The sequence below is a fragment of the Somniosus microcephalus genome, chromosome 15, assembly GCF_052327205.1.
Source record: "Somniosus microcephalus isolate GS21.2 chromosome 15, FLI_Smic_1.0, whole genome shotgun sequence".
NCBI classification, from domain to species: Eukaryota; Metazoa; Chordata; class Chondrichthyes; order Squaliformes; family Somniosidae; genus Somniosus; species Somniosus microcephalus.
Window position 1 is genome coordinate 50,369,583 of NC_141001.1, and position 144,179 is coordinate 50,513,761.

The 144,179-nt window shown below is 47.1% G+C and overlaps 1 protein-coding gene across 4 annotated transcripts; it reads right to left on the bottom strand.

Annotated features, from left to right (window-relative positions):
• Positions 1 to 48,881: 48,881 nt before the first annotated feature.
• On the bottom strand, positions 48,882 to 107,067 carry LOC147106720 (uncharacterized). Of its 4 annotated transcripts, none has more exons than XR_015080977.1 (5): positions 106,988 to 107,067; positions 103,603 to 103,833; positions 94,859 to 94,892; positions 93,638 to 93,741; positions 48,882 to 49,060 (listed from the first exon to the last, which is right to left on the bottom strand). XR_015080977.1 is itself a non-coding variant. In XM_086007778.1 (5 exons), exon 5 carries the CDS (start codon positions 67,928 to 67,930, stop codon positions 66,962 to 66,964), a length of 969 nt encoding a protein of 322 aa, XP_085863904.1. In that variant the 5' UTR covers positions 67,931 to 68,086; positions 93,638 to 93,741; positions 94,859 to 94,892; positions 103,603 to 103,833; positions 106,988 to 107,067; the 3' UTR covers positions 65,338 to 66,961. The 4 variants fall into 4 exon arrangements, 2 of the variants coding, with proteins under 2 accessions (XP_085863904.1, XP_085863905.1); XM_086007778.1 differs by lacking the exon at positions 48,882 to 49,060 and adding an exon at positions 65,338 to 68,086; XR_015080976.1 differs by lacking the exon at positions 48,882 to 49,060 and adding an exon at positions 91,323 to 93,314.
• Positions 107,068 to 144,179: the final 37,112 nt, after the last annotated feature.

Sequence of the window (144,179 nt, forward strand, 5' to 3'; positions counted from 1 at the left end):
TGACAGCGGGTCCAGTGGCAACTCAAGATTGGTGAAAAAGTATCTGATGCCACTTGAAGAAGGTGAGTCAAGCCATTTATATTTCTAAATTAGCTGACAGCAAGGGAACATCATGTTTGCCATTGCTGCCATTTTACAATATAAAAGTGTCCATAGAAGGAAGAGGTTTGTGAAACAGGCCACCTTGTAGACAGTGCTGGTGGCTTTTGATTAACAGGACACCGATTAAAAATGTAATCTCAATCAGACTTCTTCCTTCTTTTGCCTTCTATCTCACTTTTCTCAATGTTTTTCATTCTGTGCCTCCGTTTGTGGCTGAACAGGGAGTAAAATAGACAGAACATTTGTGGAAGTAATTACACAGTGTGAGGAGAATATATTGGATATGATGCTGCATGAAAATTTTAGTTTATTTGAGGCTTGCTTGACATAGAGGCATCCTCATACAATCTGTCTCTGCTTTTGGGAATGGATGTCTCAGCCAATGTATCCCTGCTTTTGGGGGTGGCATCTTCACTTGACCTACCTATGCTGTTGGATGTTGCCATCCCTGGATACAGAGCATAGATTTTCTGATGCGTACTGTGGTGAAACTTTGGATGTATAAATTAGTTGCAGTGCTGCTGTAGGCAAGGTAGAGCCATTGTGCTGTCTTGTTTAACCCGTTGCCTTGCTTTAATAAATTGTTTTATTAATAGTTTATCATTACCAGTATCTGTTTGGCTTAGTTGGTAGCACTCTTGCCCAAGTCACAGGGTTATGGATTTAATCTGACACTCTAACGTAGTATCGAGGGAGCGCTGCATTGTCAGTGGTTATTGCCATCCTTCAAATGAAATGTAAAAACTAGGCTCGATCTGCCTGTTCTGATGGTGCAGGTGAATGATAAAGATTTTATTACATTATTTAAAATAGAAAAAAAGAACTTTCTTTTATATAGCATCTGAGCATACCTCAGCATGTCACAAAGCACTTTACAGCCAATGGATTATGTTTGAAGTACAGTCACTTGTTATTTAGGCAAACACATGGCCAATTTGTGCACAGCACTGTCTCACAAACAGCAAATGAATGACCTCATAACTTTTTTTTTGGTGATGTTGGTTGAATGAAGAATGTTGGTCAAGATATTGGGAGAACTCCCTGCTCTTTTCTAAATAGTACAATGGGATCTTTTATTTCCATCTGAAGTCACAATCTTCTGATTCAAAGATGAAAATGCAACCAATGTGAACCAAGAACAGGGAGTTCTCTTGGTGCACTGGATAACATTTTTCAACCAAAAATAGATTAAATGGTCATGTTTTTGGGATCTTGCTTTGTGCAAAATAGGTGCAGCCTATCCCTATGTACTCAGTAATTTGAGTTTCAAATTTAAATCACTCCATGATAAGGACATTTAAAGGAACAAAATATGGAAAGTGATAAATTGTAAAAATAAATAAGTAGAGTAAGGAGGCAAAAGGAGAACACATGACATTAATATTTTTGTATTATCTGTGGAAAATGGAAGCATATACTTTCTAATTTGGCATCAATTCATGTTGTAAAGTGATTATTCATTTTTTTAAAGCGGAAGGCAATTTCAGGAGGAGTGCTTTTGTTCACGGTCGTGCCAAAACCTGTGATCATGCTTAAAAGATATGCCTAAAGATCCTATTGTCTGCCAAAGTCTCAGTAATGATGCAAAGGTGTTGCTATGTGCTTAACTGCAGACTGCATTTCACACTAGTGCTCCATTACATCAGTCTTGGGAGATGGCATTACATCTCTGGACCTTGGCCTCCTCCACACTGCCCAGGTCATATGGTGTAGGAGGAAGCAGATGACTTTTCAGAATAGTACTGCTGCTCTACTGACTTTCATTTGAAGGGTCTACTAAGATTTACCTCCCCGCATATCATTTGAAAACAGACCTGTTAAGGTTTGCCTCGGTAGACACATGCAACATTTTCTTCCTCCACCCTGCACCAATTGGCCCCTCATCAATCACCACAATTGCTGTCTCACCTTTAGCTTCCTCATCTCATCAATATCAACATTTCCCATAACATGTGTAATAGCTCTGGTGCCTGCTTCAGATCTGAGTGGTGACAGCTGGTGCACAGTTGTGTGGTATTCTTAGAATGACATTGGTGGTTCACTGGGTGCTCCTTGTTCTGTGAATATAGCAGATGATATGTTATCAATACAGAAGTATAAGTTTTAAGCCAACTAACAAAATATGCTTCATATATTTTGTTTTAACTTTTATAGTTTAGGAATAAAACACTGGCAAGTTTCCAATCACTGTTGTTGGGACTGTTGCTTTACCAGTGCTAGTTTGATTGATTCAGTATATCAGCTTGGGTCAGTTGGTAGAACTCTTAACTGATTCAGGTTGTGGGTTTAAGCCCACTCCAGGATTTGAGCACATAGCCTAGGCTGACATTTCAATGTAGTACAGAGGGAGTGTTGCACCACTGGGTGTACTGTACTTTGGATGAGATGTTAAACCAGGTTATGACTTGGTTCAGGTGTCTCTTCTTCTTCTCCTAGGCAGTCCCTCGGAACTGAGGATGACTTGCTTCAACATTAAAAATGAGTTCTCAGGCTGACCTACAGTCTCTGTCACAGGTGGGGCAGACGGTGGTTGAGGGGGTGGGTGGGTGGGGTGCTTGGGTTGATGTGCGCTCCTTGCGCTGCTTGCGCTTGGCTTCCGCTTGCTCCTGGCGAAGAGACTCAAGGTATTCGGTGCCTTCCCGGATGCTTCTCCTCCACCTTGTACAGTCTTGGGCCAGGGATTCCCAGGTGTCAGTGGGGATGTTGCACTTTCTCAAGGAGGATTTGAGGGTGTCCTTGAAGCATTTCCTCTGCCCACCTGGGGCTCTCTTTCTGTGTCAGAGCTCCGAGTAGAGCGCTTGTTTTGGGAGTCTCGTATCAGGCATGCGAACGATGTGACCCGTCCATCGGAGCTGATTGAGCGTGGTCAAAGCTTCGATGCTGGGGATGTTGGCCTGAGCAAGAACACTGAAGTTGGTGCGCCTATCCTGCCAATGGATTTGCAGGATCTTGCGGCGGCAGCGTTGGTGGTACCTCTCCAGTGCTTTGAGGTGCCTGCTGTATATGGTCCATGTCTCTGAGGCATACAGCAGGGCGGTTATCACTGCTGCTCTGTAGACCGTGAGCTTAGTGCTGGGTTTGAGGTCCTGGTCTTCAAGCACTCTCTTCTGCAAGCAACCAAAGGCTGCACTGGCACACTGAAGGCAGTGTTGGACTTCATTATCGACGTCTGCCATTGTTGACAGTAGGCTTCTGAGGTATGGAAAGTGGTCCACGTTGTCCAAGGCCTTGTCGTAGATTTCGATAATCAGTACTGTGTGGCGGAGGCAGGTTGGTAGAGGACCTTTGTCTTATGGATGTTTAGTGTAAGGCCTATGCTCTTGTATGCTTCGGTGAAGGTGTTAACGATGGCTTGGAGTTCAACCTCCAAGTGTGCGCAGATGCAAGCGTCGTGGCATACTGTAATTCAACGACAGAGGATGGGACGACCTTGGATCTGGACTGGAGGCGATGGAGGTTGAACAGTTTCTCGTTTGTTCTGTAAATTAGCTCCACTCCAGCCGGGAGCTTACTGAAGGTGAGATGGAGCATTGCAGCAAGGAAGATTGAGAGGAGCGTTGGTGCGATAACACAGCCTTGCTTGACCCCGGTTCGTACATGAATTGGGTCTGTGGTGGAACCGTTGGTCAGGATCACGGCTTGCATGTCATCGTGAAGCAGGCGGAGGATGGTGACAAACTTTTGAAGGCAGCCGAATTTGAGGAGGACACTCCATAATCCCTCACGGTTGACAGTGTCGAAGGCCTTTGTGAGGTCAAAGAAGGCCATGTACAGCGGTTAGTGCTGTTCCCTGCATTTCTCTTGTAATTGGCGCATGGTGAAGATCATGTCCATTGTGCCCCTTAGTGGGCGGAATCCGCATTGCGACTCTGGGAGAAGCTCTTCAGCCACTGGGAGAAGGTGATTGAGGAGGATTCTTGCGATGACTTTCCCTATGGCAGACAGCAGGGAAACTCCTCTGTAATTACCGCAATCGGACTTGTCATCTTTCTTAAAGATGGTCACAATTACGACGTCTCTGAGATCCCCTGGCATGCTCTCCTCCTTCCAGATAAGAGAAATGAGCTCATGAATACGTGGCAGTATTGCTTCTCCACCATGCTTTAGTGCCTTGGCAGGGATTCCATCTGCTCCTGAGGCCTTGTTGTTCTTCAGTTGTCGGATGGCCTTTTCAACCTCATGCCGGGCTGGGGTTGTGCTGAGCTGGTGGCAGGTAGCATGCTGCGGGATGGAATTGAGGACACTCGCGTTGAAGACAGAGTCTTGGTTAAGGAGCTCTTCGATGTGCTCCTTCCAGCAGGCACTGACTGCCTCCCTGTCCTTGATGAGTACCACTCCGTTCTTGGCCACAGTGGGGTAGGACCTTGTGTGCTTGGGCTGTAGGTGGCCTTGACTGCTGGAACAAGGTGTTGGTTATGACAAGCCCATGTTCTAAGCATTTCGTCAGGAGGAGGGTACCGTTGGAGTTGGCTTTCCCTACCCCCTCTCTGCCGATCACACCTCCCCAGAGGGTATGGTACTGAACTCATGGCACTATGTAAAGAACAGCACAGAGTTCCTCAGTGCTCTGGATAACATTTCTCTCTCAGCCTACACCAAAAACTAAACAGATTAACTAGCCATTCATCTCAGTTGATATTTGTGGAATCTTGTTGTGTATAAATGGCTACTTTGTTTGGCCGGCATAAAACAATACATCCTTTGTCTCACCGGGGGTAACACCACAGGCGATCCATTAATAATGCAGTAAAAATGGACCCTCTGTTCACATTACTTCCAACTTACTGTCATATTTTGGTATCACACTTAATTATAAGCAAAATCTAAGGCAAATTTTCTGTTACGCTTGTTGATGATTGGTTGATATTCAAATTTCTTCCAGCTGATTATCTCATGTACAGATTTCAGTCGCTATTTTTGTTTCCTTAGTAACTACTAAATATATACACTGCTAAAAATTTCTGACATAATTACATTTTTCAAAATATAGAATTGTCTTTTGCATCTTTGTGTGCATTCATTAACGTTTTTGTTGGAGGCCTCAGCCTCTATGTAAACACTAGGGCTTGAGTTTCTCAGCTTGAAAGTGACTGTGATTGATAGCTGAAGGAACAACTACAACTTGCAGCAAGCCCTGCTGCCTAGAATTGGCAGCATGCCCGAGTCTGAACAATGTGCATGGTGGAGAACTCCCAGTATTCATCAGCGTGATTCTCTCAGCAGACTACAACTTGAAAACTGTCATTCCTCAGGTTATAACAGTAATTATAAGATTATTTTTCCAAAAGATATCAAAACATAGTAAAAGCATGACATTTGTAACCTGGTTTTAGTTTTTTATGTTTTCACAGGAAAACTATTTTCAAGCAGTTAATTTTACAGAGATAGAAGGTGCAAGTAGTGAGATAGAGAGAGTGGGAGAAATAAAGAAGGGGGAGAGATAGTCAGAGACAGACATTACCTGGATTTTCCAAAGTAGGGCAAGGTATAATCCTCACCACTTGACAGAACGAACGTAGACCCCGTTATTATCTCCAGGGTTAGCCGCTATATCATTTTTTTGGAAAAGCTCCAATGTGTAAGGGAGGCACACACACACGCACACAATCACACACAAATTGGGGCCATTGTATGAATGAAAGAGAGAGACTACAGCTGTATTAAAATGTCTGTGTTCTGCTTCTCTCAGCCTGCCTAACACTGAAGGAAGTTTCCAATTGATTACTATAACAGCTGGCCTTACAGTTGGTAATCTCTTAACTCACTGGCACTGTTTAAATGAGAGTTTTAATTAGTGGATTCCATGATGACGAGTGTACGAATAGCTGTTACAGCTGAAGAGGTAGGCGAAAGAAATTGCTCCAGAATCTTTTGGGATCCTTTTAGTTGCCATGTTCTTATCTCTGCTAAGCAGAAAACTTTACTCGAAATAAGTTTTGCAATTTAATAAAGTCATACAAAGTTACGATATTTAAAAGAAAAATATTAAACGTACCCATACAATAATATTTTCTATGTTTGAAATGTCTCCCAAATGTATCAGAGGCCTGTGCCTATCTGAGAATCCCTAAGTCTGGAATCGATTTCTCGATTGAAGAGAATTAATATATAGTAGGCTGTAGCTCCCAGTATGCATTTGTGCCTACAAATCCCAGACATTTTTAAGACTGGCCAGTCACAAAGCAAAAAAAAATTGTTTGTGAGCTGGGCCCCTTGTGCCTTGTTGTTCATTGATAGAGAAAGTCTGACAACTAATACCTCCAGGAAATCTATTATTTGAATAAGTTTACGAGGGAGAAATTCGGTATCTCCCCGTTTGGGGCGCAATTATCGACCGGGCGCAAAGTTTAGCGCCTGGCACTAATTATCGCCTCCGACTGCAAACTTGGCTTCTATCGCCCCTGGAGGTGATTGGAGCGCTAAATCAGGCGCTGCACACATGTCTTAAGGCGCAAAGGCCGAGGAGCGAGGCGCTAACTCAGAGCGTGGGCACAACGCATGCAATGTCAGTTAGCGATGGAACACAGACACACTGGCGCCGGCCAGTTCTTAAAGGGGAGGGTCGATCTTGCTCCCCAGCCACACCCTGCTCACTGGAGCCTTGAATCTTGGCCTGGAGAGACCTGTGATTACATTTTCTAGCCAAGGACTATGGAGAGGGTGAGAGAACGAGCTCAGTGCTTCAGCGAGCAGGCCTTGGAGGCTCTGGTTGGCGTGGTGGAGTGCAGAAGATCTATACTCTTCCCTGAGAGTGGCAGGAGGCCTTTGCCATGTGACTACAGAAGAGTGTGGAGAGAGGTGGCTCAGCACGTCTCCTCCAGGAGCATGGTGCCCAGGACCTATACTCAATGTCCCAAAAAGTTCAACGACCTCCCGTCAGGATGAGTGGCTTTTTTTCAATACCTCTCCATCCCTCCATTTCAACCTCACTCTATGGCCAGAGGGTCTTAAAACCCCAATGCCCAACACTCATCCAACACCTATGGCCATCTCATAAAACACACACACACATTCCAAACCTTGTATACAGTAAGGGCTATTCAACTATGGGAGGCACATCAGGCAAGACCATGGCTGCATACATTAAGGGCTATTCAATTATGGGAGGCACATCAGGCAAGACCATGGCTGTATATTTATTCAGACGTCGTCCTTTTTCTTGCAGGCCAAGCTATCTCATAACAGGAGACAGCAGCAATGGACGGGTGGAGGGCGGCCTCAGCTGCAACCCCTCAGCGATCTTGAGGCGCGCTTCCATAGGATTGTGGCAAGCCAGGTGATCGGTCCCGTCACCCCTGGAGAGGCCGACCCCGTTCGGGACAGCAATGGTGAGGTCATCAGCTTTCTCTCCTCTCTCATTCCACTTGTCCCTCACAACACCAGCCTTTGACACTTTCAATCCAACTTACTAAATCGCTGTACTCCTTCCTTCCTTACTGCCCCCCTGTCCTCACGCTAAAGCCACTCTTGTACCTCCCTGCTTTCAGATGGTGATTCACCAGCTGAGGAGATGGGCCTTCAAGCTGCCAGTGGGAGCGAAGCCACAGGCGAGGAGGAAGAGGAAGCTGGAGCTTCAGTGACACCCTCTCCCGAGGAAGCCCATGCCCACACTGAGACCACGTCTTCCCTGGAGGGGAGCAAGGGGGAAGGGTCTAATGAGGATGAAGCTCCGGGACCCAGTGTGCTGCAGCAATGCTAGGGAAGCTCAGGGGCTTCTCCCCGGAGGGACTGCAGGCCAGTGAGTCCTGCTGCACTGGACGCAGAGGAAGAGCGGCTCATTGGTGAAATGAACACCCAGGCGGTGGACATGCACACTCAGCTTATGGGTGCAGTGGGAAGGGTGCCCGATTGCATTGATGCAATGGCAAGGAGTGTGGAGCACTACGCTGTAGCACAGGCGGATGCCACGCTAATGCTTAGTGCTGCAATTCAGTCACTGGCTGCCGTGATCCAATCTCAGACTGGTCTCATGCAGACTCAGATTGAGGCCACGCAAGCACTGACTGCTGCCATTGTCGCTGGTTCGGACACATTTCCCTGAGGCTCTCACCGCGCCGCAACAGGTCAGCAATCTGTGCTCCAGCAGATTGCTCTGGATGCTGAGGTGCTGCCTCGTGGGAGTGCCAGTATGTCGGTTGAGCAGGGAGTTGCTGTCCTCTCTCAAGATGACAGCATCTGTAAGGGGTTTTCGATCGCAGAGGTTTCTCTCTCTGGAGGCCTCTCTCTCTTGCACAGTAAAACTTTGAGTGGTTCGACCCACTCGCCCCTTAGATTCTATACTCTGGACTTTGGGGCAGGAACTACAATGTAGAGAAAACTCTTGTAGACCAAGTTTGATGAAACAAAATGAAATTTTATTGCATAAGGAAAAATAAATCAAATGCAAGCAGATAAGAGAGTACATGGGAGGGAAAAACACAAACAAATCATAACGACACAATACTAACTAAGGCGAATGCTGGCATCTTATACTCTACAAAGATCATCATGAAATAAGGAAACACACGGAACATCGAGGGACAACAACTCATGTTAATTGTACCCTTAAATCCACCCCCTTAAACCTATCTAGATCTGATTGTGAAGGGCCAGAAACATGCTCACCAATCCAACTAGGAAGTGCAATGTTTTGAACCAGTCTGCGTTTGATCCTTTCAGGCGTTCCGTCTCCACGTGGATCGTGGAGCCCCAGCGAGCTGCACCACACCTCTCTCCTGAGGTGGGGGTTGGGGGCGGCTGGACACCGGCTGGTTCTGGCTGTTGGCGGGGTCGGGGATCGTCGGCTCGACCCCGGTCAGAGGAGCCTTGGGCTGGCTCCCATCGTTTCTTCAGTTTGTTTTGGTCTCTTCTCCCGAGTTGGGAGAAGGCCTCTCGTCTTCGTCAATGGCCCAGGGTTGGTCGATGATCTCCCGATGTGTGACCCCGGGGCGGGACGCCGGCTCGAGCGGTCTTCTTGATGGCGGCTTAGTCTTCTTCGTCTTCCTCCGATAGTGGAGAGGAGTTCGCTGATCTTCTCCCAAACCAGCTCCTCTTTACCCAGCTATTCTCCAGCGACTCGCCTGTCTGATGACTGTAACTGTGACTTCACTCCAACTGTCTCCACAACTGCTCAACTCTTGTTCCACTGCAACTCCGGTGTGTGTGTGTGTGTGAGTGTGTCTCTGTACAACTCCAACTCCTCCAATTATATTTTTCCTTCAGGAGCCTCCACTTCCCGCCCAAAATCAGGTTAATCTTTGTTTAACTTTTGGCGGGCTGGGAGCACAGCGGGGTAGTTATTATATTTTAAAATGTTTTAGATGGCCAGTAAAGGCCCATCTCTGGTCTGGAATGACCTTCATTGTTTTTAATGTCCTGCTGATCTCGTTATCTAGTCCTGGGTGCTGTTCTCATGAATATGAAATTGTCCCCTTTTGTCTGGGTCAACATTTAGATGGCCTCTGTCTCCAGGCCGATCTTGACTGGATCTGCATCTAATCCATATGTATATGTGTGGGTCTGGTTTCGTTCTCTCAGAAACGGCTTCCAGAACTTACTGTGGGTTGAATCCACAAAGCTGTCTGAGGATTCGCAGGAACCATTTTAAAATGTCCCAATAAGCCGGTCACATGGTATGGTGGCCATTTTGTATGCCCCTTTTTCTGGGCTTCTTTTGAAACAGTCTTTAAAAATCATGGCCTCTTCTGCCATTTGACCCTTATTAATACAAAGTCCAATTTTGCGAATCCTACACTCCCCCCTGATGATACTGTAACTTGCTTGAAGTATCATAATTCTGGGTGAGCAAAATTTTCTGACTTTCCACAATCTAACCATCCCCAGTATTTACCTATCTATGACCCCACGACACATGCATTTCCCATTTCAGAAAAATCTAGTGTACATTAAGCATCTATAGATGGCAATACCTTGGAGTTAAAATCTAACAACTTACTTCCAGGCGTGGAGGGGGTCCTTATACCCCTACATCACCTAGTGCATACACATTACCCTTTTAATAATAACAACACATCTAATTCAAATGCAATAAGAAAATAAAATACACACGAAAATCACAATGCACATGAATACATATCAAAATAATACAGAGGAGGGAGGGAAAACTTTAACTTTATACAAAGCAGCAAAATCTAAACGGGTGTCTCTTCTTCTACCCGCACATAATGCTCCCTCCATTCCCCTCTATTCTCGTACTTTTGCAAATGTTTGACCTTTTTACAGTGTACAAACAGTAAATAAACTACAATGACAACCTGGCACACTACAAGAATGTGGGAGGCTATCCTAATCCAAGAAGGGACTTCTATATTAGTGAACAGGTCCCACCACGGTGGGGTCACTACGTCCAATATGTCTGCCCCTATCTCTAAAGTCTTCTGCTCCAGTGTGTAGAAGTGTTTCTGTGAAACAACAACAGCTTATAATATCTTGGTGAGGTGTTCAGGGAGAGGGGGAATGATATATTCAAAATGTGCAACGAATCGCTACAGATCGGTGAAATTCTCTTTCACAGTGATGTGAACAGTGGAAGGTTCAGGAATGGGGACAATTCACTCTTGGGCCACTTGAACTTCTGCCCTGGACTTGAAACAGAAGCTGCTGTCACTAACCAATCGTGCTGTCCATGCTGGTAGTGGGGCGCTGCAGTGGTGACACAGTATGTCCCACCTCCTATATATGCCACCTACGGGGGCACATGGCCTTGTGCCATTGCCTCCATGGCGCAATTTATAGGCTTCGCGCCAGCAGTTCTGAACCCGCACTATGGTTTTAAATGGGCATTCAAGTGCTGGGGACACAGGATGATGTGTGCTCCCCGGCTCCAGCACCCCGAGAGGTCGGTACCCATCATCGCATGCTCCCATCGAATGACGTAAGGTGGGACCCCTGTGTAGCAAATGTGCGCACCCCCCTGAATGACTCCAATGTTCTCCACCCTGTATACCGGGGCGGGTTTTGCTGTCTTTCCCATCACCGGCATTCTTACCACTATACCCATAATGGTGTGATTAGACTGTCCACAGTCCACTGGGACTGGGTAGGCCTCTGAAGCTAGTCTGAGCTGGCACGGACTCAATGCATTCTCAAAAGGGTGGAGGGCTGCAAGGTGCTTGTTGCTGATCCAGGAGGGGACTAAACCTTGCTTTAAATCCTCCAGATTACTGCGGCCCTCGCCCAGTAACCATGCCCCGTATAGCACACAAGCTTCGTTCTGTGCAGCCTGATCGGACGCATTCCGATCCTCCCTGATGAGAGCATTTACCGTTTTGGCATGTTTCTCCAGCTCAGCTATTATCTCTTTTAAGTGTAGTGTCATGGCCTGGTCCTCATGTAACTCAAAACCCACTACCTTATTTTCATCAGTCAGTATCTTTCTTAACTGTGTTTTCAAACCATTGATCTGGGTTTGCAGCTCCACGTTATCTAGTGTGTTGATGACGGAAGTTCCTGTGTTAAAAGCTGTGAAAATATCATTTACTGCACCCCTTCTTTGCCTCCCTATCCCGTCCAAGACCTCATGTGGTGTGGTGTACAATTCGGCTCTGTCGACATCGGCAAAGTCGAATTCGTAAAACTGTTTAAATATGTTTGTTAACAGGACCTGGTATAATTGCTCCGTTTCCCTGGGGCACCACTCTGGCAACCGCACCTCGGTGAGGTTTAAAATCACCGAAGCCACCGCGTAGTGGACCCCTTGGTACAGTACCTGACCTGTGGGTTCCAATACCAATCCGTTCCCGGGTCCCTTTGTTGTGGCGGGGCACCCTTTCTTGAGGGCTTTAGCTACCAGAACTGTGGGCAGGGGCTTGCGGGGTCGGGTGATGAGCTCAGTGGCGTTTACTGGGATCTGAGCATATGGGACTCCGCACGCCCGTGTGCTGATGTCCCACCTCATTCCTTGTCCAGCATCCTGCCACTGTCTTTGGAAAAAGATGGAGACGCCTGTGGGGCAAGCGTGTTCTGAACCCCACATACAGATGTAGATCCCCTCATCTGGTTCCCACCATTTGTCCCAACAGACACTCAACCCCCCATGAGTTCCTGTAATCGTCCGATGGGTGTTGTTACCCAATCTCTCCCATTCCACAGTGGAGTTCTTCATGGTGCTGCTCAACTTGTGCAGCCACCACCAACGATCCAAAGGTACATGTCCCAGACAGTTCAAACAAATCTTCTTTCCCACGGTGACGCTGATCCTGGGTGCAATGATCCGCACCCTGGGGCACATCAGAGACGTTTCTCTGTACGCACACCCCGTCTGGCTGGAGTATTCAGTAGAGTTCGACCCCAGCCAGCCTGGCCATCTTCCTTCATGGAAGTAGACAGCAGTCTCTTCAGCGTCCTGTGGGCCGGTTCCATCAGTCGCGATGGGGCCTCTGTCCCCAGAGCACCCGTAAATGGTGGAGTCCTTCATGCGGCCCCGATAGGCCCAGCTCCACTCGATCGTCACGAACGCGACGAGGATCCCTCTCATCTTTCTCCTGGTTCCTGCAACAAATCACACATTATAGCCAGGCTCCCGAGAGATTCTGGCTTAGGTGACGGCATGATCGGGTCTTTCGACCTCGATCCAAAAATACACACACACTGGGCAGATTTAAAACTACTTAAACTCTAATCATTTTAATATTTACACACCTTAAACTTAAACTTAAACTTATGTACAGCGCCGCCCGTCCCCGAGCGGCTTGCCTAATCCCTGATTGGACTGCAGCTCGCCGCTCCCTGTGGCGGGGCTGCAGTGACCTGTGGCTTGGTTTCCCCGCAACCTTTTGCTGTTAATCGGGGACTGCGTTTTGTCAAGGATTTCTCAAGTCGGCGTTTACTGGGAGCGGGGGACTCGGGCCAAGGTTTTACTGGCTGAGGCGTTCGAGTCAACCTGCGAAAAGGTACTTTGGGCATGGCTCCCTTAGCGAGTGGACCTTCGGGTGGGACCTTCGCTCTCACAGCCCGTGGCTCTTCCATGACTGTGGGCTTCGGCTCCCTCCCCTCAGGCTCCGCCCCTTTGGGATTCGGGCTGGCTCCCTTGGCGAGTGGACCTTTGGGTGGGACTTTAGCTCTCACAGCCCGTGGCTCTTCCATGACTGTGGGCTTCGGCTCCCTCCCCTCAGGCTCCGCCCCTTCGGGATTTGGGTCTGTGGCAGACGGCTCCTCCTCACCTGTCCCTACAGGTGGAGGATCTCTGCCCCCAATTTCTACCTCCCCCACGCCTGAGTCGAGGGCGGGACCTCCGTCCTCCGACTCCACCTCCTCCAGAATCGTGTCGAGGGCGGGACCTTGTTCGGGCCCCTCCTCGTCCGAGTCCCAGGCCATCGGGGAAACCTCCCCCCAGGTGGGCGGGACAGCTTCTCCTTCCAAGCAGGCTACTATTCCAGCTTGTGTGGTCTGTGACTCATCGCACGCCTCAGGCTGAGGATCTTTACCCTCAGACCTGGCTTCGGTTGCTGGTACTCTTGCACCCGGCTTAAACAGTTTGCACTGATTGATGTGAAACCATTTACAAGCCCTTAGCTGACCCTCTAAACTGCCAGCCCTCGCTGTTAACCTAGCGTTCTCCTCCCTTAAAGCCTGCTCAACTAACTTAGCCTCCCCAACCTGGCACCGCAGGTATTCCTCCATTTTACAGGAGGTCTCTTCCTGTGCGTGTCTTTCTGGGGGATACAGGTTGACAGGCTGCGCTGGCTCTAGTCATTTGGGCACCGCTGTCAGGGTTTCAGGAACTGCAAGACCAGTGGTCACGGCTATCTTCCCCTGCGAAATCATCAGAGACCGCATTGTCTCTATGATTGATTCAATCGCAGCGGGATCCATAACTGCACCAGCTTCTTGTGCTGGGGCAGGAGCTACAGCTTGGGTTTGGGCTGGTGCTGGGGCGGTGGTCTGGGCTTGGGCTTGGGCTGCGGGAAATCTCCCTTTATTATCCTTCCACGGATTTCTACAGTCCTTGCGCCAATGTCCATCCTTCCCACACCCGTAGCAATTGAGCTTGGCTTGGACAGGACGATTCCCCTCCTGACGCCACTCCTTCTTGCTTGGGGCTGCGGGTCTTGCCTCATGCACCTTTCCCTTCTGGGGAGGTGTTTCCTGACCTCTACAATTCTTGTACGCAACATTGAGCTGACGGAGCACCGTCTCCTCCGTGACGCCGGGACCTTGGGGATCAAACCATGACCTGGCTAGGGCCCGTATCTCTGGCAAGCTGTTGGTAACCAAGCAATGGAGCCAATGAACCCGCTGTTCGTCGCTCATTGCAGCCCGTTCAGGCATAGCCGGACAGCTGCGTCGATACACTGGCCACAGCCTTTCTGCGAAAACCCGTGGGGGTTCTCCAGATAGCTGCACGGTCCCTTCCACACGGTCGAACGGACTACTGTCGTCCACTCCCATTACTTCTAAAACTTCCTCCCTGAGATCTGTATACCCTTTCCGTCCCCTCTTACTATCCTCTGAGAGGCACTGAAGGATTGTGCAATCCAGGGAGAAAAGCAACAGTTTCACCTGTTCCTGATCATCACAGTCATTAATGGCTGCTGTTTCCTCTATCTCCCTGAAATGAATCGAGGGATCTCCCTTTACTGTGAGTCGTGTGAGGTGGCTCACCATGGACCTTAATTGTGGGGCAGCGTAGGGCACCACGAGTTGGTTCTGGTGGGGTCCGACATCGCCATTGGCGGCGTTGGGACCGAACCTCTGGTGCCGAGTGGGACACATTGGTGCCGGTCCCGGCTTTGCTACCAGTGGTTGTTCTTTCTCACATTCCACCTCCGCTACCTCCTCTTTTACCACCCCTGGTTTTTCCGGCCAAGTCTCACTATAGATCGGCGGTGCTGAGGGCTCGGTGGATGGTACCACAACTACCTCAGCTGGAATCGGCTGTTTTGATTCCTTCAAAAAGTCCAAGTCACTGGCTTTCGGGCTGACGAGACACACCATGCCTTTTGCCTTAACCAGGGCCGTTCTTAGGTCCTCTATGGTCTTTTGGCAGGGGCTGTGGTCTGTGCTCTCAAACCCGTGCTCAAGGGCTAGCTTGTAAGCTGCCTTAACCTCCACTACTCTCTCCTCCTGCGCTCTTAGCTGTTGTGCGAGGCGGGCATTTTTCTTCCGTATCCTCGTTTCACTGATCTTTGCCTCAGTAACCTGGCACTCCAGGTACTCTATCCTAGCCTGATGTTGACTAGCTACCACTTGGCGTTCCTGATTTAGCGCTTGCAGTGCTGTGATGAGTTTTTCCCCACCCATGGCATTTTCCTCTATCTCTGCTGCCTGGGTTGTGATCCTGGCTGCCTATGCTGCAACGACCCGGTCCAAGATCTGAACCTGCTTCTTGTAACACATCAGCCACACTGCCTTCTCCACTGACTTCTTATGCCCTTTGCTCTCTGTCCACCTGATGGCTGTGTCCACCGGACGCCCATCCAGTAAGAGATCGGAAATCCACTGCTTAGTGAGATTTACCTTGCCAAAGACATAATCCGCTATCCTCTCATCCATTGCATTTCGACCATTCAAACTCGGATCTACTACATTGCAATCCTGCTGCCAGAGTCCTGCCGCGGTCGCCATTTTCTGTAAGGGGTTTTAGATCGCAGCGGTTTCTCTCTCTAGAGGCCTCTCTCTCTTGCACAGTAAAACCTTGAGTGGTTCGACCCACTCGCCCCTTAGATTCTATACTCTGGACTTTGGGGCAGGAACTACAATGTAGAGAAAACTCTTGTAGACCAAGTTTGATGAAACAAAATGAAATTTTATTGCATAAGGAGAAATAAATCAAATGCAAGCAGATAAGAGAGTACATGGAAGGGAAAAACACAAACAAATCATAACGACACAATACTAACTAAGGCGAATACTGGCATCTTATACTCTACAAAGATCATCATGAAATAAGGAAACACACGGAACATCGAGGGACAACAACTCATGTTAATTGTACCCTTAAATCCACCCCCTTAAACCTATCTAGATCTGATTGTGAAGGGCCAAAACCATGCTCACTAATCCAACTAGGAAGTGCAAGGTTTTGAACCAGTCTGCGTTTGATCCTTTCAGGCGTTCCGTCTCCATGTGGATCGTGGAGCCCCAGCGAGCTGCGCCACACCTCTCCTAAGGTGGGGGTCGGGGGCGGCTGGACACCGGCTGGTTCTGGCTGTCGGCGGGGTCGGGGATCGTCGGCTCAACCCCGGTCAGAGGAGCCTCGGGCTTGTCTTCATATAGGTTCCTTCAGTTTAATTTTTGTCTCTTCCCGAGCCGGAGTGGCTGGAAGGTTTCTTCTCTCGGGGTTTTATTTTTTTTGTTTCTTCTCCCAAGTTGGGTCAATGGCCTCTCGTTTCGGCAACGGCCCGGGGATGGTCGATGATCTCCCGATGTTTTTCCCCGGGGCGGGACGCTGGCTTCGAACGGCCCTCTTGATGTTGGCTTAATTCTTCTTCTTCTTCCGGTGGTGGAGAGGAGTTTGCTGATCTTCTCCGGAAGCGACTCCTCTTCACCCACTGCCACTTGGTTGTGTGTCTCTCTCCGAGTGTGTGTCTGCCTGAGTGTGTCTCGTACAACTCCAACTCCTTCAGTTATACTTTTCCCCCAGAAGTTTCCACTTCCCGCCCAAAATCAGGTTAGTCTTTGTTTAACTTTTGGCGGGCTGGGAGCACAGCGGGGTAGTTATTATATTTTTTAATATTTTAAACGGCCGGTAAAGGCCCATCTCTGGTCTGGAATGACCTTCATTGTTTTTAATGTCCTGCTGATCTCGTTATCTAGTCCTGGGTGCTGTTCTCATGAATATGAAATTGTCCCCTTTTGTCTGGGTCAACATTTAGATGGCCTCTGTCTCCAGGCCGATCTTGACTGGATCTGCATCTAATCCATATGTATATGTGTGGGTCTGGTTTCGTTCTCTCAGAAACGGCTTCCAGAACTTACTGTGGGTTGAATCCACAAAGCTGTCTGAGGTTGCGCAGGAACCATTTTAAAGTGTCCCAATAAGCCGGTCACGTGGTATGGCAGCCATTTTGTATGCCCCTTTTTTTGGGCTTCTTTTGAAACAGTCTGTAAAAATCATGGCCTCTTCTGCCATTTGACCCTTATTAATACAAAGTCCAATTTTGCGAATCCTACACATTCCTGCTGCCACCACTGTCACTTCCCCATTGCACTTGCCACTGCCTGTAGCCCAGACTGCTGCCGCCCATGCAGAGTTGGTGCAGTCTGCAGCCGGGCCCTCCCGGCCCAGAGCTGGTCAAGGCCGTCCTTCAAGGGCATCTGTATTCTCAGGATCTGACAATCAGCAGCCTTCCACCAACCTTGCTGCAGCCACTGCGGCCCCATTATGGAGGAGCAGTAGGGTGGGAAGTGCGCAATGGAAGGAGATCACCCTTGAAGGGCAAAAAGTAAGAGGTGTGACTAAATGTTGGTAATTATTTTTATAAAAAGCCGAGGTTTGTGTTCAAGCTTTTGTTTAGTGTTTTGGACATTATCTCCAGGTTGTGAGAACAAGTAATGTTAATGAATGATTTTTTGTGTTTGTTTCTATTAGTTTGTCATGAAGAAATGACACACACCGAGTATGTAAAATAAAAAAGTTTTTGTATTCAAAATGTACAGGTTTGGCCTTTGGAATCATTGCTGCCTTGGCCGGCTTTGGGGTTACGGGTTGCCTTCATTCATGTTGTTCTCCATGCCAGAAGCCATTTCCTCAGTAGGGGCCTAGAAGCGGCTTATTATCAGCCGTTGATGGACGGCCCTTGCAGTTTCAACATTGTGAGCCTCCCTCCCGCCTTGGTGCTGCTGCTGATCAGCCTCCTCCTCTTCCTCTTCCTCCTCCGGTGGTGCTCCAAGGCTTGCTGGCATTGGATGGGTCCTGAGGATTGCCAGGTTATAAAGCATGCAGCACACAACCATGAAGAGGGAGACTTGCTCAGGCGAGTACTGCAGGGCTGCTCCTGAGTTGTTCAGACAGCGGAACTGTTGCTTAAGCACGGTGATCGTCTGCTCAGCGATATTCCTGGTGGCGAGATGGCTCTCATTGCACCGTAGCTCAGCAGGGGTGTTGGGGTTACGGAGCGGTGTCATCAGCCAGGTGCACAGTGGATAACCCTTGTCCCTGAGGAGCCAACCAATTGGCTGATGCGGTGCCTGGAAAAGTTCTGGCACATCAGCCTGGCGCAGAATGAAAGCATCGTGGCTGCTGCCAGGATAGCGGGCATTGACAGCGAGTATTAGCTGTCTGTGGTCACAGACCAACTGGACGTTTAAGGAGTGGAACCCCTTGCAGTTTCGCAAAACCTCTGCATTCTAATGCGCTGCCCGCAATGCCACGTGCGTGCAGTCAATGGCGCCCTGCACCATGGGGAAGCCCGCTATCCTCGCAAAGCCCAATGCGCGTTCATGCTGTTTGGCCCGAGTCATCGGGAAAGAGATGTACTGGCGTCTCCTTTTATAGACGGCATTTGTGACCTGACGGATACAGCAATGTACTGCGAACTGGGAGATATTGGCGATGTCCCCAATAGCTGCTTGAAAGGAGCCAGTGGCATAAAAGTTCAGAGCCACTGTGACCTTCATAGCCACCAACAGAGACATCCTGGTCCTCAGTTGAGGCTGCAGATCTGGCTGCAGCAGGTGGCAGAGCTCAGTGACCACCTCCTTGCTGAAGCGCAGCCTGTGCAAATACTGCTCCTCAGACAAATTAATGTAGGAGAATTGTTCCCGGAATACCCTGGGAGGGTAAGGTCTCCTGTGCAGAGGCCTGTTGGCCCTCCTCCATCTGGTGATGATTGCTGTTGTGTATGTACCTTTAAGGGAATAACTGGTCTTAGACTGCAGTACCGGCAGTGACCACCCCTGTATAAAAGGCCCTAGCAGGCTTCTGTAGTTTCAGTTTCAAGCTGCCTCTTGTTCAGTAAAGTACCTGTTAAACTGGTCTCCCGAAGTCCGTGTATGATTGAGGCGCGGACTTTACAGTGGCGACGAGTAAGTTCGAACTCACCTGCAGTGTGGCATCATCTCACGGGGATCTCGCCTGAAAGGAAGGTCCTGGAAGGTCGTAGTCTGAGCAACGGGCGTCGACCGAGGGCAACCGCCCAAAGAATCCATCGGTGTTTGGAGAATTGCGGGAGAGACTGTGGTTCCAGCGAATCGTGCTGGTAGCAGGTAGCGCGCTGACCCTTCCGGACTGTGGCGGGCTCAAGCTCGATCAAGCGGCTCTACAAATCGGGCCGCGCAGCGTCGCTGGGAAAAGAAAACAAGAGAGAGAGGGTGGAGCGCACAGGGTGCGGTCGGTGCTCGAGAACAGGACAGCGGATAGAAACTAAACGGGGGGAAAGAAAAGCGAGACGCGCCGAAGCTGCGAGTCGCTGCCATTACCCCGTAGAACGCTAGGAGCAGCGTGGCAGTAAGGGGAAGAAGCAAAACCGCGGGAGGCGCCATTTTATTCCATTGGGGAAGAAGCAAAAGTGCGGGAGGCACCATTTTAAATCGCCCAAGATGCCGAAAAGTGGCAGTATCACTGCTTTCGACAACGAGGTAGAAGACTGGACCACGTATGTGGAAAGAATCGAAGTGTACTGCAAGGCAAATGAGGTGGCTGATGGAAAGAGGGCATCGGTATTATTAAATCTGATGAGTGCGAGTACGTACGGCCTATTGCGGAATTTAATTACCCCAGCTAAACCAATGGAGAAAAGTTTTGAGGAGATTGTTCATATCTTACAGGAACATCTAAGCCCTACACCACTGCTGATAGCAGAAAGATTCAAGTTCCATAAAAGAAACCAGCAGAAAGATGAGAGCAATGCTGACTATCTTACGGAACTACGCAAGTTATCGAAGCACTGCCAGTTCGGAGCAGGACTGGCAGACACCTTGCGGGATAAGTTTGTCTGCGGGCTCCAGAGCGAAGGAACCCAGAAATGACTACTTTCAAAAAAGGACCTGACGCTAGAACAGGCTTTCAGCGTGGCAGTATCCTACGAAGCAGCAGCACGGGGAGCTGCGGAAATACAACAGAAACCACAAGAATACAGCGCTAACGAAATGGCGTATGGAGCCAAAAAGTGCTATCGCTGCAGCAGAACAACCCATGAGCAGAAGGACTGCTGGTTTAAAGACAAAATATGCAGGCAATGCGGGAAAATGGGACATATAGCAAGAGTCTGCAGGTCGGGAAAGAAGACCAACATGACAAGAACTACTAAGGAACAGTACAGGAAAGTAAAGAAACTGACAGATAGTAGTTCAGAAGATCAGGAGAGTGATAAGGACTCCGGGAGCAGGCGACTAAGTTGTTTAAAGTTACACAACGTGATCGCAAAAGAAGATCACCGAACCATTTGGGTCACCCTCATGATAGCAGGGTCCCCAGTGAAGATGGAATTGGACACAGGATCAGCCCTAACTGTCATGAATCGACGAGACTATGAGCGGCTATTCTCACATATACCCTTAAAGGACACGTCCATTGTATTGAAGACATACACGGGGCAAAAGGTCTACCCCAGAGGAAAAATAAGGGTGCCAGTTGAATATAACGGAAAGGAAACACAGAAACTATACATGTATATACTACGAGATGGAGGACCACCATTATTGGGACGGGAATGGATCCGAAGACTACAATTGGATTGGCATTCCATTCTGGCACTAACTGTGACTGACAAAAAAGATGATTACGTCGCACCTGGACGTCTGTCACAAATTCTATCTGACACGGAAGAGGTGTTCCAACAAGGACTTGGGACTCTAAAAGGAGTAAAGGCAACCATAAAGATTGAGGATAACGCAACCCCAAAATTTTTCACGGCCAGACCGGTGCCATACGCGATACGCCCAGCTGTGGAAGCTGAACTGGAGAGTCTGGAGCATTCGGGGGTGCTGTCTAAGGTGGACTGGAGTGAGTGGGCCACACCCATCATTCCTGTAATGAAGAAAGCATTGAGCAGCACGACTGGGGAGCCAAGGAAGGTTCGCATCTGTGGGGACTTCAAGGTGACTGTGAACCCAGTCCTGCACACAGTACAGTATCCGCTTCCGCGGATAGAAGATATTTTCGCCTCACTATCTGGAGGGAAACGTTTTACAAAGATTGACCTGGCTCAAGCGTATCTACAAATGGAGGTGGAAGAAGCATCTAGGAAATACCTCATGATAAACACTCACAAAGGCCTTTACCAGTACAATCGACTGGTATTTGGGGTAGCATCGGCCCCGGCTATATGGCAGAGGGCAATGGAACAAGTCCTGCAAGGGATCCCGGGGACCCAGTTGTAGGGGTTTTTTTTCCTGCTCTCTTGCCCGTTCTGGCCCCCTGCCAGGCTTCGTGCAAGAATTACCCTTGAGTGGTTCGACCCACCCCCCCCCTACGGTTCTAGACCTTGGACTTAGATGCAGAGAACAGTAGTGCAGAGAAGAGGACTCAATAGACCAGGCTGAATAGCACGAAATGGATGCTTTTATTTTTGAACAGTTTGAAGCATTACAAAATACATGTCATAGGCACAGATTAAAGTAACTACAATCATGCACAAATTTATGAACTTGACTCTATGGAAATGGGGAACACACGGCACATCGTAAAAGGGGAAACACATTACGATTTCCCTTAACTCCCTCCCCTATACCTAAACTAAGTTTCGACCTGGGGAACTTGGGATCATGCTCACCACTCTCGAAATCGCGAAAAGGGGTTCGCAGCCTTTTTGACACCGCTTCCCGTCGTCACGTGGATTGGAAGCTTCTGGCGCAGTCGATATTCTCTCCTCCCTCGAGGCGGTGGGGTAGACCCAGCCTCGATGAGCGCTCGTCAAGGTTGAGATCCACTAGGCCTGTCGTGGATTTTTGTTCGTGGAGTAGACCTAGATGCAGGTTATGCACATGGGAGAATCTTGTGGCATCGATCGCCGGTTCTCCAGAGGGTTTCTTCTCCGTCGGCCTGGGTCGTCGATGATCTCCCGACCCCAGTACCCGGGCCACCCTTGTCGTCTTCTCGTCGTGGCCGAGCCTTGTTTGGCTGAACACCGGCCACGTTGTCCTTTTTCCGAAACCGTCCGTCTTTAAAAAGACGAAAACGTTTTCATCGATCTGCCGAAGTGGAAGAGGCGTCGATCCGGGCACCGTCCGCCCTTCGTTCGTTCCTCGTAGAAGAAAGTTCTTGAAGAAATGGAAGCCTGAAGTCGCCCAACAAGAAGCCGTAGCAGTGAAGAAGTAACTTAGATGGACTTTCAATCCATAGTTATACTCTTTTGGGACAGTCTTATCTCCCGCCAAATCATAGTCCTGTCTTTGTATTAATTTTGGCGGGCAGAGATCTCTGCAGGGGCGCTTTGTCTTGTAACGGAGCCGGTGATAACTTGAACTGGCCTTCCTGGCCGATAATGTCTGTTAATGTCCTTTGCATTGTCACCGCGGCTCGGTTCGCATATTGATCGGTCCGGACATTTTCCTTGATGGCTGCTAAACGGTTTTTCCTTTGTACGATAAATGGGTATAAGTTTTTTTACATTGTCCGCCCATATCTTGATGGGCCCCATCCTGTACTTATAATCCATTGAATATGTATGCTGTTGCTCTGAGTTTCGGTTCCCAGATACTGGCTTTCGCGGGCTCACTGTCTTCAATCCACAAGCCTGTCTGGCTTGCAGTAACAGAAATAAAATGGTTCATAAACTGATCACGGGGCCTGGCGGCCATTTTGTATGCCCTTTTATCAAAGGTTTTTCTGTGCAAGCTTACTTTGGTCAATAAACAGTCTTATTTTATCCAGTTTTCTTGCGTGATTTTTGCTGAAAATTGCGAATCTTACACAGTGTTATTTGGACGACATCCTGGTTACAGGCGAAAATGACAATGAACACCTTGCCAACCTGGAACAGGTGCTCACGAGATTGCAGGGATATGGGCTACGAGCCAACCGTCCCAAATGCGAGTTCTTCAGGAGACAAGTCTCGTATTGTGGCCACATGATTGATGAGGAAGGGTTGCATAAGTCGCCGGACAAGATTGAGGCTGTAGTCAAGGCTCCAGCACCAGAAAATGTGTCGCAACTGAGGTCGTTCCTCGGGTTGGTGAGCTACTACCATAAGTTCTTGCCGAATTTATCTACAATTCTGCACCCACTGAACACCCTCCTTCAAACTGGTGTAACATGGAAATGGAGTGATGAGTGTAAGCGTGCCTTTCAGGAATGTAAATGCCAAATCACTTCAAAAGAAGTATTGGCCCACTACAACCCAACACTACTGATTCGGTTGGCATGTGATGCGTCACCTTACGGCATTGGAGCGGTGTTGTCACACAAATTCCATGACGGTTCAGAGAGGCTAATAGCCTTTGCATCGCGCTCGCTAACCTCAGCCGAGCGTAACTACGCCCAGATTGACAGGGAGGCCCTCAGCCTGGTGTGGGGGGTGAAGAAGTTCAATCACTATCTGCACAGGCAGAAATTCACCCTACTGACTGATCATCAACCCCTGGTCTCAATTTTTAACCCAAAGAAGGGCGTTCCGGTGATGACGGCGCAACGGCTGCAAAGATGGTCACTTTTTCTAGGGGCACATCAGTATGACATAGAGTACAAAGATACAAAACAACATGGAAACACTGATGGGCTGTCGCGCCTACCGTTGCCTACGGCGGAAGAAGCACCTGCAGTGGACCCGGTGGAGATATTCCATGCGACCATAGTCGAATGTTTGCCTGTTACAAACACAAGTATTGAGAAGGAAACCTGAAATGACCCGACACTCTCTCGGCTCTATGATTTGACGGTGAAGGGATGGCCAGCATATGGCGACTCACTGTTGCCAGCATTCTCGCCAAGGAGGGAACAGCTGTCAGTGTGCCGGGGAACCTTGATGTGTGGATCCCGAGTGGTAATTCCACCCAGGTTGAGAGATAGAGTACTCAATGAGCTTCACGAGGGTCATCTGGGAGGGGTAAAAATGAAGAGCCTAGCCAGGGCGTTTGTGTGGTGGCCGGGAATCGATAAAGAAATCGAGGATATGACCAAGAGATGCACAGGATGCCAGAAGGTCCAAAACGCTCCACCACAGGCCCCACTACATCCATGGGAGTGGCCCTCATCTCCATGGCAACGGGTACACATTGATTTCGCTGGTCCATTTATGGACTCAATGTTTCTAATCGCTGTGGATGCCCATTCGAAATGGCCAGAGGTCATTAAAATGTCCTCCACCACCACGGAGAAAACTATTGCAGTCCTAAGGACCATCTTCACCAGGAATGGGTTGCCAGAACAGATCTGTTCCGACAATGGCCCACAGTTTGTGTCTGAGGATTTCCAGAGGTTCCTGAAGAATAATGGGGTGAAACATTACACATCTGCCCCATATCATCCAACCACAAATGGATTGGCTGAGAGGTTTGTTCAGACCTTTAAAAAGGCCATAAAGGCAATGTATAATGATGACATACCACTGCAACACAAGGTGGATAACTTCCTGTTTGCTTACCGGAATGCGACACATGCAGTAACCAACCAAACTCCAGCCGTACTGTTTTTCAACTGGAGACTAAGATGTCGCTTGGATTTGCTCAAACCAAACATAAGACGAGATGTTGAGGATAAGCAGTTCCAGCACATAAATGAGAAGCCAACCAGGAGCTTCAAGATAGGGCAACCAGTCTTGGCCCGCGACTACCGAACAGAAAAATGGCAGCCAGGCACGATATGCACACAGCAGGGACCACTAATGTACACAGTGGACATTGGAGAGAGCATCGTGAGACGCCATGCTGACCAGATTCTAGAGTCACAGGAACAAGCCAAACCTGTACCACAAGCATGTGCACCTGGTAATGAGCCCGAAGTACAGATTGCGTCTACCTCAGAAGCAGGGGTATTGGAAGCTGACGAACCAACCAGTGACAATGAGCCAGAATTGACTCCACCGCCAGAACAGGATACTCGAGAAAGGCGCAATCCAGTCCGGATCAGGAAGCCTCCTCAAAGACTGAACTTATAAATGACTATTTCAGTTGATGTATATATTACTGAGAAAATTGTAATTGTAATTAGTTATTATTTAGTTGTTAAATGAATGTTATGTACTGTTTATCTAAAAGGGGAGGAATTGTTATGTATGTACCTTTAAGGGAATAACTGGTCTTAGACTGCAGTACCAGCAGTGACCACCCCTGTATAAAAGGCCCTAGCAGGCTTCTGCAGTTTCAGTTTCAAGCTGCCTCTTGTTCAGTAAAGTACCTGTTAAACTGTTCTCCCGAAGTCCGTGTATGATTGAGGCGCGGACTTTACAATTGCCATTCTCCCTCTGCGTCTCTGTTGCCTCCGATTCTGCAGGCGGAGGACGACGCCCCGAATCAGTGCAGCCACCACAGTCTCTTGGCAATCGAAGTATTGAAGGTCAAATACAAAAGTACCTGCAAAGTGATGCTCAGTAGCCAAAACTACTTCACACAGCGTTAACTCTATGCAGAAGTCTCTCTATCTCTCTCTCAGAATCTCTCTCTGTCAGAATGAGTGGTGCAAAAATGTCTACCACAGAAAAAGCCAGGAAGAGGCCGCCTTTAAATAGCGCCCTCCCAGCCCCTCACTTGCGCCAGGCAGAAAGGAGGGGGGCGTCACTCAATATCCTGTCTGGGGCGCCACCAGGGTGTTGCACGCTCGACTGACATCACGATCTGCGGGCGCAGGAGATCAGGGGGGTAAACTCTTGTGCCGCCGCCAAAACTAATCAATTTTGCGAGCGGCGCAAACATCGCCGCGCCTGGGGCGCTAGTTGCTTTGTGCCCCATTATGCCCTCTTAGGGTGCTAACGGGAGGGTACATATTTTGAATTTGTTTTTCTTGGTATTAAAAATAACTTTAAAGCATGAACATTTGGAACTCAATGAGGCATTTTCCTGTGCCCCCAGACCTCCATTTATCTACTTATGTTCCATATCCCTTATTATCTTGACCTAGCAAAAACTTAGCGATCTCAGGCCTAGAAATTCGGTTGGTTGTGCCAGCGATTAGCGCCTAAAGAGCCTGAGATTTGGGGCGTTACCCAATTTTCGGACGTGCGCAGTGATCCTAGCGCATCCGGCCATATTGAGTAGCCTGTTCGCGCCGGCGCTAAGTCTTTGTGCCCGCTTGCGGGCGCAGCCACATCATGATGTCATTTCATTGTGCAACGCCTTTTTGGCGCCCCGTACCGGAAATTCAGTGGCGCCCCCCTCCATTTTGCCTGGCGCTATTAGTGACAGTTGGATGGAACGTTACCAGGTCCGTCTCGTACTCGGGTGGCGCTCTTTAAAGGGGACAGCACTACTATAAAACCGGCAGCCATTTGGCCTGGCCATTCTGCTTGCTGCTGGAGAGAGTTGCAGACCTTCAGTGGCAAGGACTTGTTGTTATTGAGCCAGAAGAGCCTTGGGACCTTCAGCCCTGTTCAGAGCAGTTGGATCCAGAAAGCTGACTGCGTCTTATTCGTCGGACAGAATAATGGGAGCTGCTTTGGAGGGGCACGTTATCCTTGCTGAACAGCTGGCAGGGGCACAGAGATGGAGGGAGAGAGGGCCGGGATTGGCCAGAAGGAGGAGGGCCAATGGACGTCACCAAATCCGACCATACGCTGCCAGGGTTTTCAGGCAGCAGGTCTCCTACCTTGCCATGTCGGAGGAGCAGTGTCTGCGACGCCTGAGATTTGGTAAGGATGTTGTCTCTGAGCTGTGCCACCTGCTTGCTGGGGATTTGCAGCCACGGATACGGTGTAGGACCTCTCTGTCGGTGGCCGTGAAAGCAACTGTTGCGCTCAACTTTTACGCCAGCGGATCGTTTCAGGCAACAGCTGGGGACATTTCTAATATCTCTCAATTTGCAGTGCATTGCTGCATCCGGCAAGTTACAGCTGCCCTCTACAAAAGGAGGCGTGATTTCATCACCTTCCCTCTGACCCTGGAGAAGCAGGGGGAGCGTGCACAGGGCTTCGCAGCTATTGCGGACTTCCCCATGGTGCAGGGGGCCGTTGATTGTACACACGTGGCTTTGCGGGCGCCATTGCAGAATCCGGAGGAGTTCCGTAACCGAAAGGGCTTCCACTCCCTTAATGTGCAGCTGGTCTGTGATCACCGGCAGATGATCATGGCGGTGAACGCACAATTCCCTGGCAGCAGCCATGACGCCTTCATCCTGCGGCAGACCTCAGTGGCTGACCTTTCTGAGGCCCCGGATCACCCACGAGGCTGGCTTCTGGGTGACAAGGGCTATCCTCTCTGCCCATGGCTCATGACCCCGCTCCGTTTGCCCACCACCCCGGCAGAAGAGCTTTACAACAGCAGCCATCAGGCCACCAGGAACATTGTGGAGCACACAATTGGTGTGCTGAAGCAGCGTTTCCGCTGTCTAGACCATTCGGGGGGCGCCCTACAGTACTCGCCGGAGCATGTGGCGCGCATCGTTGTTGTCTGCTGCATGCTCCACAACCTGGCCATTCGACGCACTCAGCCAATGCCAGCCGACCCTCAAGGTCCAGCAGAGCAGGCGGACGAGGAGGAGGAGGAGGAGGAGGAGGAGGAGCATGCGGGCGAGGAAGATCAGGAGGAGGAGGAGGAGGAGGAAGATGGGAGGGCTCCAGAAACTGGAAGGGCCGTTCGTCAGAGGCTCATAAGGACTTGGTTCTAGGCCCCTCGGACGGAATGGTGGCTGTGAATCGAACAGCGCCCTCCGGTTTGCTGTAAGCCTATGAAGGCATCGATGATTGTAAATAGTGTACAGCTCGATTGTAAATAAAAAGTTTTCTTTATTTTCAAACAAGTGCTTCCTTCCAGCATGACAACGTAATGGCAACAGAAATCATAACTAACAAACTAACAGATAACTGTGTGGAACCCAGCGAAACTAACCAAACCATAACAAACAAACACAACAGGTGTGGACTGCCTTAAAACCGGAAAAAGAGACGTCTTAGCACCTCCCTCTACTGGTAAATCCTTGATGGAGACCGACTCCTCTTACGAGGTCGGCCTCTTCCCTCCCTGCATCCTCCGTAATTGTACCCCAGTGGCTGGGTCAAGGCTGGGGGACACCTGCTGAGTGTCTGGAGGCACTGAAGCCCCTGAGGGACGGCCTGGCCGACCTCTGGGCTTGGAGGTCCCGCAAGCAGGCTGCTCCAACTGGGCATGTCTGCTAGCAGTGTGCCGCGCAGGTGGTGGCAGCTGCTCTGCTGACGTGCCAGAGTTGGCATCAGGACTGGTCACATGCAGAGAGAGGGCACCTGCACCGTGGTCGGCCGACACACTGGCACTCTGACGGTGCCGCACCGGATCATCCGCCGCTATCGACTGCTCCACAGATTCATGGCCTGCTGTGGTGCTGCAAGGGCCTGGGGTGATCCTGCCTGATGCAGCTACGGTGGCAGCAGTGAGTGTTCGCGTGGCCTCAATCTGCGTGTGGACGAGGCCAGCAAGTGACTGTGTGGCAGCAGTGAGGACCTGCGTGGCAGGTGCCAGTGCTTCGGAGAAGCCATGAACAGTCCTTTCCACTGCTTTGGACAAGATCGGAACAGTCCTTTCCACTGCTTCGGACAAGGCCGGAACAGTCCTTTCCACTGCTTCGGACAAGCCCTGGACAGACCTTTCCATTGCTGCCCCGAAGCCCTGGACAGTCCTTTCCATTGCTGCCCCAAAGTCCACCACACTCTTTGCCAGAGTGTCGATGGACTCAGGCATCCTCCCCACTGCAGCCATAAGCTCAGTGTGCCTGAGCCGGGCCTGGGCACTCATTTCCGCAAGGCTACGCACCTCCTCTGCACTCTGTGCAGCAGTCATGGTGGCCTGCCTCGCCCTCCGTGGAGACGGCCCCCGAGCGTCCCTACCCCCCGCGCGTTGCTGCAGGCCGCTGGTCCCTGCAACTGGCTCCTCATCAGAGCCCCCCCCCTCCCCTCAAGGGAACTACTATCCCCAGTCTCCACATGCGGTGGCTCCCCTGAGGCTGGCACGGATGGTCCGGCTTCCTCCTGGTCGTCGCCTCCGGAGGCACTTGCACTGGCAGCTTGAGGGGCCAGATCCCGAGCTGGTGATGCAGCATCTGAAAACAGGGAGGTTGAAGAGTGGCTTTAGCAAAAGGACAGTTTGGCAGCAAGGGATGCAACAGTGCGGCAATGCTATGACATGGGTCCACATTGAAAAAGCATGCTGGCGGGGGAAACAACTGAAAGGTGACAGCTGTAATAGTTGAGAAACTTACCATCGCTGTGGACAATGGGGTCGGCAGCTGCAGTGGTGACAGGATGACTCAGATGTCCTCCCACAATCTGGTGGACTCTCCTCGAGATCCGTCAGAGGCTCCACTTGAGGACGGCCTCCTCCGGTGCGAAGCTGCTCCTTTCGATTCCACGCCAGCTTGGCCTGCAGGGCAAAGGACGGGAAGTGATGTTACATGATGCCCTGAGTGATGTTCTCATGCCCCCCATGGTGGAAGAGCCCTTACATGATGTCCTGAGTGATGTTCTCATGCCCCCCATGGTGGAAGAGCCCTTACATGATGCCCTGAGTGATGTTCTCATGCCCCCCATGGTGGAAGAGCCCTTACATGATGCCCTGAGTGATGTTCTCATGCCCCCCATGGTGGAAGAGCCCTTACATGATGCCCTGAGTGATGTTCTCATGCCCCCCATGGTGGAAGAGCCCTTACATGATGCCCTGAGTCAAATGTGGATGTGTGTGACCAGAAAGGGCCATGGGTGCTTGCTGACAGATGGCCATTGGGGTATCGCGCACCATGTAGCCATAAAGTCAGGCGCTCATGGAGGGATGCATAAGTTTACATTAACTCCACTCACCCTGACGACCCGAATGAGGTCGTTGAATTTCTTCCGGCACTGGACAGGGCTCCTGGTCACCATGCTGCTGGAGTTGACCCTCAGAGAAACATCCCTCCAAGCTCGTCGGTAGTCCTTATGATTAGGCCTCCTGCCATTGTCTGGGTATAGGACATCTCGCCGGTGCTCCACTGCGGACACCAATTCCTCCAGAGACTCAGTGCTGAAGTGCTCTGCTCTCTGCCTCACCCTCTCCATAGGATCCAAGTTTGTTGCGCCAGAGAAGGGCCTGCGCCGATTTGCAGGCCTACAAGGCGCAGAGTGTGGATGCTGGAGCTGCTTGACCCACCCCTTTAAGAGCTGGCCGGCGCCGGGAAGCCTTGTGGTCATCGGTAATTGAGAGCACTTGCGCTGCGCCCGCCCGCCCCGATATTGAGTAGCGCCGGCATGTTAGCACCTTAGGTGCCCCGTGTAACGCCTGATTTTGCGCCTGTGGTAAACCACTGTTATACCTGTCTGTATGTGTATGTGTATTCCACTAGGTACAGGTCTGGACATGCCTCGGCTGACTCCTCCCACTATTCCAGGTATATAAGTGACTACCTCCCAGTCCCTTAGTATTCTGGACGGGTCGACCACTCGAGACCAGACCTTCATTCTTTAGTTAATAAAAGCCTGGTTGTTACTCGCTTAACCTCAGTCTTTTGAGTAATTGATGGCGCATCAGCGCCTCAATCACCTTTGGGGCGCTGCAACCCAATATCGCACGAGGTGTCGATAAGTTGCGCCTGGCTATAAAATTTGCACTCCGCCAATTCTACCGCCCCAAGCGGGGCTATACCCAATTTCTAGGCCTCAGTCTTGAAAATTTCAACTGGCCCCAGCATCCACAGCCTTTTGGGGGAGAGAGTTCCAGATTTCCACTAACCTTTGTGTGGAAAAAGTGCTTCTTGATTTCAATCCTGAATGGTTTAGCTCCAATTTTAAGATCATGCCCCCTGCACTGGACTACCCCACCAGAAGAAATAGTTTCTCTGTATCCTCTCTGCCAAATCCCTTTATCATTTTAAATACCTTAATTAGATTGCCCCTCAATCTTCTAAACTCACAGGAATAGAAGCCAAATATATGCAACCTATTCTCATATTTATCCCTTTGAGCCCTGGTATCATTCTGGTGAGTCTGTGCTACATCCCTCCAAGGCCAATATATCTAACCTCCTCCAGCCCTCCAGCCTTCTGAGATATCTGTGCTCCTCCAATTCTGGTCTCATGTGCATGCCCAATTTTTTGCAATCCATCATTGGCAGCCGTGCCTTTAGCTGCCTAGGCCCTAAGCTATGGAATTTCCTCCATAAACCTCTCTGCCGCTCTACCTCTCTTTCCTCCTTTAAGACTCTCCTTAATACCTACCTCTTTGACCAAGCTTTTTGCCACCTGCCCTAATATCTCCTCATGTGGCTCGGTGTCAGATTTTGTTTGATATTTGCTCCTGTGAAGCGCCTTGGGACATTTTACTACATTACCGGTGCTATATAAATGCAAATTGTTGTTGGTTTGCTCCCCGCCCATGTCCAGTTTCACCCCAGTACCTTCAAATAATATAACCATCAAGAAGGACAAGAACAACAATGTTCCTTCATCGTCGCTGGGTCAATCTCCTGGAATTCTCTGCCTAACACCATCATGTGAACACTATCGCGCAAGCACTGCAGTGATGCAAGGAGAAGGCCCACCGCCAAACCATCTTCTTGGGGCAACAAATGCAGCCTTGCCTTCGTCGCCCATATCTTGGGAACAAATTTTAAAAAGACAACAGGATCCCACCATCCTCTCCCTGTTAATGCCACTCTGTGATGGGAGCATGGAAGTGCCGAATCAACCTTAATAATTGCAGCAAAAACAACTTGCGTTAACATCGAAAACCACATCTCAGAGCATCTTACAAGGGAGAGAGGTCAGAACAGAGCAAGAAATGAAGGAAGAAAAACAGAAAATGCTGGAAATACTCAGCAGGTCAGGCAGCTGCCTAACCTGCTGAGTATTTGAAGCATTTTCTGTTGTTATTTCAGATCTCCAGCATCTGCAGTATTTCGCTTTTATTAAAGAAATGAAGGAAGCTCAGGGAGGAGTCTAATGGCACTATTGAAGTGATTACAGGAGGCTTTTGAAAGGAAGAGAGGTAGCAAGGCAAAATGATTAACAAAATCCCAGAGAAAGTGCGGAATAATTCGGAAATGTGCAACCTCCAACTTGACTAAAAACATTTCTGACATGTGGAACATCAAAGCCACATTGGATGAACAGAAACACGAGACACACATAACCAAATAGACCCCACTTCAAATTAAATTCTGAAAATATAGGGGGCGATTTTACCAGCCCTGGGGAGGCAGGAAAGGAGGCGGGACTGCCGGGAAAATGGCAGAATCTGGGGGCGAGTACCCATCCTGCCCCAACCTGCCTCCGTTCCATCTTCCCAGGAGGCGGGTACCCGACCCGCGCTGGGAGCCACCTCCTCGAGGCGGAAGGGGATTAGTGCCAATTAACTGCCTGTTAACAGGTAGTTAACAGGCAGTTTTTGGGAGAATTCCTATTTTCAGCCCTGAAGTGTGGGCTTCCCAATGGCTCCGAACCATGCCAGGGTTAGCGAGGCGGGCCGTTGGTCTACAGGGGTCGGAGGGGCCGAGAGGTCCGGTGTGCAGGTGTGGAGAGGTGAGTGTAAAGTGTTTTAATAAGTTTTACTTACCTTTACTTCTTCCTGCAGGCTTCATCCCTTGAGGTCTCTGGAGTCCCTCAGCTCACCGACACAGAAAGCAGAATGGCCGCTGAACTGTCAAAAGCTGCAGCCTTCTGCTTTCTGCTGAGGAGAGATCTCTAACTGAGCCTGAGTGGAAGGGCTCAACTTAGAGGACAGACTGTCAGTGTTTGACAGCTTCACAGAGCTGTCAAACGCTGACATTTCATCTGTCAAAAGCTCTTGACAGATGAAACGTCACTCGCTGACGTCACCTGTAACCGTCTTTCCCGCTGGGCGGGCTTAACAAGGTCAATCAAGGGAAAATAGCGTGTGTTGGCCACAAGTCGATGGAGGTGGGACTAAAACCTGACAAGTGGGAGTCCCGCCTCCAAAAGCTCCCCATTGAGAAAATCCAGCCCATATGCACTCCAGTCATTATGTATTAAATGAGAAACAAAATGCATTAAAGTAAGAGTGTCATTAATAGGTGAATTCAACAAAAGTGATTCCGTAGAGGGATGCAACCTGAAGACCTGTCTACCTTCAGAAACTAAAAGAAAGGGCATCTCTATTAAAATGTGTTCTTGAATATTAACAGTTTAAGGCACTTTGCTTCATAACAGCATGACTACATTTCAATGAAACTGCACTTTCCAAAATAACACATTAAAAATGCAAAGGCCCTTTGGAAAAACTTACTTTTTTTTTAGTGATTTCTTTTAATGATTCAAAATTGCCCCATTGGCTAGTTTCCAGGGATCATGGAAAAATCTTTTTGTAGACTTGTGGATGATTCTGTGTCTGCAGGAGTGAGCTGTGCCATGCTTCTATCAATTTCGCTCCTCATTGCATGACTCATCATATGCCTCAGCAGCTCAATTTTCTCTTCCGAAAGCTTACCCAATAACTCAACTTGTTTTATTTTTAATATTTCTTCTTGGGATGTGAGCATTGATCGCATGGTTGGCATTTATTACCCAACCCTAGTTTCCCTTCAGAAGGTGGCGGTGGACTGCTTTCTTGAACCGCTGCAGTCCGTGTGGTGAAGGTACTCCCACAATGCTGTTAGGTAGGGCATTTCAGGATTTTGACCCAGCAGAAATATTTGTCCAAGTCAGGATTATGTGTGACTTGGAGGGGAACCTTGAGGTGATAGTGTTCCTGTGCACCTGCTGCCCTTGTCCTTCTAGGTGGTGGAGGTCGCAGGTTTTGAAGGTGGTGCTGAAGAAACCTTGGTGATTTGCTACAGTGCATCATGTATGGTAATATACACTGCAGTCGCGGTATGCTGATGATGGAGGGGGTGGATGTTTAAGCTGATGGATGGGGTGCCAATCAAGCGGACTGCTTTGCCCTGGTTGGTGTTTAGCTTCTTGACAGCTTTTTGAAGCTGCACCTATCCAGTCAAGTGGAGAGTATGCCACCAAACTCCTGACTTATGCCTTGAAGGTGGTGGAGAGGCTTTGAGAGTCAGGAGGTAAGCCACTCGCCACAGAATACCCAGCCTCTGATTTGCTTTAGTAGCCATGGCACTTACGTGGCTGGATTAGTTGAGTTTATGGTTAATGGTGACCCGCAGGATGTTGCTAATGGGGGAAATCATTGATGTTTAGCATCTGTGTTGTAGCCCGACAAGATTGGTGCCTCACTTTCAGGTGCACCTGGTGCTGCTCCCAACATGTCCATCTACACTTCCTCATTGAACTTGTGTTAGTCACGTGGCTTGATGGTGATGGAGGAGTGAGGTTACAGATCGTGGTGGTATACAATTCTGCTGCTGCTGATGACCCCCAACACCTCATGGATGCCCAGTTTTAAGCTGCTAGATCTTTTCTTAATCCATGCCATTTAGCATGGTGCTAGTGCCACATGATACGGTGGAGGGCGTCCTCAGTGTGATGACAGGACTTGGTCTCCGCAAGGACGGTGCAGTGGTCACCAATGTTCCCTGTATTTCGCGCAGCGCTCCAGGGACCCTGCGCAGCCGGCTTGCCAGCTTTTCAATGAGAAATACTGTGCCTGCACGGTAGTTTGAATGGTCCTCGCAGCCCCTTAAAGGGGCCGCGCAGCACCAAACAAAATTACAGTGAACATTGGTGGTCATTCTTACCAATGTTGTTGTGGACAGATGAATCTGCGTCAGGTAGATTGGTGAGGAGAAGGTCAAGTAAGTTATTCCCTCGTGTTGGTTCTTGAAAGCCCTGTCTGACAGCTCTGTCCTTCAGGACTCTGCCTGCTTGGTCAGTGATGGTACTACCAAGCCACTTTTGGTGATGTACATTGAAGTTCCCCACCAAGAGTACATTCTGTGCACTTGCTACCCTCAGTACTTCCTCCAAGTGGTGTTCAATATGGAGTACTGATTCATCAGCTGAGTCAGGGCCGTAGATGAAATCAGCAGGAGGTTTCCTTGCCCATTTTTTATATGAAGCCATGAAACTACATGGGGCCCAGAGTCAATGTTGATAATTCCCAGGGCCACTCCCTTCCAACTGTATAGCACTGTATCCCCACTTCTGGTGGGTCTGTCCTGCCGGTGGGACAGGACATACCCAGGGATGGAGATAGAGGAGTCTGAGAAATTGGCTGATAAATATGATTCTGTGAGTATGACTATGTTAGGTTGTTACTTGACTAGTCTGTGGGACAGCTCTGCCAACTTTGCCACCAATCCCCAGCTGCAGGGTTGACTGCGCTGGGTGTGCCTTGGTCCTGTCTAGGTTGCAGCTGAGTGGTCTGCCCAATTTTATTGTTTTTACCCTTTCTAGCGATTAGCGATAACTAAGTGGCTTGCTAGGCAGGTCCTCAGTAGAGTAGACCAGGTAAGGAATGTGAGTTTCCTTCTCTAAAGGACATTAGTGAACCAGTTGGGTTTTTATGGCGATCCGACAGCTTCATGGATACTTTTACTGGTACCGGCTTTTTATTTCCAGATTTTTTAAATGTTAACTCTGTTTCTCCCTCCACAGAGGTAGCCTGACCGGCTGAGTATTTCCAGCATTTTCTGTTTTTATCCTCTGGATTACTAGTCCACCTACACAACCACACTCTTTTAAGTGATCAAGTTTTGATTCCAGGTCTATGCTTAATTAGTTGGTTTCAGCCAGTGGGCTTTGGGCTAGAGAAAGGGAACTCAACCAGGGCTGCTAGTCCTTACCCACTATACAGTGACTGCCATTGACAAATGCATGTGTGGACATCAGGTGAAGACAAATCAGGCTTGGATGTGATCGTCCCCATGACTGAGAAATCTGATCGACACTCTTAACTCGATTTTAACTCCTGGGCGGGAACGCGGTAAAGTGACCCATCCAGGAACAGTAGCAAGGAGGCTCACCCGTTTTTAACAACTGGGCTTTGTTAACATGCTTACCAAAACAGCTATTAAAATCAGGCAGCAGGAGGCCATGGACCCTGGGAACAGTCCCTGCCACAAGGTGGACAATCCATTCTAGGGAGGGTGGGGAGGGTGGTGGGGGGGGGGAAGTGTGGAAGCCCAGGACAGGGCAGGCCCAAGGTTTTCTTGTGGGGTTTGAGTCTTGGCCTTCAAGGAAACCTGTAAAAAAAAAAATCAACTTTCTTTTCCAAATTGCTGTTCCTGGCAGGTTTTGCCTGGTGGGGAAGCCACCACTGTTCACCCGCTCAGGCTTCAGGTTAAAATGGCAAATTGGGTCCCGATGACCTCATTGGAGCCCGATTGGCATGTTTAAACAGGTTGGGACGGGTGTCCTTGCTGCCTGCAATTTAAAATGTAGTCAGGCAGATTGGGGTGGGGAAGGTGTGTGTCGGTCCTCATCTCCATTTTAACTGCCCTCACAGCTGGTTTCCACCAGGTGGGGGTGAGAGGATGCGGGGGGGGGGTGGTGGGGAACGACAAGTTAAAATGAATCCCTCTGTATGTGTATGGGTGGGGTGGCGGGAAGAGTCTTTTCTACTGGCGTTATCCAAACAAAAAATGAGAGCGGCAGTCTGAAGTACAAAAGAAGGCAAGAGACAACTAATTTTTCAATCATTTTGAACAATAGCTCACTTACCAAGCTGTTTTGAAAATTCAATTTTCAAGTAAATTCATGAATTTCCTTGGAGTTTCTGCTGAACTTTCTGACAAGGTTACGGTGGCACAGCAGCAGAAAGTCTGAGGAAATTCAAGGTCCCAATCTCTGCAAAGATTACACAACCTTTGAAAATGCAGCCAATTCACAAACCCACTACCATATTGAGTGTAAGAATTTCAGGATAATAAAACACCTTTAATATTGGAGTTACTGAAATTTGACTGGGGGGGTAACTATGTATTTTTAAATATGATAGAAATTGTCTCCACACCTCACACATCAAAAGGAATGGGGCTCACAGCAGGAAGAGATACAATGATATCAAGAGAGATATAAAATTGGCTGTGACAAATGTCAGATGTCACATGGCAGCCAATAGAAAGAAAGCTAGTCCTCTTCAGATCACAATCTAAGAGGAAATGGCCAAATTCTCATCTAACAGGATGCAACAGGCCTAGACAAGATGGACACTTCATAGTGTGATTCATCGGGGAAGGCAGGTCCACAGTCACACATCCCACCCAGAAAGAAAGAGATAGTTGACAGAAAAAGAGAGATGAGTAAAACTTGGAAGACATACAACAGCTCGATGCCTCTAATCAAGGTTGTACGTTAAACACAATAGACTGCTGCTAATCTAAGCAGGTTAGGGCCAAACACAGTTTGGACTAATGACCATCGCTCATATTGGATATATGGGATACATGTGAAGAACATGGAGGAATCATGTGGGCACCTATTTATGTGCCACCTAGTCCTGCAAGCACAGAAGTATTCATGACATAAGATAAAAGAATAAAGAACAGTGACAAGTTCAGCAAATCCTGATGTCAGTAAATGATCATGCATCCTGCAGCTAGTTTGAGCTACAATGATTTGATGTATGAAGCCCTTGGAAAATGTCAGTGGGCCATGGCTTTCAACTGTAAGTTGTTGCTTGGTTGTGTGTCTTGCTTGAGCAAGGGTATGCATGACATACCATGAAAGAATTGCAAGGCTTTGTGGAGGCTTGGCATGGTTGAGTAGTAAATGTAGAACAGGTTGACAGCCAACACTTAGTGACATGCATACCAGGGCCATTTACCCAGCACATGACACTGCTGGGTAGACTTCTCTTTCCAGGTTCCTTAATATATGCTGTCTACTCCTGCATCTGTTCCCAGGTCTTGTAAGTACTTTGCACAACATTAAGCCTGGCTGCCAACTCCCCAGCATTATTATATACTGCTGTCTTGTGGGGAGTATGCCCTGAAGTGTTAAACAGGGTAACCTCCCTGCATCCACCAACCTGCAGCACTTTGCCAGTCATCAAACAGGTTGGGTGTTTCACCACTCTACTCTTGCCCAGAATCTGTTTTGCACCTCCACATTGAGCTTGCCTTCTTTTGCTTCTTACCTCCCACTTTTCCAACACACAGCCTTTATAAAGGCTGTCAAATACTTCAGAATTATTTTCAGCCTTTAGGAAGGTTGAATGAATTTTTGCACCCATTAGTGGCCTGGGCCAATGTGGGCAGGGAGCATATTCTAAATATGGAAATGAACTGACCTTGTGAAATGATGTCAGTCAGTTCTCTACACTACTTACGTGTGATATGTAGCATTTCCACTGGGACTGCAACTAGATCCTACACTCAATGCAACAAAATCAGGTCCAAGATTTTCTGATCCATAGCAACAACTACAGCAAGGCTCAATATCTATGAAGAGTTTAATTTGAGGTAGTAAAACAGAGCTTATGAGGGACACAGCCCAGAATAGCTGTGTATCATCTTATTAATCACAATAGCTTTGCAACACAATGGCCTCGATCTTATCTGTGAGTCGTGTTCCGTGCGGGGGCGTGGAGTTAGGAACAGGAAACCCAGAAGTACGAGTTTCCCAAACGACCTGCAGTTTTTAATTGCAGGATGTCTTTTAATTTTTTTCTGTAGCTTTTCCGCCCACAACCAGCCTAATTAACAGGCTGGATGCCTGTCAGGAGGGAAAGCATGCAGCCCAAGGCTGCATTTGGGCTGAGAGCAGGTAGGTCTAATGGGACAAAAGCAAAATACTGTGGATGCTGGAAATCTGAAATAGAAACAGAGAATGCTGGAAATACTCAGCAGGTCAGGCAGCATCAGTGGAGAAAGAAACAGAATTAATGTTTCCGGTCGACCTTTCGTCAGAACTGGAAAACGTTAGAGATGTAACAGATTTTAAGCAAGTGCAGGGGCAGGGAAAGGGGGGAGGGGAGGAAAGAACAAAAGGGAAGGTCTGTGATAGGATGGAGGGCAGGAGTGATTAAGATACAAAAGGTATGATTGTACAAAGCAAAAGGAGATGGTAATGGGACAGGTAAAGAAACAAAAGATGGGTCGAGAAGAGGTGTAAATGGGAATGGCAGAAACATCAACAGCTGCCATCTGAAAAAATAGGGGCAGAGGTTATGGTCTGAAATTGTTGAACTCAATGAGTCCAGAAGGCTGTAAAGTGCCTAATCGAAAGATGAGGTGCTGTTCCTCAAGTTTACCTTGAGCTTTGTTGGAACAGTGGAGGAGGCTGAAGACAGAGAGGTCAGAGTGGGAGTAGAGTGGAGAATTAAAGCGACCGGAAGCTTGGGGTCACGCTTACGGACTGAACGTCAGTGTTCCCTGCCCCTGCACTTGCTTAAAATCTGTTACATCTCTAGCTTTTTCCACTTCTGACGAAAGATCATCGACCTGAAATGTTAACTCTGTTTCTCTTTTCACAGATGCTGCTTGACCTGCTGAGTATTTCCAGTATTCTCTTTTTCTATTTTAGGTCTAGCGGGGTTGTGGGAGAGATTGTGGGGTGGGCGGGGGGGTGGGGAGGGAGGTGGGTGGCAGATGGTGGTTGGGGGGAGAAGATGGTGGTTGGGGAGTCCACTCATGGGGTGGGGGTCCAATCGTGGGGCGGGGGGAATCCTGTTGTGGGGTGGGTGGGGAGCAGACTGATCGCAGGCAGGATGGGGGGGGGTTTACTGGTAAGCTTGTTGGGCTTGGAGGAAACATCCCTGCTCCTCCTGGCACACAGCAGTGCTGTAAAGCCACTTACCTTGTGGAATCAGCCCTTCTCACCTCCTTTCACCTGCCGGGTTTCCCGAAACCTGGGAAACCCGACCGACTGTGGTTCATGCAGCCTCATGAAATTATTTAAATGAACAACTGGCCTCCCGAGGGTGGATTGGTCACCTATCCCTCATCCGGCCTCCGTTTAAACCGGAAGCGGGTGGGTTGGGTTCCTGTTTCAGAATTTTAGCTTTTTAACCTCCCACCCGAACCAAACCCATCCATTTTTGGGGGTTAAAATTAACCCAGTAACTTTTTTCAATGCAAGGCATATATGATGTTGTGGCGATAACAGAGACCTGGCTCAAAAAAGGGCAGGATTAGGTACTAAATATTCCTGGGTACCAAATATTCAGAAAAGATAGGGAAGGAAAGAAAGGAGGTGGAGTGGCAGTATTGATTAAGGAGAATATTACAGTGCTGGAGAGAGGATGTCCTGGAGGGGTCAGTGACAGGCTCTATTTGGTTAGAGTTAAGAAACAATAGAAGTGCTATTAAACTACTAGGTGTATTCTATAGGTCACCAATTAGTGGGAAAGATATAGAGGAGCAAATTTGCAGGGAAATTACAGAGAGGTGCAAGAACTAAAGAGTAGTGATAATGGGGGACTTCAACTATCCGAATATAGACTGGGCTAGTAATAGTGTAAAGGCCAGAGAGGGGGAAGAATTTCTGAAGTGTGTTCAGGAGAACTTTCTTGATCAGTACGTTTCTGGCCCAACGAGGAAGGAGGCATTGCTGGATCTGGTTCGGGGGAATGAGGTGGATCAAGTGGAGCAAGTGTCAGTAGGGGAACATTTATGGAACAGTGATCATAATATCATAAGGTTTAGATTAGCTATGGAAAAGGACAAGGAGTAATCTAGGGTAAAAATACTTAATTGGAGGAGGCCCAATTGCAGTGTGTTGAGAACAGATCTGGCCCGGGTAAATTGGAATCAAAGATTGGCAGGCAAAACTGCAATCGAACAATAGACTGCGTTTAAAGAGGAGATGGTTCGGGTACAATCGAGGTACATTCGCACAAGAGGGAAAGGTAGGGCAACCAAAGCCAGAGCTCCCTGGATGACAAAAGAGATGGAGAGTAAGATGAAGCAGAAAAAAGGTGTGTGTGACAGATGTCAGGTTGAGCATACAAGTGAGAACTAGGCTGAATATAGAAAGTTCAAAGGGGAAGTGAAAAAGGAAATAAGAGGGACAAAGAGAGAGTATGAGAATAGACTGGCAGCTAACATAAAAAGGAATCCAAAAGTCTATTATAGGTATTTAAATAGTAAACGGGAAGTAAGAGGAGGGGTGAGGCCGATTAGGGACCCAAAAGGAGACCTAGGTATGGAGCATCACCAAGGAAGAAGATGCTGCGAAAGTCATAGTGAAAGAGGAGGTAGTTGAGATACTGGATGGGCTAAACATTGATAAAGAGGAGATACTAGAAAGGCTGGCTGTACTTAAAGGAGGTAAGTCACCAGGACCGGATGGGATGCATCCTAGGATGCTGAGGGAAGTAAAGGTGGCAATTGTGGAGGTACTGGCCATAATCTTCCAATCCTCCTTAGATATGGGGGTGGTGCCAGAGGACTGGAGAATTGCAAATGTTACACCCTTGTTCGAAAACGGGTGTAAGGATAAACCCAGCAACTACAGGCCAGTCAGTTTAACCTCGATGGTGGGGAAGCTTTTAGAAACGATAATCCAGGGCAAAATTAACAGTCATTTGAACAAGTGTGGATTCATTAAGGAAAGCCAGCACAGATTTGTCAAAGGCAAATCATGTTTAACTAACTTGATTGAGATTTTTGATGAGGTAACAGAGAGGATTAATAGGGCAATGCGGTTGATGTGGTGTACATGGATTTCCAAAAGGTGTTTGATAAAGTGCCACATAATAGCCTTGCCAGCAAAGTTGAAGCCCATGGAATAAAAGGGACAGTGGCAGCATGAAGACAAAATTGGCTAAGTGACAGGAAACGGAGAGTAGTGGTGAACAGCTGTTTTTCAGACAGGAGGAAGATATACAGTGGTGTTCCCCAGGGGTCGATACTAGGACCACTGCTTTTCTTGATATATATTAATGACTTGGACTTGGGTGTACAGGGCACAATTTCAAAATTTGCAGATGACACAAAACTTGGAAGTATAGTGAACAGTGAGGAGGATAGTGATAGACTTCAAGAGGACATAGACAGGCTGGTGGAATAGGCAGATATGTGGTAGATGAAATTCAACACAAAAAAGCGCGAAGTGATACATTTTGGTAGGAAGAATGAGGAGAGGCAATATAAACTAATGGATACAATTCTAAAGTGGGTGCAGGAACAGAGAGAACTGGGAGTATATGTGCACAAATCATTGAAGATTGGAGGGGAAGGTTGAGAAAGCAGTTAAAAAAGCATACAGTATCCTGGGCTTTATAAATAGAGGCATTGGGCAGGATTTTAACTCAGGTGTGGGATGGTGTCGTGTTATCCGCATTTCGTGTTATCCACCCGAATCTAAATGGATGTGGGAGACTGATGCAATTTTAACTTAATTGTCCAATTGATTTCCAACGTGTGGGAACCCTTGGCATATGGGTTTTTCATGACTGAAAGTCGCCTCCGATGACATCATCATTGCTGCTGCATTTAAGGTCTCCAGCAAGCCTTGCTTCTTCTGCAGGCTGTCAAGCTTTCTCCGTTTGGTGTGAGAGGGACCTGCAGGAAACATGACAAGCGGGAGGCCCAGATCAGCTCCTCGCTTCGACGAGGTGGCCCTGCAGGCATTGGTGGATGGGGCTAGGGCCACAGGGAGGTGCTCTTCCCTTCCTCAGTGAGGAAGAGGCCTCCCAAGCAGACTAAGGCAGCATGGTTGCAGGTAGCTGAGGAGGTCAACTCCTTGGGAGTCACACGATGAACCTGGATTCATTGCCGGAAAAGATTTCATGACCTTCAGCACACTGGAAAAGTGAGTATGAATTTCCCATCACCTCAATCTAATCCCCATTGCCTTTCCTCACCAGCACTCAGCTTTAGCAATCTCTTCCTCCACATCCCACTTGACACTGACATCCATGCACCCTTACCCATTCCCTCTCTCTCTATGCTCACATTCACATAACTATTCGACTATGCAGCCCTCACACTCCCTATCACTGTGATGTTATGAAAACAACTGACAACACACAGGGAGGGCCCTTGGTCTTGCCACCTCACTCCATTTTTGTCTCCTTCTAAGTATCTATGCTATGCAATCTCTACACTCACTCCTTCATTTTCACTCAACCTCCACTTGTCTCCCTCATTGCAGGAAAAGAGAGCTCACAACAAAAGAGAGCGAGTGAAGACAGGAGGAGGCACAGCCTCAATAGTCCACCTGACCCCCTGGGAGGAGGCGGTACTCGAAATAGTGGGAATCGAGGATGATGCGCACATGGGGGACGGACAGACTGGTGCAACACAGCAAGCTGGTGACAGAAAAGTTTCCCATCTCTCTCTTTGACATTACATGAGTCGCTGATAATGATTGTGAAGCTGTAACAGATGGACTTATGAGCATCTGCAAAAAGCAATGTGCATGTAGCCTTGGCATCACATCTCTGACTCTTTCCTTTACTCCCCCACAGGACCATCACAAGTATCCGTCCCCCCTAGCCAGGAAGAAGAGGCTGAGCAGCCAGACTCCTCAGAGGATGCTGCAACCTCTGAAGGCGCAGCGTCACCAGAAATCTGCGCACCCAGCACCAGCGCAGACACTCACACCTCGGTGGGACTTTTGGGACATAGAGTAGTGTTGTCACCTGGTGTATCACAGCTCACAAGTGAGCATCAGCAGATTGTGGAGACAGGGACAGCAGTGGAGAGTCCTAGTCGGAGGGCGCAGGACTCTGCCAGCTCGGCTCAGCAGCATGTCGACCCTTTGCCTCAGGGACCATCCATGAGATCAGCGGTGATGGAACTCCAGGCACAGATGCAGGAGTCTCTGGCAGGTTTTGTCTCTAGGGTCGCTGCGAGTGTGGAGCCAATGGAGGAGTCCATAGCGAACATGACCAGAGCCTTTGTGGAGTCATTGGCACATGAATGCATCACCACGGAAAGGATGGCTACCTCCGTGGAAAGGATGGCTGCCATAGAGGAGAGGATGGCTACAGTAGAGGAGAGGATGGCTATGGCCATGGAGGAGCTTAGTCGCCAGGGTATGGAAAACATGGTCATTGTTCAGAATAGAATGACATCTCTTGAGGAGCGATGGGCATCTATTGAACAGAGAAACCAGACCTTCATGGAAGTCCTTCTGAGTAGGACTGCCATTGCAGATACGGGTCCCCATGGCCCCGCTGATGTGCAGCAAGGTGCTCTCCAGCCACTTGCAGGCAATGAGGGGGACCTGACCCATGAGAGGGAGGTTGGTGGCAGACCTCAAGGAAGTGGGGGCTCCTCTCCAAGCGCTCACATTTTCATGCCACTGCAGAGCCCTCAGTCAGAGCACCACTGGAGTCCACACCCAAGTGAGATAGGCGTCTCAACCCCTGCACAGCCGCAGGAGCAGCAGACTGTTGACGAGCCCTCACAGGCTCGCAACCCCAGAGGACGCCCACCAAAGGTGTCGAGACAGGAGCAGCAGCAAAGTGAGCAAGGGGCCTCCACATCTGCTGAAGCAACAGGGGATGCACCACGTAGGAGCATGCGTAAGAGGAAAATTCTGCAGAAATAGTCACAAGGGTAGTGACTTGGCTGCAATTTTGTGTTTACTGTAAAAATGCCATCACTTCGTTATTGTACATAAAAATTCTGATGGCAAATGTTGCAGTTGTGGCGTCTGTCATTTCGCTATTGGGACTTCCACATTGAGGGCTTAGGAATACTTGCAAATGTCAGTATGGTGGTCAGAGTGATAGGAATCCTCTGGTTCTTGGCCATTGTCAATGCTCTGGTAAGAAGCTGCGAGGCAAAAGTGTTTGATTGACTAGGCTAAGCAAATCTGGCCAGGATGAGTGCATTCCTTGCATCCCGGGCAGCAATGTTCTCGCATAATGCTGCCGCTGGTTGATGGGCCTCTGCAGGATGCTCGTTTTCGCACTCCTCCTCCTCCTCCTGCTCCTCCTCCTCCTCATCTGAGGAGGATATGTGAGGAGCCACTTGGTCCTCAGGAATCTGCAAGCCACGACGCTGTGCCATGTTGTGAAGTGCACAGCAAACCACAACGATTCTGGAGACCCTGGCTGCTGAGTACTGCAGGGCTCCACCTGATCTATCCAGGCATCTGAAGCGCATCTTCAGCAAACCGATGGTTTGCTCGATTATGGCTCTGGTGGACATGTGGCTGGAGTTGTAGCTCTCCTCAGCCTCGTTCGATCATCTCCTCAATGGCGGCATTAGCCACGTCCTCAGGGGATAGCCCTTGTCTCCAAGTAGCCATCCATTAATTTGGTCTGGCGGACTGAATAGCGGAGGCACACTAGACTGGCGCAGTATGAAGGAGTCATGGCAACTGCCAGGGTATTTGGCACAAACATGCAAAATTTCCTTCTTGTGGTCACACACCAGCTGAACGTTAAGGGAGTGGAAGCCCTTGCCGTTGACAAAAATACCTGGATTGCGATGGGGTGCCTTAAGGGCCACATGTGTGCAGTCAACGACGCCCTGCACCCTTGGAAAGCCTGCCAGATGAGCTAATCCAACCACTCGCGCTGTGACACTTGCTCGATCCTTGGTGAAATGGATGTGATTGTGCGCGAGGGCAAAGAGGGTATCGGTTACCTGCGTGATGCAAGTGTGTGTGGCCGCCTGGGAGATGCCGCTGATGTCTGCTGATGATCCCTGGAATGAGCCTGAGGCAAAAAAGTTGAGTGCAGTGGTGACTTTGATGGCCACTGGTAAGGAGTGTCCACCTGGTACTCTGGGCAGCAGATTTTGCTGTAGCATTGTGCAGATGTCAGTCACTACCTCTCGCAAAAGTTGGCGCCGCCTTTGGCACTGCTGCTCAGACATGTTGAGATGGCTGACCCTGTGTCTGTAGACCCTGTTTGGGGGGTATCTCCTGCTCCGACGGGCTTCCAGGCACTGGCCCCTTCTGGCCTGTGCAGCTTCAGGTGGGTGAGCAGCAGCCTGGCGCTCCTGCTGCTGCTGCTGTTGCTGGTGCTGCTGTTGTTCCTGGTTCTGCTGGTGCCGCGGCTGGTGCTTGAGCTCCTCTAATGCCCAGATGGGAAGGGAATAGATGGCTCCCATGCTTCTGGTATATGCCTCAGTTGAGGAAGCACTGAGTGAAGGTTGCGAGAGGGGTTTCCCAGGAGGTCACACTGGAGATGGGTGTCAATCTCCAACCTTCCACAGGTGTGGTTAAGACTTCTAAAAGTTGCCCCAGACCTGAGACCACTAAGTCCTGCCACCTGCAAATGATGGCTGATCAATTGAAAAAAACTTGTCTAACAGGAGTAATGATGCTACACTTCTACCACCTACAGATTTTCCAATATAGCTTACTTGGTTCCTAGAACGTGTCAGTAATTCTAAGTGCCACCCCACATCAAGTAAGCAGACTCCTGGAATGTCACATTTTAATGATGAGTAACACAGTTGGGCTTCATCTGAGTTGTTGCTGAATAATTTTTATATATTAAAATACTGCTGGATGTCAGAGGCTATTCTGGGGAGTTACATGACTGCTTTTCAGTGCGATGGGAGATGGAGCCTGGCAGGCTGGCACAGGAAATTGAGAAAAATCGAACCTGCAGTTGACGAAAACCTGAATGAGAGCTTCAGCAGCAGTGAGGGTGAAGGTGGGACAGAGACAGGCATTCTTGCAGAAGTGGAAATAGGCAGATTGGTGAAGGACTGGATAGGGGGTGTGGAGCTCAGCACAGGATCAACTGGGACACCTAAGATCATACACTTTATTTTAGTCTGAACAGGCAATCAGGGGGATGGAACCAGGCGCAAGGATGCAGAGGTTCTGGTGATCACTGAACAGGATGGCTACGGCTACACTAATATTTAGTTGGCGGTGGGGCAGTGGATGGGGGGTGGGGGGGGGAGGGGGGTGGAGAAAGTGGGGAGGAGGTATTCTGGCTTAGCCATGACTTGATGTTGGACATGCAATTGAAAAGCACAGCAACAGCATAGTATCAATGGTAATGAAGGATAGGTAAAGCTGGTTGTTGTTCGTAACATATGAAAGCTGACATCTCTGAAAGCTTATGTTGCTAACAGGCAACGAGGCTATGAGGAGTAGGAGGGCATTAAGGATGAAACCTTGGGGCAGACTAGAGGCGACCGTGGCAGCATAAGAGGAGAGGCCTGTTACTGTTTTTCACAATACCTTTATTCATGTTCACAGCTAGACTGCAATTGCCATAAGCAGACAGGGTCCCTTGTGAACTCACACCTGATTCTTTATTCTCTTTATGTACCAGGTAAAGAAAGAAAGACTTGCATTTATAAAGCACCTTTCATGACCTCAGGACATCCCAAAGCGCTTTACAGACAATAAAGTACTTTTGAAGTGTAGTCATTGTTGTAATATAGGAAAGGTGGCAGCCAATTTGCGCACAGCAAACTCCCACAAACAGCAATGTGATAATGACCAGATAATCTGTTTTTGTTTTTGTTTTTGTAGTGGTGTTGATGAGGGATAAATATTGGCTAGGAAAACTCCCCTGCTCTTCTTCAAAATAGTGCCATGGGATCTTTTACGTCCACCTGTGAGAGCAGGCAGGGCCTCGGTTTAATGTCTCATCCGAAAGACAGCACCTCTGAAGGTGCAGCACTCCCTCAGTACTGCACTGGGATGTCAGCTTGGATTTTGTGCTCAAGTCTCTGGAGTGGTTCACAGGTTTAATAATCATGATATTGCTGACTGGAGAATCACAGAATCACAGAAACCCCACAGTGCAGATAGAGGCCATTTCGGCCCATCGAGCCTGCACCGACACATATCCCACCCGATCCCCGTAACCCCTACACCAACACATATCCCACCCTATCCCCGTAACCCCACGGATTTAATCCCCCTAACACTAAGGGTCAATTTATCATAGCCAATCAACCTAAACCCGCACATCTTTGGACTGTGGGAGGAAACCGGAGCACCCGGAGGAAACCCACGCAAACACGGGGACAATGTGCAAACTCCACACAGACAGTCACCCGAGGCCGGATTTGAACCCGGGTCCCTGGCGCTGTGAGGCAACAGTGCTTACCACTATGCCACCGTGCTGGGGGGTAACTACCATGTGGGGTAACTACCATGTTCTCCCATGGCCTCAAAGATGGAAATAACATGGTGCTAAATCAATGTGCACAGGTTAAAACTACATGGTCAGATTTCTTTGCCGTAGGATAAGGACATAACAAGATATAAAAACAGTACAATTATCAAACTTGCCTGACATATGAACTATTAAAAAAAATAGAAGACAGAGTCCAAAATCCTTGCAGTTTTTTTAAATTCTTAAGCCCCTATTATACTATGCTACAGCTGTGCTAGTGCTGTTGGCTCATGATGTGTGGTCTTATGCAGCCAGCACAGAGCTAAAGATAAATTTGCCACACTCAGTAAGGCCAGCGGTTAGAAAGCAGAGGGCCAATTGTAACTTCCTGTGCCTGACAAGAATGGATCGGGGGTTGGGGGGTCGGGGTTAAATATCTGGTGCCAAATGCTCACTTTTTCCAAGGCAGGTGAGGGCCTCATTGAAATGCAAAAGTTGGAGTCTGATGATGTAATTCAGACTCAAATGAGATTTTAACATGCCGTTCCGTTCTCTGTGCCCGGTGATGTCCTCGCCAGGGAAACTTGACGCCATGTAGGAACAGGCCCAGAAGAGGGCACAGAAGGTAAGTTATTTAAATTTTTTCAAGTTTCCTTGCTGGCCAGGAGGAGCAGGCTTCTGCTGCTTTCCCCCTCCTCTGACATGATTTGATTGGGCCCCACTCCCGACACACTTACCTGACTGTCAGGGAACGTTCCTTTGGATCCCCGGCAGCGACCTCCTGCCGCGTTTGCTCCACTCCTGCTTGCCAACTTCCACATCGTTCCCACCGGGTTCAGGAGGGAGTTGGGACTGGATTATGTTAATGAGGCCCAGGTGGAAATACCTGTTTACACTGCAAAGGCATTGCAGGTGGTGTGCTTGTGAAGGAATAAGCAATATACCTATTCAGAAAAATACACCATTCTATGAAAGAATTCTGACTTTATTAAAACATGACAAACTAGGTCTGGAAATCTGGAAGCCTCAACAATGGAGAAGCTGTGAACAGCATTCAGGCTATTGAGATAAGATAAGTTGATGACACTGAATCAATAGTCTTGTTGAAACAGGAGGTTGGAGGCGCCTGACGTCTGAATCTTTGGAAAAAAGACAATGGCACACCCGGTTAAGGTGTCCTAAATTACACTTTGGAAAGAAACACAGACAATTAAGAAACATATGCCTTCATAAAAATGACATCAAATGAAACACAGAAGACACGAGCCTGTGTTACAACCAGCTGAGGTGACTTAAGAATTGCATAGATCACCCTGGTTGAGGTGTTTTCATTTACACGTCGTAAAAAGACACAAACAGAAGACCTTGGTAAAAATGACATCAAATAGATGCACCCGCTGTTGCACCGTTTTTTATGATAAGCTTGGGCCACCTGGGGTAGAGACATAATTCTTAATGCTACCAGCTGATCTGACTGTAAGAATAGCAGGGGTCAGCAGAAAAATGACTAGAGATAATTAGCTTACATCAGCAGAAAATTTCAAAGGGAATACCACTGAAAAAGAATATAAATATTGAACTTTCAACTGGGATGATAGACTCGCTGTAAAGGGGCAAAGCGATTCTTGGCTTCAGAGGCAGGCTCTGTAAGTTTACAACTCTTTGTACCTCAGGGATCAAGGTACTGTATTTGATTTTGGTGGATATCCTGGAATAAGAATAAGAACTGTAAAACTGTAACGAAGTTAAGATTTGAGAATAAGGATCTCTGATACTAGAATTGTAAGCTTTCTGTATTTGGAACTGTTAATGTTGTGATTGAAACACCTACTGTAATTACATGTCAGTTCTTTAATAAATCTATATATTTTTAGAATTGTCTCACATAATACTTCTGTATCAAACTCGCGAACTCAATCTCTGTACGCTCTTTGGTGAGCAGTTGCAGAATTCTGGGGGAGCTATCCAGACCCTCATAATATCTGGAACGTTACAGTCTAACAAAACTTATTAAAAGTGCTATCTGAAGGACGGTAACACCTTTAGGTTGTTCCTTTCCTTTAGGGAGAGATGGTCCAGACCTTTAGACCCAATTAAGCGTCTTTAGGATTCGGCTACCTCAAACTTTAGTTGAAAGTGAACGTCTGGGGAATGCGCCTGATCTGGGGTAGCCCAAAAGGGGCTAGGACTAGTAATAATCCCTTCATGCTGACTATATTGGTGCAGTGTAGTAATAGAACCATGCAAAGGCAATGCCATGGAAGGGGTTATGGAGGAAAGTCATTGAAGGAGGAATTGGAAAAGGAAGGTAGGTGAACCCGTTTTTAGAACTGATGCAAGCAATGTTATGTGAAAAATGTAAAGTTGGATAATCAATCTTCGAGATACCTTGACATACTTTCTTCCTTGTATGGCGAAAACATTACAGAACTTCATCAATAAATACTTCCCAACGTTACCCCTTCAATCTCCATCAATTATTGCTAAAATTTCTTTATAGCTATCTGTTAATAAATCATTTATAGCACTTATATGTGCTTAAGAAAATGGTTCTGCATAATTATGGATGCTGTATTTATCTCACCCGATTTACATTGCAGAGCAATGTCAACAGCGCCTGGGACAACATGAAAACCACTCCTACACAAACCTCCATGTACATGATTTTTTCAAGATGTGGTTTGAGACTTTAATTTCCAGCTGTTATAACTTTTCCAGTGCCTGGGAAAGGGCTGTATAAGTGGGTAAGGTAAAAAATGCTTCACTGGTACATTCAAAATGCTGCCAGCACGCACCCGGAGCAAGTGACCGCTCCATCCCAACTGGTGTCTGCTTATGCTGCTGTTGGGGATAATGCTGCCACTGGAGAAGCCATGGCAACCATTTTATTTGGTGTTTAACGCAGTTTCCCAGGCACAATTGCCACCTCATCCACTTTACCGTATTGCTGCTGGCTGGCAACACAGCAAATGAAACATGGACCCCGATATTTACGGGGAGGGAGCGAATGGAGGAGTTCCGGATGGGAAACCTGGAAGCACGGATTTCCCAGATGTCCTGCTGAAATTAACAGCAGGATGCAGAGAGGCGGGCAGGAGGGAAGGAGAGATCATGGGGAGGGAGGCCGGTAAGCTTGTTGGGCTAGGAAGAAACACTCCTGCTCCTCCTGGCCCACAAGCAGTGCTGTAAATGCACTTACTTTACTTTCTTACCTCCGTTTACCTACCGGCTTTCCCCGAGACCCTGGAAACCCAGCCAAACTAGGTAAAAAGTGTTTAAAAACCTGTAAAAGATTTTACCAACCGATCCGGCTCCTGAGATTGGTCACCTTCCCCCGTCTCGCCTCTGTTAAACCCAGAAGTGGGCAGGTTGGAGTCGGGTTTGAAATTTAAAATTTTTTTTACTTCTCACCCGTACCCAACCCACCTGTTCTTGGAGGTTAAAATTACCTGAACATTGTTGGTTACAACAATGGCTTATCGCTGTATTTGTACAGTTATTTGTAGCGTCCCCATGTGATAACATGAGAAAAAACTTGACTGGCTAATCACAGTGAAGGTGAAAGATGAAGGCTAGTAACCCCTTAGTGGAAATTACTGACATGTATCTCTTACAAGCTTAACATTTATAACAGAAGACTTGCTAACCTCAAAATAAGCACATCACTTATGACTACCATCCAGTGCAGATGAATTCATAACTGACCCAAGCATTATTCTGATTCAAGTAGAAGGACAATACTGTTGTCCTAAGCTGTTAAAATCGAGTATCTGTGAAGCCTTGGGACCAGTCTCTTTCGTGTGAACCCTTTCTCCTCGCTAGGAGGAGCCCATCCTCCTCCAAGTCCTCTCCACCATTGTCCAGCTGGGTGGGACTGCACTCACCTGGTTTCATTCTTATCTATCCAATCGTAGGTAGAGAATCACCTGCAATGGCTTCTCTTCCCGCTCCTGCATTATTGGCCCAGAAATTCGGGTCTCCATGGGTGAGTACGCACGGGGTACTCACCTGTAAGCCCAATGGAAGTGCTGGTATCGTGCATGCACTGCGCATGCGCGGGAAACCGGCACTTCCGTTCCCCTGAAAGAAGGGGTTAAGAGGTGGAACGCGTGTGCGGGAGAGGCAGCGTATGCACACCGAACTTACGTTTTTTTTGCAGGTTTTCCCGGGAAGGTAAGTCTCCAAAAGTTAGACATGTTAAAAGCAGTCGCAAGGCCTGCTTTTTACAAGGTAAGTGGTGAATTAATTAAAATGAAAACATTTTTTCCACAGGTTTATTATTTTTAAATACTTTAAAGAAAGGTAAGTTTATTTTTAGCCCCGTTAGAAAATAAAATTACTTTTTTCAAAAATTTAAATTATTGTTTAAAATAGTTATTGCATGTATTTTATAGTTTATTTTAAAAATGTGATTTAAAAAAAAAATTATTTGAAGATTTAGTGATGTTTTGGGGCTTATAGTATTTATAGGTTTGACAGGACTTATGAATGAAGCATTCCCTGCTACCATTGGCTCTCCATGGCCCACGTGATCCCAGGGGACGCACCGAACTAACTACGCCCCTGGGATACGCAAGCACTGCGCGCCAGCAGTTGGAGGAGGCCCAGGATCGCAATTCCACGGGGGCCCACAGCTCAACGGCTGGCGCAGTAGGTAAGTGCAGGTCGGGGGCTTGCACCCGCGGGAAGCCCCCGACCCGAGTTTCTGGGCCAATACCTCTGGTGTCCCCCAAGGATCTACCCTTGAACTCCTCCTATTTCTCATCTACATGCTGTCCCTTGGCAACATCATCCGAAAACACAGCGTCAGTTTCCACATGTACGCTGACGACACCCAGCTCTACCTCACCATCACTTGTCTCGACCCCTCCACTTTCTCTAAATTGTCAGACTGCTTGTCCAACATCCAGTACTGGATGAGCAGAAATTTCTTCGCAACAAAATATTGGGAAGATCGAAGCCATTGTCTTTGGTCCCCGCCACAAACTCCGTTCCGTAGCTACTGATGCCATCCCTCTCTCTAGCATCTGTCTGAGGCTGAACCAGACCATTTGCAACCTTGGTGTCATATTTGACCCTAAAATGAGCTTCCAACCACATATACATGCCATAACTAAGACCGCCTATTTCCCCCTCCGCAACATCGCCCATCTCCACCCCTGCCTCAGCTCATCTGCTGCTGAAACCCTCATTCATGCCTTTGTTACCTCTAGACTTGACTATTCCAACACACTCCTGGTTATTTCCTAATCTAAACTTGAGGTCATCCAAAACTCTGCTGTCCGTGTCCTAACTCGCACCAAGTCCCATTCACCCATTACCCCAGTGCTCGCTGACCTACATTGGCTCCCGGTTAAGCAATGCCTTGATTTTAATATTCTCATCCTTGTTTTCAAATCCCTCCATGGCCTCGCCCCCTCCCTATCTTTGTAATCTCCTCCAGCCCCTCAAACTCCCCCCCCCACCCCCCCGAGATATCTGCGCTCTTCTAATTCTGGCCTCTTGAGCATCCCTGATTATAATCGCTCAACCATTGGTGGTCATGCCTTCAGCTGCCTAGACCCTAAGCTCTGAAATTCCCTTCCTAAACCTCTCCACCTCTCTTTCCTCCTTTAAGACGCTCCTTAAAACCTACCTCTTTGACCAAGCTTTTGGTCACCTGCCCTAATTTCTCCTTATGTAGCTCGGTGTCAAATTTTGTTTGAAAATACTCCTATGAGGCGTCTTGGGACATTTTACTATGTTAAAGGCGCTATATAAATACAAGTTGTTGTTGTTGATGATTACCTGATTAAATTACTCAACCAAATAAAAAGGATACTGTTTGCATTTTTCCAATTAATATTTAATGACAACATATTGATCATCGGAACACCTTTCTGTCTCTATTAAATAGCATAACTGATTTTCAACTATATATTTATTGATAATGGACTGCTGGAAAAGAAAGACACAGAGTACCAGAGTTTTGTTATTTTATAGCCACGTGATGCACTCCTCCATGCTGGATGTGTCCACTTTTTAACTTCATCGCACTGCGATAAAGCAAAATCTCAACGTGAACTGAATATTGCCATGATTAAATTAACTTAAACCAGTTGCCCAGCTATATATTACAAAAGCACTGTAGGCAAAAAATTCCTGAGTTACTTTTAACAAATTGGTTCACACGTTTGAGTGAAATTCCCCTGTCCATGATTTTAACAAACTTGTTTACTCAATTGCTGTAAATGGATTATCAATTTTGTGTGCTATTTTTAAATGAATTGATTGTGTTTTTCTGAAAATTTTCGGTGCACTATTTTAACATTTTTATTCTTGTTATGCGCAATCCTGATTTGAGCAAATTACAACCAATTTCATAATGTTCACAAATTATTACTAGGCTCCAACTTTACACCTTTCGTGGCCAACAAGGATATAACAAGTCCCTTTAAATTCCGTTGATAAGAAATATATTTTCTCCGATTTGCACTATTGAACATAACATGATCCCACTTCTTTTGCTATCAACGTTTGCCTATACACATGAGCTTGTATTTGTCTATATTTTCAATAAATATAGAGCAACATTTAAGACGGTGTCATTAGTTGTTCTTCCCATTTATGTTACTCTGTTGCCGATCAGTGTGCTGTGTACCATTTATGAAAGACCTGTTCCCAGTCTCGGCTGACGCTTATTTGAATGAAAAGTATCACCTCACCATGCTGCACTCCCGCAGAGAAAGGTGCAAATATAGTTGACAGAAGCAGTGATCACTTTACTGCATATTTACCACAACTTACTCCGCGTACATGAAGGTAGTTTGAGATAACCTGCTTTCTGATTTTCCCTCCGTCTGGGAAACCACATCACGCAAGATGGAGATCAGCAACCTGCCAAGTGGAGATGATGTGAGTGGGGGAAGAAATCCACATTTTGCTACTTTTCCACAGAAATAATATGTACTTAATTTCTGCTCACTATCAGTTCTGGTGCTGCATTAAATGTGCTGTTTTGACAGCCTGTTTCATCTTCATTAGCCGGTGAAGTAAGTTGTGGTAAATATGCAGTGAAGCGAATGCTACTCCTGACAGCTGTGTTTGCAGCTCTCTGCGCGAGTGCAGCGTGGTGAGGGGATATTACTCATTCAGATTGGATAGTTGGTTGGTGTGGGCCATTGCACCTTCAGCTTAGGTGATCGCATTCATCCCTCCTTCAGACAGGCGATATCAGTCTAGGATTCCTCCCGCACATGGGAGCTGTAGGTATGTCCAGAGGGAAAGACTGTGGTCCATTCCTTCTTGAATCTGAATGACAATTCATGAGCATCTGATTGTAAGCACACCTCTATCTCTATAGCAGAGCTATCAGGCTGCTTAATTCGTTTCTTTTTGCATATGTTTTAGATGTGCAATCTTAAACCAGCTCCCAGTGGATGCAAGTCCACATTACAAAACTTGCCTCAAATCCCACACGAATTGATGAATCTCGTCTGGAATTTTCATTTTCATATTGAAACCTAGCGTTTGAATGACAGAATCATAAATAGGACAAGCGATTTGTTACAGCAAGTGATTTTGAATAACTGGCAAAGCCGTATTTCATGGATGGATGCCCAAGAAGCGGCCATAGTAACACGGTTGCCTGCCTCGATTAGGGAGAGCGATGGGACGGGTGTCGAATGGGACATAGGAATAGGGGGCAAACGGGAGGAGGTTGCTCAGGATGTGGGGGGTCGACTGGGACATTGGGCTAATGGCAATTGGTACATCGGGGTGGGGTCGACCGGGAGAAAGCAAATGGTTTTAATTTGGAGCTGGGAGGAGCACTCCTGCACCTTCTGGCTCTACATTCAGCTCAGTCATTTTTAAAAACGTATCTATGTGAAGGCAACCTGCTGTGGGCCGGCACCAGCTGCATTCAGGACAACCCAAATTTGCACAGAGGGCCTCAAACAGGTGTTAGGCCCCTTATTTGCATATGCAAAGGGCCGAACACCTGCTCCAGATGCAGAAACTGGAACATAAGAAATAGGAGCAGGAGTAGGCCAATCGGCCCCTCGAGCCTGCTCCACCATTCAATAAGGTCATGGCTGACATGGCTGATCTGATCCTAACCTCAAATCTACTATCACTCTCCATCCCACCCGAACCCATGTGATCTCCCGGGAGAGACGAAAAACCAGATAAAAAAAAACAATGGCCAATTTGGGAGAAAAAATCTGGGAAATTCCTCTCGGACCCATCTAGGCGATCGAAACTCGTCCAGGAGATCACTCTGTCCCTATATTTTCTACAGTACTTACCTTCTGTAAAGGCGATCTCCACCCCAGCCAGGAACAGGAATAAAACCATCTCCTGAAATCTAACAGAATTAGAACACAAGAAGTAGGAGCAGGACCAGGCTACACGGCCCCTGGGCCCGCTCCACTACCCACAGGGCCACGACCATTCCGAACCGAGACTCATGTCCAATTTCCTGCCCGCTCCCCGTAACCCTTAATTCCCTTTACTTCTAGGAAACTATCTATTTCTGTTTTAAATGTATTTAATGATGTAGCTTCCACAGCTTTCTGGGGCAGCAAATTCCACAAACCTACCACCCTCTGAGTGAAGAAGTTTCTCATCTCAGTTTTGAAGGAGCAGCCCCTTATTCTAAGATTATGCCCCCTAGTTCTAGTTTCACCCATCATTGGGAACATCCTCACCGCATCCACCCGATCAAGCCCCTTCACAATCTTATATGTTTCAATAAGATCGCCTCTCATTCTTCTGAACTCCAATGAGTAGAGTCCCAATCTACTCAACCTCTCATCATATGTCCACTCCCTCATCCCCGGAATTAACCGAGTGAACCTTCTTTGTACTGACTCGAGCGCAAGTATGTCTTTTCTTAAGTATGGACACCAAAACTGTATGCAGTATTCCAGGTGCGGTCTCACCAATACCTTGTACAACTGCAGCAATACCTCCCTGTTTTTATATTCTATCCCCCTAGCAATAAAAGCCAACATTCCATTGGCCTTCTTGATCACTTGCTGCACCTGCATACTAACTTTTTGAGTTTCGTGCACCAGGACCCCCAGATCCCTTTGTACTACAGTACTTTCCAGTTTCTTGCCATTAAGATAATAACTTGCTCTATGATTTTTCCTGCCAAAGTGCATAACCTCACACTTTCCAGTATTGTATTCCATCTGCCAAATCTCTGCCCACTTACTTAGACTGTCTATGTCCCTTTGCAGGTTTTTTACGTCCTCCTCACTCACTACTTTCCCTCCCATCTTTGTACCATCTGCAAACTTTGATATGTTACACTCGGTCCCCTCCTCCAAATCGTTAATATAGATTGTAAAGAGTTGGGGACCCAGCACTGACCCCTGCGGAACACCACTAGTTACTGATTGCCAGTCTGAGAATGAACCATTTATCCCAACTCTCTGCTTTCTGTTAGAGAGCCAATCCTCCACCCACACCAGAATATTACCCCCAATCCCGTGATTTTTTATCTTGAGCAATAATCTTTTGTGTGGCATCTTGTCAAATGCCTTTTGGAAGTCTAAATACACTACGTCCATTGGTTCCCCTTTATCTGCCCTGTATGTTACTTCCTCAAAGAACTCAAGCAAATTTGTCAAACATGACTTCCCCTTCATGAAACCATGCTGAGTTTGTCCTATTAAATTATGTTTATCCAAATGTCCCGTTACTGTCTCCTGAATAATGGACTCTAAAATTTTACCAACCACAGATGTTAGGCTAACAGGTCTATAGTTTCCAGCCTTCTGCCTACTACCCTTTTTAAATAAGGGTGTTACATTAGCAGTTTTCCAATCTGCCAGGACATTTGCTGAGTCCAGGGAGTTTTGGAAAATTATTACCAATGCATCCACAATCCCTACTGCCACTTCCCTCAAGACCCTAGAGTGTAAGCCATCAGGTCCAGGGGATTTATCCGGCTTAAATCCCATTATTTTACCAAGTACCACTTCCTTAGTGATTTTAATTGTATTTAGCTCCTCCCCCCCCCCAGAGCCCCCTGTTTGTCCAGTGTTGGGATATTCTTAGTATCCTTTACCATAAAGACTGATACAAAATATTTGTTCAGCGTTTTTGCCATCTCCATGTTTCCCACCATTAATTTCCCGGTCTCATCCTCTAAGGGACCAACATTTACTTTAGCCACCCTTTTTCTTTTTATATAACTATAGAAACTTTTGCTATCTGTTTTTATATTTTTTGCTAATTTACTTTCATAATCTATCCTCCCTTTCTTATTCAATCTTTTAGTTATTTTTTGCTGTCTTTTAAAGACTTCCCAATCTTCTATCCTCCCACTAGATTTGGCTACCTTATATGCCCTTGTTTTTAGTTGGATACTATCCTTAATTACTTTACTTAGCCACGGGTGGCTATCTTTTCTTTTACACCCTTTTTTCCTCAGTGGAATATATATTTTTTGGAAGTTGTAAAATAACTCCTTAAATGTACACCACTGATCATGTACCGTCTTACCCTTTAATCTATTTTCCCAGTCCACTCTAATCAATTCCGCTCTCATACCTTCATAGTCTCCTTTATTCAAGCTCAGCACGCTTGTTTGAAATCCAATCTTCTCACCCTCTAATTGAATATGGAATGCAACCATGTTATGGTCACTCATTCCAAGGGGATCCTTTACTAGGACATTTTTAATTAATCCTGTCTCATTACACAGGACCAAATCTAAGGTTGCTTGCCCCCTGGTCGGTTTAGTTACATACTGCTCAAGAAACCCATCCCTAATACACTCAATGAACTCATCCTCAAGGCTGCCCTGCCCACTTTGATTTGTCCAGTTAATGATAGTTAAAATCCCCCATAATTATAGCTGTTCCCTTATTACAAGCCTCAACTATTTCCTGATTAACACTCTGTCCAACAGAGTTGCAACTGTTTGGAGGCCTATAGACTACGCCCACTAGTGTTTTTTCCCCTTATTATTCCTTATCTCCACCCAAACTGTTTCACTATCCTGCTCCTTTGACCCAATATCATTTCTCTGCATTATAGTGATTCCTTCCTTTATTAACATAGCCACCCCACCTCCCCTTCCTTCCTGCCTGTCCTTCCTGATTGTTAAATAACCTGGTATGTTTAATTCCCAGTCATGGTCACCCTGCAGCCATGTTTCTGTAATGGCCACAAGATCATACCCATATGTAGTTATTTGAAGCCTATTCTTTGCCTATAGAAATATAACCACCATAATGGAAGCTCAGGCACCTGTTTAACGCCTGAAAAACCGGCGCGGCACCATCAAAATTCTAGGCCCTAGTGACTACCCATTTCTGCCCCATTCAGTGTCATAGGGCTGAATTTTGCTGGTGCTCAGAGGGCGGGTTTGGAGGCAGGTCTGCTGTCAAAATCAAAAAGATTGACCGCGGGGCAGTATCCCGCTCTGAACTCACCTCCTTGTGAGTTTCCCAAGTGCCGACAGGCACGGCACTAAGTGGTGGCTCATTCAATTGTGGTTGTTAGGAGGGTGTGTAAAGTAACTAAATCCCCATTTTACCAGTTACAAAGCATTTTGCCATGTTTTCCACAAGGTTCCCGTCACTTGGGGATCACGCCAGGTAAGTGTGTCAGGTTCTGAACAACTCTCCATTTCTTTCAATAGGTGACAGCTGCAAAAGTGGTTTTTACAGCTGGTCACTTTCCAATCTCAGAAGCTTCAGCCTTCAGTATTTGGAAGAGATTTTTCAGCTTTATGCAGTTGGGAAGTGATGTAAGAAAAAGGAGACTTACCATCAAGTAACTTTAAAGTAAGCTTTAAGTAACTTATAAACACACTATATACACAAGAGAGGTCTTTACCATGCCTCTGGTAGAAGCCTCTTACAATACTGAACAGTCCAGTATTTATACCAGTCCAACAGGAAGTGACATATGACAGGAAGTGAGGTATGTACACAGTTCATAGTTCATAGTTCACAGGAAGTGATGACATAACTTCCCGGAAGTTATCATTTTTATCACATTCTTCCCTCCTGCAGGATTAGGAGGCTGTGGTCTACCTTTTGGTCCGCAGCCGCCGAACAAGGAAGAGTCGCACCCGTTTGGATTCCCGTCGTAGAGGGTCGCTGGTCCGCTTACATGCGGTTGGCCATTGGTCAGAGTCTGTGTGGCCTGGATTGCCCTGTGAAGGGTCGGGGAGATCATGGCTTCGAAGTCGGACTGCCTCTGTTCAGAGGGAGGTGCAGAGCTGGTCTGTGGCGGATCAGTACTTTCATGCGCGGTACTGGGAGGGTCGCAACCTTGAGCACGGGGTTCTACCGGCACCAAGCTAGTTGGTGTCCGATCAGGATCCTGGAGAGGGGTACCCGATAGGTCCCAAGAGTTTCCTGGTGAAATGCCATCACCCGATGTCCCACTAGGTCCTGGTGGGCAGGGAGCCAGATCCCGTAATGATACGGTAGATTCTCGGCCGTCGGAATATCGTATGTTTGCATAGGTGGGGTTGGCATCGGTTAGTTCGACCTCGTCTACAAGAGGGTCATTTTTAGACGTCCGAACGTATCTTCGGAGTAATACAGGTCCAGGAGTAGTTAGCCATGACGGGAGTGATGTCCCATGAGATGAGCGACGCTGGAATCCAAAGAACCGCTCATGAGGTGTAGTATTTGTGGCTGTAGAAAGCAGGGACCGTATAGAGTGCAATGCATCCGGAAGCACTGTTTCCCATTGCTGGTCTGGTAGGCCCCGAGATCTTAAAGCGAGACGTACGGAATTCCAGATGATACCATTATACCTCTCTACCTGCCCATTTCCGATGGGATGGTATGGTGTTGTTTTGCTTGTAGCAATTCCCCGTTCTGAGAGGTAGTCCTTGAGTTCCCTCGACATAAAGGATGGACCCCGATCTGAGTGAATATAAGCCGGCATGCCACAGAGAGAAAATACCTCCTCAAGGCAGCAGGTTACTGTGGACGCCAGCATATTGGAGCAGGGGAAGGCAAACGGAAAACGTGAATATTCGTCGATCATGGTGAGCAAATATGTGTTCCGAGTTGAAGAGGGCACTGGGCCCTTAAAATCGATGCTAAGTCGTTGCATCGGTTGGGTTGCATGTATGAGTATACCATCTGAGGGGCGGAAGAACTGAGGTTTTAATTCCGCACAAAGCCGGCATTCTGAGCATATTTTCTTTACATCTCCAGTGGAAAAAGGGAGATTCCGTGATCGTACGAAATGTAGCATGCGCGTAACGCCAGGATGACACAAACCATTGTGGACATCCATGAGAGTGGAGGATGACATAGTGGAGCAGAATGCCCGTGTGAGGGTGTCCGGGGCCACATTCTCCTTGCCAGGCCGATAGAGAATGGTATAACCAAAAGAGGCCAGTTCCATCCTCCAAAGTTGTATTTTATTATTCTTAATTTTGGTTCGTTTTCGATTATCGAGCATGAAGGCGACTGGTCGTTGGTCCGTGATCAATGTAAAGTGCTGGCGAGCTAGAAAATGGTTCCACTTCCGTACTGCCTCTATGATGGCTGTGGCTTCTTTCTCAACCGGAGGATAATGTAGCTCGGCACCTTGTAAGGTCCTGGACATAAATGCTACAGGACGACCTTCCTGATTCAGAGTAGCCGAGATCGCCACCTCCGAGGCATCACATTCAACCACGAAAGGGAGATTCTCATCAATGGAGTGAAGAGCCACTTTCTCCAACTGTTTTTTGAGAAGGTTAAAGGCTGCAACAGCCGCTGTTCCCAGTGGAAATGATCTAGCATACAGCAAGGGTTGGATTTTGTCCGAAAAATGAGGAATCCATTTAGCGTAGTATGCAAACAGACCGAGAGCCCGACGTAAAGAAGCCGGATTCTTAGGTGATGGGAGCTCTTGGAGCTGGCGAAGTCTTTCTGGGTCTGGCTTAATGATACCATTGCCTACACAGTAGCCAAGGATGTTGATGGTCGGTTGCGACTCAACAGATTTGGATTCATTCAGGGTCAAATTACGGCGATGGAGGGCATCCCGAAATTTTTGGAGGTTGGAGTCGTGTTCCTGTTGATCGTGACCTGCAATGGTAATGTTATCAAGATAGGGAAAAGTGTCCCTTAGGTTTTCCTGCTTAACCAGGCCATCCATTGCCCGTTGAAAGACAGCCACTCCATTAGTAACCCCGAATGGGAGGCGACGAAATTGGTACAGCCGTCCATTAGCCTCAAAGGCTGTGTACTGCTTATCTGAGACCTTCAAGGGTAACTGATGATAGGCACTTTTTAAATCGTAAGTTGAGAACACTTTGTATTCGGCCAGTTTATTAACCATATCATCAATGCGTGGCAATGGGTAGGCGTCCAAGTCGGTATATTGATTGATGGTTTGCGAATAATCGATGCATAGTCGCTGTTTGTGAGGTTTTAGAGGGTTCTTGACAATGACGACTTGAGCCCGCCAGGGCGACGAACATGGTTCAATGATATCCTCTGCTAGAAGTCGAGAGATTTCAGCCGCAATAAAAGATTGGTCTTCCTGATTAAAGCGCCGCGATTTCGTTATTATCGGTTGGCATTGAGGCGGAATACTGGCAAATAATGAGGGTTCATCAAGTGAAGCTGCTGATAATGCACAAAATGGTAATTTAGATGGTATATTAGAAATAGTAAGACCGGGTTTGGATCCACCAAACTCAATGGTGAGTTTCTTATGCTGTTTTTGGAAGTCCAGCCCTAAGAGGAGATCACTACATAAGTCTTTGAGCACCGAAAGTCGGGTGGAGGGATACATACGACCATGAAGTGTCATATCAACAACACAAAAGCCGGAGATTCTGGTATTAAGTGATGACTGAGCCATCGCAATTGCCTGGTCCGATGGGAAGACATGTAGTTTCAATTTCGCAACAATCTGTTCCTTAATGAAACTATCAGTACTTCCTGAGTCAATTAAGGCATCTAAGGTATGCCCTTTAATTGAAATTTTTGTGGCTGCATGAGACAGGTTCTGTGGGCAAGCAGCTGTAATTGGTGTCGTTGCACAGAGAGTGGCTAAAACTCTCGGTGTGCTTCTTCGGGAGAGAGCTCGAGAGGAAGCTTGATAGGTCCTAGCTGGAGCATCTTGATAGGCCCTAATTGGGGCAGTTCGGTAGGCCTTAGCTGGATTGGCCCTTGTAGAGGCCCTTGATAGGCAAACTTTAGCAAAGTGTCCTTTTTTCCCGCAATAACTGCAGATTGCATTGCGAGCAGGGCAGGTTTTCCTAGGGTGAAAAGCATCTCCACAAAAGAAGCATTCCTTCCTAGATTGCCAAGAGGCTGCTAAAGTGGGGTCGTCCTCCTCTTCTTCATCAGAATTATCAGAATTAGATTCCCCCATGATAGGGTTCACCTGAGACCGCTTGAATTGTCTGGTTGCAGCTACAGCAGCAGATCGAGATCTGGGCAGCTGATAGAGGTCTGCATTTCTCTTTGCCAAATCCAGTGAACAAGCTAGGTCAAAAGCTTTTTGTAGCTCAAGTGTTTTACTTTCTAGTAGACGCTGGCGTATAAATGGAGAGGCAATCCCGCAGATGAAAGCATCACGAATCATTTCTTGGCGGTACAGCTCAGCTGAGGCTGCCTGAAAGTTACAATCTACGCTGAGCCTGCGAAGTTCTTGCAGGAATTCGTCAATTGATTCCCCTGGCCCTTGTCGGGCTGTGGCCAGTAGATGTCTAGCATAGACCTCATTTGGGGTCTTCGCATACAGTTTCTTAAGTGCCCGAATCACCTCTTCGTAATTATCCCATTCATCAACATATTCGAACACTTTTGGGGTCACATAATTGACAAGTATCTTCAATTTAGCAGGAGCATCCGCTTTACATTCATCCAGAAAATTCTCAAAAGTACGATACCAATGCTTCCATACCCTGCCAGCTGCTGGTGTATTCGGGTCCAAGTCCAGACGAATAGGTCTAAGGATTTTCTCCATGATGGGTGGTTCCCTGGATCCTTAACTTCCGAGTTTGTCTGAAGGTCTAGTATTTGTCAGTGTAAATACTAAGTTACTTAAATTGATGTAAGAAAAAGGAGACTTACCATCAAGTAACTTTAAAGTAAGCTTTAAGTAACTTATAAACACACTATATACACAAGAGAGGTCTTTACCATGCCTCTGGTAGAAGCCTCTTACAATACTGAACAGTCCAGTATTTATACCAGTCCAACAGGAAGTGACATATGACAGGAAGTGAGGTATGTACACAGTTCATAGGAAGTGATGACATAACTTCCCGGAAGTTATCATTTTTATCACAGGAAGTGTTTGCAGCAAACTCTCTATTCACTGTCACCTCATTGCAACATCATATCTCACCCTTGATAGATTGCTTCTGTCATCTCAACTTCACCTGGCATCTGAAACATCAGAATGGGCACCAGTTATACTCTCTCACCTTGGTCCTCAGAATCTGATGACGATCACTCGCAGCAGCAGCAGAACCAGCCATGCCAGCAGCAGCAACAAAAGCGCCAACCTTCTCCTCAACCACCTGATGCAGCACAGGGTATAGGGCATCAGCACAGGGCTGCACCGCGCTGGAGGTCATACCCCCAAAACAGGATATATAGGCAGAGGATGAGCTTCCTCAACATGATGGAGTAGCAGTGCCAAAGGAGGCTCAGGCTATCGTGCCAGATCATCGCCGACATTTACGCTTTGCTGGAGCAAGATCTGCAGCCCAGAGGAAGGGGTGGACATTCCTTACCAGTGGCTGTCAAAGTCATCCTTGCCCTCAACTTCTTTGCCTCAGGCTCCTTCCAGGCATCTGCAGCAGAATTTGCAGCATCTCGCAGTCGGCCGCACACAGATGCTTCACACAGGTGACCGATGCCCTCTTTAATAAGACGGCAAATTATATACATTTTGCCATTGATGAAGAGTGTCAATGAGCGTGGACTCGGCTTTGCTGCCCTAGCTGGCTTCCCACGGGTGCAGGGAATCATCGACTGCACACATGTGGCCATCAGGGCACCCCATCACAACCCAGTAGCATTTGTTAACTGCAAGGGCTTCCACTCCCTCAACGTTCAGTTGGTCTGCAACCATAGGAAGATTATCATCTGAAGGGATTACTAGTCCTAGCCCCTTTAGGGCTACCCCGGATCAGGCGTATTCCTCAGATGTTCACTTTCAACTAATGTTTGAGGTAGCCAAATCCTAAAGACGCTTAATTGGGTCTAAAGGTCTGGACTATCTCTCCCTGAAGGAAAGGAACAACCTGAAAATGTTACCGTCCTCCAGATAGCACTTTTAATAAGTTTAGCTAGACTGTAATGTTATGAGGGTCCGGAAAACTCCCCCAGAATTCTGCAACTCCTCACCAAAGAGTGTACAGAGATTGAGTTCGCGAGTTTGATACAGAAGTATTATGTGAGACAATTCTAAAAATATATAGATTTATTAAAGAACCAACATATAATTTACAGTTGGTGAGTCAATCGCAACATTAACAGTTCCATAAAAAGAAAGCTTACAATTCTAATATCAGAGAACCTACTCTCAAATATTAACTTTGCTACAGTTTTATAGTTCTTAGTTTTATTCAGGATATCCACCAAAATCAAATACAGTACCTTTGATCCCCGAGGTACAAAGAGTTGGAGACTTACAGAGCTGGCTCTGAAGCCGAGAATCGCTTTGCCCCTTTAAGTGAGTCTACTATCCCATTTGATAGTTCAATATTTATACCCTTTTCCAGTGGTATTTCCTTTAAAGTTTTCTGCTGATGTAAGCTAATTATCTCTGGTCATTTTTCTGCTGACCCCTGCAATTCTTACAGTCATCTCAGCTGGTAGCACTACAGAACCATGTCTCTCCACTAGGTGTTCTAAATTTATCATAAAACACGGTGTAACAGCAGGTGCACTTTACTTGATATAATTTTTATGAAGGCAGATGTTTGTTACTTTTATGTGCTTCTTTACGAGGTGTAAATTAGAACACCTTATACAGGGTGAACTATTGTCTTGTTCCCAAAGGTTCAGACTGTCAGGAGCCTTTAACCTTCTGTTTCAATAAGGTTATTGATTCAGTGTCAACAACTTATCTTATCTCAATAGCCAGAATGCTATCACAGCTTTTTCATCATTAGGTTTCTAGATTTCCAGACCCAGTTTGTCATGTTTTAATAAGGCCAGAATTCTTTCATACAATGGTGTATTTTTCTGAATAGGTTATAAGGCTTATTCCTTCACACATCCATGTGTGCACCAAGTTCCGTGGCAGCTGCCATGACTTGTACATCCTGTGTCATTCCACTGTCCCTCAGCTCTTCATGCTGCCAGTCTTGCTGGCTGGCTGCTTGGAGACAAGGGCTATTCCCTGAAGATGTGGCTCATGATACCTTTGAGGAGGCCAACCAACGACCCTGAGGGACATTATAATCAAAGCCACATCTCCACGAAAAATGTCATTGAGCAGACAATAGGCTTGCTCAAAATGTGCTTCAAATGCCTCGACAGATCTGGAGGAGCCCTTCAGTATGCACCAGCCAGGGTCTCCCAAATAATCATGGTGTGCTGCACCCTGCAAAACATAGCACACCAGCGAGGATTAGTACTGGATGAGGAAGACGGCGCTGAGCGCACAGCCTCATTGGAGTACAAGGTGAAGAAGGGCGAGGAGGAGCACCATGAGGTTGGTGATGAGGATTCGGAACACCCGGATGGGTCGGCAGTCCCATTACGACCAGTACGCGATCATGTTGCTGCCTGTCACGCCAGCGATACCCTTATCAATGGCAGATTTTAATAACGATGCAGCTCATACATGTGTCTGCTATCTGCATACGCAGGTTTGCATCAACCAACACCATGCTGCACTCACACAATAATTCATCCCTTGTTTTGACTCTCACCACCATTGCTGGGTGTGAAATGAGCCCTGGCCCTTCACTCTGTCACTTCCATTTCATCACACAAATTTGCCAACGACCTCCAATTGTCACAATTACATGATTTATTAACAGCACTTCATAGAATACTAACATGACATTGATAAAGAGAGACACACCCGAGTGACTACCCTTGTGACTATTTGCATGGGATCTTTCTTTTCTGGGTGCTTCTATGTCGTGCTACCCCTGAGGCGTGAGCAGAGGTAGAGGCAACCTCCTCATCGCCGTGCTGCACCTGCTTAGACACCTTTGGCGGTTGTCCTCTGGGTTTTGGAGCCACTGATGGCTCCACCAAAGTCTGCTCCTCCTGCAACTGTGCATGCACAGACTCGGCCATCACTGTCTGGGGAGGTATCTGGGGCTCTGACAAGGGGGTGGAAGTCAGAGCGCTTGGAGCGGAGCCCCCACTTCCATGTCCCATCCCACCATCATCCCTCTCATGGGCCATCCACACTTCCCTGCTAGCAGGTAGCTGGAGAGCACCTTGCTGCACTTCAGTGGGGCCATGAGGACCCACTTCTATGCTGACATCCCTCCTACAAAGGATGTCTATGAGCCTCTGATTTCTCTCCTCCATAAATGCCCATCTCTCCTCCATAAATGCCCATCTCTCCTCCATAAATGCCCATCTCTCCTCCATAGATGCCCATTTCGCTTCCATAAATGCCCATCTCTCCTCCATTGATGCCCATCTCTCTTGCATAGATGAGCATCTATTTTGAAGAGAAACCATGTTCTCATGCAACTGGCACCGTGTCTCCTCCATGCAGGTGGCCATCCTATCCATGGAGGAAGCTATAGTTGCCAGTGAGTGCGCCACGGTGTTACTCATGCTGGAGATGGACTCCTCCATTCTCTGCACACTTGCAGTCACCACGGTCGCAAAACCAGTCAGAGCCTCATGCACTTGTTCCTGCAGCCCCAGGATTGTCCTCTTCCTCGATGGCCCCCTAGGCTTGGCGTCTGCATGCAGCTGAGCAGAGCTAGGAGAATCCTGTGCCCTCCGACGAGGAGTCTCCACTGCTGTCAATGTCTCCACCATCTGCTGCTGCTCAATTGTGATCTGTGAGACACCAGGTGACAACACTGCTGTATCTCGCGACATACCCACCGAAGTGTGTGACTCTGTGCTGGTGCTGGGTTGCGTTGTCTGAGGTGATGCAGCATCCTCAGAGGCAGGAGGCTCCTCTGAGTAGTCTTCTTGTTGTTGCTCCTGGACATTGGGGGGGGGGGGGGGAGGGGGCTGGGTCTCTTGATGGACCTGTGGGAGAGAGAAGACATCAGTTAGATAGAAGAAAGACTTGTATTTATATAGCGCCTTTCACGACCACTGGACTTCTCAAAGTGCTTTACAACCAATGAAGTACTTTTGAAGTGGAGTCACTGTTGTAATGTGGGAAACACGGCAGCCAATTTGTGCACAGCAAGCTCCCATCAAACAGCAATGTAATAATGACCAGATAATCTGTTTTGGTTATGTTGGTTCAGGGAGTAGCATTGGCCAGGACACCGGGGATAAGTCTCCTACTCTTCTTCGAAATAGTGCCATGGGATCTCTTACATCCACCTGAGAGAGCAGACGGTGCCTCGGTTTAACGTCTCATCCAAAAGACGGCACTTCCGACGGTGCAGCACTCCCTCAGTACTGCACTGGAGTGTCAGCTGAGCTTCATGTGCTCATGTCTCTGGAGTGGGACTATGAACCCACAACCTTCTGACTCAGATGCGAATGTGCTACCAATTGTGTCACAGCTGACACTGTTAGATATACAGGATGTCTACTGCAGACACATACCATTATCCACATGATGAGCATTCATCTTGTCTTGACATCTGGCTGAGTGGCAGAAGGCAGAGGGTGATGGTGGAAGGTTGTTTTTGTGACTGGAAGCCTGTGTCCAGTGGGGTACTGCAGGGATCGGTGCTGGGTCCCTTGCTGTTTGTGGTCTACATTAATGATTTGGATGTGAATGTAAAAGGTATGATCAGTAAGTTCGCAGATGACACGAAAATTGGTGGGGTGGTAAGTAGCGAGGTGGGAAGCCTCTGGCTACAGGACGATGTAGATGGGTTGGTCAGATGGGCGGAACAGTGGCAAATGGAATTTAACCCTGAAAAGTGTGAGGTGATGCATTTTGGACGGACTAACAAGGCAAGGGAATACACAATGAATGGTAAGACCCTAGGAAAGACAGAGGATCAGAGGGACCTTGGTGTGCATGTACATAGATCCCTGAAGGCAGCAGAACAGGTGGATAAGGTGGTTAAAAAGGCATATGGGATTTTTGCCTTCATTAGCCGAGGCATAGAATATAAGAGCAGGGAGGTTATGACGGAGCTGTACAAAACGCTGGTAAGGCCACAGCTGGAGTACTGTGTGCAGTTCTGGTCGCCACACTATAGGAAGGATGTGATTGCTTTGGAGAGGGTGCAGAGGAGATTTACCAGGATGTTACCTGGGCTGGAGCGCTTCAGCTATGAAGAAAGACTGGACAGGCTGGGGTTGTTTTCCTTGGAGCAGAGAAGGCTGAGGGGGGACCTGATTGAGGTGTACAAAATTATGAGGGGCATAGATAGGGTGGATAGAAAGGAACTTTTCCCCTTAGTAGAGGGGTCAATAACAAGGGGGCATAGATTCAAAGTAAGGGGCAGGAGGTTTAGAGGGGATTTGAGGAAAACCTTTTTCACCCAGAGGGTGGTTGGAATCTGGAACTCACTGCCTGAAAGAGTGGTAGAGGCAGGAACCCTCACAACATTCAAGAAGCATTTGGATAAGCACTTGAAATGCCATAGCATACAAGGCTATGGACCAAATGCTGGAAAATGGGACTAGATTAGACAGGGCTTGATGGCCGGCGCAGACACGATGGGCCGAAGGGCCTCTTTCTGTGCTGTATAACTCTATGACTCTATCACACCCCATATGAGGCAATGATGAAAGGCATGCAAGTGTATGGAAATTCATTCTGTCACCAGTTTCTTCTACTGAGCCCCTCTCTCCGTCCCTCACTTCCGGAACGTCCACCACTCCAGCAATCTCCAGTACTGCCTCCTCTGCACTTGTCAGATATGACATGGTTTGTGGAGGCCCTCCTCTCGTTCTCTCCCTCTCATTGTGGGCTATCTTTTCCTGCAAGGAGGGAAAGAGATGATTCAGTGAGAGTGATGGTATGAGTGTAAGGAATGGAATGGGATAGAGCTTTACACTGACCATTTGATGGAGTGGGTTGTCAATACCAAGTTGCCTCCTTTTGTGTTTTTATTTGCTGTCATTGCATAACGATGAGGCTCAGTGTGATGGCTGCATAGTAAGATGGCGACTTGATAATGTAGAGTTAGAGGAATGGATGAATGTACAGGGATGTTGGGCTGTGTTGTGTTTTGCAGGAGTAGGAGTGGCAATGTAGAGTGGTGCGAATGTGATGAGACGCACAGCAGCATCAAGGTAATTGTGGCTTAAAACTCACTTTTCCTGATCTTACTAGATCATTGAAGCTCTTGCGGCACTGCACCCAGATGTGAACCACCACCGACAGCCCTATAACCTCCTGTGATATCTGCAGCCACGCTGCCTTTGTCTGCTGGGGAGGCCTCTTCCTGCTGTCCACGGGGAAGCGAACCTCCCTACGTGCTCTCACTCCCTCCACAAGATGATGGAGGGACTCATCTGTGAAGCGAGGTGCTGCAAGCTCATATCGCAGAGACTCAAACACTGACAGCACTGAATGCTATCAATTTGTGGCTGACAGTAACTGGGGCCATGGCCCCTTTAAATAAACCGGCAATAATCGCGCCATCCAGTGATGTCACCAGACCCGCACCTTTAATAGGGCCGGGAAACGCACAGGGCGGGCCTAACAAGGCCCATTACGGCAAGATTCGATTTAACAACATGATTCACGCAGCAGCGGGGTTGCCCCTGCCGGCGACCTATCCCGCCTTTCAGCCGCCCAGGTAGGTGAAATCGTGGCCATAATGTCAGAAGGTTGTGGGTTCAAGTCCCACTCCAGAGACTTGAGCACATAATCTAGGCTGACACTCCAGAATCGTCCTTCAGGTGAGATGTGAAACCGAGGCCCCATCTACCCTCTCAGGTGGACGTAAAAGATTCCATTGACTATTCAAAGAAGAGCAGGGGATTTTTCCCAAACATCCTGGCTAATTATCCCTCAATCAACATCACTAAAAAACAGATGATCTGGACATTATCACATTGCTGTTTGTGGGACTTTGTTGTGTGAAAATTGGCTGCTGTGTTTCCTACTTTACAACAGTGATTACGGTTCAAAAGTACTTAATTGGCTATAAATCGCTTTGGGACGCCCTGAGGTGATGGAAGGCACTATATAAATACAAGTTCTTTTCTTGTACGATAGCAAAATACTGCAGATGTTGGAAATCCGAAATAACAACAGAAAATGCTGGAAAAACTCAGCAGGTCAGGCAACATCCGTGGAGAGAAATTTGAGTTGACGTTTCGGGTTTGACCCTTCTTCAAAACTGGAGAGAAAAGGAACTAGATCGAAGGCAGGGCTGCGATCGGACAAAAGAATAAAAGAACCAAAAGAAGTAAAAGAGATTAGAAGCTAGACGAGATGGTAATAGGCTGGGATTACCGAGTCTTGGCAGATACCTGATCAAACACGAGAAGGGAAACTGAAAGTAATGAAGATGAACAAGGTTGAAGAGCCAAACGGAGATCCCGTCGCAGAGAAGAGCAGAACTTCTTCAAGGTAGGCATTCCTAGAAGAGGTGTGGCAGTGAACCAAACACTAGTACGATAGCAAAATACTGCAGATGTTGGAAATCCGAAATAACAACAGAAAATGCTGGAAAAACTCAGCAGGTCAGGCAACATCCGTGGAGAGAAATTTGAGTTGACGTTTCGGGTTTGACCCTTCTTCAAAACTGGAGAGAAAAGATCCCAGCCTATTACCATCTCGTCTAGCTTCTAATCTCTTTTACTTCTTTTGGTTCTTTTATTCTTTTGTCCGATCACAGCCCTGCCTTCGATCTAGTTCCTTTTCTCTCCAGTTTTGAAGAAGGGTCAAACCCGAAACGTCAACTCAAATTTCTCTCCACGGATGTTGCCTGACCTGCTGAGTTTTTCCAGCATTTTCTGTTGTTATTTCAAGTTCTTTTCTTATTCATTTTCAGGAGAAAAAACTTGACAGATTTTATGAGTTAAGAAATCAAATAAAAAGTTTCAAATGATAATTTAAAAATAACATGTTTGTATTTTCATTTTTTTTTTGTTGGATGTTATCAGACATTCAAAAAATCATTTTATTAACCTTCAATGGGTTGTCTAAGTGAGTTGTTTAAAAAAATGTTTTATGGGGGGAATCGATGGTCTTACAATAAAATGAAAGGGCGGAGGGTATCTTGGAGCCCATAATCACTTGGTGCCTCTGGGGTGGATGGGATGTTGTACAGTCCGAGGTTAGAAAGTGAAAGCTGCCAAACTTGGCTCTTGCTGATTCCGCAAGGCACAAATCAGATTTCCTGAAAATGGTATATGTATAGAAAATGGATAACAAGTGATGGATCCTGCAGGATAAGAAGTGGCAGAGACAAATGACATGTTCAGACCACAAATACCTCAATCAATGACACTATGGCCTAGAAATTGAGTGGGCTTAGCGCCCATTTTGCGGCGCTAGAGGGCATTGCGCTGGACTTACAGCCGGTTTTGAAATTGACTAGGGCCCAACATCGGCGTTACACCGGTAGCGCTGCGCCGGCACCGATGACGTCATCGGTGTGCGCAGCGTCCCAGTTGCCGTGGTGACGGGCCCCAGCGCCTAAATTCAGTTGTGGCCGCCTCGCCCGTGGCAGCCGCAACTAAGACTCTGGCAACAGAGTCTTACACGACTTTGCGCCGGCGCATAAAGGTGGAGCGGCGGCCGGCCGCTTTCCCGCCGGCCGCCTGCCCGCACCTCCCTCCCCGGACTCCCCCACCCCCCCCCCCCCGCGGAACAGATGCTTCTCGACTGCGAGCCCGGCACTTCCCCGAGGTGCCGGGCTCATTTTTGTGGCAATTTAACCGGCCAGCGGGCGGGTGCAGGCAGCTCCTCCTTAACTGAAGGAGGAGGCCTGCACTTCCCGAGCCTGCCGCACCGCATCGGGCGCCGCAGCGCCGGAATAGCGCCGCAATGCGGCGCTTAGCGCCAGTTTTCAGGCGCAAACAGCCTTCAGTAGCGCCGGCAGCCGTTTGGGCGCGGCGCTACTGAATTTTTGGCGCGCACAGCGCGACTTAGCACCGGCGCTAAATTTCCGGCGTTAAGCCCCGGCGCAGCGCAAACTCAATTTCTAGGCCTATATCTTATTTGTATTTACTAATACATCTGTACAGGGTCTTACTTTTCTGAAAATGTTGAATTTTGGAAGTTGTAACAAAAGAAAAAGCTGCAATAGAAACAGAAAATACTGCAAATACAGGGCAGATCAGTTAACGTTGGAAAGGGAAAGAGTGACTGATAGAACTGATGAAACGTTTCACCCAAAATGTTAACTTTTTTTCCTTTTCAGATGCTGACTTGTTTTATTTCATATTTCTGGAAATTATTTTTCTTTTTATCTCTACTAATTAAAGATTACATTGTGTAACATCTGGTACCCAGAGGGTTGAGATACATCAGCTAGAAGCAGAACACCCTAACCTGTCGTGCTTTAGTATGGGGAGTACGCACTGCACTTAAGGCATCAGGAAAAGTGAGAAGAACCAAATACAATTGAACAAAGTAATAATGAGCAAAGAATAAAAGAAAACTTTTCCAATTAAAATAATAAAAGTGGAATGCTAGTAAAGAATTATGGTTGACAGAACTTTAAATTTAAATCATATTGTACATGATTAATAACAAATGTGCCAATGCATTTATATGAAATCCCTTTATCTGCCATTTAATGAAGTAAGTCATGGTTGTTAAAATAATAGAGAGATTCATGTTAGTATTATAATGCCTTTGTAGAGCAGGAGAAAGTGCAGCAAAGGCTGTTGGTCATGTTCAGCTCCCAAGGGTACCACGCATATAAGTGAACTGAGCAAAGCGAAGGCTGGAGGTGGTGCTGATGTCAATTACTCTTGAACTGCTCAGAGGATGTGGCTATAAATGAAGAAAAAGCTCAAAGATTTCAGCACGGTAAGCAAGCTCACCATTAAATGTATTAAGTATCTGGGCAAAGTATGCATTCCCACAAGCATTTTCTCCCCCTCACATTATTTTGCTGCCCATTGAATGCTTAACATACAAGCCTGTACCTGTAACTCTTCCCACACTCGTATCCTTAAAGAGCTTTATCCCCAAATCCTTTCATCTGAGTCTTATTACATAATGCATGTACATGTAATCATACCCATGATAGGCTGCAGCATGACCACTTGGGTCTCACTATATGTGCTCTTCATACTTCTATCTTTTAAATTCTGCTTCTTTGCTTGTAGGTCAAGGTGTCACATAATGGTAAGAGCCGGTACTAACTTCAAATCAATGAGTACACTTGAGGATAGTACCTAGCAAATCATTGGATTAGAGGAAATAGAAGGTCTTAGGGAGTGTGAAGTCAGAGACTTTCCCCAGATCAGGGTGAATACCTTCTCATGTTCTTCCTTCTCATCTTATGCATGCATACACTCGCTTACTTACTACAGTACTTCACAACACATGCTCAAGAATAATGGATATGGCACAGTCAATTCTTAAGTAATCAATATTTGAAAGGTTGTCATGTAGCTAGAATTCTAACATAGACTCCTATTCATTTTCTACAGACATGTCAAGGAAGCAGTGTCAGGTCCTAGTGGCTCACAAGAAGATAGCACTTCACAATGCTTTGCATCACTCATTCCCTCAGCACAGGTACACCTACCCTGGAGACTTTAGATAATGAGTTATGTTAGAATACAATGAGAGGCGCACAGGCCACAAGCAAGTAGAAGCAGATTGTGGTGGCAGTGATGGAGCAGGCCATCCAAACGAATGTAAAATCATTTTGCGATTTCCTTGAGATGGATGTGTTTCCTGTGAGTATGATCCCTTGGGGGCACTGGATCACAGAACCATCCCATTACAGCCTTATATATGAATATAGATATATTATCTGTTTCCTCAAGTCATTCATTTGTAGCAAGTTAATATTCAGTTCTTGCCAGATTTAATGCCTGTGTTTAAGTTATTAATAATTTGTATGCATCAAATAAAATATCAGTGCCATAGACACACTCGCTGTTGTGTACTCAGTGTAATATGCAGAATGTAACAAACTAGTCAGCCTAGAGTGGGTGTGTCTTGATTTTTGCTCCTTCTCTAACTTTGTCTGTCTGTTTCTTCCTTTGTTGCCATTATGCTCAGTGGAGAGTATTGTGCAGAACGTAACCAACCAGACTCACTACACTAACACCCAGAGTTATCAACATTACACATTCCGTTTTCACAGACCAGAGGGCTATGGTATTTATCAAAGTTTCTCTTGTTTACTGGAGAGAAAAAGGAAGCATGAGATAGGGCTTTTCCAGCATTCACAGAAGTAGTGAAGACCCTTAACTAGAATTATAGATTTAATCTCAGGTAAATGAAATTAAGTAGATGTACTGTATATGTATTTTCACAAAAACTTGCTCATTATGCACTTCCGGGGCCGTATCTGAAAGTTGAGGTGCCCTGACCATTGACATTGTTGTTGCTGCCCTGGAAATGTTCCACACCCCACTGCTGAAAGTGCCCCATCCCCTTTAAGAATCAGTACCACTGCTGGATTTCCTGTCCTCTCAAATGGTGAACTGCTATAAGCAGTATAATTAACGCAAATTTAAATAAAAACCAATCATGAAAATTAACCGGGCCTCCCGTCGATGTCATCAGCTGGGTGGAGTTTAGAACATACCCGATGTATAAAACACGGGAAAAGTTGGCTCCTATGACTGAAAAGCTTTTCATCCAGACTGCATCAAGATTGAAGTACATTACATTCAAAGTCAGACAGCTTCCTTCTTTCAATGCGTGCAGTATTTTTTCTGAAACCGAACATTTCCCCCCAGTTTATTTAAATGCACTATTACATGAATAAATTAAGGGTTACTTCTGTCCCGTTTCTGGTTTCACAGTGCACGCTGCCAATCACTTTCACAAATATTATTCTGTTAAAATAGCTTCTCTAATTGCCAATGCTCAGTGCAAATATTATATTTCAAGCTCTTTGTTGTTTTTCCAATTTTCTTGCTCTTTCTGCCATCCTCTCTGGTTTCTGACTCTTGCTGGGATATAGTTCCATCGACACTAGTAACCGCTATACCCCACCGAAGTGACCATTCTCCATATGTGAGAATTTATATTAAGGATCAGCAGGCTATTTAATTGTGGAGCACCTAATCCTCTTCTCACACGACGTCCACACAGGCATACTTTGCAAAAGGGATTACTAAATAACAATCGGGCGAAGGGATTTTGTGCTCTGTAGGAGCAAATAGATACAAAGTGATTTTACACTTTGTGGAATTGACTTTTTGGGCTCGATTTTGCCAGGCCCGAGGAGGTGGGAATGGAGGCATGTGGGGTGTTAAAATTGCAAAAAGTGGCGGGTGGGCCTGACTCCGCCTCCAAGCAATTTTCCCAAATGCGTGGTTTCTGATCCCGTCGCCGTCCCGCCTCCAAGAGGCGGGATAGGCCCTTAAGACCCTTAACAACCACTGAATTGCCTCTATAATCCCATTTTGAGAGGCCTTTCTGATTTTAACACATTTCCCACGTGATGCACGCCTCCTCTGAAACACGACGGTGAAACCTGGCGGGAGCACAATTGGATTGCTGACTATCAGCTGCAGCTCCACCATTAAATAGGAGATTTGATCAGTCATCATTTGCAGGTGGCAGGACTTTGTCGTTTCAGGTCTGGGGGAACTTTTAGCAGGCATAACCATAGCTGTGGAAGTTTGGAGCCTGACACCCATCTCCAGTGTGACCCCCTGGGAAACCCCTCTCGCCACCTTGACTGAGCGCTTCCTCAACTGAGGCATATACCAGAAGCATGGGAACCATGTATTTCCTTTCCTCCTGGACATCAGATTCGGACGAAGACCAGCTGTGGCAGCAGCAGAACCATGAATGACAGCACCACCAACAGCAGCAGCAACAACAGGAGTGCCAAGCTGCTGCTCACCCACCTGAAGCTGCACAGGCCAGAAGGCGCCAGCGCACGACCACATTGCTGCCCGGGATGCACTCATCTTGGCCAGATTTGCTTAGCCTGCACAATCAATCAATTTTGTCTCACACCTTCTTATCAGACCATCGAAAATGGCCAAGAACAAGAGGATTCCTTGCACTCTGACCACCATACTGACAATTGCAAGTAATCCTAAGCCCTCAATGTGGAAGTCCCATTAGCGGAATGACACACATCACAACTGCAACAGTTGCCGTCAGAATTTTTATTTACAATAACCAACTGATGGCTTTTCAACATTAAACATCACATTTCACCCAAGTGACTACCCTTGTGACTATTTGTGCAGTATCTTTCTCTTACGCGTGCTCCTACGTGGTGGTTCCCCCTTGGCATCAGCAGATGTGGAGGCCCCTTGCCCACTTTCTTGCTGCTCGTGTCTCGACACCTTTGGCGGGTGTCCTCTGGGGTTGCGAACCTGAGAGGGCTCGGCAATAGTCTGCTGCTCCTGTGGCTGTGCAGGGGTTGCGACGCTGGTCTCAGTTGGGTGGGGACTCTGGTGGGGCTCTGACCGAGGACTTGGCAGTGGCATGGAAGTGTGAGCACTTGGAGAGGAGCCCCCACTTCCTTGTTCTCTGCCACCAACATCCCTCTCATGGGTCAGGTCCACCTCAGCGCTTACAAGTGGCTTGAGAGCACCTTGCTGCACATCAGGGGGGCCATGGGGACCCATATCTGCACTGGCAGTCCTACTCAGAAGGACTTCCATGAAGGTCTGGTTTCTCTGTTCAATAGCTGAACATTGCTCCTCCAGAGATGTCAGTCTATTCTGAACACTCACCATGTTTTCTACACTCTGGCGACTTAGCTCCTCCATGGCCGTAGCTGTCCTCTAATCTACTGTAGCCATCCTTTCCATGGAGGTTGCCATCCTTTCCGTGGTGCTGCGTTCATGCGCCAATGACTCCACAAAGGCTCTGCTCATGTTCGCTCCACTCTCGCAGCGACCCTGGAGACAAAACCTGCCAGAGACTCCTGCACCTGTTCCTGGAGGCAGAGGGTCGACATGCAGCTGAGCCGAGCTGGCAGAGTCCTGCGCCCTCCGACTAGGACTCTCCACTGCTGTCCCTGTCTCCACAATCTGCTGATGCTCACTTGTGAGCTGTGATACACCAGGTGACAACACTACTCTAACTCACGATGGTCCCACCGAGGTGTGAGTGTCTGCGCTGGTGCTGGGTTGGCTGAATTCTGCTGACGCTGTGCCCTCAGAGGTTGCAGCTTCCTCTGAGGAGTCTGGAGGCTCAGGCTGTTCCTCCTGGATAGTGGGGCGGGCGCTTGCGATGGTCCTGTGGGGGAGTAAAGGAAAGAGTCAGAGATGTGAGGCCAAGGCTACATGAACATTGCATATTGCAGATGGTCATAAGTCCATCTGTTAGAACTTCAGAATCATTATCAGCGACTCATGAAATGTCAATGAGAGAGATGAAAAACTATTCTGTCACCAGCTTTCTCTGATGCACCCGTCTGTCCGTCCCCCACTTGCGCATCGTCCTCGAGTCCCACAATCTCCAGGACCGCCTCCTCCCAAGGGGTGAGGTGAGCTACTGAGGGTGGCCCTCCTCCTGTCCTCGCTCTCTCCCTCTTATTGTGAGCTCTCTTTTCCTGCAATGAGGGAGACAAGTGGAGTTTGAGTGAGAATGAAGGAGTGTAGAGAATCCATATCATAGATGCTTAGGAGACAAAGATGGAGTGAGGTGGCAAGACCAAGGGCCCTCCCTGTGTTTTGTAAGTTGTTTTCATAGCATCACAGTGATAGCGAGTGTGAGGGCTGCATAGTCGAATAGTTAGGTGAATGTGAGCATAGAGAGAGAGGGAATGGGTAAGGGTGCAGGGATGTCAGTGTCAAGTGGGATGTGGAGGAAGAGGTTGCTAAAGCTGAGTGCTGGTGAGGAGAGGCAATGGGGATCAGATTGAGGGTGATGGGAAAGTCATACTCACTTTTCCAGTGCGCAGAAGGTCATGAAACCTCTTCCTGCACTGAAGCCAGGTTCTGTGGGTTATCGACAGAGTTGACCTCCTAGGCCACCTGGATCCACATAGCCTTGGTCTGCTGGGGAGGCTTCTTCCTCCTTGAGGAAGGGAAGAGCACCTCCTTATTAGCTCTTGCTCCCTCCACCAAAGCTTGCAGGGTGACGTCATCAAATCTGGGAGCAGACTTAGGTCTCCCACTGCTCATATTGCCTCCAGGTCCCTCTCACAGCAAAGGCCAAAAGGTTGGCAGCCTGCAGAAGAAGCAAGGCTTCTTGCAGACCTTAAATGCAGCAGCAATGATGACGTCATCGGAGGCGAGTTTCAGACTGAAAAAACTAATTGGGCCATAGGTTCCCACACGCTGGAACTCAATTGCCCAATTAGGTGAAAATCGCATCAATTTCCCACATAGATTTGGAATTGGGTGGATAACACGAAAAGCGGATGACACGACCCCAGCCCGCCCCAATGACAAAATCCAGCCCTTTCTCTCCACATTATTTAATTTTATTTTTAACTTAATGGGCTCTTTTTCCTAAAGAAACTCCCGGCACAAACCACGGCTTTATAAAGAAAACTATAATTCATTATTAACACTTTAGAAAAATTTCATTAGAATCTAACCCATATCTTGGGTTTATGCACAAATTAGAATTACCTTAACAACAATACAACAGCTTCTGAATTTCGAAAATGCATTACCTTTAGAAATCAAGAGGGGAATTTTAGTATGGTGGAGCGTGTGGGGTTGGGTGCTGGGGGGGCGGGTTAAATCCAGGGAAAATGACAGCGCATCGGGAAGCCGGCTCCAACCCGCCGACTTCCGCATTTCAATTCAGTGCGTTAGGCTGCGTGCGCGCAACCCCCTCAGGAGAGGCGGATTGTCAATTAGAGCGATATTTACATGCACTTTCAAGTTTAACATCGGGTCCACGGGTTTCCCGGGCTTCCTGAAAGCCGCCAGTGAAGGCATGGCAAGAACACAGTGGCAATTGAGGGGACTGAAACAAATTCAAGGAAATACTGCAATAAATACTCAGTACTGACAGCTGCTTTCTTACCTGCCTGTGGGAAAGGATTTGTTCACAGGACTTTTGCTGAGAGGTAATTTGCTACAGTTTGGAGGTTTTCTCAATCACATCAGGATGGCTGGCGCTATGGCTGCCTTAGATTGGACCTCGGACGAGGACCAATATGACCACCACCAACCTGCTGTTCAGAGACCTGAAGCCAAACAGCAGAGAGGGAAGCAGCTCGCAGAAGGCACTACCCACAAAACAGGGTCTACAGGCAGAGGCTGAGTTCCCTTGACTTGTCTGAACAGCAGTGTTTCAGGAGGCTCAGGTTGTGTCGGGTGGTGGCAGACTTCTGCAGCCTACTAGAAGAACTGCTCCTTGCTGGTCCTGGTAGCCACGTATTACTAGTGGCTGTCAAAGTAACCACTGCTCTAAACCTTTTTGACTCCAGATTCTTCCAGGGCTCTGGAGGAGACGTATCCAGGATCTCCCAGTCAGTGGCCCACAAATGCATAACGCAGGTGACTGATGGCTTGTTTGCCAAGGCCTGCAATCATGTCAACCTCGCCTGGTAGGGAAGGCAGAGTGATGGGGATGTGATGAGTGGCACAGCAGGATGAGGTTGAGTGTGGTTTGGCAGTAACATTTTGTGGTCTACTGAGATCATTGAAAGGTTTGCGCCACTGCAGTCTGGTCCTCCTGACAACATCCCTGCTTGTACCCTCCTGGGGAGGTGTCTTCTGCCCATTGGAAGGGAAGAGAACTTCCCTGCGTGCTGTGACTCCCTCCACATGCATATGGAGGGAGACATGGGAGAGCCTGGGTGCAGCCGTGCACCTTTGTGCAGCGTTTGTCAGTGTTTGCAGCACCTCAATGCTGCAGAACACTGACAGCAGAACTGTCAAAATCAATTTGGACATGGTCCCTTTAAAGAAACTGGCTGATGGCGCATCATCAAATGACATCATCAGACCCGCTTCTTATTAATTGGCCGGGAACCTCACAGGGCGGGCTTAAGAAGCCCTATTGACGTAAAATCTTGTTGGAGGTTGCGATCGAGTCAGAAGCGAGATCCCCACACACCACGGACGTCGCCCGGAACAGAGCAACCGCATATGTGTGATCGAACAAGCCATTGGCATGCTGAAGATACGCTTCAGGTGCCTAGACAGATCTGGAGGCAACCTTAAGTATGCACCAGCCAGGATGTCCAGAATGGTTGTGGTGTGGTGTGCTGCGCTCTGCACAACATTGCGCAGCAGCGAGGATTGGAGTTGAAGAAGGAACAAGACAAAGAGCTCAGATGATTTGGAGGAGGAGGAGGATGATGAGGAGGGGATGAGGGAAGTGCACCCCCAGCTGCTCGTTTTGTTGCCCGGGATGCCCTTATTAATGCAAGGTTTATTTAGATTGTATCAGTGGACCCAAGTCACAAACAACGGCCACTCTTCCAGCAGCCCCCCTCCCCCAGTGCCACTGACACAAAGCAGTCCTGAAAACAACCAACCACCCCTTGAACATCCCCCCATTGGTCCCCATCAATTCATGTCTTCCCATTCATCATCAAACAAGTTAAAAAGCGACTTGCCACCCAGGACCCAAGAATGGTCAAGACAGGAAAGCGGTGCAAATTAATAATATTTACGTGACCTAACTAAACAACAGAAACTTAACATAACATTTTCTCATACATTTATGTGTATACCCTTGAGCAACTACAAAGCTTTACTATTCCTTTTCCTACTACTCCTATGTGGCTTGAGCAGAGGTAGAGGCAGCCTGCTCACATTCCTGCTCTGACTGCTGAGCTACTCCTGCCTCATGTCCTCAGGGTTTTGGAGCCAGTGAGAGCCCCGCCGAAGACTGCTCCACCTGCAACTGTGCAGGGCCATACTTGGTCATCGGGATGGGAGGCAGCATGTCAGGTGCTGGCTGAAGGTGGGGCAAAGGGTGAGATGCAGCATTGAGTGGAGAACCCACTTCCATGGCCCCCTTCGCCGTCATCTCTCTCATGGCCCAGCTGCATTTCAATGCTACCGCTGTGGTGGCGAGCACTTTGGTGCCGATCAGGGCGGCATTGTAAGGCTAAGGTATATGACATCCTATTTCAGGTGGCAGACATGTTGACATCCAGAGCCTGCACGGCGTGGTCAAGGCGTGCAGACTCAGTTGATAGCCACATTTGATGTTCCATGGAATTGGCCACACTATTCACGAAAAAAGACATCATCTCAGTGCCCCGTGATATCAAACATAGAAGATAGGAGCAGGAGTAGGCCATTTAATGAGATCATGGCTGATCATCCAAATTCAGGACCCTGTCCCTGCTTTCTCCCCATATCCCTTGATCCCTTTAGCCTTAAGAACCCAGTTATGCTTGTGGTGTACTCCTCCATTCCCTCTACAATTGTGGTCAGTGTGCTTGGAAGACCCGTCAGTGTATCGCATATTCTCTGCTGCTGCTCAATGATTTTCCTTTCCATCGTCAGCCCCCCAAAGTACAGCATCTGCGCCCAGCTGAGCAGAGCTTGGGGTGGGCTGTGCCCTCCGACGCAGACTCTGCACTGCTGTCCCGGTCACCAATGTCTGCTCTTGCACACTTGTGAAGTGTAAGTCGCCAAGTGAAAACCCAACTATCTGCTGACGCGGTCCCACCGAAGTGTGAGTATCTGTGCTGGGCATGGTATACATGAGTCCTGTGATGGTGTACCCTCAGAAGGACTTAGCTCCTTTGAGGAATCGTCGTCGCCGACCTCCACCAACTTCTGTTGCACATGTGAAGGCCCTGTCAGAGATAAAAGATGTTAATTAGTCCTGGCAAGGTAAGAATATGTTGCAAGTTATCATTATGAAGATGATCATGTTTCACTTGTTGTTGAAATCAAGTCAACATGACTGAGTGCCATATGAGATGTGGGTTGCTAATATTTAATTGTGTCACCAGGGAGCTGGGAGCTCCCTGTCTCCAACAGCCAAGGATGCTGAAACTCCATTGATTTCCAGCACCACCTCCTCAGCATTTTTCAGTTGAGAGAACTTCTGGTTCTCTTCTTCTCCCTTGTGTTCTGTGCTCTCTTCTCCTGCAATGAGGGAAAAAACAACCTATGAGTTAGTGTAATGGCATGTGCTCAGCCAATGGATGGAGTTCATTTGGTGAGGGTGATTATTAGAGAGAGGCATGGAATTGCATAAGGAAGAGGGTGAGTGGGAGTAATAGATAGATAGGTGAGGAAGTGCAGAGACAGAGAAAGATGGGAGCACCTGCAAAGTAAGTGGGTATGAGGAGTAATCTGATGGGGTAGGCTTCAGAAGGCAGAATGAGGGGTTTGGATGATGTGCACAGCAGGATGTAGGTGAATGTGCTCTGTACTCACCTGTACTGTGTGAACTGTACTCACCTATCCTGATCTGGTTAGGGCATTAAACCACTTCCTGCACTGCATCCAGGAGTGTGGCACGACGCTTCTTTCTTAAAAATTTGTTTGTGGGAAGTGGGCGTCACTGGCAAGGCCAGTATTTATTGCCCATCCCTAATTGCCCTCGAGAAGGTGGTGGTGAGCCGCCTTCTTGAACCGCTGCAGTCCGTGTGGTGAAGGTACTCCCACAGTGCTGTTAGGGAGGGAGTTCCAGGATTTTGACCCAGCGACAATGAAGGATCGGCGATATACTTCTAAGTCAGGATGGTGTGAGACTTGGAAGGGAACTTGGAGGTGGTGGTGTTCCTATGCACCTACTGCCCTTGTCCTTCTGGGTGGAAGAGGTCGCGGGTTTGGGAGGTGCTGTCGAAGAAGCCTTGGCGAGTTGCTGCAGTGCATCTTGTAGATGGTACGCAATGCAGCCACGGTACGCCGGTGGTGGAGGGAGTGAATGTTTAAGGTTCTAGATGGGGTGCCAATCAAGCGGGCTGCTTTGTCCTGGATGGTGTCGAGCTTTTTGAGTGTTGTTGGAGCTGCACTCATCCAGGCTTCTGCTGCTCATCTCCTAGGCAACTTCCAACCATGCCTTCTTTGTTCCTGCCGCAGGTTTTCTCCTCCATTGCTGGAGAATAGTATGTCCCTCTGGTTCCTCACAGTCCCCAGCAGCGCATCAAGGGAGGCATCAGTTAACCGGGGCGCAGCCTTTAAACATCTCTAATCCATTCTGGAACTTCCTCCTCTTCCCAGCTCCAACTCCTCCAAATGGCATTTGTGGATTGGCCCTTTAAGTTGAGATTGTGTCATGCATGTCCGCACCACACCCACTGCTGCTGATTGGATGGCAAACCCGGAAGTAAAATTAAAATGAAGTGGCTGAGTTAAAAAGCCACTGACAGATGAGCTGAACATACTTCCGGGTTTTCCATATGATATTGGAGCCGCTTCCTGCAATTCTCACCATTAATATCGGGGCCCAAAGGTCTATCTTAGACTAACCCCATAACAAAAGTAATATACTCATGGTTGGCTCAAGCTTGTCAGGAAGATTGGTAGCACACAGTCAAGAAGATACCAGGTGAGATGGTCTTTTGTGTGGTAGTAGCAAAAAACAAATTAAATATCAATATCCAAGTCAGATATTCAGGCCAAAGCTTCCGGTGTAACAGTGTGGATATCTTGTAGGCTCCCTGCTAATTTCCTCTGAGGGCAGTGCTCAATGATGTGCTTCAGGGTCTGATTTGGAGCTTCGCAGTCACATGATGGGGATGCTTTCATCTTCCATCATTGGAGAAGGTGGCAGCATCAACCATGACCAGTTCTGAGGTGGTTGATGGTTGTCCACTGTTTGCGAGGAAGGTTTGATCTTTCAGGTTGTACTGTGGGGTCTTCTAAGGAATCCATTTGGTATGTTGCAGTTCTTCCAAGCATTTCGCCAGCGGTCATCATGGCTGAGGAGAGATCACTGAAGGGCTTCGGCCACAGTTCAAGATGGCCTTCCAGATTTGAGACAGGTAGGTCAAGTCGGCCTGGATTGGCATGCCTTTGCTGGTGTAGCAGTTGTATTCTCTGGAGACTGCATATTCGCGGCGTAGGTGTGCTGGTGCGACGTTTGCAAGCACGGGCAGCCTAGGTGTTGGTGTCGATAAAAGCGTACCGGTGATAATTCTCATTGTAGAGTTCAGCTGGACATCAACGGATTTGACATGCAAACTTGATAGGTGAGGTGGTGCCACCAGAAAGCGAAAGGCGAGGTCGGAGTAGTTGCGGTGGAGCTGTGTCTCTTTTACTGCCCTGCAAAATCTAGCTTTATAAAAGCCTTTCTTAACCTAGAACCACAGCTCTGAGACTGTGGCTTGTCAACAATAGGTTCTTTCAAATACCACCCACAATTGCTAGCACACGTCTTTTCTGTGTGTCCACACCCTAACATATGCAGGTGTTCAAAATGATCGGCAGCCGGTCAGGACTCGTTCTTGTTGCTGTGATCTACCTTCTTCTGTGTGGTCTTTTACAATGGGGCAGATTTTGTGGTGGGTAGCGTACCTATGGAGTATGCTGCCGGCATCCGAATAGAATATGAATTTACCAGATGGGGACCCTCCTTCGCAAACTTGCTGTTTGACGCTGCGTACTGGAGGGCAGCGTAATGGCCCAGGGATCCCAGGGGCGCAGCGTGTGTGGAAGCGTACCTAGGATAATGTGGGCCTGGTGCTCCAATCATCATAGATCGCCATCCCCATTCATAACTCAACTTTGTTAATTAAACATACATTCATTTAAACCCTCATTACTAGAGCCTTCTAGGATTTAAATGGGCATAAACATCTATAGAATACATTTTTTTTAACATTTTGTACTTTGTGTATGTTTACTTAACAAAGCTGAGTTATGAATGGGGATGGCATTCTATGGCTCAATTCAAATACCTCAAATGGTACACTCGGATCGCAGAAAATTAAACAGCCTGACTACTGAGAATATATTCACGTATGGCCCTGACTGTTTCTTATTTAATAATGGCCCCTTTGCATTAGCCACAGACTTCCATACAAAATCTCGGACATTTTATGGAATGCAATAGGGGAAAAAATACAATAGCACTATTTCCCTCCTAGATAACCAAACGATCCTAGATGAAAATGATGTTAAATCATGCCGCATGATGCTTTGGATCCTTTGAGGTATCCCCTTACGCTGATGCAAACAGGCCCCTCACCTGTTTGCATCAGCCGTAAAATTTTCAGACGTAATTGCTGGGCAGTTGGTGGGCAATTAGCCCAACTCTGCGCCAGCAATGAGGATTTTCCCATCGGTGTGGATCATCTGTCAAGTCGGAACTTGTCAGATCACAAGTTCAGGATTTAGCGCAAGTGCAAGCACATGCGGAAATCCCGGAATTGCGTTCCATTTCAAAGGCGCTATGACAGTGTACTCTGAGAGTACGCCGTCATACCCACCGCAAATTCTGGCCCATTGTGTCCACAACATAACCAAGCTAAGTCAGCAGGTGTTCAAATGACCTTTTAAGAGTCCGTTCGACATGCCGGAGCCGATTTAGTATCAGGTTGTCGTCACTATAGCTCTCAGGTGGTCCTGACTGATTGCCTCAAGTCTTGGGATTGCAATCGATTGTACACTTTATAAGCTAGTTGATGCGCTATCAATTACTCATAAAAGACTGAGAGTTAGAAGAGTAACTAAAGGCTTTTATTAACAACAGAATGGAGGTCTGCCTCGAGTGGTCGACCGGTCCAGGATACAAAGGCTGGGGAGCAGTCACCTTTATACTAGGACCTGTGGGAGGAGTCAGCCGAGGCATGTCCAGGCATGTACACAGTGGAATACAAACAGGACAAACAGGAATACAAACAGTGGTTTACCACATTCACCCCTTGTTTAAAATTGAGTCCGGCGGGGTGAAGTGTATTAAAAGTTAGTGTATTGGAGTCTCTCCGGAGGTCTTGTCTGCCGCTGTGATCGGCGTGGCGACGGCAGGGGTAGTGAAGCTTCCGGCGTCGAGTCCAGCGTAGGCTGTGGCACAGGCGTGTCATCCTCGTAGATGTCGAGCGGGTCGCGGGGCCCAGGCCTGCCGTCTGCTGGGGCTGGATATCGGATCGTGGGGGGGGGGTGGTAGTGGGTAGTGGGTTACTGTGGTCCCCGAGGGTGCAAGGTCTCTTATGGAGACTGTGTCCTCCCGCCCGTCCGGGTATGCGATGTAAGTATACTGGGGGTTGGCGTGGAGGAGATCGACCCTCTCGACCAGGGGGTCCGTTTTATGGGTCCTCACGTGTCTTCTCAGTAGGACCGGCCCTGGGGACGTCAGCCATGGCGGTAGCGATGTCCCTGATGTGGACTTCCTTGGGAAGACAAACATTTTCTCATGAGGGGTGGCGTTAGTGGCAGTGCAGAGCAGTGACTGAATAGAGTGGAGCGCATCGGGGAGCACATCCTGCCAGCGGGAGGTTGGAAGGCCCCTAGACTTTAAGGCTAGCAGGACGGCCTTCCAAACTGTCGCATTTTCTCTTTCCACCTGTCCGTTCCCCCGGGGGTTGTAACTGGTGGTCCTGCTTGTGGCAATACCCTAGTTAGCAGGTACTGACGGAGTTCGTCGCTCATAAACGATGAGCCCCGGTCGCTATGGATATAGCTGGGGAAGCCGAACAGGGTGAAGAGGTTGTTCAGACATTTAATGACCGTGGCACTGGTCATGTCCGGGCAGGGGAAGGCGAATGGGAAACGGGAGTACTCATCAATAATATTGAGGAAGTACACATTGCGGTCGGAGGAGGGGAGAGGCCCTTTAAAATCAACGCTCAGGCGCTCGAAGGGGCGAGTGGCTTTTATCAGGTGGGCCCTGTCTGGTCTATAAAAGTGTGGTTTGCACTCAGCGCAGACTTGGCAGTTCCTGGTCATGGTCCTGACCTCCTCAATAGAGTAAGGCAGGTTGCGGGCCTTGATGAGGTGGAAGAACCTGGTGACCCCCGGGTGGCAGAGGTCATTGTGGAGGACCCGTAGTCTATCGATCTGCGCGCTGGCGCAGGTGCCACGCGATAGCGCATCCGGGGGTTCATTCAGCTTCCCGGGCCGGTACAAGATCTCGTAGTTGTAGGTGGAAAGTTCGATTCTCCACCTCAAGATCTTGTCATTTTTGATTTTGCCCCTCTGCTTGTTGTTAAACATAAAAGCAACTGAACGCTGGTCAGTGAGCAGGGTAAATCGTTTTCCGGCCAGGTAGTGCCTCCAATGACGCACAGCCTCCACAATCGCCTGGGCCTCCTTCTCAACAGCGGAGTGTCTGGTCTCCGGGCCTTGGAGGGTTCGTGAAAAGAAGGCCACGGGTCTCCCCGCCTGATTGAGGGTAGCGGCCAGGGCAAAGTCGGACGCGTCGCTTTCCACCTGGAAGGGGATGGATTCGTCCACTGCGTGCATGGTGGCTTTGGCAATGTCCTCCTTGATACGGTGGAAGGCTAAGCGGGCCTCTGCCGTCAAGGGAAAAGAGGTGGACTTGATCAGCGGACGGGCCTTGTCCGCATAGTAGGGGACCCACTGGGCGTAATAGGAGAAAAACCCTAGGCACCTCTTCAGGGCCTTGAGGCAGTGGGGCAGTGGAAGTTCCATAAGGGGACGCATCCGGTCGGGGTCGGGGCCGATGACTCCGTGTTCCACAACACAGCCAAGGATGGCGAGGCGGTTTGTGCGGAATATGCACTTCTCCTTGTTATATGTCAGGTTTAGGAGTTGGGCGGTGCGGAGGAATTTTTCGAGGTTTGCGTCATGGTCCTGCAAGTCACGGCCGCAGATGGTCACATTGTCCAGATATGGGAAAGTGGCCTGCAACGCATTTTGATCTACCATCCGGTCCATCTCCCTTTGGAAGATGGAGACCCCGTTGGTGACGCCAAAGGGAACCCTAAGGAAGTGATAGAGGCGGCCGTTTGCCTCAAAGGCAGTGTACTGGCGGTCCTCAGGGCGGATGGGGAGCTGGTGGTACGCTGATTTCAGGTCAATGGTCGAGAAGACGCGGTACTGCGCGATCTGGTTGACCATATCAGCTATACGGGGGAGTGGGTAGGCGTCCAGCAGGGTGTAGCGATTTATTGTCTGGCTGTAGTCGATGACCAGGCGCTGCTTCTCGCTGGTCTTAACGACCACAACCTGGGCTCGCCAGGGGCTGGTGCTGCCCTCAATAATCCCTTCTTTCAGGAGCCGCTCCACTTCGGTTTTAATGAAAACCCTGTCCCCGGCACTGTATCGCCTGCTCTTTGTGGCGATGGGCTTACAGTCGGGGGTGAGGTTAGCAAACAGTGGTGGGGGCGTGACTCTGAGTGTGGAGAGGTTGCACCTGGTGCGCGGCGGGCAATTTGGAAGCTGCTGGCTGCGGACTGTGAGTGGGGGTAGGGGTCCACCGTACGCCATCGTAACACTTTTAAGGTGGCACTGAAAATCTAACCCCAGCAGGACGGCAGCGCAGAGGTCAGGCAGGACCAGAAGTTTAAAATGATCGTACACGGTCCCGTCTACTATGAGTGTCACCACGCAGTAGCCGCCGATGTCCGCCGACTGGGACTCGGAGGCCATAGAAATCCGCTGTTGCGCAGGCAGGACTGGGAGAGAGCAACGCCGCACCGTGTCGGGGTGGATGAAGCTCTCCGTGCTCCCAGAGTCAAAAAGGCAGATTGTATCGTGACCATTTACCTTAATGTCCATTGTGGAACTGGCCAGTTGGTGCGGTCTCGCTTGGTCCAGTGTAACGGATGCCAGCGTAGGGGTCGGTGTGTCGCTGCGGGTATCAGATGAGGCGGTGTCGGGGGCCTGCTGCGTCCCGGCTGTCGTCCAAGATGGCGGCGTCCATGATCCCCATGTGGCTGGAGGCGTCCAAAATGGCTGCTGTACCGGTGATTCGCACACGGCCGGGGAGGTCCAAAATGGCGGCCCGCATGGCCCACACGCGGCGCTGCTGGGGTTCGGGGTGGCTTTGGCCCTGCAGACGCTAGCGTAGTGTCCCTTCTTCCTGCAGCCCGAGCAGATCGCGTTTTTCGCCGGGCAGCGCGCTCTGGGGTGTTTTGCCTGGCCACAGAAGTAGCATTTCTGGCCTTGGGGCACTGCTGTCCGGCCTTGGGACACTGCTGCGGTAGTTGGGCCGTTGTTGGGGTGTGGCTGGGGTGGCACGGCGCTATGAGGCGGTCCTACCGTGTCCCAGGCTGTCATTCCCCGCGGCGTCCACGGTGCAGAGGAGTAGGCATCCATGCCCTGGTAGGCTGCATCCAACGATAGTGCGAGTTCAGAGGCCTTGTTGAGGTCGAGGTTACTCTGCTCCAACAGTCGCTGTCGTGTGTAATTGGATCTGTGGCCCGCTACAAAAGCGTCCCGGATAAGTTCCTCTGTGTACACGGCGGCCTTTACATCCTTACAACCACAGGCCCGGCCAAGCACAGACAGTGCCTGAAGGTATTCCACGGTCGATTCCCCAGGTTGTTGTTTACGACTCCCCAGGAGGTGCCTGGCGTACACTTCGTTCACTGGGCGCGTGTACTGGTCCTTGAGGAGCTTGATAGCATCCGCGTACGAGGTCGCGTCTTGGATGACCGAGTACACTCGGTGGTTCACTTTGGAGGTCAGGACATCCAGTTTGTCCTCGTCCGATTTGATTGCTTCGGAGGCGGTCAGGAATTTTTCGAAACACTTAAGCCAGTGAGTAAACTTGGTGGATGAGTCCGCCTCCCGATGATCTAAGTCCAGGCATGCTGGTGTGAGGATCTTCTCCATTATAAAAATGTTGTTAATAAAATTGATGCGCTATCAATTACTCATAAAAGACTGAGAGTTAGAAGAGTAACTAAAGGCTTTTATTAACAACAGAATGGAGGTCTGCCTCGAGTGGTCGACCGGTCCAGGATACAAAGGCTGGGGAGCAGTCACCTTTATACTAGGACCTGTGGGAGGAGTCAGCCGAGGCATGTCCAGGCATGTACACAGTGGAATACAAACAGGACAAACAGGAATACAAACAGTGGTTTACCACACTAGTGAAGAGCAGCTGAAGGGATAATTACAAGTCCTAGCCCTTTCGGACTACCCCAGATCAGGCGTACTCCCCATTCACCCTCAACCAAAGTTAGAGACAGCCGAACTCCACAAGACGCTTAAATGGGTCTAAAGGTTCAGGCTATCTCTCCCTGAAGGAAAGGAACAACCTGAAGATATTACCGTCCTCCGGATAGCATTTTTAATAAGTTTAACTAGACTGTAGCCTTCCGGATATTATGAGGGTCTGGAATACCCCCCCAGAACTCTGCAACTCTTCACCAGAGAATATACAGAGATTTGAGTTTGTGAGGTTGATACAGAAATTACTCTGGTGAGACAATTCTAAAAATGTATAAATTTATTAAAGAACCGACATGTAGTTAACAGCTGGTGTATCCATTGCAACATTACAGTTCAAAAACAATTAGCTTTCATTTCTTATTTCTCAGAGATCCTTATTCTCAAATCTTAACTTTGTTACATTTCTACTTTTCTTACTTATTTCTAAATCCAGAACATCCACCAAAATCAAATAATAGTACCTCTTTGATCACCCAAGACTCAAAGTTAAAGACTTACAGAGATGCCTCTGAAGAGTTGAGAAATGCTTTGCCCTTTCAGCGAGTTTTGCCTTTCTGTTGAAAAGGTCTATTTTTACACTCTTTTGGCAGTGGCTTCTTCTTTGATGTTCTCTGCTGATGTCAGCTAATTGTCTTTATTGATACCTCTGTTTGAATGCTTTCTATCTTACTATCAATTCAACTATTGCATGCATAATTATTTCTCTATCTTTAGGTGTTCCAAAAACCATCATAAAAACAATGACAGCAATGGTTTCTGTTTGATGCCATTCTTATCGAAGATTCATTTAATTCTTAATATTGGCTTTACTGGTTTTTACTCCATGCTGCTCCAAGTTTAATACAAACACAATGTAATTGCTTGGTGTCTCTATTGAAGTTATATCTTCAAAGTGTCCTTGTTGGTATCATATGTATATAAATTAAAGACACTTCAACTGAATGTTTCATGCATTTCTAGCTATCTTAATTGGTTGCATATTTAGTCGTGTTTCCTGTCATCCAAGTTTAACATAAAAACTATTTGACCAGCAGGTGTTTCTTTTACTTGATGTCATGTTTCAAAGGCACATGGTTCTTTTAATGTTTGTGTTTCTGTTCAATGTGTTATTTCTTAACACTTTAAACTGGGTCTTCTCATTGTGTTACCTCCAAACTCTAGACCTTTCGAAAGCACCAATGGTTTGCTTCAATCTTTCATTGCTTTAGTATATTTAACTAATTCCCATTTCAAAGCTTGTTTACAACTTTGTTATCAACTGATCGTTATCTCAGAAGCCTGTTCTCTGTTTACAGCCTATGTCTGAGGTTTTACAGCTTGTATTTCTGAGGCTTTAGATTTTTAAACCCAGTATATCGTGTATTAATAATACTAGAAATCTGTTCATGGTATCGTGTATTTCTCTGAATTATGGCTATTCCTTCACACAGCATCGGGTGGCAATGGCTGAACAACAAGAGTTAACGAAGCACACGACTAGAGAGGGAAAGTGTGAAAAAATGAAGTGTATATATTGGCTCCAACTGTGGTCAGTAGGGAAGTAAGTGTCAGTTAGGATGTATCTATGAAGTGTTGACTACTTGTGCCAACCTGGTGAGATAGGATGTGGGTTTCACTTTCCTTAAGGATCATCGGGGATGCTTGAGTTATCAACTTTTTAAGAGGTTGTGTCAGTTTTTCAAAGCAAAGCAGTTAATTAGCTATTATTCATTTTAGAGGTTGGCATATAGGATTTCATTCAGTCTTGGTGTTTCCCATAACTAAGTGATGTTTATAATACACCTTGTGGCACTCCTTCCTCTTGTACACCTCTCAATAGGATAACATTGTGTAAGGGTGAATGCTGCTTTGAACAGAATTATGCTTGTCTTTTATTTGCCACTGGAACATCTAGGAACTTAGCATTCAATTCCATTGTTGCCAAACTTCTTCTTCATGTAGGTAAATTGAATATTGTTAGAATATTGCAGGTTTATTCAAGAAGAAATAACCAGCTTTAAACTGCGGCGTCCTTAAAGTAAGACTTTATTATATAATTGCCAGATCAGTCCATCTTAGCAACTGTCTTCGCTACTTATACACAGAAGGCTGATTACACTAGGTTTTATATAGTCTAAAGTGACTGCATAGTATTCAATCACTTGTCTCAACACATGGATATTCAACAAGTCTTTATTTGCTTTTCTTTCCTTTTCAAAGAACAGCAGTCAAAAACATATATTCTGCTTACTCAAATTACGAGAACCAAGGCCTGGAAATGAGACAGTAACAGAGCGTGTTATTACCAATATATTTTGAATAATTTATAACATCTGTTCCCTTGATAAATTGCAATCTTGTGACAACGCCCCACCCTTTGAAAGCTATCTACTGTTTCAGTTACCTGTCTATATATTAGAAGTCCTCATTGTGCATAAACTTCCCGCCTTGTAACACTTCCTTCTTTTGTAATATTTCCATTTATCTATCTATCATGCTTTTTTGGCAAGGTTAAATTTGCTTATTGATTTTAATTACATTGATGGAGTCTTCCAATCTTGGTCTTTAAAGTAATTTGCACTATTGCTTCTTTACCTGAGATCTTCCTGTTACATCTCCAAGATAGGTGGTAGTGTTTTCGATCTTGCAGATCCTAAATTCCAGCCTCCTGATACTCCAAGGGAGTCCAAAACTAGGGGCTATAAACATAAAATAGTCATCAATAAATCCAATAGGAAATTCTGGAGAAACTTCTTTACCCAAAGAGTGGTGGGAATGTGGAACTCGAGTACTCGAGGCAAAAAGCATAGATGCATTTAAGGGGAAGCTAGATGCACACGATGGAGAGAGGAATAGAAGGATATGCTTATCGGGGTAGATGAAGAGGGGTGGGAGGAGGCTCGTGTGCAGCATAAATGCTGGCATAGAGCAATTGGGCCGAATAACCTGTTTCTGTGCTGTAAGTTCTATGTAATTCCCTACTGCTGCCAGCTCCACCCCCGCCCTCCCACTCCAGCCAGGAATCCTGTTCTGAAATTAAGCCTTCCAAACTGCCATCTTCCACTTCCATAAACTAAGCAAAGGCCCACTCCCCTATTGCCAAGAGAGACATTCTTGGCTATTGCTGGGAAATGGTTTAAAGTTATTCAAATACTTCGTTTTTTTTTTTTTAAAGTCAAATTCAGCAATATTTGTTTTAAATAATATTGGTTCCAAAAGTCAGTTTTGGCAAAACTAAGAAATCTCACCCCCTGCAATAACAGCACTACTCACCCTCCTACCACCCATCACGACTGCTCCTCCATGCTGCTGTTAACCTCCATTGAAACTGGTAACCCTCCCTCTAGAACTTATGGCTTTTCTCTCTGACCACTCCCATCAGCTGCCTCTTGTTACTTCTACCACATCACCTCCCACTGAGCACCCATTCCTTTCCCCTCCACTACCAACCCACCCTCCAAAAATCCCTATCGCCACAGTTATATCAGCAGCATCCCACAACCTAGTACTTCTATAACCAGAAGCCCTCCACCACCACCCTTAGCCAGCACTCCCTCCCAGTGCTTCCACACCTCAGGGCTTCCCACAGTGCTGCAATACCCCAACACCCCTATCACACGCTCAGCAGACCCTGGTATTTACTCCTCTGTGCTCCCAAACACCATGACCTTTCCTCCCAGCTCTACCATATCCTGAACCCCTCCCCTTACTGGTTCTCCCAGACTCATTAATCCCCCAGTACTGCCAAAATGGCCAAACCAATTGCTCCCCCTAACTCCCTAATGCTCTATATACTACGATTGAGCATCTACCTACCGGAATCATCTTCTCTACCATCTTCCTCTGTATCCTAGGTTTTAAACAAAAAGTTAAAAGATAAATTTAACTACATAGTTAAAAGAGCTTTTAATTGTAACCAAGGCCACTGATTTACAATTTCCATGTAAATATCTGCATAATCATAACGTTTGTGCCTGAAAATATCACCAATATCCATTAATTAAAAAAGTAATTTATTCAGTCACTGGTCCTGATAATATAATGTGCATTACATAACATAAAACAGCATCCTGTAACTCACCATGACTAATACCATGAGATATTAAAAGCAGTTCATCAGCATGCATCCAAAACCACATTTCAGACACCACACCCAGACATCACACTACGTTACAGATGCAAAACAATCTTAAAATGCTAACTGCTTCTCCGATGCAACCTCAAACTGACAAGCGCATTCCAATTTGCAAAGCTTACTGACCAAGCAACAATTAAACTCGGAGATGCCTCAGCTGGTATTTACTTACAGCAATTAAACTTTCTGGCCTTAAAGAAGCAGGCCAGATTAAACACAGAACCATCTTAGCAACAGAATATTCATTGTGCACCACATGGTAGAATGTTCTCATCATTATAGAACAATGTAGCATCTGATTTATTGTGAGCAATGCCAGAGGAGATTCATTTGGTTAGTAAAAAATGGTGACCTGGGGCCCCTCTCTGCCAGCATAAATGTGCCAGAGCTGAACTTGTGGCCACTGAAATCAGGGTAGACTGACCTCCATCAAAATTTCCTTAATGGTTTCCCTGCATTACAACAGTGACTATACTTCAAAAGTACTTAAAAAAAAAAAAAGTAATTCGTTTTTATGGGATGTGGGCATCGCTGGCAAGGTCATCTTTTATTGCCCATCCCTAATTGCCCTCGAGAAGGTGGTGGTGAGCCACCTTCTTGAACCACTGCAGTCCGTGTAGTAGAGCTGTTTGGGTGTTCCAGGATTTTGACCCAGCTACGATGAAGGATCAGCAATATACTTCTAAGTCAGGATGGTGTATGACTTGGAGGGGAACTTGGAGGTGGTGGTGTTCCCATGCGCCTGCTGCACTTGTCCTTCTAGGTGGAAGAGGTCGAGGGTTTGGAAGGTGCTGCCGAAGAAGCCTTGGCGAGTTGCTGCAGTGCATCTTTTAGACGGTACACACTGCAGCCATGGTACGCTGGTAGTGGAGGGAGTGAATGTTTAAGGTGGTGGATGGGGTGCCAATCAAGCGGGTTGCTTTGTCCTGAATGGTGCCGAGCTTCTTGAGTGTTGTTAGAGCTGCACTCTTCCAGGCAAGTGGAGAGTATTCCATCACACTCCTTACTTGTGCCTTGTAGATGGTGGGGAGTTAGGAGGTGAGACACTCACCGAGAATACCCGGCCTCTGGCCTGCTCTTGTTGCCATAGTATTTATGTGGCTGGTCCAGTTAAGTTTCTGGTCAATGTTGACTCCCAGGATGTTGATGTTGATTGGCTTGGCTTTAAAGTGCTTTGGGACATCCTGAAGTCATGAAAGTTCTTTTTTTAATAAGTTAATTTAAATAATGTTGGTGGGACAAATGCGAGAGTCCCACCACCAGGGCTCCACCTACACTGGGGGACCTGGAAAATTCAAGAAGGGGACAGAGCAAAGGCACATATTTCCATACTTTAGGGCTGCGTGCAGTTAAAGGGCTGAGCAGGCTCTTGGAAGAGGAGCTGGAAAGGCTGAAGCTAAAGGCAAGTTTCTAACTTCTCAAAAGCTAATGTGGAAGTGCTCCTGGGCCAAATTAGAGAATGGAGGGCTGCCATTGTTGGAATAAGAGAGAAGAGGCTATTACAGCAGCATGGGCCATTTGGAAGGAGGTGGCTGAGACTGTGAGGAAACCTTCACAATCTCAAGGACCTTCTGGCAGTGCCGGGAGAAGTTTAATAACCTCCAATGACTAACAGGGCAGATAATTGAATCAAACAGAAGCACATGGGTATTTGCTAGAATAATAGCCATGCAATGTCCTTTGGGGTATCACATGGTATCAGGTCATTAGTTTAAGAAGTCACTTTGCACCATTCATGTCCTGTTACTCACATTCTGTAATTTACGCTAGCACATTGAAGTCTCACAACCTAGATCCTTGCTCCTTGACACTATCCTTACGACCATTAATTCCATGAATCCTGACTGATGGTGAATGCAGGATCTGAAGACTGAACTAGCCAATTAACACTGCATTGCTGCTGCAGAAGAAAACAGCACACAATGCTAGAGAATGTGTAAGAACACAGGGCTTCGGTATCCTGATAAATATATGTCAAGGAACCAGATAAATTCTTAACATCCTCACTTTACTCCTCACTAAGAAACCATCTGGGATTTACCATCCACTTTTAGGTCTAGGACCCATGCTGTCTCACTGAACCATCTTACATTACCCAGTTCGGGTTGAATTTGAGTTCTATTTCACAAATGCTCCAATAGGATATTCACAAGTTACTGAGTGAATGAATTAACATTTTCTTGCCAAATTATCAAAGAAGTCAGACAAGTTATGCTCCAACAACTATTTATTAACTACAAATTAAAGTTAAACATTGAGTGTATGAACAATTAATAGCTATGAGGTGTAGTGAGGGTCATCTAGCAGTTTAAATAGCACACAATTAATGGATGGAGTTACTTAACAAAATAACTAACAGAAGTTGTAAAGGTAATTCAGTAGTGGCATCATAATTCAGCACTAACAGAGTTGATGATTATTACCTTATAGTGGAGATCATTATCTGAAACTATTACACATTGGTGAGGTTACATTAGAGTTAAATCCCTAGATAGCTGACAAGTCAATGGTGTTAAATAGCCCATCTATTAAATTCCAGATGCTTGTGATTCGCAATGTTTCCAGAGCTTATATGACTCTGTTTATGAGTGGCATAGTTGAGTCAATCTCCTTTCCTCTCTGGGATGTAGAGTTGAGTTGATGAGCCCCTTCGAAAACAGGGTTATCTGTTTCTCTTGGATCTTCGGTTCCTGCTGAACTTCTCTTATACATGAGCAATGATATCTGAGCAGACTTAACACTCACCTTCCCTGATCTCAGTCACTTGTACACTTACCTCTGCCTGGAACAAGCTAGTGTGGCTGTACAGTCTGAAGTTTATTACTTCACTATCTGTCTTGGATATACTTTGTACTTGTAAAGATATCATTCTGAATCTAGGGAAAAATGACTTACTGATGGACTGCTGCTTTAAATAGTGCTTCCAAATGTCATTTCATGCCCATGCCACCCAATAGTACTGGGCAAATCCTTCCTCTTTTGCCAGTGAAATGGCATTGAGTCCTTTTGACTTCATGGGACCCTGTTTAAATACTCAAATGAGGTTCCACACCCGTCCATCAGGCAGGCGCCTCGACTGCCCTAGTGAAGACCCTGAGCAAAATGGCGGTAGGGGGAATGAGATGCTAAATACAGGACCGTGATTTTTAGGTTGCCACTACCTCTTTCTTGTTGGGTACGGAAAATTAAAATTGGACGTAACATCAGCAACAAAAAACCTGAGTGGATAGGGAAGATGGTAATCTGCTTGGATTGGGGGAGGGGGAGAAATGAGATAAAAGAGAGGGACTTGTGAAGCAGGAGGAAGAAAGGAGGCAGCTAGTTCAATGGGGAATTCAGAGCAGTAGGATCAGAACAAAGAAGAAATAGTTATTGAGGCTGAAGTGAGACCAAAGTAGTGACTGAATGATGTAATAAAGGGTGGTAAGGGGGGCCAAATTAAGTTAGACATTTAAATGGGCAGCAATTAATAATATTGATTGGCTCAAAGGCACTAATTTATTGAAGAATAATTTACAGATTGTTCATGAAGGAGATTAATATATTAGTAGTCATTTCCTTGGCAGTCATTAAAGGAATGCTTTCTTAGAATTATAATTTAAAGGAGAAGAATTGGAGGTAGTACAAGCTTTGATTCGTGTATGTGTCTTGAATTGATAGCTAACTTGGAGCATGTTCATGGCTTGTGCCTGGTGATTTACATTCCAGCACTGGATTAATTGATTGACCAGCCTTAAAGTGATTGTTTCAGGGCAATTTATTTTATGGAACAGAGGACAAGGTATAAGTGAGGGGATTAAGATATTATGAGGTAAATATACTGTGTGTGTGATGAGATTTAATTATGAATGTGTTTTTCTGGTGGGAATTTGCAGTTCAAGGTGAAGAATGTTAGTGCTGGGGAATGGAACACTTTCTATTTTGGAACTAAGGAGGTGAATTTTCTGAGGCGCTTCTCCCACTCATCCACTGTGACTGGTGGAAGAGTCTCTGGAACCCTGGGAAAAAATGGCTACTGATGCCATTCCTTCTGGGGTTTTCTGCCAAAGTTATGGTGAATGAGCAGGAGAATCCCCACAGATATTCACCCCACCAGTGTCAGCATTAAGCATTCCTGGTTAGGTATAGCACAATTAGTTGCAGAATAAGTCATTCTCCATTCTGCCTCAAAGAGCAACCTTTATTACATCAGTGAGACAATTTTCGACTTCCCTCATCAGCCATCCCATGGCCTTTGAGTGAGATTCACAATTTACTGGTAGTCAGTGCCAAATTAGGGACAGTTTTGACCTGTGAGCTCATGCCCACTAGGAACACAATGTAGACTGCCCAAACCTATTTCATATAAGACTTTTATTGCCATTATTTATTATTATAATACAGTTCAGGGGTGATGTCAGGAAGCACTTTTCACAGTGTGTAGTGGAAATCTGGAACTCTATCCCCAAAAAACCTGTTGAGGCTCGGTCAATTAAATATTTCAAAACTGAGATTAATAGATTTTTGTTGGGCAAGGGTATTAAGGGATGTGCAACCAAGGTGGGTAAACGGAGTTAAGATACAGATCAGCCATGATCTAATTGAATGGTGGAACAGCCTCGAGGGCTGATTGACCTACTCCTGTTCCTATCAGTATGGGCAAGATTTAAACCCAGTTGCCAGAAATGAAAAGTAACTGCACCGTCTAATCCCCAGTGAATGCATATATTAATAATATTCTCAAAGGGTAATGATGGTCTGTGTGATACAAGTTTTATGAGCTAATTTATTGGAATTTCATGGCCTACGTAAGGGGTAACATGTGAGCAAGCCAAGCCAGTGAGGAACCGGATTGGTCCTATGAAAAGGTAAAGTGCTAGATGGGCATTAGATAAAAGGTCAGCTGAGTCAACAGGAAAGGTTGTGGTATGGGGGAAGCACAAGTTAGGTGTTACCTTAGCTCCAGTAATAGTGCAGCCAAATGCCAAGGTGAAGTACAGGATCAAAAGAGCACTAACAAAGGGAAGTGGCAAGTTCCAGGTTGCATATCAATACAGCACTAGACAGTGGAGTTAGCACAATTTATATGAGGTATCAGCCCAAAATAACACCAAGCCAGCAACAAGCAGGTACAATGTAAAGTCCCAAAGTGAAGTAAGAGGCATGAGAGCATCAGGAATATTCTGGCTGGATAGGAGAGCAGCAGCTGGTAGAGCAACTAGATGAAAACCAAACCAAATGATACCTTACGGGGTAAGAGGGCCTATGAAAGATTGATGGTAGAAGCTGAGTGAGCCAAATGGTAAAATAGAGTGTAGGCAAGCAGTGGGTTTCGGAACTAAGCAAGTCCTACGGAGAGAAAATAGAGCCTAGCTATGAGTTAGTTGGAGAGACTTTTAGGTATTGAGGTAATGGACCAGAAGGTGCAGCAGTTGGTTTAGTAGAACATTTCTCATCAACACTTACTTTTCTGGTATTTTTCATAGCAGAATGGGATAATGAAGGCTCAGTTCAGAAGTTAATAGGGTAATCAGCATTAATTTCTAAAAGCTACATTTGAAGTCCCTGCTGTTTTGAAATTCTGTATTCCTTGCAAGCTTTAACATTTACTTTAGATTACATGGGCAGTCTTATTGCTAACGTTTCTAATTCATCTAGTCTGTTATATAATCATGTGCTATTTCTGTTCAAGGGTGGTGAACTGTGTCAGTTGCATGTATCCTGTATGTCTTTAAAAGATTAGCGCAAGGCCGTTACCAAGGCCTGAGCAAGGAGGTCAGTAGCATTGCACAGACTTGAAAATGGGAAGGAAGACAAGTTTCAAATAGAGTCAAAGGTCTGGTTAATGTGAGCTGGGTCTATGTGACAGCTTGGCCCAGGGCAGTATGATTACCATCCTTCCCTCTGTATAGTCCCACTTTCAAATGTCAATAGGTGGACATAGAGTTGATGCCAAGGCTTTCCTGATGGTTCAATGAGTTTTTTCAGTGAGTAGCTGAGAAATTCTGATTGATCCCAAATCTGTACTAAATTAGTCGATAGCTACTGGGGCAGAAGTCGAGATACTACAGTTGGCTTCACCAAACCTGGATTCAGGAAAGGAAATGTGTCCTCACTTGGGCAAGGTTTCCACTGCTGTTTCTGATCCAGTGACCCATGCTGATAATGCATGTGCATGTATGTTGTGTGAAGATAGACTTGGGCTCAGCTGTGTTGTACAGTACCTGTGGTCAAATAGCCTGTCAACATCAAGGCTCATAGATAAACAATGCCTACTTGGGCAAGATAGTGGAGAGTGCCCAGCACCTATAGAATCATACCAAAGAATCAACCCCTTCAAACAAGGAAGGGATGAAAATCAGCAAGGATTACAAAAAATTAAAGCTGTTGTGACTCTCATTAAAGGCAGAGCATGCAAATTTGGAGGTAGCTTGCACTGTACTTTTGTAGTTCAATCCTAAATTAACTCGAGTTATCTCCTTCTATACTGACCCTCCGGTATTGGGAGATGATGCATTACTGGTTTAGGATGCTTTTGGCCTGAATTGAACATTTCAAAATTGTGCCCATCCTCAGAGAGATTGGCTGCTTCAGTAATGATAGACCGGGAAATGGCTTGTAGCACTGTGCTGATTGCTCTTAAAGTGATCATAAATCCAAGTTGAAATTGGATACATGTGGCGCAGTTGGCTTGGAAACTCAGCAATGGTAGACTGGCTAACAATAATGCAGACTGCTCCTTTATAATTAATTAATTAGTAATTTTACTCCAGATGTGCTAATCTATTGTTGTAAAGTGAAGATTGGTCATAATACCACCCTAAAAATACCCTTTTCACCCAGGGCACCATTTACCAACTGCTTCAGTCTTTGGTAGGATTATGCACAATTTGAAACTTCTGCCATTCATATTTAACTGTATAATACTTGCCAGATTGGACTACAGAACTATTCTTGCACTTCAAATGCACATATTCTTATTATAGATATTGATTTGGCTTTTTTTTTTAAATAATTAATTAGCATAAGCTGCTGTTTTCCTGTAATATCTAATGCTCTGTGGGAGAGAGAAATAATTCTTCTGATCTCTAGAGTTGCCTGAGACTTGCAAATGTTGTATTTGTGTTCTCTAGTTCTCTGATCAGAACCTAAGTTTGATGATCTGCTTTACATCTGTATTGACCATGCCCCTCAAAGTTTTAATATATCCATACATAACATCATTATTCAGTTTAAGCTACTTTGTATAGATTAGCTAACTGCAGCTGAAATATATTTTATCCTGCAAGTGATGTTTTGAAAACGTACCTTTATTGCCAAAACATCATCAACGTTCCTTGCTGGTATTTAGTTTCCTGTTTTACCCAACTAGATTTAAAGCCATATTTTTTTTACTTTCTCTCTTCTGTTTTCTGCCTCTCCTGACGGTGCTGACATGATGGAATGTCAGGCACCCTTTGATGCCTTACTGAAATAGTCATTCATCATTCTAGATACTAAGGGGTGAATTTTAACGTGGTGGAGTCAAAACCGGGGAAATTGATGGCGTGTCGGGAAGCCAGCTCCATCCTGGGTTGCCCTCCGGCGCATTAGGTTGCGTGTGCAACCCCTTCGAGAGGCGGGATGCCAATTAACATATGTTAATCGCTTAATTAGAGTGATATTTACACAGACTTTTGAGTTTAACGTCGGGTTCATGGGATTCCTGAAAGTCACCAGTGAAAACAAGGCGAGTACATAGTGACAATTGAGGGGGCTTAATCAATCTTGGAGAAAGGCAGCAATAAATACTCCGTACTCACAGCAGCTTTGTTATCTGCTAGTGGGAAAGGGTTTGTTCACAATACTTTTGCTGAGAGTTAGGTTTCTTCAACAGTTTGGAGGTTTGATCTACACTTTCGAGCTTTGTTCTATCACATCAGGATGGGTACCGCTTCTGCTGCCTTAGATTGGACCTCAGAGGAAAAGCAACATGACCAGCAGCAGCACCAGCAGCCTGCTGGTCACAGACCTGCAGCTGCACACCACAGAGAGCAGCACCAGAGGGGACCAGAGAGGAGACCAGTAGAGAGTGGACAAGCCGAGAGGTGCAGCTCGCAGAAGACCCTATCGGAGATAAAAGACATGAATTAATCCTGGCAAGGAAAGAATATGGGGTAGATTTTCCCGAACCTGTCGGGAAGAAGGCGGGACTTCCCCTTTCGGGTTTTTGACTTGTTAACAGGCAGTTAATTGGAACGAATCCCTTCCCGCCTGGTTTCGGCGGGTCCCAGTGCGGGGCGGGTACCCGTCGCCCCTGAAACTTACGTGGGGCGGGATGGTGTCGGGACCCCCAAATTCAGGATTTTCCCCCTCCCCACACGCTTGAAACCCCGCCTGACGGCTCCACAAAAATCTAGCCTTATGTTGCAAGTTATCTTTATGAAGATGATCCTATTTCACTCACTGTTAAAACCAACTCAACATGACTGAGTGAGTGCCATATGACGTGTGGGTGGCTTTTATATAATTGTGTCACCAGGTAGCTGGGAGCTCCTCATCTTCCATCTCCAATGGCCAGGGACGTTGAAACTTCACTGATTTCCAGTGCCTCCTCCTCTGCAGTTGTCAACTGGGAAATCTGTGGAGGGCCACCTCCAGTTCTCTTCCTTTCCCTGGCGTTCTGTGCTCTCTTCTCCTGCAAGGAGGGAAAGAACAGACCTATGAGTGAGTGTAATGGCATGTGTTCAGCCGATGGATGGAGTGCATTTGTTGAGGGTGACTATGAAGGGGAGGGATGAAATTGCAGAAGGATGAGAGTGAGTGGGAGTGGTGGATGGATAGATGGGGATGTGAGGAAACGCATAGAAAGTGAAGGATGGGTGCACTTGCAAAGTAAGTGGGTGTAAGGATTGATGTGATGGGGTAGGCTTGAGAAGGCAGAGTGCGGGGTTGGGGTGATGTGCACAGCAGGATGTTGGTGAATGTGCCACTGTACTCCCCTTTCCTGACATGTTTAGGTCATTAAACTTCTTCTTACACTGAATCCAGGAGCATGGCACTATGCTTCTGCTGCTGACCTCCTCTGCCACTTCCAACCACGCCTGCTTGGTGTTAGCAGCAGGTTTCTTCCTCGTGTTGCTAGGGAAGAGTATCTCTCTCCTACTCCTCACAGCCCCCAGCAGCACATCAAGAGGGCTTCAGTAAAGCGGGGCACAGCCTTTGAGTGCCTGGACTACATTGTGAGACTTCCTCTTCTCTTCCTGCCAAATCCAACTCCTCCAACATGCATCTTTGGATTGTCCCTTTAAATACTGCAGTTGAGAACGCGTCGTGCGGGTCCACATCACGCCCACTGCTGCTGATTGGACGGGAAACCCGGAAGTAAAATGATAATGAGGTGGCTGTGTTAAAAAGCCACTACCAGTCACACGGAACTTGCTTCCAGGTTTCCTGCGCGATATCGGACCCTCCTGCTTCCAGCACATCTCCCAATTAATATCAGGGCGTAAGTGTCAGCAGGTTATTTGACCATGAGGCGATTACACCTGAACCCCACCACTCACTCACTTTCCAACAGGAGTCACTGGATAGTAATCAGGTGTCAAAACCCTGGCTAACTTTTTTACTGCTCTAGTCCAGAGGCACTGAGCACAGTCGTTGCCACTCTGGCTGACATCCGGTATCTGGCACAAGCCAAGATTGAGTCTTGGGTCTTCCAGGTCTGCACAGCTCAGTTCTACACTGAGCAGTGCATTTCCCACTGAGCTACTGAGAGCGCTCCAGGTGCATCACTTTCACAAAAGAGACTGAATGAAACAAATCCTATTTGAAGTATCAATTCTAAAGAAAAAAAGAAAGACTTGCATTTATATCTTGCCTTTCACCACCTCAGGATGTCCCAAAGCGCTTTACAGCCAATTAAGTAATTTGAAGTGTAGTCACTGTTATAATGTAGGAAATGCAGCAGCCAATTTGCACAGAGTAAGCTCCCACAAACAGCAATGTGATAATGACCAGATAATCTGTTTTAATGATGTTGATTGAGGGATAAATATTGGCCAGGACACCGGGGATAACTCCCCTGCTCTTCTTCAAAATAGTGCCATGGGATCATTTACGTCCACCTGAGGGAGCAGACGGAGCCTTGGTTTAACGTCTCGTCCGAAAGACGGCACCTCAGACAGTGCAGCACTCCCTCAGTATTGCACTGGAGTGTCGGCACAGATTTTTGTGCTCAAGTCTCTGGAGTGAGACTTGAATTGACAACCTTCTGACTCAGAGGCGAGAGTGCTACCCACTGAGACACTATTCTGGGTGATTCCTATTATGATAAAAAATGATAAATGGGTCTTCTGACACTTCACTCACCAAACAAAAGGTGCTATGCTGAATGCTGTTCCATGAAGTTGGCACAACTTTAATTGCGTAACCTAGCTGAAAATACCACTCCGATTGTATGTGGCAATCTCAAGTTGCTGCTGCCTACTTTTACTAACAACCAGTAACATGTGGCTACTGAGTACAGATTTTTGTTTTTTTGTTATTTGTAGTAATTTCATCCTGTGTTCTTATTCTCTCTACTGGTCCTAGTTCTTCAGCTATAATATTTTGTTTTGAAAGCAGATTAAGAATGAACTTCATGGTGTGAATGCATATGCAGCAGTCTACAGTGAAATACGTGTAGGCTCCGTCTTCCACTTAAGTACTAATCTGTGAGCAAGATTGCATGCAATATTTTTTAGTTGATGCAATGTGCAAAAAATTGTTATTTTCTTGTGTATCTATCTGTATGTCCTAGTTGTGCATGTATAGTGTTAATATACAGGATTCAGAAATAGAGTAAGTTGTTTAATTGCATCAGTCATGTGCAGGACTTAGGATGGTGCCATGGGCTGGGAAGCTCATTTTGAATTCTGTCAAGGCTGATGGCAATGGAAACCATCTCTTCCTAGTTACTGTAAGGGACTGAAGAGAAATAAACTATTAACTATCTCATCCAGTCCTGATGCTATAAGTAAAATCCTATACAGATCCACAGGACAAAACTTGTCATAATTCGACCACAATTAACACTAAATTAGTAATCTTACTCATAGTAGGCTTGTCTCAGAAGTGAGAAAATTCGTACTTTGAAGGAGATGCCCTTCTAAGATTGAGATTAAGGCATTGTTGAGGCAAATTTAAGGGATCTTTGGTTGGTTACAATTTAGGCACCGACTTGATATTTTTCTTATGCCCAGTGCAAAAGTCTGTACCCTTTAGTAAACCTTTGCTTCCTATGAATTGAGACATGACTTTATGTACAATGTTAACTGTACCACGGTGAGCAAAAACACCTTATGATGCTGAAAAGCTATCTGAAAATAATACAAAACACCTTGTACTTTCCTGATTTCTCCAACACTCTGACAGACTAAATGACCCTGATATTTGCAGGGAGGAAGAGGGGGCACATGTGTCGGGAAACACTGGGAAAGTGGAGGTCCTGTCGAATTTAATGGTAGGGCAGCAGTTCAAGGCAGGGACCGTTGGATACGATCCCCGGCAATCGAGAAGATCGGAGGTCGGGGGGTGCTTGGAAAGCGGTAGAGTAGGGAGAGTCCGCAGGGGGGAGTAGAGAGTGGTGGTGGAGATCGCAGGGGAGAGATTGCAGCGGGAGATTGTGGCAGGTTTGCTTGAGTGGCTGGGGGGAAGCATTCCTGCTCCTACTGGCCCACAAGTAGTGCTGTAAAAGCACGTACCTGCCGGATCGTCCCCGAGTTTTGGGATACCCGGTCCGCAGCTGTTAAATTTAAATGGCGGCCCAAATCTGAGGAACGCAGCCTCATTAAGATATTAAAAATACTGACCCGCCTCTCCAGAGCTGGTTACTCATCCGCTCCCAAACCTGTCGCGGTTAAACCGGAAGTAGTTGCATTCACAGCGGGTTAGGGTCGGAGTTCATATTTGTCCCAATTTAACTTTACCCGCAGACCCTCTCCCACCCATCGTGGGGGATGGCTGGGGGCTGGAATTCCCTTCAAACTAGGAATATTGGTTAATAAGAAAATAAAATTAGCAGAAGCAAAAATCAAGTAATAGCAGAAAGGTAAAATACAGTAGGGGAGAGTGCCTTGTGTAACTTATAAAATCTATTTCAAAATAATAAAACATCTGAAAACTTAAGTAAATTCTTGTAACTCACGTCTGTGAGAGTAAGCTTCTATATAAAGTCGGAACATTCTCATATAGAGCAAAGTGAGATTGTTTCCCCTGGTGGTCTGGCAATAACAAATGATTAGCTCAGAGGCACATTGTTAATATTAAGTGCTTCTGTCATCTAAGTGGACTTGGAACTCAACATTTGCTATAAAAAGATGACTCATTCCTCTTTGAAGTAACATTCTCACCTGAGACAAGTATAGTGTATTTGAGAGACAGATCTATCCTTGTTTCAATGAGCACAAAAGGTTTTATGTGTAAATTGTTGGGAAACAAGAATAGGCCATTTGGCCCCTCAAGCTTGTTCTGCCATTTACTGAGATCATGATCTGTGACCTAATTCGATATACCCACCTTTGCCCCATATCCCTTAATACTTTTGGTTAACAGAAATCTATCAATTACAGATTTTAAATTAACAGTTGACCCAGTGTCAACTGCTGTTTGCTGAAGAGAGTCCCAAACTTCTATCACCTTTTGTGTGTAGAAGTGTTTCCTAACTTCACTCCTGAAAGGCCTGGCTCAATTTTTTAGGCTATGTCTCTTAGTCCTAGATTCTTCAACCAGTGGAAATAGTTTCTCTCTATCTTCTCTATCAGTTCCCTTAATATCTTGAAAACTTCAATCAAATCACCCCTTAATCTTAATTCCAGGGAATACAACCCTAATTTGTGTAATCTCCCCTCATAATTTAACCCTTGGAGTCCAGATATCATTCTATTAAATCTACGCTACACTCCCTCCAAGGCCAATATATCCTTCCTAAGTTGTGGTGCCCAGAACTGAACACAGCACTCCAGGTGTGGTCTAACCAGGGCTTTGTATAGCTGTAGCATGACTTCTAACCCATTGTATTCTAGTCCTCTAGATATAAAGGCTAGCATTCCATTAGCCTTTTTGATTATTTTTTGTACCATGACATTTTAATGATCTATGTACATCTCTTTGGACCTCCACTGCTTCTAGCTTTTCACCATTCACCAATCGCAGTAATGCTAATTGCTGTCTCCACACAAGTGCAAAAAGGAAATAAACATGAGAAAAGGTGGGAAGTGCGAATTCTTTTATAATGGCTTTCAATGTTCCATAAACTCTGGTTGTAACATTAAAAGTAAATACGCTGCCACATTCCTCAATAGTAATGTGGTATGGATAATTAAAGGTGTAGTCACTATGCTACAAAAAGGGAGGGTGTAGAACCAAATGCAGCCCCTGTCATGAGTTAAGATCAGTGCTCAGAGGAGTGGTCCATTAACAGCTGGAACCTGGTGTGAGTTGAATTGAACAGATGGTAGGAAATAAATGGCAATGAAAGAGGATCATAGATGGTAATGAAGGGGGGAAATGGTTGGCAATGAAGAGGAGGAGGTAGGACGCAATGAAGGGGAAAGGGCAGGAGGAATGGATGATAATGAAGGGAAGGGAACTAGATGGCAAAAGAGGCAAATGAATGGTAGTGCAAGGCTAAGGGAAGGGGGCAGAAGCTGAGAGTGGTGCTTTGGGGGCAAGGGGGAGAAGCTGGGAGTGACAGTTTAGGGAAGATGGCGAGTTCCAGCATTAACTGAGTGAGAGTGCCAACATAAACTCTAGGAGGAGGAATGAGTGTCAGTTTGAACTGGGAGAGTGGAAGAAGAGTACAAGCTTAACTGTGTTGAAGGAAAACTGCCTGTTAGAATTGAGCTGGGAGAAGGAAAAGAGTGCTAGTATTAACTGAGAAGGTGGGAGGCGTGTCACTGTGAAAGGGTAGAGAATTGGAAAGGGTGCAGTGACTCGGTGAAATGAATCCAGAAGGGGGTCAAGTGACTTCATGAACTGGGGTGGTGAGGAGTTTGATGTGAGAGACTGTTGAGATAACCTTTGGGTAAGTGATGGTCTAGTTGGTTTGCTGAAAATCCAAATGTCACTTTGGTCCTGAATATCCTCAATGTGAGTTTTGCCATTGTGGCACCATAGTTGAACCGGGAATTAATGCCATTCCCCAGCAGAGGGAGTTGCATGCAGGTGTCCTGGGGTAAATTAATTTCAACATTCTTGGAGCGGCTCTGGTGTAAATTGAGTATAGAAGCTGTGCAAGTTACTGACACCCCCCTCAGTAAACGTCTGTGCAATAGCTGTGCAACTCTTTAATAGCACGCTACAGATTCCTGGCAGCAACACTACACCATCTGACAGCAAGGTAATCTGCCAACAAGTGGTTTCACTGGCAATTTTCACCAAATCACTTGATGGCATCTCTCACCCACAGCATCAGTCCAGATTAAAAAAATGTTTTTTAATGGGATATGGGCATTGCTGGCAAGGCCAGCATTTATTGCCCATCCCTAATTGCCCTTGAGAAGGTGGTGGTGAGCCGCCTTCTTAAACCACTGCAGTCCGTGTGGTGAAGGTACTCCTACAGTGCTATTAGGTAGGGAGTTCCAGGATTTTGACCCAGCGATGATGAAGGATCGGCGATAGACTTCTAAGTCAGGATGGTGTGTGACTTGGAGGGGAACTTGGAGGTGGTGGTATTCCCATGCACCTGCTGCCCTTGTCCTTCTAGGTGGAAGAGGTCACGGGTTTGGGAGGTGCTGCTGAAGAAGCCTTGGCAAGTTGCTGTAGTGCATCTTGTAGATGGTACACATTGCAGCCATGGTACGCCGGTGGTGGAGGGAGTGAATGTTTAAGGTGGTGGGTGGGGTGCCAATCAAGCGGGCTGCTTTGTCCTGGATGGTGTCGAGCTTCTTGAGTGTTGTTGGAGCTGCACTCATCCAGGCAAGTGGACAGTATTCCATCACACTCCTTACTTGTGCCTTGTAGATGGTGGAAAGGCTTTGGGGAGTCAGGAGGTGAGACACTCGCCGAGAATACCTAGCCTCTGACCTGCTCTTGTTCCACAGTATTTATGTGGCTGGTCCAATTAAGTTTCTGGTCAATGATGACCCCCAGGATGTTGATGGTGGGGGATTCGGTGATGGTAATGCCATTGAATGTCAATGGGAGGTGGTTAGACTCTTGCTTGTTGGAGATAGTCATTGCCTGGCACTTCTGTGGCGCGAATGTTACCTGCCACTTATCAGCCCGAGCCTGAATATCGTCCAGGTGCGAGCAAGGACTGCTTCATTATCTGAGGAGTTGTGAATGGCGCTGAACATTGTGCAGTCATCAGCGAACATCTCCATTTCTGATCTTATGTTGGAGGGAAGGTCACTGATGAAGCAGCTGAAGATGGTTGGGCCTAGGACACTGCCCTGAGGAACTCCTGCAGCAATGTCCTGGGGCTGTGATGATTGACCTTCAACCACCACAACCATCTTCCTTTGTGCTAGGTATGACTCCAGCCAGTGGAGCGTTTTCCCCCCGATTCCCATTGACTTCAGTTTTACTCGGGCACCTTGATGCCACACTCGGTCAAATGTTGCCTTGATGTCAAGGGCATCATCAAGTCCACTTAGGTGCCAGCTGTGCCCCTGGGCATCACATCAGAGCAGCAGGTGAAAGAAGACCTCCAAGTCTTCCACAACAGGTACAAGGCTGGAGCCATACACTCCTGGGTCTTTGCTTTCATCAAGCTGGATACCAACATCTGTCATGCTGCCTGCAGGGAGCTGGCATTGTCGTTAAATCCCAACTCCTTCACACCCAAGACTGATCAGCAGCTCTCCCTGCCCACCCTGGGCATCGCCACACTCTTCACTCTCTTAATGCAGCACTCACACTACTAACCCTTCACAATGCACTCTGGGTAAGAGTACCTACAACTCTCTTAAAGCGTCGCAACTGCCTTGCACAACGCCAAAACACCTTCCTTCACTCTAATATCCTCACCTTTCTCATCACAATTCTCACACATTCTTTAACCTACAGCCTTATCCTCACAAACACAACCTTCTGCCCCCTTAGCTTGCTTAGATCTGCTTTGGTATCAGATGGTTGAGTGAGTAGAAGGAGGTACAACTGAGATACTGCCAATACAGTTGATCAGTTGATAAGATGCCCTGTAGAATCTGCCCTCTGATGCCCCTTGCAGCGATGAATGGTCTGGTTTGCATCGCAGATAAGGTAGCCATTTAGAGAAACAAACCCTGCCAGCTCCCTGGCTAATGTTGCACAATGCCCAGTGACAGCGCAGTTGTGATGAAGTTGGCATCCTTGGAGAGGCGCATTGTCAGATACAGAGCTCTGAGAGAGGTCCTAATAACGACCGATGTGGCCTGCACACGTATTGGGGAGAGTAGTACCTGATGGGCTGCAGTTCTCAACCATGTTACCAAATTCTCCTGTCCTGCTGCTGCAACTCCACTTCCATTAACATGGCATAGAGTGGTGTGCCCATGGGGAAAGCCATCCCTTGTCCAAAGTCAATCTGAGTGTGGGCTTGGGGGTGGGAGAAGTTGAGGTTCCAAAAAAGATTCTGTGAAGAAAGGAAAGCATGACATTAAAACGAAATGCAGGTAACTGTGATTCAGAAATGTGAAGGAAAGAGTTAAGTAAACATCCTCGAAAACCTGTAATCAATAAGTGAAATTGGTGCCCTCTTCATTTCACCAAACCCTCACTTACACTTGTCTGCAGTGATTGGGTGAGCTGTTGGACCTTTTTTTGGGGTGTAAACCAGGAGCACCATACACCCAGGAAACTTCCATGCACTTGAACAGTTCAGCAATGAGTCCTGAGAGGATTTGACGGGTGTAAAATTTGCACTGTTAAAAAGATTGAGAAAGCTTGTATTTAGCACATTAACGGCGTACCTGTGTCCAAATGTGCTGAACTGCACATTTGATCAATCTTTTCAGCCCAAGAATGGCATAAATCATATAAGTGCTGAAGATAACTAGGAAATTCAGGGCCTTTGTTTTTTCTTTTTTAAGACAAATAAATCATGAATTGTGAAATATAAAAGTGCTTTAAATGAACCTGAATGTATAATTTTTGTAATGTAAAAGTTCACTTTTTCTTAGGGACACAGAACCTTCCCTAAAAAAAAATCACCATCATTTTTGTACTTTTATTATTTGGATTTCTCTCTTAAGGCCTCCGTGTATTTATGCTTTTTTTTAACTACAATGCAAGTGTTGCGTATGTCTACAGGTCAAGTTACAAAGCTCCTGTAACTCCTTACTTTCATGTCAGGGCCATTCTTGTGTCTTCAGCTTCTTAAAGGCTATGTCAGCATTTTGGGCTGTTTTGGTTAGTTTTCTAGTGTGATGACTAAGAAAGCGTGAAATATTCTATGGGGGGTCAGATATTGAATACGTTCTTCAAAAACAGTCATATATATGTATTTTTGTGATAGCACGCTATACTCATATATTTAATTCATCCAGCCAATGAAGTAGCCTTTTGCCGACTTTCCAGCTGAGTTACACGAGTCAAAATGGCAATACTACTAGCTGCCTTTATAGCGGCATCATTTCAATTTAGATTTGGAGCAAACAATATCTATGAGCACGCTATTGGCGTTTCCACTGCTAAATCTGGCTCACCTATCCTAGTGACAGACTCATAAACCATTGGAGAACTTGGTCTATAAGCCTGCTGCCGGCTTAAGAAGCCAGATTTAGCAGCATAAATGCCAAGAGAAGGTTCACAGATGCTATCTCCCAGAAAAAAAGTAGCTACTTAGCAATGTTTTCAGAACAAGTGAAAACCTGTTGAGATTAAAAAAGGTTTTTATGGTGCTGACCAGTTGCATTCAGACCAGACAGTATGGGGGTAATTTTAGTCCCCAATAATAGGTGGATTTGGTTTGGGTGAGTGGTTAAAATGTTAAAAATCTGAAATGGGGGCAGGTGACCAATCCGGTCTCAGGAAGCTGCATGTTTCCATTTTTACATGGTTTCTATTTTTAACCCATGTTGGCTGGTAAAAGGGTAAGTGCCTTTACAGTGCTGCTTGTGGGCCAGGAGGAGCAGGAGTATTTCCTCTCAGCCCAACAAGCTTACCCTATGAACCCTGTCCCCCCCCACCTCCACGATCACCCCTCGACTCCCCCATTACCGACCACCAATCTCCCCCCCCCCACAATATTCAACGGTCCCTCCGAACCCCCCCGCAACCTTTGACTCCCCCTGCGATCACCCTTGACCTGAATCACGCCCTATTTAGATTTAGACTGCAATCTCTACCCCCAACAACTACAAAATGTACCTCATCTTCGGCTGTGGCCTTTCCTGGAGAGCTCCCCCGCCTGACAGGCAGCAGGTTTGTCAATCGGGCTGGCTTCTGGCAGGGAATAGTTTTTTTTTTAAAAATCCCATTTGGGGAAACTCACACTTCTGGGTTTCCTGACCATAACTCCTGTCCCCTGCTCTGAAACCACATCCCTGTGAATATTGGGCCTATATTGTCCCTCCAGTTAGAAGAAGGGCAAATGGTGAAACAAAACCAAAGTGGCTAACAGGTCATGTACAAGGATATATCAGACTTAGGCACAACTACTTTTATAGACATAAAGAAAATAGTTCTCAGGATAACAGGGATAGGTGTCGGACTCCGCTTAAGGCAATGGAAGCTGCTAACAGAGAAGCCAAAAGGTCATTGTAGGAGAAGATAGTTGAAAACTGTGGTAGCAATAGTAAAATCTTCTTCAGCTATAATAAAAACAGAAAATGATAGAAACACTCAGAAGGTCAAGCAGGATCTGTGGAGCGAGGAAGGCTCCATAACACTTCATCAGAACTAGAAGATGTTCCAGATGAACAGCTTATAAGCAGGAACAGAGCCAGGGAAAAGAGGGTAGGAAGAAAGAAAAGAAATGTTCTGCGATTAGGTGGAGGACAGGAGATGAATAAACCACAAGCCAAAGTTTAGACTTTGATGGGATGAGGTCTTTAAAATAATGAAAGAATTAGATAGTGTCCATGTGAAGAGACTATTTGAGTTAGATAGGCTAGAGAGGACCAGGTGACATGCATATAAGTCACTTAAGCATAGAACTAGTTCAGATGTCAAGAGATTTTCCTTTTCAGAGGTTCATCAACCATTGGAACAAATTGTCGACTCATGCAGTGAGTGCGGATTCACTGTAAGCATTCAAAAGGGAGCTGGACCAATTCCTAACTGTGGCTGACATGACACCGTATAAAAGATAGGTGGGGTATTGGACAATGTGTTGCCCGGTCACTGTGGTCTACTGCAGCTTGTTTAATCACCTTTGGGGGTTGGAGAGGAATTCCCAGATTTTTTTTAATGAATTGGCATAGTTTTTTTATCTCTTTGTTGCCTGTCTCAGATTATGTGGCTGCTGGTGGGCGAGGGGTGATGGGGGCCATGGTGTTAAGTTGCATCATGATGGTCGTGGATAGGCTCAATGGACCAGCTGGTCTTTCCCTGTTTGTCATTTGCATATGTTCAAAATTGTGGTAGGATACAAGCAAGCAGCTCACTATGCAGCCCGCCCGTGTACCTTGGAACATGTGAAAGGCAGGGATACATTATCATCATAATAAAGTTTACAAGGATTTTGGGTTTTGTAAATGGAATATTAAAACGATGATTGTACGAGGTTCCTCTGACAGCACAGGGCCTTGCTGACCAGACTCATAGGTTGTAAAATTGGGTGCATAAGTTAGTGTGCCCATTCCACACCACGCTACATTTACTGCAGAAAAATTCTGGTGTTTTTAGGCTGCGCTCATGAACAGTGCAAGCCTCATTAAGGCTGTAAATTTTACGGAAATATGTCTCTTCCTGGATTTCTCACCACTTCCTCAATGGAAGCATCATTTGCTCATTTGAAACAGATATTGTAGTGTGTGGATGGCCTGGCCTGTAGGCGTAACAACAACAACTTGTATTTATATAGCGCCTTTAACATAGTAAAACATCCCTAGGCCCTTCACAGGGGTATTATAAGACAAAAAATTTGAGTAGGTGAATATTGCAGCAATAAAAATAATAGGAATTCCTCTGGTAGTCCAATGCCACTCATGGATTGAGAATGAAGAACAGTTCCTAAATGTACAGGAAAGTCAGGTCCGAATGTAGCTCATGTGTTATGTGCACACTCATTCTTATCCTCGAATGATCTGAGTACACAAAGCGTTTTGTGGGCTAGCTTAAAATCATAGAAAGTTACAGCACAGAAGGAGGCCATTTTGGCCCATTGTGTCTGTGCCGGCCAACAAAGAGCTATCCAGCCTAATCCCACTTCCCAGCTCTTGGTCCGTAGCCCTGCAGGTTACAGCATCCCAAGTGCACATCCAAGTACTTTTTAAACGTGGTTAGGGTTTCTGCCTCTACCACCCTTTCAGGCAGTGAGTTCCAGACCCCCACAAACCTCTGGGTGAAGAAATTTCCCCTCAAATCCCCTGTAAACCTTCCACCAATTACTTTAAATCTATGCCCCCTGGTTTTTGACACCTCTGCTAAGGGAAATAGGTCATTTCTATCCACTTTATCTAGGCCCCTCATTATTTTATACACTTCAATAAGGTCTCCCCTCAGCCTCTGTTCCAAGGAAAACAAACCCAGCCTATCCAGTTGTTCCTCATAGCTAAGATTCTTTACTCCCGGCAACATCCTTCTGGGACTTGTACAAGTCGGACGGTTTACACCTGAACCAGAGGGGGACCAATATCCTTGCGGGGAGGTTTGCTAGCACTGTTGGGGGGGGTTTAAACTAACTTGGCAGGGGGATGGGATACAGAGTGGAGCTATAGTAGGGGGTGATTTACAGCCAAATACGGAGGAAAAAACAAGTCAGCTGGGAAGGCAGAGCAAATATGTGAAGGCAAAAGGGAATATGGCAAGGCTGGAAGGCATTTATTTTAATGCAAGGAGTCTTGCAAATAAGGTGGATGAACTGAAGTTGTTGTTGAACACATGGGAGTACGATATTGTTGCTATCACGGAGACATGGTTGAGGGAGGGTCAGGACTGGCAGCTCAATATTCCGGGGTATAGAATCTTCAGGCGAGACAGTGGGGTGTGTAAAAGGGGAGGGGGTGTTGCAATATTAATTAAGGAGTCAATTACTGCTGTAAGGAGGGATGATATATTAGCGGGTTCCTCTAATGAGGCCATATGGGTAGAACTTAAAAACAAAAAGGGGGCAAGCACTTTGCTGGGAGTGTACTATAGGCTCCCAAACAGTCAGGGGGAGATAGAGGAACAGATATGTAGGCAAATCTCAGAGAAGTGCGAAAATAATAGAGTAATAATAGTGGGGGATTTCAACTTCCCCAATATTAATTGGGATAGTCAGAGTGTGAAAGGCTTAGAGGGTGCAGAATTCTTAAAGTGCATCCAGGAGAGCTTTTTGAGCCAACATGTAGAAAGTCCTACAAGAGAGGGGGCGGTACTGGACCTAATTCTATGGAATGTAGCCGGGCAAGTGGTGGAAGTGTCAGTAGGAGAGCATTTTGGCGACAGTGACCATAATTCGGTGAGATTTAAGGTGGTCATGGAAAAAGACAAAGACGGCCCGGAAATAAGGGTTCTAAATTGGGGGGAAGGCCGATTTTAATATGATAAGGCAGGATATGGCCAAAGTGGACTGGGAGCAGCTACTTATAGGAAAATCCACATCAAAGCAGTGGGAGACTTTCAGAAGGGAAATAGAGAGAGTACAACGCCAACATGTTCCCGTAAAGGTCAAGGGGGGGACCAACAAGCAAAGGGAACCTTGGATGACAAGGGATATACAAAAATGCATTAGGAAAAAAAGGGGGCTTTTGGCAGTTACAAAAGACTAAAGACGGAGGAAGCCCTAGAGGAGTATAAAAAGTGCAGGGGCATACTTAAAAAAGAAATTAGGAGAGCGAGGAGGGGCCATGAAATAACACTGGCGAGCAAAATAAAGGAAAATCCTAAGATGTTTTATAAGTATATTAAGGGCAAGAGGATAACCAGGGAAAGGGTAGGGCCCATTAGGGACCAAAGTGGCAATCTGTGTGTAGAGCCAGATGATGTAGGTGGGGTTTTAAATGAATTTTTTGCATCTGTGTTCACTATGGAGAAAGACGATGTAGACATAGAAATCGGGCAAGGGGACTGTGATATACTTGAACATATTAGCATCGAGAGGGAGGAGGTACTAGCGGTTTTAGCAGGCCAAAAAGTGGATAAATCCCCAGGCCCGGACGAGATGTAGCCCAGGCTGCTGTGTGAGGCAAAGGAGGAGATTGCAGGGGCTCTGACACAAATTTTCAGAACCACTCTGGCCACAGGGGATGTACCAGAGGAATGGAGAACAGCTAACGTAGTACCATTATTCAAGAAGGGTAGCAGGGATAAACCAGGGAATTACAGGCCAGTGAGCCTAACATCTGTGTTAGGGAAATTATTGGAAAAAATTCTGAGGGACAAAATTAGTCTCCACTTGGAGAGGCAAGGATTAATCGGGGATAGTCAGCATGGCTTTGTCAAGGGTAAATCATGTCTGACCAATCTGATTGAATTTTTCGAGGGGGTGACTAGGTGTGTGGATGAGGGAAATGCTGTGGATGTGGTATACATGGACTTCAGTAAGGCTTTTGACAAAGTCCCGCATAGGAGACTGGTCAAGAAGGTAAGAGCCCATGGGATCCAGGGTGCCTTGGCACGTTGGATCCTAAACTGGCTGAGTGGCAGGAGGCAGAGGGTGATGGTCGAAGGTTGCTTTTGTGACTGGAAGCCTGTGTCCAGTGGGGTACCTCAGGGATCGGTGCTGGGTCCCTTGCTGTTTGTGATCTACGTAAATGATTTGGATGAGAATGTAAAAGGTATGATCAGTAAGTTCGCAGATGACACAAAAATTGGTGGGGTGGTAAATTGCGAGGAGGAAAGCCTCAGGCTACAGGACGATATAAACGGGTTGGTCAGATGGGCGGAAAAGTGGCAAATGGAATTTAACCCTGAAAAGTGCGAGGTGATGCATTTTGGACGGACAAATAAGGCAAGGGAATACACAATGAGTGGTAGGACCCTAGGAAGTACAGAGGGTCAGAGGGACCTTGGTGTACATGTACATAGATCCCTGAAGACAGCGGAACAGGTAGATAAGGTGGTTAAAAAGGCATATGGGATACTTGCCTTCATTAGCCGAGGCATAGAATATAAGAGCAGGGAGGTTATGATGGAGCTGTACAAAACGCTGGTAAGGCCACAGCTAGAGTACTGTGTGCAGTTCTGGTCGCCTCACTATAGGAAGGATGTGATTGCTTTGGAGAGGGTGCAGAGAAGATCCACCAGGATGTTACCTGGGATGGAGCACCTCAGCTACGAAGAAAGACTAAACAGGCTGGGGTTGTTTTCCTTGGAGCAAAGAAGGCTGAGGGGGGACCTGATTGAGGTGTGCAAAATGATGAGTGGCATAGATAGGGTAGATAAAGAGGAACTTTTCCCCTTAGTAGGGGGGTCAATAACAAGGGGGCATAGATTCAAGGTAAGGGGCAGGAGGTTTAGAGGGGATTTGAGGAGGAACTTTTTCACCCAGAGGGTGGTTGGAGTCTGGAACTCACTGCCCGAAAGGGTGGTAGAGGCAGGAACCCTCACAACATTCAAGAAGCATTTGGATGAGCACTTGAAATGCCATTGCATACAAGGCTATGGACCAAATGCTGGAAAATGGGATTAGATTGGACAGGGCTTGATGGACGGCGCAGACACGATGGGCCGAAAGGCCTCTTTCTGTGCTGTATAACTCTATGACTCTAAATCTCCTCTGTACCCTCTCTAGTGCAATCACATCTTTCCTGTAATGTGGTGACCAGAACTGCACACAGTACTCTAGCTGAGGCCTAACTAGTGTTTTATACAGTTAAAACATAACCCCCCTACTCTTGTATTCTATGCCACGGCTAATAAAGGCAAGCATTCCGTATGCCTACTTAACCACCTTATCTACCTGGCCTGCCACCTTCAGGGATCTGTGGACATGCACTCCAAGGTCCCTTTGTTCCTCTACACTACTCAGTGTCCTACCATTTAATGTGTATTCCCTTTCCTTGTTAGCCCTTCCCAAATGCATTACCTCACACTTCTCCGGATTGAATTCCATTTGCCACTGTTCTGCCCACCTGACCAATTTATTGATATCTTCTTGCAGTCCACAGCTTCATTCTTCAGTATCAACCACACAGCCAATTTTAGTATCATCTGCAAACTTCTTAATCATACCCCCTATATTCAAGTCTAGATCATTGATACATACCACAAAAAGCAAGGGACCTAGTACTGAGCCCTGCGGAACCTCACTGGAAACAGCCTTCCAGTCACAAAAACACCCATCAACCATTATCCTCTGCTTCCTGCCTCCGAGCCAGTTTTAAATCCAACTTGACACTTTGCCCTGGATCCCATGGGCTTTTAACTTTGTGACCAGTCTGCCATGTGGGACCTTATCAAAAGCCTTGCTAAAGTCCATATACATTACATCAAACACACTACTCTCATCTACCCTCCTTGTTACCTCCTCAAAAAATTCAATCAAGTTTGTCAGACACGACCTTCCCTTAACAAATCCATGCTGACTATCCTTGATTAATCTGTGTCTTTTTAAATTAAGATTTATCCTGTCCTTCAGAATTCTTTCCAATAATTTTCCCACCACCGAGGTTAGGCTGACTGGCCTGTAATTACTCGGTCTATCCTTTTCTCACTTTTTAAACAAGGGTACCACATTAGCAGTCCTCCAGTCCTCCGGCACCACACCTGAAGCCAGAGAGGATTGAAAAATGATGGTCAGGGCCTCTGCTATTTCCTCTTTTGCTTCGCTTAACAGCCTGGGATACATTTTATCCGGGCCTGGGGATTTATCCACTTTTAAAGCTGCTAAACCCCTAAATACTTCCTCTTTCACTATGTTTATTTCAGCTAATATTTCACACTCCTCCTCCCTGATAGCAATGTCTGCTTTGCCCCTCTCCTTTGTGTAATAGGCCCTACCCTTTCTTTAGTTATCCTCTTACTCTTAATATATTTATAAAACATCTTTGGGTTTTCCTTGATTTTACTTGCCAAGAATTTTTCATGCTCTCTCTTTGCTTTCCTAATATCCTTTTTAATTGTACCCCTGCACTTTCTGTACTCCTCTAAAGATTCTGCAGTGTTTAGCCCTTGGTATCTGTCATACGCCTCCCTTTTTTTCTTTATCCTACCCTGTATGTCCCTAGACATCCAGGGGGCTCTAGATTTGTTAGTCCCACCTTTTTTCTTTAAGGGCACATGTTTGGCCTGAACCCTCCGGATCTCCTCCTTGAATGCCTCCCACTGCTCTGACACTGATTTACCTTCAAGTAGCTGTTTCCAGTCCACTATGGCTAAATCCCCTCTGAGCTTAGCAAAATTTGCTTTTCCCCTATTTAGAATTTTTATTCCTGGTCTATCCTTGTCCTTTTCTATAACTACCTTAAATCTAACTGAATTATGGTCACTGGCACCAAAATTCTCCCCCACTGATACGCCTTATACCTGCCCAGCTTTATTCCCTAAAACTAAGTGCAGAACCGCCCCCTCCCTTGTTGGGCTTGCTACATACTGGCTCAAAAAGTTCTCCTGGATGCATTTTAGGAATTCCGCACCCTCTATACCCTTCACACTAATTTTATTCCAGTTAATATTGGGGTAGTTGAAATCCCCTACTATTACTGCCCTCTAGTTTTTACACTTCTCAGAAATTTGTCTGCATATTTGCTCTTCTATCTCCCTCTCACTGTTTGGAGGTCTATAGTACACTCCCAGCAGTGTGATCACCCCATTTTTGTTTTTCAATTCAACCCATATGGCCTTGTTTGATGATCCCTCCAACACATCATCACTCCTCACAGCTGTAATAGTTTATTTAATCAACACCTCTCTATCCCCTCTGAAAATCCTGTAACTAGGAATGTTGAGCTGCCGTACCTGCCCCTCTTTAAGCCACATCTCCATAATAGCTATAATATCATAGTCCCAAGTATCTACCTGTGCCCTCAGCTCATCTGCCTTGTTCGCTATACTCCTTGCATTGAATTATATACCTTTTAGTACAGGCAAACCTCCTTGTTGACTACAATCTAGCCCTTGATTCCTCTGTCCTTCCAAATTACTTTCTACATTTTTGTTTTGCAATTCCAGTTTTTCTTCCCTCCCTACTGACTCTATTCTTAGGTTCCCATCCCCCTGCCAAGCTAGTTTAAATCCTCCCCAACAGCACTAGCAACCCCCCCGCGAGGATATTGATCCCAGCTCTATTGAAGTGCAACCCATCCGGCTTGTACAGGTCCCACCTCCCCCAGAAACGATCCCAATGCCTCAGGAATCTAAAGCCCTCCCTCCTGCACCATCCTTCCAGCCACGCATTCATCTGCTCTATCCTCCTATTCCTGTACCCACTGGCACGTGGCAATGGTGTTAATCCGGAGAGTACTACCTTTGAGGTCCTGTTTTTTAATCTGACTCCTAGTTCCCTAAACTCTGCCTGCAGGACCTCATCCCTCTTTCTACCTATGTCATTGGTACCGATATGGACCACAACCTCTGGCTGTTCACTCTCCCCCCTCAGAATTTCCTGCAGCTGCTCAGTGACATCCTTGACCCTGGAACCAGGGAGGCAACATACCATCCTGGAGTCACGTCTGCGGCTGCAGAAACGCCTGTTTGCTCCCCTAACTATTGAATCCCCTATCACTATTGCTCTCCCTCTCCTCTTCCCCCCCCCACCTGTGCAGCTGAGCCTCCCATAGTGCTGTGGACTTGGCTCTGGCTGCACTCCCCAGAGGCCCAGGCAGCCAGCAATGCCCTCCACAGATTTTGCTGGGATCACAGAATCCCTGCTCAAATGCATTTTAGGTGATGCCAAGTTTGCGTTAGTAAAGCCATTAGATTGTAAGAGAAAGGAAAAACTGAGGGAGAGAAAGAGTTGTGAGGTATTGAGAAAGAATGTGAAAGAATGAGTAGAAGACTCTGCAATAACTTTTGATTTCAATACAAGATGCAGGAAGGAGGAACAGCAGGACTGTAGCATATGTGTAAGATAGAAACATTCAAAGAACTACTAAAGAACTTGCAGTATTGATAAAGTATGGAAGACAAAGAAAGGTTCCGATGGAGAAGTTCAATGCTAAAGGTGAGAGAGGCATCACCAGTCAGATATGAAAATAATATTCAAATATGGGATAGCTTGGTCTTTACAGAGTTGTTTAAGGGGTAAAACAAGTATAATTTTTATATTACAAAAGCTAATATAAAGGTGTATGCTTCCTTTTAAGAATTCCTGGATTATGTATTACAGTACAGCAGTGGGTTTACCAAAGTGTACAAATTCCAGTTTTCTTTTAACTAAAAAAAACCAAACTGAACAAAGGTGTGGATAGGAGGCTCTCAGAATGTATTGTTGCAGAGCAGCTGCTTGACGGGGTGGTTACAAGATGCAAACAGGAATAATTGTTAACAGAAAGTGTGAAAAAGCATTCAGGATAAAGTTACCTTTGCAAGGTGTGAAAAGGTTTTTCTCAGCACAGATTTCTGTTAATAGCTCATGAATACACTTCTGGGACAGTTGACAGAAGGGACATCTGGTATATGCAGAAGCTTTGTGCTTAACTTATTTTTTTTAAATCTTCCTTATTTTCTACATCTCTCTTCTCATAATCCCTTCACCCCGTGCCGCTCGGAATCAGAAGATAGTAAAAGATTTGTTTGCAATCAATTTAAGAGTGATGTCACAAAGTGCCTCTTCACACAAAGGGTAGTGGAAATCTGGAACTCTCTTCCCCAAAATGAGGCTAGGACAATTGAAAATTTCAAAACTGAGATTGATAGATTTTTGTTTGGTAAGGGTATTAAGGGTTACAGATCCAAGGCAGTTAGATGGAATTAAGATAAAGATCAGTCATGATCTACAACAACAACTACTACTTATATATTTATATAGCGCCTTTAATATAGTAACTTGTCCCAAGGCACTTCACAGGAGCGTTATAAAACAAAATTTGACACCGAACCATGTAAGGAGATATTAGGGCAGATGGTCAAAGAGGTAGGTTTTAAGGAACATCTTAAAGGAGGAAAGAGAGGTAGAGAGAATCCCAGAGTTTAGGGCCTTGACAGCTGAAGGCACAGCTGCCACTGGTAGAGCGATTAAAATCGGGGATGCTCAAGAAGCCAGAATTAGAGGAGCACAGACATCTTGGAGGGTTGTGGGAGCTGAAGGAGATTGCCGAGATAGGGAGGGGCAAAGCCATGGAGGGATTTGAAAACAATGATGAGAATTTTAAAATCGAGGTCCTTGTGGAGAAGTTTGCTAGCACTTTTGGGTTTAAGCTAATTTGGCAGGGGGATGGGCACCAAGATGTAGCAGTAGAAAGGAGGAACAAGGTGCACAAAGGATTGGGAGAGACAGGTAGCACTAGAGTAAGAAATAGTATGGTATTAGGTGGGGTCAGACAAAGAGAGAATACAAGAATGTCTAAGATAGGTTTACAGTGCATGTATGTAAATGCACAAGCATGGTAAATAAGGTTGGTGAGCTGCAGGTGCAAATAGCCACATGGGAATATGATATTGTGGCGATAATGGAGACCTGGCTCAAAAAAGGGCAGGATTGGGTATTAAATATTCCTGGATATAAGGGGGGAGAAATTCAGTTGTTAGCGCCACCCATTAGCGCCTTAAGTGGGGCACGATGTGGCTAGCACCCGGGCGCGGCGAGACCTGCGCCTCTCGCAAAATTGAGCGGACATTTAGTGGCGGCGCTAAACCGCAACGCCCGCTCAGCTGCGCGCGCAGATCCTGACGTCATTTCATGGTGCAACGCCCTTGGGGCGCCCCGAACCGGAACTTCAGTGGCACCCCCCTCCTTCCCACCTAGCGCTCCCAGCGACTGGTTGACTGGAACGGTTCCCAGTCGCTGTGGGGCTGGGGGTGCACTATTTAAAGGGGGCTCTTCCTGGCTTCTTTGTGGTAGCCATTTTTGGACCACTCCATCTGTGAGAGAGAGAGAGATTTGCAGAGAGACAAAGGGAGGGAGCTTTCTGCATTGAGTCACCGCTCGCAGAGGTACTTCTGGCTTTTGCCCAGAACTTTGTAGTTGGTTTGATTTTTCACTGGCATAACCTTGAGTGGACACATACTATGGGGGCTGCAATGGGTGGAAACGTTGGGTTTCTCCATTGCATTGAGAGGGCTCAGAGACGCCGAGAGAGAGTGCCAATCATGGCCAGACGGAGGAGGGCCAACAGGCGTCGGCACAGGAGGCCTTACTGGAGGCACAGGAGTATTCCGCCAACAGTTCTCATAGCTCAACATGTCTGAGGAGCAGTGTTTTCGGAGACTTCGATTCAGCAGGGAGGTGGTCACTGAGCTCTGCTTCAGCCAGATCTGCAGCCTCAACTGAGGAGCAGGACATCTCTGTCGGTGGCAGTGAAGGTGACAGTGGCTCTCAACGTCTATGCCACCAGCTCCTTCCAATCCGCTACTGGGGACATTGCCAATGTCTCCCAGTTCGCGGTGCATTGCTGCATCCACCAAGTAACAAATGCCCTCTTTAAAAGGAGACGTCAGTACATTTCCTTCCCCATGACCCTGGACAAGCAGCAAGAGCGCGCAATGGGATTTGCAAGAATAGCGGGCTTCCCCATGGTCCAGGGCGCCATTGGCTGCACGCATGTGGCTTTGCGGGCGTCGCAAGAAAATGCCGAGGATTACCGCAACCGGAAGGAGTTCCATTCGTTGAACGTCCAGTTGGTGTGTGACCACAGACAGCTGATACTAGCTGTCAATGCCCGCTTTCCAGGCAGCAGCCACGACGCCTTCATCCTGCGCCAGACTTCTGTGGCAGACATTTTCGAAGCCCCGGCTCACCCAGGAGGCTGGCTTCTCAGGGACAAGGGCTATCCTTTGTGCACCTGGCTGATGACCCCGCTCCGTGCGCCCAGCACCCCTGCTGAAGAACGATACAATGAGAGCCATCAAGCGACCAGGAACATCATTGAGCACACAATCGGCATGCTAAAGCAATGGTTCCGCTGTCTGGACCATTTTGGGGGGAGCCATTCAGTACTCACCTGAGCGAGTCTCCCATTTTGTTGTAATGTGCTGCATGCTGCATAACCTGGCAATCCTCAGGACTCAGCCACTGCCACCAGACATTGGAGCACCAGCAGAGGAGGAGGAGGAGGAGAAGCACCAGGACGGGAGGGAGGCACAAAGTGCAAGGGCCGTCCGTCAGCAGCTTATTGCAAGTTGGCTCTAGGCCCCCTCTGAGGGAATGGCTTGTGCCATTGAAAGAACATGAATGGAACCGTTCCGCAACCCCTGAGCCAGTCAAGGCAACAAATAGTTCAAAGAGCAAACATGCACAATCTGAATAAAGCCACTCCTTTATTTAACAAACTGTGTGCCCTTCCCACATGACAAAGTAATAGAGAGAAGCCCCCAAAAAAGCAGTCAGACACATAACTGGCTCTCACAACCTGGAGACAATGAACAAAAGAGTAAACAAAAAATGACCACGATCCTCGGCCTTCACTAAAAAAATTACCAGCATTTTGCCACACCTCCTACTTTTTGCCCTTCGAGGGTGATCTGCTTCGCTTGCGAGATTGGCCCCTTCCCACCCTGCAGCTCCTCCGCAATGGGACCCCAGTGGCTGCAGCAAGGCTGGGGGAAGGCTGCTGATTGTCAGAAACTGAGTCGGCACATGCCCTTGAGGTACGGCCTGGACCAGCTCTGGGCCTGGAGGGCCCGGCTGCTGACTGCTCCAACTCTGCATGGGTGGCAGCAGTCTGTCCTACAGGTGGTGGCAGCTGCAGTGGAGAAGTGACAGTGTTGGCAGCAGGAATGCTGCCAGCCTGACAGAGGACAGCCACTCCCTAGTTGGACGACACACTGGCACTCCCACGGGGCAGCACTGCAGCATGCGGAGCAATCTGCTGAAGCACAGACTGCTGGCCTGCTGCGGCGCGGTGAGGGCCCCGGCGATTCGAACCCGATCCAGCGAGGGTGGCAGCAGTCAGTGCTCGTGTGGCCTCAATCTGCGTCTGCATCAGACCAGCCACTGACTGCATTGCACCACTAAGCACTTGCGTGGAAGCTGCCTGTGCTGCACCGAAGTCCTGCAGACTCCTTGCCAGTGCTGCACTGAAGCCCTGGAGACTCCTTGCCTGTGCTGCACCAAAGTCCTGGACACTCCTTGCCAGTGACTCAATGGATTCGGGCATCCTTGCCACTGCAGCCATGAGCTCAGTGTGCCTCTGCTCCACCTGGGCGCCCATTTCAGCGAGGAGCCGCACCTCTCCAGGACTGGAGGCCAGACTCTCCCTCTGGGGAGAAGGCTGCCGAGCTTCCCTACCCCCCCCGCGTTGCTGCAGCCCGCTGGGCCCCGGAGCTTCACCCTCCTCAGACCCTTCCCCCTCTGCTCCCCTCCAGGGAAGACGTGTCCCCATTATGGCCATGGGCTGCCTCGGCTGAGGGTGGCACTGATGGTCCTCTTCCTCCTTGCCTTCAGAATCACTCACAGTGGCAGCTTGAGGGCCCGCCACCTCACCTGGTGAATCAGCATTTGAAAGCAGGGAGGTACAAGAGTTGCTTTAGCGTTAGGACAGGGTGGCAGCGAGGGAGGCATGAGTGCTGCAATGCACTGTATTGGTTCGATAGTGGCAAAGGATGCTGGTATGAGGCAGAAGTGGAAGGAGAGAGGTCAAAAAGGTGATGACCTTACCATTGCTGTCCAGAACGGGGTCAGCATCTCCAGTGGCGACGGGGCCAATCACCCGGCCTGCCATAATCCGCTGGACTCGCTGCTCCAGATCGCTGTGGTCTTGAAGGTGAGGCCGGCCTCCCCCGGTCCGTTGCTGCTGCCTCCTGTTATGGGCCAGCTTGCCCTGCAAGAGAAAGGACGGGCTCTGAGTACAGTGTGAAGCCCTGATCTTGGCTGCACTGCCTCCCATGGTCGAATAGCCCTTACAGTGTGAAGCCCTGATCTTGGCTGCACTGCCTCCCATGGTCGATTAGCCCTTACAGTGTGTAAAGCGCTGAATGTGCGTGTGAGTTTCATGAAAGGCCCATAGGTGTTGGATGAGGGCTGGGCATTGGGGCTTTCAGGACCCTTTGGCCATAAAGTGAGGTGGACATGCAGGGATGAAGAGGATACTGAAAAGGGTACTCAACCTGACGACCCGAGTGAAGTCGTTGAACTTCTTCCTGCATTGCACAGGGGTCCTAGGCACCATGCTGCTGGAGGTCACTCTGTGAGCCACCTCCCTCCAAGCTTTGCGATAGTCGTTGGGCAGCGGCCTCCTGCCACTGTCCGGAAACAGGATAGATCACCTGCGCGCCACTGCGCCAACCAGAACCTCCAGGGCCCCCTCACTGAACCGCTGCACTCGCTCCCTGGCCTTCTCCATGGTCCTAGTTGTTAGAATGTGGCAGCAGGTCTGTCCAGGCCGAGAATCAGGGCTCCGATGCGCAGGGTGTGGCTGCAATCCAAGATCGAACCTCCCCTTTAAGAGCTGACTGGCGCCAGCGTGTCTGCATGCAATCACTAACTGGCCGCACCTGCACTGTGCCCGCCCTCGGTGGTAGCGCCTCGCTTCTCCGGCTTAGCGCCTTAGGACAGTCGTGCAGCGCCTGTTTTAGTGCTCCAAGCAGCTCCTGGGGCGAAGCTGGTCAATTTAGCAGTAGGTGGCGATAATTTGCGCCGGGCGCTAAATTTCACGCCCGCTCGAGTATAATGCCCCAAACGTGGCGATACTGAATTTCTCCCCCAAGGTGTTCAGGAAAGACAGGGAAGAAAAGAAAGGGTGTGAGGTGGCAGTATTGATTAAGGAGAATTTGACAGCACTGGAGAGAGAAAGATTGTCAGGAAAAACTGTAATCGAACAATGGGCTGCCTTTAAACAGGAGATTGTTTGGCTACAGTCGAGGTACATTCCCACGAGGGGGAAAGGTAGGGCCGCCAAAGCCAGAGCTCCCTGGATGAAGAAAGAGACAGAGAGTAAGATGAAGCAGAAAAAGAGGGCGTATGACAGATATCAGGTTGAGAATATAAGTGAGAACCAGGCTGCATATAGAAAGAGGGGAAGTAAGAAAGGAAGTAAGAGGGGCAAAGAGAGAGTATGAGAATAGATTGGCAGTTAACATAAAAGGGAATCCAAAAGCCTTCTATAGGTTTATAAATAGTAAATGGGTAGTAAGAGGAGGGGTGGGACCGATTAGGGACCATAAAGGAGACCTACACATGGAGGCAGAGGGTACAGCTGAGGTACTAAATGAATACTTTGCATCTGTCTTCACCAAGTAAGAAGATGCTGCCAAAGTCATAGTGACATACGGCATGGGATAAAAATTGATAAAGAGGAGGTACTAGAAAGGCAGGCTGTACTTAAAGTAGATAAGTCACGAGGACCGGATGGGATGCATCCTAGGATGTTGAGGGAAGTAAAGATGGAAATGCGGAGGTACCGGCCATAATCTTCTAATCCTCCTTAGATACGGGATGGTGCCAGAGGACTGGAGAATTACAAATGTTACACTCTTGTTCAAAAAAGGTTGTAAGGATAAAACCAGCAACTATAGGCTAGTCAGTTTAACCTCGATGGTGGGGAAACTTTTAGAAATGATAATCCGGGACAAAATTAACAGTCACTTGGACAAGTGTGGATTAATTAAGGAAAACCAGCATGGATTTGTTAAAGGCAAATCGTGCTTAACTAACTTGATTGAGTTTTTTGATGAAGTAACAGGGAGGGTTGATGCGGTCAATGTGGTTGATGTGGTGTACATGGATTTCCAAAAGGCGTTTGATAAAGTGCCACATAATAGGCTTACCAGCAAAGTTGAAGCCCATGGAATAAAAGGGACAGTGGCAGCATGGGATACAAAGTTGGTTAAGTGACAGAAAACAGAGAGTTAGGGGGAAGATTTTCCCGAACCTGTCGGGAAGAAGGCGGGACTTCCCCTTTCGGGTTTTTGACCCGCCTACTTCGACGTCCGGCCAATTCGTGAGATTTTCCCTTGATTGACCTTGTTGAGCCCGCCCAGCGGGCTTAGCAGGCCAATTAAGGGCCACCTGGCAACAGGTGACGTCACAGACTGAAATTTCATCTGTCAAGAATTTTTGACAGATGAAATATCAGTGTTTTACAACTGTTTGAAGCTGTCAAACACTGACAGTCTGAATTCTGACATGAGTCATTCTGCACAGACTCAGTTAGAACTCTTACCGGCACTCAAAGCTGAAGGCTGTCACTTTTGACAGATCGCAGCTGTTCAGCTTTCAGTTCCGGCTGAGTGATGGTCTCCCAATGGCTACAGGAAGAAAGGCTGTAAAGGTAAGTACAGGTAAGTAAAAGTTCTTTACACACTTTAGACACACCAAACACACTTACCTTTACACTCATGCACCCATCACTCACCTGAGCGCTGACATCGCGACCCCTCCAACTCCTTCAACCTGACGGCCCGCCTGCTCTAACCTGGTGTGGTTTGGAACCGTCGGGAAACCCACACGAAACCCCTCAAAATAGGGATTAGGCTAAAAACTGCCTGTTAACTACCTGTTAACAGGCAGTTAATTGGCACTAATCCCTTCCCGCCTGGTTTCGGCGGGTCCCAGTGCGGGGCGGGTACCCGCCACCCCTGAAACTTACGTGGGGCGGGGTTTTGGGCGGGATGGTGTCGGGACCCCCAAATTCGGGATTTTCAGCCCCCACCCGCCTGAAACCCCGCCCGACGGCTGGGGGAAAATCGGGGCCTAGTGGTGAACAGTTCTTTTTCAGACTGGAGGAAGGTACACAGTCGTACTCCCCAGGGGTCAGTACTAGGCTCACTGCTTTTCTTGATATATATTAATGACTTGGACTTGGGTGTACAGGGCACAATTTCAAAATTTGCAGATAAAACAAAACTTAGAAGTACAGTGAACAGTGAGGAGGATAGTGATAGACTTCAGGAGGACATAGACAGGCTGATGGAATGGGCAGACACATAGCAGATGCAATTTAATGCAGAAAAGTGCAAAGTGATACATTTTGATAGGAAGAACGAGGAGAGGCAATATAAACTAAAGGGTACAATTCTAAAGGGGGTGCATGAACAGAGAGACCTGGGGGTATATGTGCACAAATTGTTGAAGGTGGCAGGTTAGGTTGAGAAAGCGGTTAAAAAAGCATATAGGGTCCTGGGCTTCATAAATAGAGGCATAGAGTACAAAAGCAAGGAAGTTATGAAGAACCTTTATAAAATGGTTCGGCCTCAACTGGAGTATTGTGTCCAATTCTGGGCACCGCACTTTAGGAAGGATGTGAAGGCCTTGGAGAGTGTGCAGAAAAGATTTACGAGAATGATTCCCGAGATGAGGGACTTCAGTTACGTGGATAGACTAGAGAAGCTTGGGTTTTTCCCCTTACATAAGAACATAAGAAGTAGGAGCAGGAGTAGGCCATACGGCCCCTCGGGCCTGCTCCGCCATTCAATAGGATCATGGCTGATCCGAACCTAGACTCACGTCCACTTCCCTGCCCGCTCCCCATAACCCCTAATTCCCTTATCTGCTAGGAAACTGTCTATCTCCGTTTTAAATTTATTTAATGTCGCAGCTTCCACAGCTCTCTGAGGTAGCAAATTCCATAGATTTACTACCCTCTGAGTGAAGAAGTTTCTCCTCATCTCAGTTTTGAAAGGGCAGCCCCTTATTCTAAGATTATGCCCCCTAGTTCTAGTCTCACCCATCAGTGGAAACATCCTCACCACATCCACCCGATCAAGCCCCCTCACAATCTTATATGTTTCGATAAGATCGCCTCTCATTCTTCTGAATTCCAATGAGTAGAGGCCCAACCTACTCAACCTTTCCTCATAAGTCAACCCCCTCATCTCTGGAATCAACCGAGTGAACCTTCTCTGAACTGCCTCGAGAGCAAGTATATCTTTTCTTAAATATGGAAATCAAAACTGTATGCAATATTCCAGGTGTGGCCTCACCATTACCCTGTATAACTGAAGCAAGACTTCCCTGCTTTTATACTCCATCCCCCTTGCAATAAAAGCCAAGATTCCATTGGCCTTCCTGATCACCTGCTGTACCTGCATACTAACCTTCTGTGTTTCATGCACCAGGACCCCCAGATCCCTTTGTACTGTAGCACTTTGCATTGTACTGTAGCACTTTGCAGTTTCTTTCCATTTAAATAATAACTTGCTCTTTGATTTTTTCTGCCAAAGTGCATAACCTCACACTTTCCAACATTATATTCCATCTGTCAAATTTCTGCCCACTCACTTAGCCTGTCTATGTTCTTTTGCAGGTTTTTTATGTCCTCCTCACTCACTGCTTTCCCTCCCATCTTTGTATCGTCGGCAAACTTGGATACGTTGCACTCGGTCCCTTCCTCCAAATCGTTTATAGATTGTAAAGAGTTGGGGTCCCAGCACTGACCCCTGCGGAACACCACTAGTCACTGATTGCCAACCCGAGAATGAACCATTTATCTCAACTCTGTTTTCTGTTAGATAGCCAATCTTCCACCCATGTCAGTATATTACCCCCAATCCTGTGATTTTTTATCTTGTGCAGTAACCTTTTGTGTGGCACCTTGTCAAATGCCTTTTGGAAGTCCAAATACACCAGAGCAGAGAAGCTTGAGAGGAGATTTGATAGAGGTGTTCAAAATCATGAGGGGTCTAGTTAGAGTAGATAGAGAGAACCTGTTCCCATTGGCGGAAAGTTCGAGAACCAGAAGACACAGATTTAAGGTGATTGGCAAAAGAACCAAAGGCGACATGAGGAAAAACTTTTTTATGCAGCGAGTGGTTAGGATCTGGAATTCACTGCCTGAAGTGATTAGAAAAATAATTTTTCAGCAGTGCTGCTAAGAAAGGATTCTAAAAACTGGGTGGTGGAGGCAGATTTAATCGTGACTTTCAAAGGGGAATTGGATAATATGATTCCCCGTCTTCTCTATCTATTACTATCCTGTCCATAACTTCCCTCTCCTCTTTTAGTGTAACCTTGACATGATCCGCTTCCTTTGTGAAGACAGATGCAAAGTACTCATTTAATACTTTAGCCATGTCCTCTGCCTCTACATGAAGATTTCACTTTGGGTCTTTAATGGGCCCAAGAATTTTATGATACAATAACACTGCCAAGCACCACTGGCATCTCTGGCCCTCAGGTATCACCTCGGTGCAGCATCAAGATAGGTTTAAGAACAGCACAGAGAGGCACCTGGGGTAGGCATGTTGGTAATAAGAAACACTTGCTGTAAATACATATGTGTACAGTAAAATCATTTTGTGATATGACATCCAATGTTCCAAAATATGTCTGTTCTTTATTTGGTTTGGTTTTGGAGAGGATGTTTGAAGGCCAGTTTGTAATGGGAGACAGAGTTCTATCTATGTCTCCTGACTGAGCCATTGCCTCCCTAAGCAGACCTCTCCTGATGCATTCTCGAGGGAGCAGCATAGTTGGTAGACATCTGGTGGAAGGGTGCCTCCTAGTTGGGGTTCTTTGGTGTAGCCTTATCTTGCGTGCCTCCTGTTCCCACTCTGCCTCCATTATATAAGGACATATATGGGAAGGCCCATAGTCAATGCCATGGTAAAGGCTCCATGACAGAAGGGGGGGAAAAAAAGATTTCTCTACCTGAAATTGCTGAAAGACGGTTTTTAAAATCCTTTTTCTAATCACTTCAGTCAAAGCAGATGTTTCGGACAAAGTTTGTAGGCAGTCAAAGTCTGTGTGTGATGAAATATTCCATTCATCACTGCCTGTGACTGTGGTTGGTTTCAGTTTCATTTCCCTTACCTCTGTTCCGTTTCCTCACCATTGTATTGTACTATGTGTAGGGCTCCGCCCATACCTGGCCCATTGTATTGTACTATGTGTAGGGCTCCGTCCATACCTGGCCCCTATGTAAGCTGGCCCAGCCTGCAGCACATCCAGTACGGCAGAGCTCTGGATGGAAGATACCTCTCTCCTGTGTGTTACCTTCTAAGTCAATAAAAGCCTTGTTTTGTTTCGCTAACATCGAGTCTCGGATTTATTGAGGCACATCACTGTGAACACAAGTAGTTCCTGGTTTGAGTCATGCAGGTAACTGACCCCTCTTTTCTGCAGGCTTAACATAAGGCAGGTGTAATTGTAACATAAATGGTGGGATTTCGGGTACTGCAGCTTTGGCCCTCATTATCCTGTCATTTGCACGCATGCAGCACTTTGGGGTTGGATGTATCTTCTGCCAGCATTCAGTTCCTCCTGAATGTAGCATGTATTTAGAACCGGTGTAACTCTGGCATACCTGACTTTGACCTCAAATTCCAGTTCCTCCCGAATTTAGCATGCATTTTAAAACAGGTGTGACTTATGCCTAACATTATTGAAGCCTACACTATAACCGCCGCACTTTTGTTCCCAAAGAATCATGGACTTTTGGGCCCCATGTGTCCAAATACAAGATGCAGCTGGTTAAGGTCTGTTGTAGACATGTCATTCTGTCGCATTTGTGCCAGGAGTTTCCTTGTGGGTTCTCCCGATTGCGCTGCTATAACTTTGATGATAGAACAGCGGAAACCTGATTTACGGAGTTTGTCCAGGGTTTCCACTGATCTTCCACTGAACTTACGGAGGCCGATCAGAAGAGTCCCCTCCCGAAGAAATGCCCAGGATTGGAGCCAGTGCACTCAATGTACACTTACAGTGGCAAACTTTAAAGTACGAACGTTTTTCCTTCTCAACTCTGCCGATGCCCTCCTCACGTGTGAAAGAGCGTTCCCCTGCTCTGCCAGGCAGCCTGGACAGCCGAATTCTGAGGAGTGTGCCACTCTGACCCATTGGTAGCAAACCTCTTTTGCGGCACCTCCTTCACCAACACCCTCAGGACTCTTTTGGTAAAGGGGGCAGTCTCCTCTCCTTTCGGAACCTGCAAACTACATTCAGTCATCTGTTCCAATGCAATCTTTGCAGTTTCTCCGGTAACAAACTCTACATCTCCTAAATGTGTGAGTGCCCCTTTAAGGCACAGCAGCAACTCTTTAAATTTGCTGTTTCCCCAGGTATTCTGTGTCCCCAGCCCGCATGCTTCCAGTGCACGGCCCAATCCTTGCTGGTAACACTGAATAATGATTAAAATGAGCAGATGTCAGAAAGTCTTGCGAAGTCTAATCCATACACCAGCAACACAACAGGCACTCACGCTTCAAGTGGAAAATCATTTTTTTAACTCAATTGAAGATTGTAGATTTTAGAAATGAGCAAAAACAATTATAAAGAGCTTAATTATCACTGAAGCTCCATATCTGCAGGAGGATACACGTGCCAACATGCACAATAATTAATGGGAGAGGTTGAGTTTTGTCACACTGTAATAGGAGATGTGACTAATTTGGAAATAATTTACAAATTGGTTTCCAGGTTGTTTTTTGTTGTTGTACTTCTTCACCTCTTTTTGTGCCGATTTATTTCCTCCCCCCCGGACCTCCTCTGGAACAATGGCCGATCTTTCCTCTTGTGCCTTTGATACATTGAGGCCACTTAAAGCTCCTCTACTCTACTGAGCTAAATTTTCAAAGACCTGGAATGGTACCGGTGATCTTCCTAGTCCATATGCCTCAGCTATGCTCTGCCTTAAGATTTTCTTTTCTGTTTAATTTTTCTTGCAGTATTCAAGAGCTCTGACTGTATCCCGGAGGTCTGACTGTATCCCGGATCTCTGACTGTATCCCAGAGCTCTGACTGTATCCATTCCTGGTTCCATTCCTCGTCTTTGGAAATTTAGTTCAGGATAGTAGTGGAGCTTTAAGTGGCCTCAATGTAACTAAGGCACAAGAGGAAAATAATGTTTACAATTATTAGGAAAAAGAGGGTAGTCAGGTGCAATGTTGGCCCCTTAAAAACTGAAAGTGATGATAGTGTCAATGATAATAAGAAAATGGACATGTTGAATCGTTACTTTGCATCAGTATTTACAGTAGAGGAAGAGGATAGCATGCCAGAAATCCCAAGAAAACTAATAGTAAATCAGGGACAGAGACTCAATAAAATTAACATAAAGTAAATAATAGTAATGAAGAAAATAATGGCACTAAAGAGTGACAAATCCCCAGGATCAGATGGTTTCCATCCCAGGGTTTTAAAAGAAGTAGGTGAGCACATTGCTAATGCCCTAATTATAATCTTGCAAAGTTCTCTCGATTCAGGAACCGTTTCTTCAGTTTGGAAAACTGCGCATGTCACTCCGCTATTTAAGAATGGCAACAGAGGGAAACCAGGGAATTATAGACCAGCTAGCCTAACATCTGTTGACGGGAAATTGTAGAATCTATAATTAAGGATAGGGTGACTGAACACCCCGAAAATTTTCAGTTGAGCAGAGAGAGCCAGCATGAATTTGTAAAAGGTAGGTCATGCCTGACAAACCTGATTGAATTTTTTGAGGAGGTGACTAACGTAGTGGACAGGGGAATGTCTATGGATGTTATTTATATGGACTTCTAGAAGGCATTTGATATAGTCCCACATAAGAGACTGTTAACTAAGGTAGAAGACCATACAATTAAGGGCAAATTATTGACCTAGTTAGGAAATTAGCTGAGCGGCTGGAGACAGGCAGTAGCGATAATGGGTAGGTACTCAAATTGGCAGGATGTGACTAGTGGTATCCTGCAGGGATCTATGTTGGGGCCTCAACTATTCACAATATTTATTAACAATTTAGATGATGGCATAGAAAGTCATATATCCAGATTTGCCGATGACACAAAGGCATTGTAGGCAGTGTAGATGAAAGCATAAAATTACAAAGGGATATGACCAGATTAAGTGAATGGGCAAAACTGTGGCAAATGGATTTCAGTGTAGGCAAATGTGAGGTTATCCACTTTAGACTTAAAAAGGATAGAACAGGATATATTTCTAAATGGTGAAAAGCTAAAAACAGTGGAGGTCCAAAGAATCGTGGAGGTCCAGGTACATAGATCATTAAAATGTCATGAACAGATAAGGAAAATAATTAAAAAGGCTAATGGAATGCTGGCCTTTATAGCTAGAGGACTAGAATACAAGGGGGTAGAAGTCATGCTGCAGCTATACAAAGCCCTGGTTAGACCACACCTGGAGTACTGTGTTCAGTTCTGGGCACCACACCTTAGGAAGGATATATTGGCCTTGGAGGGAGTGCAGCGTAGGTTTACCAGAATGATACCCGGACTTTAAAGGTTAACTTACGAGAAGAGATTACACAAATTAGGGTTGTATTCACTAGAATTTAGAAGGTTAAGGGGTAATCTGATCAAAGTTTTCAAGATATTAAGGGGAACAGATAGATAGAGAGAAACTATTTCCGCTGGTTGGGGATTCTAGAACTAGGGGGCATAGTCTAAAAATTAGAGCCAGACCTTTCAGGAGTGCAATTAGGAAACACTTCTACACACAAAGGGTGGTATAAGTTTTGTACTCTCTCCGCAAATGGCAATTGATGCTAGATCAATTGTTAATTTTAAATCAGAGATTGATGACTTTTTGTTAGCGAAAGGTATTAAGGGATATGGGCCAAAAGGTGGGGATATGGAGTTAGGTCTCAGATCAGCCATGATCTCATTGAATGGCAGAACAGGCTCGAGGGACTTAGTGGCCTACCCCTGTTCCTATGCTCCTGTGTTCCTATCCCGGAGCTCCGACTGTATCCCGGAGCTCACATGAGAGTAAATTTTCATCTTTAGTGCTCTCTGCACAAGCTTCATGTTCCTACTGTGCAATGCTCTGCTCTGCGCAGTGTGCCAACAGTACCTGGAGCCCTGACTGTATCCCGGAGGCCTGACTGTATCCCAACATCTGACTGTATCCCGGAGCCCTGACTGTATCCCGGAGCCCTGACTGTATCCCGGAGCCCTGACTGTATCCCGGAGCCCTGACTGTATCCCGGAGCCCTGACTGTATCCCAAGATCTGACTGTATCCCGGAGCCCTGACTGTATCCCGGAGCCCTGACTGTATCCCAAGATCTGACTGTATCCCGGAGCCCTGATGTATCCCGGAGCCCTGACTGTATCCCGGAGCCCTGACTGTATCCCGGAGCCCTGACTGTATCCCGGAGCCCTGACTGTATCCCGGAGCCCTGACTGTATCCCGGAGCCCTGACTGTATCCCGGAGCCCTGACTGTATTCCAATACCTGACTATCCCAGAGCTCTGACTGTATCCCAGGACCTAACTGTGTCTTGGAACTCTGATCTTAACTGATTCAGCTCTGCTGAGGTCTTGGCAATTCTCTTGGTTCATTAAGCTCCTTATAAAATACTTCTAGGGTTCCTTTATATGTGTATTCGATTATGTATGCCCATTATTTAGACTAGCTCTGCTTGTTTTTTAGCTTCAAAATTACTATTCCTCACCAATCTAATAATTGATTTTCACCCCTTTTTATCTGCCATACTATTGCATACACAATTGCTGAACTGTAATGTTCCTCTCCCCCTTGATTATCTGCACCAAATGGGCTAGAGTGCTATTCAGGCACTCTAGCTGCATTGTAAGTTAAAATTATCCTTAACCTAACCCACCTGGTGAGAAAGTGAAGGGATCGGAGCAGCCGCACATTTTATACCCTGCCAGATTTTGCAACAACAACAACATCCACCTGTATTAATATAGCGCCTTTAACGTAGTAAAAAGTCCCAAGGCACTTTACAGGAGTATTAAAAGCCAAAAAATTTGGCACTGAGCCACATAAGGAGAAATCAGGGCAGGTGACCAAAAGCTTGGTCAAAGAGGTAGGTTTTAAGGAGTGTCTTAAAGGAGGAAAGAGAGGTAGTGAGGTGGAGAGGTTTAGGCAGGGAATTCCAGAGCTTAGGGCCCAGGCAACAGAAGGCACGGCCACCAATGGTTGAGCGATTATAATCAGGGATGCTCAAGAGGGCAGAATTAGAGGAGCGAGCGCAGATATCTCGTGGGGGTGGGGGTTGTGGGGCTGGAGGAAATTACAGAGATAGGCAGGAACGAGGCCATGGAGGGATTTGAAAACAAGGATGAAAATTTTGAAATTGAGGCGTTGCTTAATGGGGAGCCAATATAGGTCAGTGAGCACAGGGGTGATGGGCGAACGGGACTTGGCGTGAGTTAGGATACGGGCAGCCGAGTTTTGGATTACCTCAAGTTTACGTAGGGTAGAATGTGGGAGGCCAGCCAGGAGTGCATTGGAATAGTCTAGAGATAACAAACGAGGGTTTCAGCACCAGATGAATGAGGCAAGGGTGGAGACGGGCGATGTTATGGAGATGGAAATAGGCAGTCTTAGTTATGCCCCGGATATGTGGTCGGAAGCTCATTTCAGGGTCAAATATGACACCAAGGTTGTGAACAGTGTGGTTCAGCCTCAGACAGAGGTTATGGAGAGGGCTGGAGTCAGTGGCTAGGGAACGGAGTTTGTGGTGGGGACCAAAAACAATGGCTTCAGTCTTCCCAATATTTAACTGGTGAAAATTTCTGCTCATACAGAACTGGATGTTGGACAAGCAGTCTGACAATATAGTGACCGTGGAGGGGTCGAAAGAAGTGGTAGTGAGGTGGAGCTGGGTGTCATCAGCATACATGTGGAAACTGATGCTGTGTTTTCGGATGATGTCGTCAAGGGGCTGCATGTAGGTGAGAAATTGGAGGGGCCAAGGATAGATCCTTGGGGGACGCCAGAGGTAACGATGCGGGATCGGGAAGAGAAGCCGTTGCAGGTGATTTTCTGGCTATGATTAGATAGATAAGAATGGAACCAGGCGAGTGCAGTCCCACCCAGCTGCTCAACGGTGCAGAGGCGTTGGAGAAGGATGGAGTGATCAACTGTGTCAAAGGCTACAGACAAGTCAAGAAGGAAGAGGAGGGATAGTTTACCTTTGTCACAGTCACAAAGGATGTCATTTGTGATTTTGAAGAGAGCCGTTTCGGTACTGTGGCAAGTGCGGAAACCTGATTGGAGGGATTCAAACATGGAATTGCAGGAAAGATGGGCACGGATTTGGGAGGCTACAACACGTTCAAGGACTTTGGAGAGGAAAGGGAGGTTGGAGATGGGGCAGTAGTTTGCAAGGACGGAGGGATGAAGGATTGTTTTTTGAGGAGGGTGTGATGATGGCAGATTCGAGGGAGAGGGGGGACAGTATCTGAGGAGAGAGAACCGTTAACAAAGTCAGCTAACATGGGAGCCAGAAAAAGAAGTTGGGTGGTCAGCAGTTTGGTGGGAATAGGGTTGAGGGAGCAGGAAGTGGGTCTCATGGACAAGATGAGTGCGGAGAGGTCATGAGGGGAGATCGGAGAGAAACTGGAGAAAGATGTGAGTTCAGGGCTAGGGCAGGGGGGAACCTTTAGAGGAAGTTTGGCCTGATGGGCTAGGGGAAGGAAGGGAAGTGGCAGAGGCAGCTGAACGGATGGTCTCAATCTTAGAGACAAAGAAGTCCATGAGCTCCTCACAATTGTTGTTGGAGGTGAGGGTGGAGGAGACAGGGGAGAGGGGTTTAAGAAGATGGTTAGCAGCAGAGAATAGGAGCTGGGGTTTATCTTGGCATTCAGAATGATTCTGGAATAGTGAGCAATTTTAGCGGACAAGAGCAGGACTCGATAAGGCTTTATGTGGTCCAGCTAGATCTGGCAGTGAATGGCTAAACCAGTTGTCCACTATATCTGTTCAAGTCTGCGTCCCTTGGACTTAAGGGAGCAAAGATGAGAGCCGTACCAGGAGGAACGGCCAGGGTGAGAGAGGGTAATTGTTTTAGTAGGGACTAGGGCATCAAAGGTGGTGGTGAGGGAGTGGTTGAGCAGATGGGTAGCTGCAGAAAAGTCATGGTGAATGGAGGGCCAAAGGTTGTACAGTTGGGATTTCATAAGTGCAGCTGTAAAAGAGTTGGGAGAGAGTTTTTCCAGGGGCGGACACAGAAGGAAGTAGGGTTGGGGGGGCGGGGTTGGTGGAAGGAGGATGTGGGTGGAGAGCGATGTGAAGAAGTGGTCAGAGATGGCCTTATCTGTGATTGACACGATGGGAGTAGCAAAGCTACGGGAGATGACAAGGTCGAGTGGGTGGCCATGAATATGGGTTGGGGAGTTTACAGAGGGAGAGATTAAGGGAAGATAGGAAGCTAGTGAACGCAGAGGAGTGAGAACATGATGAATTGAGATGAAGGTTGAAATCAGAGGATGAGAAGTCATTCATTGCAGAGGCTGAGGGAGGAGAGCAGTGAAGATATCTCGGTAATACATTTTTTATGGTACTTGGGTGGGCGGTAGAGAACAAGAATTTTAAATGAGAGGTGAGAGGGGTGGAATAAGGTGAGCTGCTCAAAGGAGGAGAAATGCTGGAGGAGTAGAGGGACAGACCAAGGTGTGATTTGGTGATGAGAGCCACACGGCGGTCTGAGCGGGGCAAGTGGTAGAAGGTATAGTCAGGCGGCGAGGCTTTATTTAAGGGTAAGATGTCATCATCCCTAAACAAAGTTTCTGTCAGGGCCATGATGTCGATGCAATCATCCATGACAAGCTCATGGATGGCAAGGGTCTTGTTCACAAGTGAATGGACATTCTGGGGGGAGATACGGAGAGGGTCGGTGATGGCTGCCCCACTGCCAGCGTCCACAGGTTCAGCGCTGGGGGTGATAAGTTGGATGGGGAGGAGATTGGCAAGATTTGCCCCCAGTGGGCACGCTGGGTGGGAAGGTCGGCGAGAGAGTAGGATGGGAGAGTTGGGGTTGCTGCACGTAAGGCGGCAGCGACGAGTGCCTCGATGGGCCCTTCGTAGGATGCCAAGAGAGGCACAGAGGTAAGCTGTAGGCTTATCTAAGAGGGAGTCAAGCCTGGGACGGTGGCAGGAGAGTAGGAAGGTCAAAGAGTAATGAAAGATTGGGGTAGGGATTTGGGAGGGCAGAGTATCCGAAAGAGGAGAGGTGAAAGGAGGCACGATGACAGGAACATAAGAACATAAGAAATAGGAGCGGGAGTAGGCCATTCGGCCCTTCGAGCCTGCTCCGCCATTCAATGAGATCATGGCTGATCTTCTGCCTCAATTCCATTCACCGGCCTTATTGCAATATCCCTTGATGCCCTTACTAGTCAGAAATCTATTGACTTCTGTTTTGAATATACCCAATGACTGAGCCTCCACAGCCCTCTGGGGTAGAGAATTCCAAAGATTCACCACCCTCTGTGTGAAGAAATTTCTTCTCATCTCAGTCCTGAATGGCCTACCCTTTATCCTGAGGCTGTGGCCCCTGGTTCTAGACTCTCCAGCCAACGGAAACATTCTCCCAGCATCCACCCTATCAAGCCCTGTAATAATGTTGTATGTTTCAATGAGATCCCCTCTCATTCTTCTGAATTCAAGAGAATACAGGCCTAGTTTACTCAATCTCTTCTCATACGACAGTCCCGCCATCCCAGGAATCAATCTCGTGAACCTTTGTTGCACTCCCTCTATGGCAAGTATATCCTTCCTTAGGTAAGGAAACCAAAATTGTACACAGTACTCCAGGTGTGGTCTCACCAAGACCCTATATAATTGGAGTAAGACTTCTTTACTCCTGTACTCAAATCCTCTTGTAATGAAGGCCAGCATACCATTTCCCTTCCTAATGGCTTGCTGCTAAACAGAGTTTAAAATTTTTATACTCCATGCCCTTAACCGACAGGGTCACGACACAGTAGCCGCTGATGTCTGTGGCGTGGGACCTCGATGCCATCGAGATCCGGTTGCGCGTTGGCCGGACAGTGAGGGAGTAGTGGCTCACCGTGTCTGGGTGGATGAAACTCTCCGTGCTTCCGCTGTCGAACAGGCAGGCCGTGGCGCGGCCGTTTACTTTGATGTCCATCATGGACTTGGACAGGTGGTGCGGGCGGGCTTGGTCCAGTGTGACGGAGGCTAGTGTGTGGCTCAGCGAGCTGCCGTAGTCTGCGGGTGAGGCGGTGGTCGAGTCCGGAGGCGGGGTGGCGGTCGAGCGTGGAGGGTAAAATGGCGGCGCCCACGAGGTTGGACAAAATGGCGGAGAAGATGGCTGCCCCCACAACTCACATGAGGCACTGCTGGTGTCGGTTGCCTGGATCAAAGATGGCCGCCCCATGACTCACACGTGGGGATGCTGGCATCTGTGGCCTTGATGGAAGATGGCCGCCCCCACAACTCGCATGAGGCACTGCTGGCCTCTGTTGATCTCTGTTGGCCTCTGCAGGCCTTAGCAAAGTGGCCTTTCTTCAGGCAGCTTGAGCACGTCGCGTTTCTCGCTGGGCAGCGCGCCCCAGGATGTTTCGCCTGGCCGCAGAAGAAGCAGCCGGCGGCCCGATTGCGGGGGTCCGAAGTCGCAGCCGGTACCGGGGGTGGCGGTCCCGATCGGGTCCAGGACGCCGACGCAGAGGTAGGTCCCAGGGGCGGCGCTGCGAGGGGTATCGCGGTCGGGGTCGGTCCCGAGTCCCAGGGTCGCAAATTACTGTACCTGGAGTACGCCTCGAGGTCCCGATGGGCCACTTCTAGGGAGCGAGCGAGGGCTGCAGCTGTGTTCAGGTCAAGGTCCTTTGCTTCAAGAAGTCTTTGCCGTGCGTAGTCGGACCGCAGGCCTTTCACGAAGGCATCGTGGACATTATCTTCAGTATTTTCTGCCGCTGATACCGCTTTAAAGTCACAGTCCCTGCCGAGTGCTTGTAGAGCCCGTAAAAATTCATCTACCGACTCTCCTGGCTGTTGCGGGCGGGATCTTAGGAGGTGTCTGGCATACATGGAGTTTACCGGGCTCCGGTACTGTTGTTTCAGCAGGTTGATGGCGGCTTCGTATGTTTTAAGGTCCCGGATGAGTGCGAATACTTTAGGGCTCACTTGGGCGGTCAGAACTCTTAGCGTGGATTTCTGAGGCACGCCGGATTCTCCCAGGTAGGATTCGAAACAGCTCAGCCAGTGTTCGAAGTCGAGGGCTGAGTTTGCTGCCTGTGGGTTTAGATCCAGGTACGGTGGTCGGAGGGCTCGCAGCCAGGCTGGCTGCTGTGGCTGTTGTAGCTGGGTGTCTGGCTGGTCGCTTGGCTGGTCATTTGACTGGTCGTTTGACTGCTCAAGTGTCGACATTTTAAAATTTAGCCAATAAAATTGATATACCTATCAATTCATCCAATGAAAAGCGACGAGTTAAGAAAGTAACTATAGGTTTTTATTGGCTAAATAACAGAGCCCACCCTCGTGGGTGATCGGATCCAACAAGGAGGAATACCAGCCAGTCGACCACCTTTATACCTGGGCAGGTAGGTGGAGCCATGGGCGGAGTCAGCAGTGGTCAGCCCAGGTATAACAGCGTGACAAGAGGCGACCTCGTATAGTGATACAACAGTGTGAACAGTGATAACCATAGAGTAACGATATAACAGTGATAACTATAGTGTAACGATAGTGAACGACAAAAGTGGTTTACCACAACCTGCACATTCACTTTCAGTGACTCATGTACAAGGACACCCAGGTGCCTTTGAGCATCTGCATTCCCCAATCTTTCACCATTTAGGAAATACTCTGCCTTTCTGTTTTTTTCTACCAAAGTGGATAACTTCAATTTATCCACATTATATTCCATCTGCCATGTTCTCGCCCATTCACTGAGCCTGTCAAAATCCCCTTGAAGCCTCTTCACACCCTCTTCGCAACTGCCACTGCCACCTAGCTTTGTGTCATCAGCAAATTTGGAAATGTTATACTTAGTCCCCTCATTCAAATCATTGATATAGATTGTGAATAGCTGGGGCCCAAGCACCAATCCTTGCACTATCCCACTAGTCACAGCCTGTTATCCTGAAAAAGACCCGTTTATCCCTACTCTTTGTTTTCTGTCTGTTAACCAATTCTCAATCCATGCTAGTATATTACCCCCAATTCCATGTACCCTAATTTTGTTCACCAACCTCTTGTGTGGGACCTTATCATGAAGGGATAATTACTAGTCCTAACCCTTTTCGG

Coding starts and splice junctions, on each gene's coding strand:
- LOC147106720 (XM_086007778.1), bottom strand. CDS start 67,930: ATGTCGCGAGATACAGCAGTGTTGTCACCTGGTGTCTCACAGATCACA.